Source organism: Ranitomeya variabilis, chromosome 5 (assembly GCF_051348905.1).
Source record: "Ranitomeya variabilis isolate aRanVar5 chromosome 5, aRanVar5.hap1, whole genome shotgun sequence".
NCBI lineage: Eukaryota > Metazoa > Chordata > Amphibia > Anura > Dendrobatidae > Ranitomeya > Ranitomeya variabilis.
In genome coordinates this window covers 175,126,509-175,270,687 of record NC_135236.1, presented here as the reverse complement: position 1 = coordinate 175,270,687, position 144,179 = coordinate 175,126,509, and the positions used below count along the sequence as shown (strand labels likewise).

Sequence of the window (144,179 nt, the reverse complement as noted above, 5' to 3'; positions counted from 1 at the left end):
CTAACCCTGACACACCCCTAACTATAATCCCAACCCTAATCCCAACCGTAAATGTAATCCAAACCCTAACCCTAACTTTAGCCCCAACCCTAACTGTAGCCTTAACCCTAGCCCTAACCCTAGCCGTAACCCTAGCCCTATCCCTAACGGGAAAATGGAAATAAATACATTTTTGTAATTTTTTGCTAACTAAGGGGGTGATGAATGGGGGTTTGATTTACTTTTATAGCGGGTTTTTTAGCGGATTTTTATGATTGGCAGCCGTCACACAGTGAAAGACGCTTTTTATTGCAAAAAATATTTTTTGAATTACCACATTTTGAGAGCTATAATTTTTCCATATTTTGGTCCACAGAGTCATGTGAGGTCTTGTTTTTTGCGGGACGAGTTGACGTTTTTATTGGTAATATTTTCGGGCACGTGACATTTTTTGATCGCTTTTTATTCCGATTTTTGTGAGGCAGAATGACCAAAAACCAGCTATTCATGAATTTCTTTTGGTGGAGGCGTTTATACCGTTCCGCATTTGGTAAAATGGATAAAGCAGTTTTATTCTTCGGGTCAGTACGATTACAGCGATACCTCATTTATATCATTTTTTTATGTTTTGGTGCTTTTATACGATAAAAACTATTTTATAGAAAAAATAATTATTTTTGCATCGCTTTATTCTGAGGACTATAACTTTTTTTCTTTGATGACGCTGTATGGCGGCTCGTTTTTTGCGGGACAAGATGACGTTTTCAGCGGTACCATGGTTATTTATATCCGTCTTTTTGATCGCGTGTTATTCCTCTTTTTATTTGGCGGTATAATAAAGCGTTTTTTGCCTCTTTTTTTTTACGGTGTTCACTGAAGGGGTTAACTAGTGGGACAGTTTTATAGGTCGGGTCTCTACGGACGCGGCGATACTAAATGTGTACTTTTATTGTTTCTTTTTTATTTAGATAATGAAATGTATTTATAGGAACAATATATATATATATTTTTTTTTTTACACTATAACATTGCCTCAGGGGAGGCATGATGTTATAGTGTAAGATCGCCGATCTGACACTTTGCTGTGCACTGTGTCAGATCGGCGATCTGACGTGCACAGCTCCTGGAGGCCTAACGGCGCCTGCAGGCGCAATGAAGCCACCTCCCTGCAGGACCCGGATGCCGCGGACATCTTGGATCCGGGCCTGCTGCAGGGAGGAGGTAAGAGACCCTCAGAGCAACGCGATTACATCACGTTGCTCCGGGGGTCTCAGGGAAGCCCGCAGGGAGCCCCCTCCCTGCGCGATGCTTCCCTATACCGCCGGAACACTGCGATCATGTTTGATCGCAGTGTGCCGGGGGTTAATGTGCCGGGGGCGGTCCGTGACCGCTCCTGGCACATAGTGCCGGATGTCAGCTGCGATAGTCAGCTGACACCCGGCCGCGATCCCCCCGTGAACGCGGCCGATCGCGCTGGACGTTCTATCCAGTCGGTGGTCATACGGGCCCACCTCGACGGGATAGTGTGATAGAAATATATATATCATGTAGCTCTCACTTGCATGTATACTGCTCTATAATTATATAGTTCCAATATCAAAGAAAAAGTGAAAAAGATGGCAAAAGAGGAGTACAGACTCTTTTGGACTTGGATTCATTAAAACTGATCTGCAGTTGTCACGAATTCTCTGGTGTATGGTGCTCTGCAATTCAAGCAAGTAGCTGTGTGCTCATCAAAGAGAAGAAAATATGCGGCACTCACCCTTTTTTGCTGTGTATTCGTGCGCTTTATTGGATTTGCCTCATACAAGTATGAACATCCATGTTAGGACATCAGGTTCACAGGAGGGTGTGTTGATGGAGCGTGGACAACAGCGAGGCAAGGGACGAAACGCACACGGGGACCCTGCTGACCGGAGAGACGGAGGTGTTGGCCACGGCCTTGGTTCACGGGACGGAGACTGCGCAGCTCCATAAGTAAGGTAAGAAAATGTTATCATCTTACCTGAAAGTCCCCTGTGCCCAGTCCGGGTCTATGCCTCTTGCCGGTCAGGTGTGGTCACCACACCGCATTCCCAGGTAGTGTAAAAAGTCCATAGCCTGTATCCAAACCCTGGGATATAAGTCAAGGTGTCTGCTATGTGCTGTGTATGTGTTCTGTGTTTGTGTAAGATCCGTGAGATGAAAGGAACAATGACAATGTTTTGTGGTGGCTGGGTAACAGACCGCAGGAGTTCAAATCGCTCGATAAGTTATTGCAGGATTCCCGTGCATAGGAGGGACAGGTAGTCCCGGGGCAGGTAGTCGCAGGCTCCAGGCACGGGTAGTGATAACTTAGAGGGCTACTGCAGATTCCCATAGTGCCGGCGATCCAGTTAGGACGACCGGACCGGGGTGGTAATTTCCCGCTTGCTGTGCTTCTCACTCAGGCGGCCCGGGCACAGGTGTGCCCAGTGCGATTGGCAGTAGTCTGTTCCCAGCGCAACCTGCACGTGTCACAGAATAAAAAGGGCCATCTCTCGGATGTCTATCTGTATCTGTTTCTGTTTGTCAAGTATAGCTGCTTTAAGAGCATACAATTGAAAAAGAAAGTTTTTCTCTTTTCTTTTTACTTCCCCTTTTCCAAGCAGAGATATATGCATTGTAAATCACACTGTCACATCTGGTTTTTTTTTCTGCCTGTTTCTGCAATGCTGGCTATGTGTAGCTATTTGTGAAGAAGTGAAACAAATTGTATCTATCATTTTTGATGCGACATACGTGTTTCAGATACGTGATTTTAGTGACATTGGATACAATAGCATAAGAAAAGGGGAAGTGTGTGTCTCTGACTGCGTTGAGCGCAGAGAGAAGGGAGAAGAAATATATATATATATATATATATATATATATATATATATATATAGGTTTTTTTTTTACTCTTTTGAAGGTCTTTATTCTGGGTTTTTATATTTTTTCAAGTTTTTTTTATATATTTTAAAGTTTTGTCTCTACCTTTTTTTTAAAAAAAAAAAAAAGTTTTTTCTTTTGTATCAAAATTTTGAGTTTTTGATCGTTTTGTTTTTTTTTTGGAGTTTTATATACTCATTTTTAGAAGTTTTTTGGTGTTGTTTTCTTTTTCCTTTTTGTGTGTTTTTCATTTTTTTGTTTTTGCCATGGGGAATAAAGTGGCCAAGCAACAGGAGGGTCTTTTACTTCCTGATGAGAAAACAGCCCCCCAGATAGTGGCAGAATACGAAAGTGTTAAGTATGTGAAGAATTTTGGAAGGTATAAAGTATGTGAAATTCATAAGAATGGCAGACTTAAAGCTGCGGAATGGCATGACGTAGAAAGGAAAATAAGGGAAGTTAGCTGATGTTAAATTGCTGAATACTAATACATGGTATGAAGTAGCAGCAGAGCTTACATCGTTTAGGTGGTACAGAAAGTTATGTGAGCAAACCAGGAAGTGATTTTTATGTGTATAAGACAGAGATATTGGATCTGTGCAGTCTGCTCTCAGCAGAATCCATGGTATAGGGAGTTATTTTTGCACAGTATGTGGTGCACTCCATCTCTCCCTACAGGGAGAAGGCATCGTAGTTCCAACCATGCCCTCTGCATGGACTGCAGAGGGGGGAGGAATTCTCTTCTCTATCCTCCTTTTTCTCTGCCACTCTTCCTCTCCTTTTCTCTCACTCTCCTTTCCTCTCCTCTTTCTCTCTCTCCCTCTCTCACCTCTACACCTCTTTCCTCCTTTTTCACTCACCCTCTCTCCTCCTCCACTCCCCCACCACACCTATCTTCTACCCGTATCTTCTCCACTCCCTTCAACCAATCCTCCTGCTTCTTCTTCTTCCCTCTCCACCTCCTTCGCACACCCTGATTCTCCCCCTTTCTCTTCACCACACCTCCCATCTTCTCCTCCCTCTATCTCCTCATTCTCCTTCTCCGCACCTCTTTCCTCCTTCTTCACTCATCTCCACATTCTCTCTCTCCTCCTTCTATTCCTTTTTTCTCACTCATCAACCCCTCCTCCTTCTTCTTCCTCTTTGTTGCCGGCTGGGCCAACGCCCAATTCAAACAATGTGGTGCTTACAGCACAAGGTTCCCCTTCTATGTCCCTGGCACAGTCCAGCCATTGCCAGTTGTGATATCGGGGAAAGAAGGTGAAAATCCCCCTACACACAATGCAGTGGGCAGCCCCGTCATAGCAGACAGCTCAGCCCTAGGTGCAGAGGGGGGAGTACTGACATCACCATTTATTGATAATGTACAACTTCAGTACCGGTCAGAGCTGCCTACATTCACACCAACATAGAACTATAAGCCTAATCCATCACAGCGTCAGCAAGGGGGGAGACATCCTCACATAAAAAGGCAACTTCTAAGTCCGAAATCAGCCAGTGTATGACCCCAGTACACGCTATGACAACTATTCCTCTGATGAAGATGAAGAGGGATCATACATGCTTTCCAGTACTAGGAAAAGAAACCCACAGGCACCAATAATGCAGGGGCAGATAGAGGCACCACCATGACACTATGTGCACTGCACTTCAAGTCAGATGACAATCCTCCAGACCCAGGGATGCATCCCATGCCATTTTACCGAAGAATGTAGCAGAACCAGAGAACATATGCAGCCACCTGGAATGATCTCTGGGCCATAAATGGAAATAGAAGCAGGTGATGCACTCTGGCCAATCATGAAGGAACAATTCAAACTTCCAGCAGAATTAGATGTACACGCTTGGGAGTCAGAGCCACAGCTAACTGAACAGCTCAGAGAGTGGGCCAAAGGCAGATTGGCAGAACAAGCCCTCAGCTTACATGACATGAGCCAAGACAAGACAGAGTATGTAAAGAAATTTCATGGCAGAGTAACGCAAGTATTCCAAGACTTGGGCTTCACCATTCATGACCAGATACACAGGCAAATGTTGGCACAGGACTTTGTGCATGGACTGAGACAGCCAATTAGGAAACCACTGATAGTGGCTAGGCCTGAGAACAGGTCAATAGCAGTGGACTGACCCAGCAAAATGGTTTATGTGCGCCTAGGAGACTGTTTATTGCCCATTGTCACCAAAACTGCCGCCATTATAGCACCGCAAAGAGCGCGAAGAAGGAAGCGGGTGCCGTGCTGCTGAGAACGCCAGAAGGGGAGCCAGAGGCAAAGATGCGGCAAAGTGCCGAGCGACACACCGGAAGAACCGCTGCAGACTCCAGAGAGGAGACACCGACCTCAATATGGTTAGCAAAGGGGAGAAGCTATGTCAGACCAGGGGTAAGAAGTGATGGCAGATGCAGCCGCAGCCCCTGTAATGCCCCAAGACCTTGGGTTGGATGCAGCCGCCGGTCTCATGGCACCCCCGGGCCTCGCGACTGACGCACCTGCAGGCCCCGTCTTACCACCGCAGCTTCAATCAGCAGGCCGGACCCTGCTGCCGCTACAGTACCCATCATGCCATTGTCCACAGTAGCCAAAGGGACCGAGTCCCAACCAGGAGTGCAGAGGACGGCCCCTCTCATGGTGACCACTAACCTGGAAGCGCAACCACCCTACGAAGACAGAAGAAGTGTCAAGTGTTACATCTGTGGCAAGTTTGGCCATTTCCAGAGCCAGTGCAAAGCTCCCACGCCCCCGAGGAGACTGTACCCATGCAACCCAAGAGTTGGTCCAGAGAAACAGGTCAAGGAAGAAGTGCAGAAAGCAGTGAAGTACCCCATCCATAGGACAGAGGCAAGCAAGCCAGGTCCGCAAGACACTACGCTCCTGACATGTAAAACCCCATCTGCAGGACCAATACCTCAAATTACCCTTAAAGTGGATGGCGTTGTCAGATCTTTTCTTCTGCACACCGGTGCAGCCAGAAGTGTGATGACACCTGTGGAACTCGCTGATCCCACCTGCTTATCAGAATCCTGTGTCTCGCATGGGCATTGATGGTCAAGTCAGACATTCTCCGCTTACAAAGCCACTGAGCGTGTGCACTCAGCCAGGACACTCTATCCTGTCCCAGTTTGTGGTGTCAAGGGCCTTCCACTCAACCTGCTGGGAGTGAACCTACTGCTGAAGCTGAAGGCAACCACAGTGTTCCAGGAAGATGGGACAGTGACACTTTCTTCATCTCTGACCCAAGAAGAGTCATGCTGGCGGCCCTACAAGAACCTTAATCAACCAATGAGGCCTACCCAAGGAGGTACTGGACATAGTACCAGAAAGTCAATGGTCTAAGGTACCTTAGGACGTGAGAAAACCTCAAGTTGCCCCAGTACGGGTGTCACTCAAGCCTGGTACCCCGTACCCTCGTAAGGCCCAGGCCTAGAGTCAAGCTGCCTCTGACCAACTGAAGGTCTACCTGGAAATAGGAATCATTGTTCCTTGCAATACCCCGCTTTTCCCGGTCAAGAAAAAGACTGTAAAAGGAGAGCCAGCCAAGTTCAGAATGGTACATGACCTGAGAGCTGTGAATGACGTCACGGTATTTGAAACTCCAATTGTGCCGAATCCGCACACTCTGCCTTCCACAACAAAAGTGTTCACAGTGACCGACCTGGCTAATGTTTTCTTCAGTGTTCCCCTTCACCCGGATGACCAGCACCTGTTTGCCTTAACGCACCAGGGGGGACACCACACATGGACAGTGATGTCACAGTGGGCCCAGAACAGCCCTTCACAGTTCACCAAAGCAATGTCCACAGTCCTCACCAACTGGGTCACAGAACATGCAGAAGTAACCCTGCTACAATACATGGACAATCTACTCCTTTGTGCAATTGACTTTGACGCGTGTAAAGCCCATTCCTTGTATCTCCTACTCTACCTGGCGGAGCAGCACTGCAAGATCTCAAAGAACAAAGTCCAGTGGTGTCTGAAGCGAGTTATGTTCCAGAGACACTGTATTGCTCACCAGGCAAAACACCTGACAGATGACCGGAAGACTACAGTGGAGAAAATGGTTCCTCCAACAACTCCAAAGGTGCTACAGGCCTTCCTTGGTCTAGTTTCGTATTGCAGAGCCTGGATACCTGATGCTTCAGTCCTAATGCAGCCTCTGTGTGAATACGTCAGCGTGACCCCGTTCCTCCTGGCAGATGAAGCTTTCAGCTCGTTCAAGAAGTTAAAAGGCTCTGTAGTCTCAGCGCCAGCACTAGGCCTACCTGACTACGAGAAGCCATTCCATCTCTACTTGAGAAAAGAAGCCCTTGCTACTGGAGTCCTGACGCAGCTTCAGGGGGGAAAGCAGAGACTTTTGGACTACTTTTCAGCTCGCCTGGATCCAGTTGCAAGGGGAGCCTCTTCCTCCCGCATGAGAGCAGCAGTTGCAGCACACGCCCTCCTGGACAGGACTACTGACATCATTGGAAAAAACCATTGGAAATCCTGGCTCTGCATGACATCTCAGCAATCCTCAACCAAACCCAGCCAAAACATCTCTCCACCGCCAGGCATCTTCGCCTCCAGTGCTCTCTACTCCTGCTCAACAATGTCACCATCTCCAGATGCACAGTCCTCAACCCGTCCACTCTACTCCCACTCCCAAGGGGGGATACAGATATGGACCCTCAGATAAAAATTCTGATCAAAATCTGCATGATATACCTTCTGCAGGGATCTGGATTTGCTCCGGACGGATGACCATGATTGCTTCAGCATCATGCAACAGGAAACAGCAGGACTACCCAAGGTGGCAGAAGAGCCACTGACCAGCCCAGAGTTGATTCTCTATGTGGATGGCTCCAGATTTGCAGATGATGAAGGAAGATTCCACACGGGATGTGCAGTGACCAGCAATCAAGAGATCCTGTGGTCCAGAAGTCTGCCGCCTAGTCTGTCAGCCCAGGAAGCAGAACTGATAGCGCTGACGAAGGCCTACCAGATGGCAGAAGTCAAGACTGAGAAAATGTATACCGATTCAAGCTATTCGCATGGCATAGCACACGACTTCGGACCCATCTGGGCTGCAAGGGACTTCATCACAGCAAGCGGAACAACCATGAAGCATCATGGAGCCATTAACCCCTTCCCGACCTTTGACGCCACGTAGGCGTCATGAAAGTCGGTGCCAATCCGACCCATGACGCCTATGTGGCGTCATGGAATGATCGCATCCCTGCAGATCGGGTGAAAGGGTTAACTCCTATTTTACCCGATCTGCAGGGAGAGTGGGAGTTGTACTTCAGCCCAGGGGGGGTGGCTTTGCCCCCACGTGGCTACGATCGCTCTGATTGGCTGTTGAAAGTGCAACAGCCAATCAGAGCAATTTGCAATATTTCACCTATGAAAATGGTGAAATATTGCAATCCAGCCATGGCCGATGCTGCAATAGCATCTGCCATGGCTGGAAATCATGTTCTGCCCCCCCCCACCGCCCCCGATCTCCTCCCCAGTGCTCCGTTCTGTCCGGTACCCCCCTCCGTCCCCCTGTCCGCTCCCCCGTGCTCCTGTCCGCTCCCCGTGCTCCTGTCCGCTCCCCCGGTCCTCCGATCCCCCCCCCCTGTGCTCCGATCCACCCCCCCCCCCACCCCCTCATACTTACCGAGCCTCCCGAAGTCGGTCCGTCTTCTCCCTGGGCGCCGCCATCTTCCAAAATGGCGGGCGCATGCGCAGTACGCCCGCCGAATCTGCCGGCCGGCAAAGTACATTTTGATCGCTGTGGTAGGTTCTATCACAGCGATCAAAATAAAAAAATAATAAATAACCCCCCCCCTTTATCACCCCCATAGGTAGGGACAATAATAAAATAAAGAAAATATATATATATTTTTTTTCCACTAGGGTTAGGGTTAGAACTAGAACTAGGGGTAGGGTTAGGGTTAGGGTTATGGCATGTGCACACAGTGCGGATTTGGCCGCGGATCCGCAGCGGATTGGCCGCGGATCCGCAGCGGATTGGCCGCGGATCCGCAGCGGATCGGCCGCTGCAAATTCGTAGCAGTTTTCCATCAGGTTTACAGTACCATGTACACCTATGGAAAACCAAATCCGCTGTGCCCATGGTGCGGAAAATTCCGTGCAGAAACGCTGCGTTGTATTTTCCGCAGCATGTCAATTCTTTGTGCGGATTCCGCAGCGTTTTACACCTGTTCCTCAATAGGTATCCGCAGGTGAAATCCACACAAAAAAACACTGGAAATCCGCTGTAAATCCGCAGGTAAAACGCAGTGCCTTTTACCTGCAGATTTTTCAAAAATCGTGCGGAAAAATCTCACACGAATCCGCAACGTGGGCACATAGCCTTAGGGATAGGGTTGGAATTAGGGCTAGGGTTGGAAATAGGGTTAAGATTAGGCTTGTGGTTAGGGTTACGGATAGGGTTAGGGGTGTGTTGGGGTTACAGTTGTGGTTAGGGTTGGGATTAGGGTTAGGATTAGGGTTACGGGTGTGTTGCGGTTAGGGTTGTGGTTAGGGGTGTGTTGGGGTTAGGGTTGTGATTAGGGTTATGGCTACAGTTGGGATTAGGATTAGGGGTGTGTTGGGGTTAGTGTTGAAGTTAGAATTGAGGGGTTTCCACTGTTTAGGCACATCAGGGGTCTCCAAACGCAACATGGCGCCACCATTGATTCCAGCCAATCTTGCGTTCAAAAAGTCAAATGGTGCTCCCTCCCTTCTAAGCCCCGACGTGCGCCCAAACAGCGGTGTACCCCCACATTTGAGGTACCAGCGTACTCAGGACAAACTGGGCAACAACTGTTGGGGTCCAATTTCTCCTGTTACCCTTGCAAAAATAAAAAATTACTTGCTAAAACATAATTTTTGAGGAAAGAACAATTATTTTTTATTTTCACGGCTCTGCGTTATTAACTTCTGTGAAGCACTTGGGGGTTGAAAGTGCTCACCACACATCTAGATAAGTTCCTTCGGGGGTCTAGTTTCCAAAATGGGGTCACTTGTGGGGTGTTTCTACTATTTAGGCACATCAGGGGCTCTGCAAATGCAACGTGATGCCCGCAGATCATTCCATCAAAGTCTGCATTTCAAATGTCACTACTTCCCTTCCGAGCCCTGACGTGCGCCCAAACAGTGGTTTACCCCCACATATGGGGTATCAGCGTACTCACAACAAACTGGGCAACAAATATTGGGGCCCAATTTCTCCTGTTACCCTTGTGAAAATAAAAAATTGCTTGCTAAAACATCTTTTTTGAGGAAAGAAAAATGATTTTTTATTTTCACGGCTCTGCGTTGTAAACTTCTGTGAAGCACTTGGGGGTTGAACGTGCTCATCACACATCTAGATAAGTTCCTTGGGGGGTCTAGTTTCCAAAATGGGGTCACTTGTGGGGTGTTTCTACTATTTAGGCACATCAGGGGCTCTGCAAATGCAATGTGACGCCCGCAGACCATTCCATCAAAGTCTGCATTTCAAATGTCACTACTTCCCTTCCGAGCCCTGACGTGTGCCCAAACAGTGGTTTACCCCCACATATGGGGTATCAGCGTACTCAGGAGAAACTGGACAACAACTTTTGGGGTCTAATTTCTCCTGTTACCCTTGGGAAAATAAAAAATTGTGGGCTAAAAAATCATTTTTGAGAAAAGAAAAATTATTTTTTATTTTCATGGCTCTGCGTTATAAACTTCTGTGAAGCACTTGGGGGTTCAAAGTGCTCACCACACATCTAGATTAGTTCCTTGGGAGGTCTAGCTTCCAAAATGGGGTCACTTGTGCGGGAGCTCCAATGTTTAGGCACACAGGGGCTCTCCAAACGCGACATGGTGTCCGCTAATGATTGGAGCTAATTTTCCATTCAAAAAGTCAAATGGCGCTCCTTCCCTTCCGAGCCTTACCATGTGCCCAAACAGTGGTTTACCCCCACATGTGAGGTATCGGTGTACTCAGGAGAAATTGCCCAACAAAATTTAGGATCCATTTTATCCTGTTGCCCATGTGAAAATGAAAAAAATTGAGGCTAAAATAATTTTTTTGTGAAAAAAAAGTACTTTTTCATTTTTACGGATCAATTTGTGAAGCACCTGGGGGTTTAAAGTGCTCACTATGCATCTAGATAAGTTCCTTGGGGGTCTAGTTTCCAAAATGGGGTCACTTGTAGGGGAGCTCCAATGTTTAGGCACACAGGAGCTCTCCAAACGCGACATGGTGTCCGCTAACGATTGGAGCTAATTTTCCATTCAAAAAGTCAAATGGCACGCCTCCCCTTCCGAGCCTTGCCGTGCACCCAAACAGTGGTTTACCCCCACATATGAGGTATCGGCGTACTCAGGAGAAATTGCCCAACAAATTTTAGGATCCATTTTATCCTGTAGCCCATGTGAAAATGAAAGAATTGAGGCTAAAAAAATTTTGTGTGAAAAAAAAGTACTTTTTCATTTTTGCGGATCAATTTGTGAAGCACCTGAGGGTTTAAAGTGCTCACTATGCCTCTAGATAAGTTCCTTGGGGGGTCTAGTTTCCAAAATGGGGTCACTTGTGGATGCGCTCCAATGTTTAGGCACACAGGGGCTTTCCAAATGCGACATGGTGTCCGCTAAAGAGTGGAGCCAATTTTTCATTGAAAAAGTCAAATGACGCTCCTTCCCTTCCGAGCCCTGCCGTGCGCCCAAACAGTGGTTTACCCCCACATATGAGGTATCAGCGTACTCAGGACAAATTGGACAACAACGTCCGTGGTCCAGTTTCTCCTTTTACCCTTGGGAAAATAAAAAATTGTTGCTAAAAGATCATTTTTGTGACTAAAAAGTTAAATGCTCATTTTTTACTTCCATGTTGCTTCTGCTGCTGTGAAACACCTGAAGGGTTAATAAACTTCTTGAATGTGGTTTTGAGCACCTTGAGGGGTGCAGTTTTTAGAATGGTGTCACTTTTGGGTATTTTCAGCCATATAGAACCCTCAAACTGACTTCAAATGTGAGGTGGTCCCTAAAAAAAATGGTTTTGTAAATTTTGTTGTAAAAATGAGAAATCACTGGTCAAATTTTAACCCTTATAACTTCCTAGCAAAAAAAAAATTTGTTTCCAAAATTGTGCTGATGTAAAGTAGACATGTGGGAAATGTTATTTATTAACTATTTTGTGTCACATAACTCTCTGGTTTAACAGAATAAAAATTAAAAATGTGAAAATTGCGAAATTTTCAAAATTTTTGCCAAATTTCTTTTTTTTTCACAAATAAACTCAGAAATTATCGACCTAAATTTACCACTAACATGAAGCCCAATATGTCACGAAAAAACAATCTCAGAATCGCTAGGATCCGTTGAAGCGTTCCTGAGTTATTACCTCATAAAGGGACACTGGTCAGAATTGCAAAAAACGGCAAGGTCATTAAGGCCAAAATAGGCTGGGTCATGAAGGGGTTAAGGACCTGCTGAACGCACTTCAACTTCCAAAAAGTGGAGGCAGTACTAAAAGTCAAAGCGCATGGAAAACTAAACACAGTAGAGGCACGAGGCAACAACATGGCGTATATGGCAGCCAAAGAAGCAGTCAAGGGAAGACAATATGGAAAAGTGGAAGAGGTCGTAGAGCCGGACGGCTACTACATGATGACTGAAGACAAGAAACCTGACCAAATGACGTCCTGTGATCTGCTCAAAAAGCTGCAAGAGCAAGCCCCAAAGGACAAGAAGGAATGCTGGATGCAGAAGGGAGCAACACATGAAGAAGGAAGGGTATACGCAATGGACTACAAACCCTGTTTACCCCGAAGCATGTACCCTATCGTGGCCCAGTGGGCACATAGGCCCACACACAGATTAAAGACACAGATGAATGATCTGATTGGTGCTTACTGGTTCGCTCCAGGGATCCCCACCCTAACAGCCAAGTTCACTAGCAGCTGTCTGACCTGCGGCAAATGCAACCCTGGAAGAATGGAGAAAGTTCCCACACATCGTCTTGCCAGACCACTGTACCCCTTCCAGAGGATCCAGATAGACCACATCCAAATGCCGCCAAGTGGAGGTTTCGAATATGCCCTTGTGGACGTGTTCTCAGGATGACCAGAAGCTTTCCCAGTGAGGAACCAGTCAGCAAAGACTACTGCAAAGAAGCTACTCTCAGAGACGAGATATGCAGCTATGGGGTCCCAGAAGTGATAGAGAGTGACCAGGGACCCACATTCACAGCAAATCTCACACGAAGAGATCTGGTCAGCAGTAGGGTCAGACTTAGGCTACGTTCACATTTGCGTTGTGCGCCGCAGCGTTGGCGCCGCAACGCACAACGCAAACAAAAACGCAGCAAAACGCATGCACAACGCTGCGTTTTGCGCCGCATGCGTCCTTTTTTTCATTGATTTTGGACGCAGCAAAAATGCAACTTGCTGCGTCCTCTGCGCCCGGACGCGGGCGCCGCAGGGACGAATGCGGCGCAAAACGCAAGTGCGACGCATGTCCATGCGCCCCCATGTTAAATATAGGGGCGCATGACGCATGCGGCGACGCTGCGGCGCCCGACGCTGCGGCGCCGACCGCAAATGTGAACGTAGCCTTAGGCCTACACACTCCCAATCACACTACTTAGTGTTAGACACACTTCCAGAGGCCCAGAAAAGCTGTCACCATATGAAATTTTGTTTGGGTCTAGTCCCAGGGTCCCAGGTTAGGGGTATCCTTTCCCTCAGCAGCTGACTATGTAATATGATACTTTGTCTGCTTATGTAAATTGAACTCACCAAGAAACTTGCTAACATCCATTCTCGAGTTTTTTTCTTCATTGCCAGATCCAGATTCAGTGTCCGGTACGCACTCCTTGAAGCCAGGAGACTGGGTGTTGGTGAAAAAGTTTGTAAGGAGAACACCACTCGATCCCAGATTTGATGGTCCTGTTCAAGTGCTGCTGATGACACCAAACTCTGTGAAACTGGAGGGAAGACCCATTTGGATCCACTCATCGCATTGAAAGAAAGCTCCCCTACCAGAAGATGACACCCAAGCCAGAATGATGTTGTGGATGCCCTGCCTGACCGAATAGATGACCTACCTGATAAAGAATACACTACACATGCTATCGACTAAGAGACTGATTGCAACGAACCCCCGTTAGGGACAGATCTCCTGACCGCCCATTTGCGAAAAGTCTGTACAGAGTGGGGCGCAGGCGTTAGGCTTGCGTCAGTTCACCGACAGCACAAAAGAGTTGCAGCGCTTTGGGACAGGAGGCTAGGATTAGGGCAAGTGATATCTAAGGGGGGCTTGTGATAGAAATATATATATCATGTAGATCTCACTTGCATGTATACTGCTCTATAATTATATATACTCATATACTCACAGCTAATATATACATTATAATCAATGGCTTAAAATGGCGGACATAAACGGATATAAGCCAGACAGATTGTATGGGGTTTTCCATCTCAAAAGCGGAACAACGCCAGATGTGTTAAGTGCTGATCAGATGTCTCAACTTTGTCCTATATGCAGAGCTACATTTTAGTTTCTTAATCAGCAGTCATATGTGCATTAATCACAATATTCCATATATGTTTAGATAACCAATGACAGAGGAGCTAGACAATATGGTAATTAACTAACCACCCCTAACCACTCCTTTCTATATGAAAATATAAAATTACGTATGTACAATAAAGTATCAGTATTGATGGAATGTTATTGACACAACAAAGCTTGTGCATGTCTCATTCCTTGAGCGCTCAAAATACTCAGTCTTATTGGGAGCGGCCACAGCACACACAGGGATAAATTTATCCAAACCAAATTTCCATATCAATAGTACGTCCGATGTCAGAAAGGGGTTAAACTAAAGTTATGTCTAGGTAATAAATAAAATTTCCCTTGTGTTTACTTTACATCAGCACAATTTTTTAAACATTTTTTTTTGTTAGGACGTTATAAGGGTTAAAAGTTGACCAGCGATTTCTCATTATTCCAACAAAATTTACAAAACCATTTTTTTTTAAGGAACCACATCACATTTGAAGTCACTTTGAGGGGCCTATATGACAGAAAATACCCAAAAGTGACACCATTCTAAAAACTACAACCCTTCAAGTGCTTCACAGTAATTAATGGAACGTGGAAGGAAAAAATGAACATTTAACTTATTTTCACAAAAATTTTACTTTAGACTCAATTTTTTTTAAATTTTCACAAGGCTAACAAGGGAAAACGTAGGCCAAAATTTGTTGTGTAATTTCTACTGAGCATACAGATACCTCATATGTGGTAGAAAACTACTATTTGGGTGCACTGCGGGACTCAAAAGGGAAGGGAAATTATTTTAGTCCCAATTTTTTATTTTTTTTAATTTCCCCAAGGATAACAGGATAAATTGCACCATACAACTTGTTGTGCAATTTCTCCTGAATACACAGATGCCCTATATATGGTCAAAAACTACTTTTGAGGCAAAGTACAAAGCTTTGTTGGAATGGTTTGAGGGTGCCATGTCACATTGGCAAAGCCCCTGAGGTGCCAGAACAGCAGAAAACCCATAAGTGACATAATTTACAAACTACACCTCTCAATGAATTCATCTAGGGGTGCAGTGATCAGGTTGACACCACATGTGCGTCACAGAAATTTATACCATTGGGCGGTGCAGAAAGAATAATTACATTTGTACCACTAAAATGTTGTTATAGCCCCAAATTTGTAATTTTTATAAGAGCTAATAGGGAAAAATGAACCTCTCAGTTTCTTGTACAATTTCTCCTGAGTATGCCATTACCCTACATGTAATCTGGAACTAATTTTGAGGCACACTGCAAAAACTCAGAAGGGAAGAAGAGACATATTATAGTGCAGATTTTACTGTTATGGTTTGCGGGTTCATAACCCAATGGTAGAGCCCCTGAGGTGCCAGAACAGCAGAACCCACCATAAGTGACCCCATTTTACAAACTACACATTTCATCAGTGAATTCATCTAGGGGTGCAGAGATCACATTGACACCATGGCTGTCACAGAATCTTATACCATAGGGCAGTGAAGAAAAAATAATTACATTTTTAGCACAAAAAATGTGTTTTAGCCCCAGATTTTACATTTTCACAAGGGAAAATGGGTAAAAATTACCCTAAAATTTGTCACACTATCTGCTGAACGTGAAATACCCATATGTGTATGTACAGCACTGATTGGAAACTCGGAAGGGACGGAGCACTATTTGCCTCCTGGAGCTCAGATTTTCTAGAATGTTTTGCAGACGCCATACACAGAGTCCCTAAGTGCTAGAAGAGCAGAATCCCCCCTCAAGTGACCCCATTTTTGGAAATTATAGCCCTTTGGGAATTTATTTAAAGATGTAGTGATGATTTAAAACTCCATGGGTGTTTTCCAGAAACAAGTATATCATGATCTCCATGGCCAGAGAACTAGCATAAGCCTCAATAGGAACAAGCTCTTGGAAGATGTAACTATACTGACCATGAACTAAACCTACCGCATCATCTAGAAGTAGCCAGGTAGCATGTCCTACTTTTTATCCCTATATGCCCAGCGCCGGCCGGAGAACTAAATAATGCTAGCAGAGGGAAATATAAGACCTGACTCACCTCTAGAGAAATGCCCAAAAAGGAGACAGAGGACCCCCACATATATTGGCGGTGATATGAGATGAAACAACAAACGCAGCAGGAAAATAGTTTTAGCAAATTTGAGGTCCGCTTTCTAGATAGCAGAAGACAGAAAGCATACTTTCATGGTCAGTAGAAAACCCTAACAAAACACATCCAGAAATTACTTTAGGACTCTGGCATTAACTCATAATACCAGAGTGGCAATTCCTGATCAACAAGAGCTTTCCAGACACAGTAACGAAACTGCAGCTGTGAACTGGAACCAAAATACAAAAACAAAACATGGACGAATGTCCAACTTATCTAGTAGATGTCTGGGAGCAGGAACAAGCACAGAGAGGCTTCTGATAACATTGTTGACCGGCAAGCATCTAACAGAGAAGCCAGGTTATATAGCGACACCCAGATCTAATCAGAACAGGTGAACAGGGAAGATGATGTCACAAGTTCAATTCCACCAGTAGCCACCGGGGGAGCCCAGAATCCAAATTCACAACAGTACCCCCCCCTCAAGGAGGGGGCACCGAACCCTCACCAGAACCACCAGGGCGATCAGGATGGGCCCTATGAAAGGCACGAACCAGATCAGAGGCATGAACATCAGATGCAGTGACCCAAGAATTATCCTCCTGGCCGTATCCCTTCCACTTGACCAGATACTGGAGTCTCCGTCTGGAAACACGGGAGTCTAGGATTTTTTCCACAACGTACTCCAACTCACCCTCAACCAACACCGGAGCAGGAGGCTCAACGGAAGGCACAACCGGTGCCTCATACCTGCGCAACAACGACCGATGAAAAACGTTATGAATAGAAAAGGATGCAGGGAGGTCCAAACGGAAGGAAACAGGGTTAAGAATCTCCAATATTTTATACGGACCGATGAACCGAGGCTTAAACTTAGGAGATGAGACCCTCATAGGGACAAAACGAGAAGACAACCACACCAAATCTCCAACACAAAGCCGAGGACCAACACGACGGTGACGGTTGGCAAAAAGCTGAGTCTTCTCCTGGGACAACTTTAAATTGTCCATCACCTGCCCCCAGATATGATGCAATCTCTCCACCACCGCATCCACTCCAGGACAATCCGAGGATTCCATCTGACCGGAGGAAAATCGAGGGTGGAACCCCGAATTACAGAAAAACGGGGACACCAAAGTGGCAGAGCTGGCCCGATTATTGAGGGCGAACTCCGCCAATGGCAAAAAAGCAACCCAATCATCCTGGTCAGCAGACACAAAACACCTCAGATATGTCTCCAGGGTCTGATTAGTCCGCTCGGTCTGGCCATTAGTCTGAGGGTGAAAAGCAGACGAAAAAGACAAATCTATGCCCATCCTAGCACAGAATGCCCGCCAAAATCTAGACACAAATTGGGTTCCTCTGTCAGAAACGATATTCTCAGGAATACCATGCAAACGAACAACATTTTGAAAAAACAGGGGCACCAACTCGGAAGAAGAAGGCAATTTGGGCAGGGGAACCAAATGGACCATCTTAGAAAAACGGTCACACACCACCCAGATGACAGACATCTTCTGAGAAACAGGCAGATCTGAAATAAAATCCATCGAGATGTGTGTCCAAGGCCTCTTAGGAATAGGCAAGGGCAACAATAATCCACTAGCCCGAGAACAACAAGGCTTGGCCCGAGCACAAACGTCACAAGACTGCACAAAGCCTCGCACATCTCGTGACAGGGAAGGCCACCAGAAGGATCTTGCCACCAAATCCCTGGTACCAAAAATTCCAGGATGACCTGCCAATGCAGAAGAATGTACCTCAGAGATGACTCTACTAGTCCAATCATCAGGAACAAACAACCTATCAGGCGGACAACGATCCGGTCTATCCGCCTGAAACTCCTGCAAGGCCCGCCGCAGGTCTGGAGAAACGGCTGACAAGATAACTCCCTCCTTAAGAATACCTGTGGGGTCAGAGTTGCCGGGTGAATCAGGCTCAAAACTCCTAGAAAGGGCATCCGCCTTAACATTCTTAGAACCCGGTAGGTACGATACCACAAAATTAAACCGAGAGAAAAATAATGACCAGCGCGCCTGTCTAGGATTCAGGCGCCTGGCGGTCTCAAGATAGATCAAATTTTTGTGGTCAGTCAATACCACCACCTGATGTCTGGCCCCCTCGAGCCAATGGCGCCACTCCTCAAACGCCCACTTCATGGCCAAAAGCTCCCGATTCCCAACATCATAATTCCGCTCAGCGGGCGAAAATTTACGGGAAAAGAAGGCACAAGGCCTCATCACGGCGCAGTCAGAACTTTTCTGCGACAACACTGCCCCAGCCCCGATCTCAGAAGCGTCGACCTCAACCTGAAAAGGAAGAGTCACATCAGGCTGACGCAACACAGGGGCAGAAGAAAAACGGCGCTTAAGCTCCTGAAAGGCCTCCACAGCATCAGGGGACCAATTAGCAACATCAGCACCCTGTCTAGTCAAATCGGTCAATGGCTTAACGACATCCGAAAAACCAGAAATAAATCGACGATAAAAGTTGGCAAAGCCCAAAAATTTCTGAAGACTTTTAAGAGAAGAGGGCTGCGTCCAATCACAAATAGCTTGAACCTTGACAGGATCCATCTCAATGGAAGAGGGAGAAAAAATATATCCCAAAAAGGAAATTCTCTGAACCCCAAAAACGCACTTAGAACCCTTGACACACAGAGAATTAGACCGCAAAACCTGAAAAACCCTCTTAACTTGCCAGACATGAGAGTCCCAATCATCCGAAAAAATCAGAATATCATCCAGATACACTATCATAAATTTATCCAAAAAATCGCGGAAAATATCATGCATAAAGGACTGGAAGACTGAAGGGGCATTAGAAAGACCAAAAGGCATCACCAAATACTCAAAGTGGCCCTCGGGCGTATTAAATGCGGTTTTCCACTCATCCCCCTGCCTGATCCGCACCAAATTATACGCCCCACGGAGATCAATCTTAGAGAACCACTTGGCCCCCTTTATGCGAGCAAACAAATCAGTCAGCAACGGCAATGGGTATTGATATTTAACCGTGATTTTATTCAAAAGCCGATAATCAATACATGGTCTCAAAGAGCCGTCTTTTTTTGACACAAAGAAAAAACCGGCTCCTAAGGGAGATGACGATGGACGAATATGTCCCTTTTCCAAGGACTCCTTTATATATTCTCGCATAGCAGTATGCTCAGGCACAGACAGATTAAATAAACGACCCTTTGGGTATTTACTACCCGGAATTAAATCTATAGCACAATCGCACTCACGGTGCGGAGGTAGTGAACCCAGCTTGGGTTCTTCAAAGACGTCACGATAATCAGACAGGAACTCAGGGATTTCAGAGGGAATAGATGATGAAATGGACACCAAAGGTACATCCCCATGAGCCCCCTTACATCCCCAGCTCAACACAGACATAGCTCTCCAGTCGAGGACTGGGTTATGAGATTGCAGCCATGGCAATCCTAGCACCAAATCATCATGTAGATTATACAGCACCAGAAAGCGAATAATCTCCTGGTGATCCGGATTAATACGCATAGTTACTTGTGTCCAGTATTGTGGTTTATTATTAGCCAATGGGGTGGAGTCAATCCCCTTCAGAGGAATAAGAGTCTCCAAAGGCTCTAAATCATACCCACAACGATTGGCAAAGGACCAATCCATAAGACTCAAAGCGACGCCAGAGTCGATATAGGCGTCCGTAGTAATAGATGACAAAGAGCAAATCAGGGTCACAGACAAAATAAATTTAGACTGTAAAGTGCCAATGGGAACGGATTTATCAAGCTTTTTAGTACGCTTAAAGCATGCTGATATAACATGAGTAGAATCCCCACAATAGAAACACAACCCATTTTTCCGTCTAAAATTCTGCCGCTCGCTTCTGGACAGAATTCTATCACACTGCATGTTTTCTGGCGTCTTCTCAGTGGACACCGCCAGATGGTGCACTGGTTTGCGCTCCCGCAGACGCCTATCGATCTGAATGGCCATTGTCATGGACTCATTCAGACTTGCAGGCACAGGGAACCCCACCATAACATCCTTAATGGCATCAGAAAGACCCTCTCTGAAAGTAGCCGCCAAGGCACACTCATTCCACTGAGTAAGCACAGACCATTTACGGAATTTTTGGCAGTAAATTTCAGCTTCATCTTGCCCCTGCGATAGGGACATCAAAGTTTTTTCTGCCTGAAGTTCCAAATGAGGTTCCTCATACAGCAAGCCCAAGGCCAGAAAAAACGCATCCACATTGCGCAACGCAGGATCCCCTGGTGCCAATGCAAAAGCCCAATCTTGAGGGTCGCCGCGGAGCAAGGAAATCACAATCCCAACCTGCTGTGCAGGGTCTCCAGCAGAACGAGATTTCAGGGACAAAAATAACTTACAATTATTTCTAAAATTCTGAAAGCTAGATCTATTCCCTGAGAAGAATTCCGGCAAAGGAATTCTCGGCTCTGATACCGGAGCATGAACAACAAAATCCTGCAAACTTTGCACTTTCGTGGCGAGATTATTCAAACCTGCAGTTACACTCTGTAGATCCATTATAGACAGGTGAACATAGAGCCATTCAAAGATTAGAAGGAGAGAGAAAAAAAAGAAAGACTGCAGCATAGACAGACTGGCAAGTGATCCAATTAAGAGCACACTAACTACTAGAGAAAAAAAAAAAAAAAAAAAAAAAAAAAAAAAATTTTCAGCAGACTTCTTATTTCTCTCCTTTCTCAGCCAAGGATTTTAACCCTTTAGTGGCCGGTCAAACTATCATGATCTCCATGGCCAGAGAACTAGCATAAGCCTCAATAGGAACAAGCTCTTGGAAGATGTAACTATACTGACCATGAACTAAACCTACCGCATCATCTAGAAGTAGCCAGGTAGCATGTCCTACTTTTTATCCCTATATGCCCAGCGCCGGCCGGAGAACTAAATAATGCTAGCAGAGGGAAATATAAGACCTGACTCACCTCTAGAGAAATGCCCAAAAAGGAGACAGAGGACCCCCACATATATTGGCGGTGATATGAGATGAAACAACAAACGCAGCAGGAAAATAGTTTTAGCAAATTTGAGGTCCGCTTTCTAGATAGCAGAAGACAGAAAGCATACTTTCATGGTCAGTAGAAAACCCTAACAAAACACATCCAGAAATTACTTTAGGACTCTGGCATTAACTCATAATACCAGAGTGGCAATTCCTGATCAACAAGAGCTTTCCAGACACAGTAACGAAACTGCAGCTGTGAACTGGAACCAAAATACAAAAACAAAACATGGACGAATGTCCAACTTATCTAGTAGATGTCTGGGAGCAGGAACAAGCACAGAGAGGCTTCTGATAACATTGTTGACCGGCAAGCATCTAACAGAGAAGCCAGGTTATATAGCGACACCCAGATCTAATCAGAACAGGTGAACAGGGAAGATGATGTCACAAGTTCAATTCCACCAGTAGCCACCGGGGGAGCCCAGAATCCAAATTCACAACACAAGTAGCAGTGGATGTTATTGAGTAAAATCTGCTATTTTAGTGCCAGTACTTTACGCCCAGCTTGCGCTTCTGGAGACATGCACAAGTACAATAGTCGGGCTCTCATTGATACACAAATGTCAAACATGTGGACGTTAAATGTGGTTTAGGCACACTGTTGGGCTTAGAAAGGAGGGGGGCATTTGGATTTAAGAGTGCAGAATTTGCTGGATTTCTTTTGGGGGGTGAGGAGCCATAGCGCTTTTCCAGAGCCTTTGTGCTACCAGACGCCCACTATATTTCCGATAACAGGCCTGAGTGGGGGCTTTTTTTTGTGGATTGAGTTGAAGCTTTTATTGGGAACATTTTACATATTGTTTGGGATCACATTTATCTGGTGCTCTACGCTAAGCACTTATATTGGCATTCCCATCTAAATCTCCAGAGTGACGCGATTCAGATTAAACCCCTGAGGGATCCATTCACTATAATGAGGCAACAGAGTGTGTCCTTCTTTTCAGAGGTGCACAAAACTGTGGTGGACTGCGCTTTTATGCACGCTTAAAAAGACACCGTAGTATCATAGGCTAGATTGCATCCACAGTGCCTCCATCTGCCTCATTGTAGGTAATCTTCCGTTAGGGGCTCCATCTGAATCAATTATTTTAGAGATTTACATGGAAACTTCGGCGTAAGGATTTAGGGCAGAGCGCAGGATAAATGTGAGCCGAGCTTTACTGCGATCTTTGGGAGGCAGAATGAACAAATCAACAGCAGGTGAAGATTTGATTTTATTTATTTTTTACGCCATTCCTCATGTGGTATAAGTGATTAGACTTTATTCTTCGGGTCGGTGCAATTACAGAAATACCAGATTTATATAGGTTTTTTATGTTTGGCTGCTGTCCCACACTAAGAGATGCTTTTGTTTTTTTGCAGAACTAGTTGACTTTTTATTGGTACCATTTTCGGGCACATGACATTTTTTTTTATCACATTCTATTCTGATTTTAAAGAGGCAGAATTAACACAAACCAGCAATTTAGGATTTTTTTTTAAAGGGAACCTGTGTTAGGGGGTCGAGTTCCCGCCTCTGCACAGGAGGAATCTCGGGCCATCACCGCTGCGGTCTCCCATTCTTCTTCTGCCACAGTGGAGCCTGCTCAGCGGAGACGTCGGTCCCAGCGTCTCGCTCAGTCTCTGTACAAAGAGTTACTGCTGCTTTTCCTGCGTCTGCCTTTGAAGTCAGTGCTGGGCAGCGGCAAGCAGACGCTTCTGGGACTAAGTCCTGCTTTTCTTGTTCTGAGCATGTCCAGAGTAAGATCTCTCAGTGGAGATTGAGGGTCACATGATCAGATACTGCAGCTAAGGCCATTGGTCCTTCAGGAAGGTCCTGTAGGTGCTCACGCTCTGTGGCAGCCTCTCATTGGTCCTTCTAGGAAGGTCCTGTACTTGCTGCAACTATTTAAGGCTCGCATGGCCGCACGGCCATGCGCTAGTATTGTTCTATGTTATGTGCTTTGCGCCAGTGTGGTCAAGTGAGTTTGTGTTCAGGGACCCGGCTGAAATAAGCCCCTAGAATGCTGGCACCTCCGGCGAGGAGATTTTGTGTGATTGTATTCAGGGACCTGGCTGAAATAAGCCCCTAGAATGCTGGCACCTCCGGCGAGGAGTTTGTGTGCATGCATGACCACTGACTGCTCTCAGTTGGGTAGTTAGCCTGTGCCACTGTGAAGTCAAACAGGGCGCAGTGCTTTGAGTTTCGGCTACTCTGTGAAGTAACAGGGTTAGCTCATACCGCCATATAGTTCCGCCGTTTGCTAGGAGCAGGCTCTCCTGCACGGTGGACCCCGGGCTGCGAACGCATCAATTATAATAAAACCTCTATATTTACTCGGTGCGTTCCGCTAGCCCTAACAACCTGTCACCTAATTTTTGAGCTATGAGCTGCAGCCACTGCCTTTCGGGGCTTATCTACAGCATTCTAGAATGCTGTAAGATAAGCCCCCGTTCTAACCTGAAAGAGAAGAAAAACATTAAGAAACATTTTTAATCTCATTTTTCTATATAGCTATACATTTTTTAATTTTCTTTGTTTTATTGAAGTCACATTCCAAATAATTATCAATCATCGTCATTATAGAGCTAACAAAAAAACATCACAAAACACAAAGGCGACATTGAGCATTTGGTATCCAGCCAGACAAGAGGATTCTGAGAACAGATGAAAAAGATGTAAAATATCAAATCACATACATGTTACCAATCCTTAAGGGTGTCCGCTAGTCTCTAATGCTAGCCCTAGTGGCCATGTGACCTCACCAGCCAATCACTAGGTGTAACAGTTCATGACCGCGGCCTGTAATTGGCTACAGAGGTCACATGTACAAATTGGGGATCGTTATAACTGAAGCAGAAAGCAGAAGACAGCAGGAAACCTAGGAAATATTGAAACTGGAAGAGAGAGTATGGTTTAATTTGATTATTTTGGACCATTTGTAAAAATTATTCAAAATAATTTTGCCTGGCTAGATAACCTCTTTAATGATGGAGTTTTTGAGCCAAATATAGAAGGGGGAAAAAAGGTTAGTAAAGTTCTGTCCTTCTGTGTACATTACCTTATTAAAAATACACAAATCCTTATAATTTATTTTTGTGCACCCCTCGTCAATCACGTATAGGCATATCAATCACCAAGAGTGATTAATGTGTGATAAGAATGATTAGACATCATACATTACTGCTACCTCCAAAAGACATGCGCACTGTTAAAGAATCGACTGTAACGATAACGTGGTTAAAGGAAGGATCACTCTGAGAAAATCAGCGCCCCCATGACTAGTCACCCACTAACTAGCATAACGCAAACACAGCTGTTAATTTGATTTCATGGTGACTCCGCAATCAACCTTCAAAATGGGCCTTGATAGAAAGTAGATATAGGGTACAATAAGACATGGTGGCGGTTTTGGGGGGCTGAGGCAGCTGACAGGTTCCCTTTAAACATTATAAGCAGCAGTAAAAATGGCAAAAGCACAAGCTGTTCATTCAAGTACCACTACAGCCTCTTCAGTACCCCCTCACATTTGGTCCATTTACACCTCATAAAAATAGGAAACTCCAGTTTAAAACCCATAGGTTTTGTATCCACTTTTGGCCACATACAGTATATATGAACTTACTGCATGTAGATACATGTGTAACCACACACTTCCAAACTGCATGTTCCCAAAATCATGGCAACTGGAACATGCCAAGTGAAAAAAATGTAGAAAATAAAGAAATAAGAAGTATATGTGCTAAATAAAAGTATACAGCTGGAATCACACATGCAGCTTTTGGAGCACCAAAAAAGTGGACACAAAAATTATGAGCCTGACATCACTCCTGGCGCGTCTCCTTCATAACAATTCTAGAGATTTTCAATAACTCTGTGTTGCTCTGCTCCTCTGTTGTTCTCTCGAATACCTATGAACAGTGACAGATGGGTGTCACCATTTGGGGGTGTGTCTTTGCAGAGTCTGAAAGGGACATCCATGATTGGACAGTGTAGAGACACACCCCTAACTGGTAACACCCAGCTGGCATTGTATCCATAGATATCCAGACTAAATAGAAGAACTTCGCAAGAACACAGCTATAAAACAGATGTTCTATCATTTCAAGAAAATATTTACTCAAATTTTCATTTTAGGAGAGAACAGAAGTCCTCCTTGTTTTGGTTAAAACACGATCACAAAAATTGTATTCTAGCCTAATATATGTGTTATTCTGTACATATATAGCTAAAGCTTAAATATAAAAGAACAAATTTACTGTCTTCAATCACAATAATGCTCATAAAGGCCCAGATTCAGTAAGACTGTTTATACCTGGTATAAACACGTATTGAAAGGAACGCTGGAATAGGAGTATAGAGCTGGCGGGTGCCTCCACCAGAAATGTCACACCAGCTATGGGTTGGTGCCAGGTGATGGGTATTCCAATATGTCACCCGCTGGTGGTACCAGTCTGTCCGTCGCTCCCCGTCTCCCCTCTCTTCTGTCCGTCGCTCCCCGTCTCCCCTCTCTTCTGTCCGTCGCTCCCCCTCTCCCCTCGCTCCCAGTCTCACCTCGCTCCTCCCCGTCGCTCCGCTCGCTCCTCTGCGCAGCCCCCTGTCTCCCCTCACTCCTCCTGCCGACAATCCTAGTGGCGGCGGCCATGTTGGTGGGACAGAGTGCTGATCGCCGCTCACATGGATGAGAGCAGGCGCAGCAGATGGATCCCGGAGATGCTGCTCTACGCGCTGCTGATCTCGGGGCTCCTGGGTGCGGAGACGGTGAGAGGCGGGGCTCCAGAGAAATACTGTATACTATGATGGAGGCCCGATGCTATCGCATCGGGAGGGTGGTGACGTGCCGATGGGGGCAGGCTTTGCAGCATGCCCCCATCGGCACGTCACTACCCACCCGATGAGATAGCATCGGGCCTCCATCTAGTAGAAAATAAAAGATGTATCTATATAAAAATATTATTCACTGCCATTTTTGCAAAAATCCTCTATTTTCAATATGGACAGTCAATGATTTTGGACATGGCTTCACATCGTGGAAAGTAGGCATGAGAAGAAACCACCTAATATCAAAGTCATAAAATGTGTAGATCCATTGTGTACACAGTGTTTATTCATTTACTTTGTCTTCTCAAGTGCTGCATGGTAAATTAGTGCAATCTTCAGTATACAATGTTCTAAATACAATCTGAACGTCAGAAAAGTTGGAATGCTATGTAAAAAGTAAAGAAAAAAAGCAATGCTTAGGAAATCTCTTATACCATATTTTATTCACAACAGAACACAGATCAGACTGTGAAAGTTAGACAACAGAGCTGCTCCCGTCTACTGATGGTGGCCGCAGCCAGGTATTGCACATCAGCCCCCTATTTATCTGAATAGGATGCAGATGTGAAGTACCTGGCCGCTGCCACTAACAGGGCAGCTCCGTAACTGAACACTTCCGGACGGATCCAAAAGCAGCTGATCGGCAAGGGGGTCGGCTGACGCACCCCCACCGATCAGACATTGATGACCTATCCTACGGATAGGTCACCAATGTTAAAGTAGTGGACAACCTCATTAACTCATTGAGTAACTGATGTTGGCAACAAATCTAAAAAAAAAAAAAAAAAAAAGTGGAACAGGGTTAACAAAAGGCTGGAAAAGTATGTGATACTAATGAAAAATATCCAGAGGGTCAATATTCAACTAAGTCACATGACTGTATATAAATAAAGCATGTTAGAGAGGCAGAGTCTCTCAGAAGCAAAGATGGTCAGGTTCACCAGTCTGTGAATTGTGTAACGATTGTTAAACAATTTCCAAAAAATTGTCATCAACATAAAAATATAAAGTCTTAGAATATTCCACCATTTACAGTACATAATACCAAAGATCCAGAGATTCTGGAGAAATTCATTTGCACAAGGGACAAGGACATTGCAAATCACTGCATGCGCCGGGCAATCCACAAATGCAAGTGAAAGCTCTATCATGTAAAGAGGAAAACTTAAAAGCAATAACGCTGCCGTCTTCTCTTGGCCATAGCTCATTTAAAATGGACTGAGGCAAAATGGAAAACTGTTCTGTGGTCAAATTAATCAAAATGTGAAATTCCTTATGGAAACCACAGACGCCATCCCGTTTACCATCAGTGCACAGTTTAAAAGCTGTATCTCTGATGGTGGCGGATGCATTAGTGCCTATGGTAAGAGCAGCTTACTCATCTTAGGTGGCATTGTCGAGAGGTTTTAGAACCTCTTGATCATTATATAGAGGTTTTAGAACAACATATGCTCCCATTCAGAAATCTATTACCAGGAAATCCTTGCATATTTCAGGAAGGCAATGCTAAACCACATACTTCATCCATCACAACAGCATGGCTTCACAGAAGAGGAGTTCAGGTGATGAACTGGTTGCCAGCAGTCCACACCTTTCTCCAAGAAAAAATATTTGGCACATACTGAAATGAAAAATCCGGAAAAGACCCAGGACAAGGACCCAGCTAGAATCTCACATCAGATCGGAATGGGGCAATATTCCTCTCCTAAAACTCCAGCAATTGGTCTCCTCAATCCCAGATGCTTTCAGACTGTTGTAAAAAGATGAGGGAATGATGCACAATGGTAGACATGGCCTTGCCCCAAGTTTTTTGAGATGTGTTGCTGCCAGTTTCTAATTGAGTTATTTTTGTTTTTCAAATGAAATGGAAACCAATGAATAAAACACAACGAGATTTCCAAATCATTGCAATCTTGTTTTTACATTTTACACAGAGTCCCAACTATTTTGGAATTGGAGTTGTACATTTAAATTTTCCTTTTTATATACGGTATAATACAAAAAAGTAAAAGAATTTAAACAAACAAGAAGAGTCAAAATCTAAGCTTGCCCTACTGCTACCACTTACTTTAATTGGCAATGTTATTATTGTGAGTTGTCATCAGATTTTTTTTTGGCAAATGGAAAAGGGAAATTTCTTTAAAACATTCAGATGGTACAGATACAATGGTTTATGTGTACCTTAATTTTCTGTAATTAACCGAGTCATCAAGTGGCAAGTGAGAACAAACATTAGGCAGCACAGAACAAAGAAAGGCCTTTCAACAAAGGCATATTTACAAAAATTACAATTGGCAGAATTCGGCTTCATTCCATGACAATTGGAATTTGGAGATCCTTTCTGTAAGAACCTGACAGATGAATTTCCTTACGTCATTACATAAGAGATCATGACAGCCATCTCTCCAATGGTCTTACCCCATATTCTCTTCCATAAGCACTAGAGGTATTCAGAAATATCTTCATTCACTTTCCAGAGGAATGATCATTTGGACAGAAACCTCATGTTTTATACTAAAATAAAGTTCCTCTGTGTACTTTATAAAATAAATCCCAGCGTCTGACAATTAACCCAATGATGAGGTCTAAGAAATAAAGGAGACTCCGATGGCTCATGACTTGGTCTCGGTCATTGATTCCAGTAACCGTGCCCCATTTGTAATTGCTGTGGTCAGAAAGACAAATTTGCAACCTGAAAATATAAACAAAATACTTCAATGATCCAGTTGTAGCACATATTCCAAGCAGTGGTACCTACTGAAAATGCAATAAATGGGTTGGCATGTAAAAGCTAAACACTGAGTTTGCGCATGTAGTTTTCTCAATAATATGTTTTCCCTTTGAAGTCAAGGAGAAAATTGGCAAGATATGCAATTGTTCCCTTCAAACAGTGGGTAGCTATGGGATCGTAGTAGTCATTGTTACGACTGGATCTTACAGACTAGGGAACCCATAGGCCATCAAGCCAACACTTCAACTGCAACCTGCTACTTATTAATTTCCTACTCATATCGTGCAGTCTCCTCTTTCCCTGTGCTGATAGATCAGTCAAGGACCCCCCCATCCTCAACAACGTATCCATTATTACCTTCTGTCCCTAGTTTGGCACGCATCGTAAGAAGATGTCGGCTAATTGTCCAGTTTCCTAAGAAACTGCCGCTAGAGTAGCTGCTGCCACTACTGCAGTAATTACTCTCTTTGATGGTAGCACTGGCCAAATTTGAGAAGAGGGATCCTACATAGACATTCTGAATGAAAAAGGACTAACACTCAGGCATTCGGACACTACACAGAGGCCCAAAAGTGATAGGAGGCCTTAAAAGGCATAACTGGACCTGTATGCATCGGCACTTTTTTTTTACCGAATAAGAAAGCTTAGTCTTCTCCCAAAGTAAGACCTTGTGGGAAGGTCACTGCACACGCACACTGGGAATACAAGAGAATTGTGACAGTGTGCACACTGCACACGGTCATGATTCGGTGACCTGCAGTTACATATTGTGACTGAAGAAAATTGTCTAAAGTCTTTAAAACCCCTTAATGTTTTAAATTGCTCTTATTTTACCTATATCTTTTCCTAAAAACCTCAAAGCCGAGATCTCAGAAAATGTGCATCCACCAAGGAAAACCACAACAATGGTCCTATTAGAATCCGAGAAAGAATTCCTCTCCGACAGTTGTTCTGCATATAAAAGCAAATTACATTTATTATAGAGTTTCACAAACTTCTGCCAGGCTGGTATTTTTTAAAATCACAATGGTATGGAAAAACAAATACCGGAAAACTCATTGCTATTGAGTAGACGTGTCACTTCTTCAAGACCGGTCCAACTTTTACGCATCAAAACCTGAAAAATAATACACTTATAAACATGTGGTGTATGGTTTAAATACTATAATAGCACAACATGAATACTTAAAGGGATTTTCTACTTTTAGGAAAGTGGATCTCACATGCTCTAAAATAACTGCGCAAACCCTATGTAAAAATCGGCTGTTAGCGGCTCATTGTTCGGTTCTGCATCTAGCTGACGGAGATGCACGCTACTCAACATGAGCATTGGGATGACAAAGTCCACTGCTTTTCTGAAAACACAGGGATTTCCAACAGTAAAGTCAAGCTTGTACTAGTTGCGCAATTTTTAATAATATTATCACTTTAGGCGTCACAGAATATAAGCGAAGCGGTTACATACAGCAGATGAAATAAGTACTGAACACGTTACCACTTTTCTAACTAAATATATTTCTAAAGGTGCTATTGACATGAAATTGTCACCAAGTGTCAGTAACAACCCATCCAATCAACACAGGCAAAGGAATCAAACCATAGATGTCCATAAATTATGTGTAATAATGAAAAATGACACAGGGAAAAAGTATCGAACACACTTACTGAAATGTAATTAACACTTTGCACAAAAGCCTATGTTGGTGATGACAGCTTTAAGACACCTCCTGTATGGAGAAACTAGTGCAAGTATTGCTCAGGTGTGATTTTGTCCCATTCTTCCACATTCTTCAAATCCTGAAGGTTCCGTGGGCTCCGTCTATGAACTCTGAGCTTTAGTTTCTTCCATAAATTTTTTACTGGATTCAGGTCAGGCGACTGGCTGAGCCATTCTAGCAGCTTTATTTTCTTTCTCTGAAACCAATTGAGCATTTCCTGTGTGGGATCACTGTCTTGCTGAAATGTCCATCCTAGTTTCATCAGAATTATCTTGGTAGATGGCAGCAGATTTTTTCAAGAATCTCTTGGCACATTTATCCATTCATCCTTTCCTTAATTACAAGAAGTGTGCCAATGCCTTACGCTAAAAAACAGCCTCATGATCTTCCCACCTCTAAACTTCACTGTTGGTATGGTGTTTTTGGGTGATATGCAGTGCCTTTTGGCCTCCAAACATGGTGTGTATTATGACATCCAACAAGTTCAATTTTGGTTTCATCTGACCAGACTATATTCTCCCAGTATTTCACAAGTTTGTCTAAATGTTGTTGAGCAAACTTTAAACGCACATGAACAAGCTTTTTGTTCAGCAATAGGAGTCTTGCGTGGTAAGAGTGCATACAAGCTATGGAGGTTGAGTGCATTACTTATAGTTTTCTTTGAAACAATTGCACCTGCTGTTTCCAGGTCTTTCTGTAGCTCTCCAAAGATAGTTCTTGGATCTTGGACAACTCTTCTAATAATTTTTTTCACTCCTCTATCTGAAATTTTGCGGGAAGCAGCAGGACATGGCCGGTTTATAATAAAATTACATTCTTTCTACTTCCTGATGATGACCCCAACAGTGCTCACTAGAACCTTCAGTAGTTTAGAAATTCTTGTGTAACGAATGCCATTAGTATGTTTTGCAACAATAAGGTTGCAAAGGTCTTGAGACAGTTCACGGATTCTACCCATAATAAGAGGTTTCTTGTGTGGCACCTTAGTAATGAGATACCTTTTTACAGGCCATCCGTTGAACCAGCTGATATTTTTCACTGCGTTCGGTGCACTGTCAAAACGACGCATGCGGAGGCAACCGCATACATTCGCATGGCTTGCGTACAGAATGTGAAACCATCCTAAGGCTGATGTCTGAATTCCTGGGTGAATGTGGACACCTCTGTCAGCAATGCCTGCTTTTATAAATATTATTTTTTGGCATCACCACAAAAATACAGAGTGTGTTGTGAATTTTCATTGAATGGACTAAGGATCATTTGGCACCTTACACCAGCACCTCGCCATATGACAGAGTGCAGGCAATACCTTTACTACTATTTCTGATTACTGCTGACGACACGCAGATCTACATTTCTGTCTGGACCAGATATCACCACCCTACTAACCAGAATCCCTCAATGTCTGTCCGCTATTTCATCCTACTTCTCCACTAGATTTCGAAAACTTAACATGAACAAAACAGAATTCATCATCTTTCCCCCATCTCACGCGACCCCCCCAACAAACCTATACAATACAGTAAACGGCTGCCCACTCTCCCCACTCCCACAAGCTCGCTGTCTCGGGGTAATCCTTGACACTGATCTCTCCTTCAAACCACATATCCAAGCCCTTTCCTGCCGCCTTCAACTCAAAAATATTTCACAGATCCGTACATTCCTAAACCAAGAATCTGCAAAAACCCTAGTCCATGCCCTCATCATCTCCTGCCTCGACTACTGCATCCTCCTGCTCTGTGGCCTCCCCCCTCTAACACTCTAGCACCCCTCCAATCTATTCTGAACTATGCTGCCCGATTAATCCACCTGTCCCCCCGCTATTCCCCAGCCTCTCCCCTCTGTCAATCCCTTCACTGGCTCCCCATTACCCAGAGACTCCAGTACAAAACCCTAACCATGACATTCAAAGCCATCCACAACCTGTCTCCTCCATACATCTGTGACCTCGTCTCCCAGTACTTACTTGCACGCAACCTCCGATCCTCACAAGATCTCCTTCTCTACTCCCCTCTTATCTCCTCTTCCCACAACCGCATACAAGATTTCTCTCGAGCATCACCCCTACTCACTCTGGAACTCTCTACAACAACATATCAGACTCTCGCCTACCATTGAAACCTTCAAAAAGAACCTGAAGACCTACCTCTTCCGACAAGCCTACAACCTGCTGTAACCACCGATCGACCAAACCACTGCACGACGAGCTCTACCCTAACCTACTGTCTCCTCACCCATCCCTTGTAGATTCTGAGCCCTCGCGGGCAGGGTCCTCTCTCCTCCTGTACCAGTTGTGACCTGTATTGTTTAAGATTATTGTACTTGTTTTTATTATGTGTACCCCTCCTCACATGTAAAGCGCCATGGAATAAATGGCGCTATAATGATAAATAATAATTGTTTCCGACAACCTTTAGTGTGAATTTCATGTCAGCAGCACCTTTAGAAATATATATAAGAAAATTGATAATGTGTTAAATACTTTCACCCACATTAGATGTATATAGTGGTATTAAAAAGGGTTTGCCCCTTCCTGATTTCCTATTCTTTTGCATGTCTGTCACAACTAAATGTTTCAGATCACCAAACAAATTGAAATATTAGACAAAGACAACAAAAGTTAACACAAAATGCAGTTTCTATATGATGGTCTTTTTTATTAAAGGAAAAAGAAATCCAGTCCTACAGGGCCCTGTGTGAAAAAGTGATTGCACTCTAAACCTAATAACTGCTCGGGTCGCCCTTAGCAGTAACATCTGCAATCAAGCATTTGCGATAACTGACAATCTTTTACAATGCTCCGAAGGAATTTTGGCCCACTCATCTGTGAATATTCTTGTGAGGGTTTCTGAGCATGAATCGCCTTTTTAAAGGTAATGCCACAGCATCTCATTCGGATTTATGTCAGTACTTTGACTAAAAATATCACGATGAAGAAGGTGCTCACTTTTTCAATAGGAGGTGCTCAGGAGAAAACAATAATATATATCAGAGAAAAAACTCCGGCACACTATAAGTCCCAAAGAATACTTAGAGTTTATTTTTTATTTTTTAACAATGTATGACACATAATAGGATTTCCCAAAAAAAGAGAAGAGTCCTTTTGTACACTTTGCTTGGACATATATAATTTCTTTCTCAACGTTTCGGCTTAAAAGCCTTTTTCAAGAGATGTCCTTCTGAAATATACATAAGAATAGGTATAACACAATATAACAAAAAACAAAGGAAGAAAAAGAAACTAGAGAGAACATTACATCATGTACTCCCTATACATTGTGTCTGTAATTTCCTTCTGTAAAAAGTCAATGGTCAATACTATTAAGTCCATAGAACATTTGTTTAAAATTGCTTCAAATTTACCACAGTATTCTGAGTTGTCCTGGAACAGGGTGGGTCTCAGAGGAACCCTAAGACCCCTAGGTATACGTTGGACTCGATGATATTCTGCCAAAGTTATACTATGAAGGTCCAAAGCTGTATGGCGTTTCAGGTCTTTTTCAAAATCCCTGGTCCGCAACTCCTCCGAGGGAGTATGAAGGAAAGTCCCAGCTGTGGTAATTTGAGAAATAATATTAGAAGCCTCTTCTTCTAATTTCTCAAATTACCACATCTGGGACTTTCCTTCATACTCCCTCGGAGGAGTTGCGGACCAGGGATTTTGAAAAAGACCTGAAACGCCATACAGTTTTGGACCTTCATAGTATAATTTTGGCAGAATATCATCGAGTCCAACGTATATCTAGGGGTCTTAGGGTTCCTCTGAGACCTACCCTGTTCGCGGACAACACAGAATACTGTGGTAAATTTGAAGCAATTTTAAACAAATGTTCTATGGACTTAATAGTATTGACCATTGACTTTTTACAGAAGGAAATTACAGACACAATGTATAGAGAGTACATGATGTAATGTTCTCTCTAGTTTCTTTTTCTTCCTTTGTTTTTTGTTATATTGTGTTATACCTATTCTTATGTATATTTCAGAAGGACATCTCTTGAAAAAGGCTTTTAAGCCGAAACGTTGAGAAAGAAATTATATATGTCCAAGCAACGTGTACAAAAGGACTCTTCTCTTTTTTTGGGAAATCCTATTATGTGTCATACATTGTTAAAAAATAAAAAATAAACTAAGTATTCTTTGGGACTTCTAGTGTGCCGGAGTTTTTTCTCTGATATATAGTACTTTGACTAGGCCACTCTAAAGTCTTAAATTTTGTTATTCTTAAGCCATTAAGGTGTGGACTTGATGGTGTGTTTTCGATCATTGTCCTGCTGCATAACCCAAATGCGCTTCAGCTTGAGGTCACAAACAGATGGCTAGTCATTCTCCTTCAGGATTTTCTGGTAGACGGCAGAATTCATGGTTCCATTTATCACAGCAAGTCTTCCATGTTCCTTTTCTGAAATGATGTGTTACTTCTACACCAGATGTAATGGGACATACACCTTCCAAAAAAGTTCAACTTTTGTCTTGTCAGTCCAGAGTATTCTCCCAAAAGTCGTGGGAATCATCAAGATGTTTTCTGGCAAACTGAGACAAGCCTTTATGTTCTCATTGCAGTGGTTTTCATCTTGGAACTCTGCTATGCAGGCCATTTTTGTCCAGTCTCTTTCTTATGGTGGAGTCATGAACACTGACCTTAACTGAAGCAAGTGAGGCCTGCAGTTCTTTGGATGTTGCTGTGGGGTATTTTGTGACCTCTTGGATGAGCTGTTGCTGTCCTCTTGGAGTAATTTTGGTTGGCCACTCCTGGGAAGGTTCACCACTGTTCCATGTTTTCGTCATTTGTGGACAATGGCTCTCACTGTGGTTTGCTGGAGTCCCAAAGCTTTAGAAATGGTTTTATAACCTTTTCCAGACTGATGGATTTCAATTACTTTGTTTCTTATTTGTTCCAGAATTTCTTTGAATCGCGTCATGATGTCTAGATTTTGATGATCTTTTGATCTACTTCACTTTGTTAGGCAGGTCCTTTTTAAGTGATTTCTTGATTGAGAACAGCTGTGGCAGTAATCAGGACTGGGTGTGAATAGGGAAATTGAACTCAGCTTCCCAAAGATGTGATAAGCCACTGTTAATTTATGTTTTAGGGTAGAGTGGGGGCAATCACTTTTTCACATACCCTGTAGGTTTGGATTTCTTTTTCCCTTAATAATAAAGACTTTCCATTTAAAAACTGCATTTTCTGTTTACTTGTGTTATCTTTGTCTAATATTTTAATTTGTTTTGTGATCTGAAACATTTAACAGTGACAGACAAGCAAAAGAATAGAAGATTAGGAAGGGGCAAACAATTTTTCAAACAACTATATATACACACATACATATATACACACAGATAGGCAAATAAAAGAATGAATGACTGACTTACATGTTCTATTAATTTGCAACTTAGTGGCGTATAAGCCCCACTGAAAACATAGGCCATGTCTTTTGGGGTCTTCAAGTCATAGTCTCCATCTACACGAGGAATCTGGCAAAAAAATGTAATGCTCAGAGAAGAAAACTGCGTGCATATACAGTACATTCCTTGAGTAAACATAAAATAATTAGGAAAATACACTGTATCCTTCTGAATAATTATTGCCATAATGCACAGATTCACTCCATTATAGTAATCACTCAGAATATATTTATATACCATGGGCCGATTCATCAATGCTTTTACACCTCAAATATGGCGATAAAGCTTTGAAAACTTGCAGCATTTTTGCACAATGCCAAGTTGTGCAATAATGTTGTGACTTTTGGTGTTTTCGTGCAACTTTGGATCAACCTCACTGAAATGGACAGAGTTGGGGAAGGGGTGACGGAGTGACTACGCCTTCCCCCTCGTATTCACCAAATCTACCGGCGTTTTCTATGCAAGAAATGTAGAGCTCTGAAGTGCACGTCACTTGCTACAGGTGCTGAATTCATTTTGTGGTGTGCGCCTCTTCGTGAATTTGGGGCTGTGTACTCTGTCAAGACTGGTGTAGAGCGAGCTTGCGCCACATCAGTCTTGATGACTCAGCCCCTATATCTTTAAGGGAGGCACTCACTGACTTCATCCTGGCACACCATAGGGCAGGGGTCCCCAACCATGGCTTGGGAGCCACATGTGCCTCTAGGGTCTAGGATGTGTGGCTCAAGGCTGTCTGCGCCTTAGCACCATTATTAGCAAACAGCTATAAAGGTGCAGGTCTACTGACTTTTGTGAGTAGTCCCACCAGAAGAGCAGATCTGGACCTGCCTATAGTGGCCTTTTGGGCCTTTTAAGATCTCTTCAGATTGCTATATTTAATTTAAGATGACACTGCCAGTTGGAGAAGGTGCTTGATGCTGGATGTGGGAGTGCTTGATGGGAGCGTACCGAATCGGGGTAGGGTGGGAACCTCTGCATGCCTGCATGTAGATATACTGCCCAAGTGAGGGAAAGTTTGGGCTGACATTATACCGCTAATGGGGGCTTTGGGTGTTGGAACTTTGAGGACGGGGGCAGGAATTCACTATTCTGAGGGGGAAGGCCAGAATGTGGCTTGTAACCATCTCTCAGAGTTAAATGCAGCTTTCAAAGTAAGAAAGGTTGGGGACCTCTGACACAGTGTATGATCTACAGTTGTTTTGACATTTTTTTTTTTAAGTAAGGATTACTTGGATGAGACAGAAGTAAAATATTGAACACTATAATCGTGAGATAAAAAACCCTATTCCCCTCACACCCTTCATATCCAGGAAACAGCCGCTTTTTGACATCTCAATCATTACAATATGAATGAAGAAGTGGCATATACTGGACGTATTGTTTAACCAATTTAAAAGAATCCAGAGGAGCAGAAGGCTGTATACAGGACAAAACGTGCAATTTACAGTGATGGATTGTGTAACTAGGTCCACTTCCAGCACCTTTTCCTTCACAATAATAAACTGCAATAGTTGTTGTGGTCACACCGGTAATTTCCATTTGCATAAATTATCTCTATCCATTATTACAGGTTTGTTGAAACAAGGCATCTTTCATATTGCCACTACAATTAAGACCCGATTCACACACACACACACGTGTCACAGTCCACGTGCTGACCGCCATGCATGCACAGACTGGTCAGGGGTCTGCTGACCCCAGCCTGACAGCCTCATATACTATATGCCTAAGGCTGTTGCGTTCAGGTCGGGAGATCCACGGCTGGTCCATGCACCATGGACTGTGAGACATAGATGTGTGAATGCGGCCTAAAGGCGAGAATGGATTTTTGCAATGCAACTTCCTCCTTCTAAATTCTATGCAAATTATTTTTAATTGCCAGCATAACAACCAATGCCAAAGGGCTATATTGGAAAGAGAAGGTAAAACAATGTACGTCACCTTATTTATCTGAGAACCTTCATTTATTTATTGCCTTTAGTGCCATATACTGCCTACAAATGAGCGTTTCTCTTTCCTGCCATTACTAGGTTATGTAGGTAGTCCTCTTGAAGCTGCGGTCCTATTGTACAGATTGTTCTCTTCTATACTGCACTGTATTGTCACCAGAGCGCATATCAGACTCATATAAAGTAGCAGAATGGCATCCTTCCTGGGTTTGAGGCTAGAGAACACATTGCAAATGCAAAAGGGTATACTTGCTACTATTGTATGCCGATTGTCAAGAAATAGAGGAATTTAACATGAATGCCACTTCTGGGTTCTTTTTGTGATGATTGAATTGTGTTTTTTTCAGAAAGCTGAACATCACAACTTACTATAGCGCGTTCTGCCCTTCCATGATGGATACTATATGCTTGTGACAATAGTGACAATTCTTTGCACAAACACAAACGCCTTGCCCATGTCCTTGGTGGGATTTGAATCTAGGACCGGAGAGCTGCAAAGCTAGTGATCCCACCTTCTAATCCCACCAAGGACAACATCTGCAAGGAGTTGTATGTTCTCCCAGTGTTTGGGTGGGTTTCCTCCGGGTTCTCCAGTTTCCTCCCACACTCCAAAGACATACTGATAGGGAAATTAGAGTGTGAGCCCCAATGGGGTCAGCGATGATAATGTCTGTAAAGTGCTGTGGAATATGATGGCACTATATAAGCAAAACATGAAATAAATCTTTGATAACGCTAGACATTTCAGGGTTTTTGTCTCCCTCTTCAAGCGTAAGTTACCCAGCTAATGCTGAGCGAGAGGAGTAAGCTGCTACTAGGTACTAGGCATCATAAAGATCAAGCATGTTGAAATACAACATGTCCAATCCTTATTTTCTTCATCATTTTTTCAGGACGGAATGTTGCGAGGCCTCTGTACACATAAGATCATTGGCAGGATCGGCCAAGTTTATTCTTTGCATAGATACCTTAACACAACTATAACTTGTGTCTTAAAGGGGTTGTCAGGTGACTGTATGTGACTACAGATTTCTCAATCCTTACAGCGTGCACACAACACTGTCAGGATTGTCTGGTAGACCGGGCGGTTACATGACGCAAGTATGTGATTTGCATACACGTGGCCACGTGCTGAGTAGACTCGCTTGGCCTCATTCAGCACAAGTGATATGAGCGAGGCTGAGCATGTCTAGTTGGAATATGACCGGAAATAACATACCTGCAGTCACATGACCAACCAGTCTTGTCGGCAACACTGAAAAATTGCGACGGCATGCGTAGCACACACTGCAAGGAGTCAAAAGTCTGCAGGCAGAGAGAGTGTCTTTCACCAGAAGACTGGACAACCCCTTTAAAGCAGGAAAGACTAATAATATAATATACTGGTACAACAGATTACTTACTAGTCCAAGCCTTTTGCTGATCCCTCTGAAATGACTCTTTTTTGCCAAAGATGAAAAAGCATCAGTAAGCTTTCCTGAAAACCATACAGTAAAAGATAAAAGTTTAAATAAGAAAAATTCCAGTTGCTGTCACCGCTGATCTTTGAAGGTACTGATAACGTTGTAATGTACACAGCTCAAAAAAATAAAGGGAACACTTACACAACAGAATATAACTCCAAGTAAATCAAACTTCTGTGAAATCAAACTGTCCACTTAGGAAGCAACAATGTTTGGCAATCAATTTCACATGCTGTTGTGCAAATGGAACAGACAACAGATGGAAATTATTGGCAATTATCAAGACACACTCAATAATGGAGTGGTTCAGCAGGTGGGGACCACAGACCACATCTCAGTACCAATGCTTTCTGGCTGATGTTTTGGTCACTTTTGAATGTCAGTTGTGCTTTCACACTTGTGGTAGCATGAGATGGACTCTACAACCCACACAAGTGGCTCAGGTAGTGCAGCTCATCCAAGATGGCACATCAATGCGAGCTGAGGCAAGAAGCTTTGCGGTGTCTGTCAGCGTAGTGTCCAGAGGATGGAGGCGCTACCAGGAGACAGGACAGTACACCAGGAGACGTGGAGGGGGCCATAGAAGGGCAACAACCCAGCAGCAGGACCGCTACCTCAGCCTTTGTGCAAGGAGGAAGAAATAGAGCACTGCCAAAGCCCTGAAAAATGAACTTCAGCAGGCCACAAATGTGCATGTGTCTGCACAAACGGTTAGAAACCAACTCCATGAGGATGGTCTGAGTGCCCGACGTCCACAGATGGGGGTTGTGCTCACAGCCCAACACCGTGTAGGACGCTTGGCATTTGCCACAGAACACCAGGATTGGCAAATTCGCCACTGGCGCCCTGTTCTCTTAACAAATAAAAGCAGGTTCACACCGAGCACGTGACAGTCTGGAGACGCCGTGGAGAGCGATCTGCGGCCTGCAACATCCGGTTTGGCAGTGGGTCAGTAATAGTGTGGGGTGGCATGTATTTGGAGGGCAGCGCAGCCCTCCATGTGCTCGCCAGAGGTAGCCTGACTGCCATTAGGTAACCGAGGTGAGATCCTCAGACCCCTTGCGAGACCACATGCTGGTGCGGTTGGCCCTGGGTTCCTTCTAATGCAGGACAATGCCAGACCTCATGTGGCTGGAGTGTGTCAGCAGTTCATGCAAGATGAAGGCATTGAAGCTATGGACTGGCCCACTTATTCCCAGACCTGAATTAGATTGGACACATCTGGGACATCATGTCTCGCACCATCCACCAACGACAAGTTGCACCACAGATTGTCCAGGAGTTGGCGGATGCTTTAGTCCAGGTCTGGGAGGAGATCCCTCAGGAGACCATCCACCGCCTCATCAGGAGCATGCCCAGGCATTGTAGGGAGGTCATACAGGCATGTGGAGGCCACACACACTACTGAGCATCCTTTCCTTGTTTTGAGGCATTTCCTCTGAAGTTGGATCAGCCTGTAATTTCATTTTCCACTTTGATTTTGAGCATCATTCCAACTCCAGACCTCCGTGGGATATTAGTTGTGATTTACGTTGATAATTTTTAGGTTTTATTGTTCTCATCACATTCCACTATGTAATGAATAAAGATTTACAACTGGAATATTTCATTCAGTGATATATAGGATGTGGGATTTTAGTGTTCCCTTTATTTTTTTGAGCAGTGTACATGGCAGCTTTATACCAAGTGGATGCCTCATGCATCCGCCACTATTGCTGTAACAACTCTGCTGGCATCAAGGCATGGCCTCTCATCTCTCACACTATCTTACCCACTGCTCCAGGTCATGTTGTGGTTTCTATTTCTTGCCAGCTCTATATTCTGTGCCTCTGCTCTCTGCATGCTTCCTGGCTGTGTGCATAGGGGGGCGGCGCCTGAACTCTCTGGTTCTTATAGGAATCAGGTGCACCTGTCTGTTCCTGACCAATTACCAAGAGGCCTCCAGTATTTAGTGCAGCTCCACCCAGTGGACTGGGCCTGTGCAATGTGTTTACTCAGTTTGTGTTTTGCTTCTGAGCTGCCAGGCCTTGCTTTGTGTCTTGCCTTCTCTGAAGGCTGTTCTCCTTGCTTTGCCTTGTATCTTGTTTGTCTGCCCTCCAGGAGGCTGAATATCCTGGTCCCTGTGTCTTTGTTCCATTACCTTGTCTGAACTTTGTTCTATCTCTGTCTCCTTGTCTGTGGATTCTTACCTCTGCTCCGCACTCCTGCGGCTCTGCTCCGTTCTACTCTGCTCCGCTCCTGTTGCTGCAGTAATCTCTTGCTGCAGCTCCTCTCCGCATTCCTTGCGGTTCCGCTCTGCTTAGCTTCTGTTGCTGCACTATCTCTTGCTGCTCTACCGCTCCTATCCGCAGCCTTGCAGTTCTGCCAGCCCTGTGTCTCTGCCGTGCCTGCCAGCCCTGTGTCTCTGCCGTGCCTGCCAGCCCTGTGTCTCTGCCGTGCCTGCCAGCCCTGTGTCTCTGCCGTGCCTGCCAGCCCTGTGTCTCTGCCGTGCCTGCCAGCCCTGTGTCTCTGCCGTGCCTGCCAGCCCTGTGTCTCTGCCGTGCCTGCCAGCCCTGTGTCTCTGCCGTGCCTGCCAGCCCTGTCTGCCAGCCCTGTGTCTCTGCCGTGCCTGCCAGCCAGCCCTGTGTCTCTGCCGTGCCTGCCAGTCCTGTGTCTCTGCCAGCTCTGTGTCTCAGCCGTGCCAGCCTACTCGTCTGAGTTTCATCCGTGCTCATCTGCTAGTCCTGCCTGATGCCCGCACCAATCCTGGTGTTCCTGTTTCCCAAGTGGTATCAGCAGCCACAGCCAGACACCACCCTGGAGTAGCACCTGGCAGCTGCCTGCCGCACAAGCCTGACCTCACCATCAGAGGCTCCAGTGAAGACCGAGGCAGCTGTCATAGTCACGCCCCTTCCAGGGTAGTCTGGTTCGTGGCACAGTGGGGCCACAAACCCCCCCGAGCTCAAGCCCACCACTCAGGGCGTGAGTATGACAATTGCCATCTCTACAATCATTTTAGTTAGGTTGAACTGTGTTACCAGTTCTTTGTGGGATGGACTGAATAACATTAAAAGAACAAAGACCTTTGATGCAAATGGAACAAGATGGTTGGAACCAGAAAAACGCCAACCTCACCTACAGCTTTGTCGGTGACCAGTTTGCTCACTCTGCTCTCCACCACAGTCAGTGTCTCTCCCGGAGCTTGTTCAGTCAGCAGCCCGACACGCTTTAGATTGGAAAATGTCAGCAGATGCTCAGGGCCATAACTCTACAGAAACAAGAAGATGCAGAGTTCAACTCGAGACGTGAATAAAGTTCTGGAAAAACATATCAATACTGAACCAGTTACAATAACTTAATACAACTGACCAGACCACGGCAAATCAATGCACCCGGAGATAATCTGGTTTCAGAAAGAATGTAAGACATTAGTCAGTCTGAGCAGTAATTGTGTGAATTTTGCATTTCCTAATATTAATGTCATTAGTATTGTATTTAAAGCTTCTTTAGTTGTTGAAACCATTTTAAAGGGTCAACTGAGTTCAATGAAGACATAAAATTACAGCTCTCTGTTATTACTGTTATTCTGAACAGTTAAGCAAGTTGAAAATAAAAGATCTCTGGAGATCTGATCTCTAAAATGCCTAAAGTTAAAGATGACACATTTCCTTTGTATTTTAGGCAAAAAAGGCATTTTTTACATTTTAAAAATTACAAAAAGGAAAATAGGCATGTTCATTATTATTGTTAGGAAAGGCCACGTGATGCAAATTTACCAGCTTTATAAAAACCCAGCCTCCTCTAACCTTGTGCCAAAAAACAGCAGCCATAGGTTCTTCTAAGCAGCTACCAAGCACTATGAAAATGGAAATGCCGGAGGCCTGCAAAGCAGGAGAAGGCTATAAGAAGATAGCAGAGCTTTTCAAGTTGGCCTTTCCTCAGTTCGAAATATGATTAAGAAATGACGTGCTTTGGGGTTGTGTTGCAGCCAATGGCACGAGGAACATTTCACAGGTAGAGGGAAGAATGGATTCAACGAAATTTCACCAAATTCTTCATACAAATATAACACCATCTGTAAAAAAAACTGGTTTTGAAAAGAGGATGGGTTCTACAAATGGACAATGGTCTTAAACACATGGCAAAATCCACAATAGACTACCTCAAAAGAAACAAGCTGAAGGTTTTGCAATGGCCCTCACAGTCCCCTGGTCTGAACATCATTGAAAATCTGTGGCTAGACCTCAAAATAGCAGTGCATGCAAGACGACTCAACTGGAAGAATTTTCAAAGGAAATGGATGAAAATCCCTCTAACAAGAATTGAAAGACTCTTAGGTGGCTACAAAAACGTTTACAAGCTAAGATACTTGCAAAAGGAGATGCTACAAGGTACTAACCATGCAGAGTGCCCAAACTTTTGCATTGGCCCCTTTTCCTTTTTGTAATTTTTAAAACATAAAAAAGGACATGCATATATATTTTTTGCCTAAAATACAAAGGAAATGTGTCATCTTTAACTTTAGGCATTTTAGAGGTCATTACATCTTCAACTTGCTTAACTGTTCACACTAACCGTGATTTTGATCAGAGGAGCTCAAACTTTGACATGCCACCGTAAACCCCCAAAAGTGATACCATTTTAAAAACTGCACCTCTCAAAGTATTTAAAACCACTATAGGAAAGTTTGTACACCCTTTAGGAGCTTCACAGGAATTAAGGGAATTGTCCGGGGTCATTTTTTTTTTTTTACTATGGGACTAAGAACTACAATAGCTGACTACCCGCCTGTTCTGCAAAGCGCATATCTCTGTCGGCACAGAGCGCTCCTGCCGGCAAACCTATGATCTCCACTGACGTCATGTCGACAAACAGAGAAGCAGCTTGTCTTCCGCTCTGCTCACTTGATGGGGAATGACTGCCAATGTCATGCTGATTGACAGCTGGCTCCCCGCTGCCTAATTGCAGGGAGCCAGCTGTCAATTAGCATGATGGTGTGAGTTATGCCCCATCAGCAGACCAGCCTGGAAGAGATACTCTGTTGACATGAGCAGCAGAATTGCCTGCAAGAGTGGTCCGTGACTACTGTGAACTGGCAATGGGTAGGCAGGTAGTTAGGAATGTATGCACACTCAGCTGAAGCAAGCATGCTTGTGTATGGTGTGGGTTGGGGGGACTTGATGCCTGATCACTTTTACTGTGTATCTGAATTATACGTTTTTCCAGATCATTTCACACAAATCTGACTTTCTGTAATAAGCATCGTATTAGATATATAACCAAGGAGGACACATTTCCTAAAGAACTATTTTATTATATACAGAGAACCACACAGACCTGTAGGTATTGAGTCTTCAGAGATCTGTAATCTTTTGTTATTAAACCTTAAAAAATAAAAAAATAAGGCAGTCAGTCAGTAGAATAAACTGAGTGTGTGATTAGTGACAAGAGACAAGGCCTACCATTCTCTGTGAGAGACAGCAGACACAGCAAACGTAGGCTTTCAATGGGCGAAACCTGCAAATGAAGCAATATCCAAGTACATGCATGGAAAATATCAGTATTGCTAGCCACATCGGTGCTCTGCAACGTATATGTGAAGGACTGACCTGTCGGTTTATGTGTTCTTCTATTACATTGATGCATTCTCGAATATCAAATCCCTCTAATAATGCTGAGCATACAAAAGCAAGAAAATAATCCAATTTAGTATTCTAACAGTTGGAGCCGTATCCATGTCATTCTCATTTCTGATGTTCACTTTAATACATTTTTGTTTTTACATAATTAAAATGTACCTGTGCTTTCACATAAAACCTGTAGAAATGTATGGTCTTGTTGTCCTTAATTCTAACAAGTTATAACTGCTTTGGGTGCACTTACCAATCCACTTCACTATTTTCAAATTGGAAGTTCCTCTTCATAAGCACTAACAGCACCTTAGGTACTAGAACTCCCTTTGCTCACCTCCACCATGCATTGTGTCTGCCATTGTCCAAGGGTTTTCCTGCCTCCAGTGATGTTATGTGATGTTATGTTTGTATGCAGAAGCAGAGACATAGACCTGCCCTCACTTCCTGTAATTCATTTGTCTTTGCTGTTAGAGGCAGATTACACTTACCACCAGGCAGTGTATAGAAAATTAGGAGAAAGACACCGTGTGGCCGGCACTTAGTGGTGATGTTTCAGAAGTATGACAATTTAAAGTTTAAAGGGAATCTGTCAGGAGGTTTCTGCTACCTCATCTGAGAGCAGCCTGATGTAGGCAAAGAGAAGCTGAATCCAACGATGTATCACTTACAATACTGGGTGCAGGTGTTCTCACACAATCAGAGCTTTTAGATTTAGCATGAAGCAGGGCTGAGAAAGCTGCCTCCACCCACACCACAGCTGACTCCGCCCACACCAGGCTCTCCATGTACAAAGTCCATAGACAGTGAGCTGCTTATTATAGGGGGAGGGGGTGTTGCCGGACTAATGTATTCCAGCAATGTTAATCTCTTAGTGGTTAATCCTTCATAGCAAACAACAGCACTGACTTTGACAAGTGACACATCCCTGAATTCTGTGTTTCAGCCTCTATCTCCTGCTGTCTTCAGATTACATAGCAAAAACCTGCTGACAGATTCCCTTTAAATACTAATAAAAATCTTGCATCTAAAAAATAACTAATTTCTATGTAATTATCATTAACAGTGACCTTGCCGGACATTTATATTTTTCTACATATGCCACTCCACTGGTGGTAAATGTACATTAGTTGCACTGATAAAATGTCCATCCAAGTTTTCTGAACAATTTCTCAAAAAGGTTCTGAAAACATAATATTTTTCTCTTAATTTTTTTTTTTATTTGAAATGTCTTTCTTTAAGGATGCTAAAAATCATATTGTCATGTGTAAGTTATATCTGAACATGGGAAAGCTGCAGGACAACCCATTAGGCTTTTATTATACACAGATATTTTTATAGTGTTTTGATGGCAAATGTTCCTGATTGTATAGTGATACCGTAGATGAAACTATAGCTTCATAGCAAAAAAAGATCTGTCATTGGAAGAGTATGAATGTTGGGTGGCAATATATCAGTAGTCTGCTATGCAGAAAGAAACACAACTTGTTGAATGAAATGTACTAAAGTAGTGACTTGTTTTGTGCTAATTTTTATCTACCAATCTGTAACGGGACCACACAGCAGGAGTGAACATCTGAGAAGTAACTTACAATGTTCAGTTTTCAGGAGCTCCTGGAAGTCCTGCTTGGTTTTCTTTTTCATGATAGACTCACAGGCTCCAATATCTTAATAGGAAGAAACAAAAAACATTTACTCCTATTTACTAACTGTACAGGATGGCCCTGGACACTGGATTTACAAGGTGTTTCAAAAGAAAGGTTTCTCTATCAAAGCAACATCACAAACGGTTTAATGAGTTATCAACTTTCATCAAGTTTTTGGGTGTGATCGGGAGCGCTGGTAGAGCGTGGTCACAGGAGGTGTTCGGTGGTCTTGCGATAATCTGACTCATCCCAGCTGGTGCGGCAGGTTCAGCGGCACCAAGATCCCATCTCCCGAGATCTCAATCTGCGCATGCGCCGCCCCCGGCGGCCATTTCCCTGGAGGCCACCACATTGGAAGTGCGGGGGCTCCGGGCTTTCACAAAATGTCGGTGGAGCCTCCGCACCAACGAGGACTGGATGGATGAGCACCAGGCCTGGGATGAGACTCCAGGTAAATACATCCAGACTATAAGAGGCACCTCCATTTTCCTCCAAAATTTCTTGGGAAAAAAGTGCGTCGTATAGTCCGAAAAAATACGGTTCATGCCCCAGCCCAGTGTCTCCAGTGATGTACATGTCTCAGCCCAGTGTCTCCAGTGATATATATGCCCCAGCCCAGTGTCTTATTATGAATATGCCCCAGCCCAGTGTCTCCAGTGATGTATAACATGCCCCAGCCCAGTGTCACCAGTGATGTCTAATATGCCCCAGCCCAGTGTCTCCAGTTATGTATAATATGCCCCAGTCCAGTGTCTCCAGTGAGGTATAATAAGCCCAGCCAATTATCTCCAGTGAGGTATAATATGCCCCAGTCCAGTGTCTCCAGTAAGGTGTAATAAGCCCAGCCAATTATCTCCAGTGAGGTATAATAAGCCCAGCCAATTATCTCCAGTAAGGTGTAATAAGCCCAGCCAAGTGTCTCCAGTGAGATATAATATGCCCCAGCCCAGTGTCTCCAGTGATGTATAACATGCCCCAGCCCAGTGTCAACAGTGATGTCTAATATGCCCCAGCCCAGTGTCTCCAGTGATGTCTAATATGCCCCAGCCCAGTGTCTCCAGTGATGTATAATATGCCCCAGTCCAGTGATGTATAATATGCCCCAGCCCAGTGTCTCCAGTTATGTATAATATGCCCCAGTCCAGTGTCTCCAATGAGGTATAATAAGCCCAGCCAATTATCTCCAGTGAGGTATAATAAGCCCACCTAATTATCTCCAGTGAGGTATAATAAGCCCAGCCAAGTGTCTCTAGTGAGATTTAATATGCCCCAGCCAAATGTCTCCAGTGATGTCTAATATGCCCCAGCCAAGTGTCTCCAGTGATGTATAATATGCCCCAGCCAAGTGTCTCCAGTGATGTATAATATGCCCCAGCCTAGTGTCACCAGTGATGTATAAATATGCCCCAGTCCAGTGATGTATAATATGCCCCAGTCCAGTGTCTCCAGTTATGTATAATATGCCCCAGTCCAGTGTCTCCAGTTATGTATAATATGCCCCAGTCCAGTGTCTCCAGTTATGTATAATATGCCCCAGTCCAGTGTCTCCAGTTATGTATAATATGCCCCAGTCCAGTGTCTCCAGTTATGTATAATATGCCCCAGTCCAGTGTCTCCAGTGAGGTATAATAAGCCCAGCCAATTATCTCCAGTGAGGTATAATATGCCCCAGCCCAGTATCTCCAGTTATGTATAATATGCCCCAGTCCAATGTCTCCAGTAAGGTATAATAAGCCCAACCAAGTGTCTCCAGTGAGATATAATATACCCCAGCCAAGTGTCTCCAGTGATGTATAATATGTCCCAGCCCAGTGTCTCCTGTGATGTATAATATTGGGGTTGGGGAGCCCAGTGTCTCCAGTGATGTATAATATGGCCCAGCCCAGTGTCTCCAGTGATGTATAATATGGCCCGAGACCAGTGTCTCCAGTAATGTATAATATGGCCCGAGCCCAGTGTCTCCAGTAATGTATAATATGGCCAAGCCCAGTGTCTCCAGTGATGTATAATATGGCCCGAGCCCAGTGTCTCCAGTGATGTATAGTATGGCCCGAGCCCAGTGTCTCCAGTAATGTATAATATGGCCAAGCCCAGTGTCTACAGTGATGTATATGCCACAGCTCTGTTTCTCCTGTCATGTGTATTCCACAGCCCCGGCATCTCCTGTTATGTGTATGCCCCAGCCTCGGTGTCCTCTGTGTGATGTATATACACAACAGCCTCAGTGTCTCCTGTCCCACGTATGCCCCAGCCTCTGTTTTCTCCTGTTATCTGTAATCCCCAGCCCTGGTGTCTGCTGTCATGTGTATGCCCCAGCCTCAGTGTCTCCTGTATGATGTATATACAGCAGTCTCGATGTCTCATGTATGCTGTTTTCTCCTGTCATGTGCATTCCCAAGCCTCGGTGTCTCCTGCGTCATGTATATACAGAAACCTCAGTGTCTCCTGTGTCATGTATATACAAAAGTGTTGGTGTCTCGTGTGATGTATATACAGCAACCTCAGTGTCTCTTGTGCGATGTATATACAGTATATACAGCAACCTCAGTGTCTCGTGTGATGTATATACAGCAACCTCAGTGTCTCGTGTGATGTATATACAGCAACCTCAGTGTCTCTTGTGCAATGTATATACAGCAACCTCAGTGTCTCTTGTGCAATGTATATACAGCAACCTCAGTGTCTCTTGTGCGATGTATATACAGCAACCTCAGTGTCTCTTGTGCGATGTATATACAGCAACCTCAGTGTCTCGTGTGATGTATATACAGCAACCTCAGTGTCTCTTGTGCGATGTATATACAGGAACCTCAGTGTCTCCTGTGTGATGTATATTCAGCAACCTCAGTGTCTCCTGTGCGATGTATATTCAGCAACCTCAGCGTCTCCTGTGTGATGTATATACAGGAACCTCAGTGTCTCCTGTGTGATGTATATTCAGCAACCTCAGCGTCTGTGTGATGTATATACAGGAACCTCAGTGTCTCGTGTGATGTATATACAGCAACCTCAGTGTCTCTTGTGCAATGTATATACAGCAACCTCAGTGTCTCTTGTGCAATGTATATACAGCAACCTCAGTGTCTCTTGTGCGATGTATATACAGCAACCTCAGTGTCTCTTGTGCGATGTATATACAGCAACCTCAGTGTCTCGTGTGATGTATATACAGCAACCTCAGTGTCTCTTGTGCGATGTATATACAGGAACCTCAGTGTCTCCTGTGTGATGTATATTCAGCAACCTCAGTGTCTCCTGTGCGATGTATATTCAGCAACCTCAGCGTCTCCTGTGTGATGTATATACAGGAACCTCAGTGTCTCCTGTGTGATGTATATTCAGCAACCTCAGCGTCTGTGTGATGTATATACAGGAACCTCAGTGTCTCCTGTGATGGATTTCCCATTGTAACTAGACATGCAGTGTAATATACATCGGTGTTCGGTACGACTTTTACTGCTGCAAATTCTTTAGAAACTTTTAATCGCAAAGATTCACCTACTCATGCTCTATTCCCTCAACTTCTATTTTTCTTCCTGATCTAGACACTTGTCTTACACTTTACTGCTAGACAGAGGACAAAAAAAAGTTTTCTCTGACAGAATTGCGAGCTATTATTTTTAAAACCAAGCATAAGATACGTGTAAGGCTGTTCATTTTTCCTACATCAGGCTACTATGAAGTGGTTGATGGACAGACTACACATCACAGAATACAAATCACCAGAATAAGCTTTGAGGTAACAAGACAAAGGAAGAAACGTGTGATTTCAGCAATAAAATGGACAGCATTAACAATTCAGCTCTGGGCTAAATAAAGGCTGTAATATAGGATCTGCACAAGCTAAGTATCATAGAGAAGCTCCACTTTCAATAGAAAAACAATCATAGTGCAAGACCCGGAGGTGTAATGGTTTTTCTAAATCACACCATTAGAGGTTTTTTGCTGCGATCTGTCAGCACCAGAAGTCTGTGCTGCGGACTGCATTACACTAGGCAGCGTCCAGATACTATCAGAGCAGCAGTGACTGATATGGAGAGCTCCTTCCTATACTGAAGACAGGAGCTCAAAGCAATGACCTGAGCGCTGCCTAGTTCAGTGCAGCCGGCAACACAGACTGCAACAGTTTTGGCTGCAGAATGAAAGCAAAGACCACTAATAGAGTGATTATAAAAAAACAACGATTATATTGCAGAATCCTACAGAATTATCTTTTTTTTTTAAGTGATGGTACGTTTTAAAAGGAAACCTGCCAGGTCCCAAAATGCTATTAACCTGCAGATATGGGGTTAATCTGCATTGGCGTCACACTAATGTCTGACCACCTTACTGAAAGCGCAAATATTGGGAGAACATGAGCTCTGTTTGTCCCGGGAGCCACTGGCTTTCAGTCATAGTGGAGCGGCTATGGTCACCGCTCAGTACACCATGAGTGGCACGCTCTGGCACTTTGATTGACAGCCGGTTCTGCACAGAAGCTCTGCAGAGTGAGCTGCCACTCATAGAGCCGGGGAGTGCTTACAGCTGCCGCTCCCTGTGTACTGACCACTCCGAGCACTCCTCTAAGACTGACATACAAGTCTGTGTATGTCTTATATATTGGCAATTAAGGCATGCCTAGACCTACAGGAATCACATAACTGTTCTATCTGATCTAATAGATTACCATGGGAAGACCTTGTATTCATATGTGGCTACTTGGGCCATGAGTATAGCAAATGCTGCTCCAAAGAGACTGCATGTTCCAGGTACAGGACTGTGAACTACTTTGGCATATATCATAAACACAAAATATATTTTATATAAACATTAGGTATGATCTGTAAAAATAAATTGGTCGGTCCATACGTAAACTCAGCATTCGATGCTCTTGCTTTAACCCTTTCAGTTCCTCAGCAACAAAAGTTTTCATTTGTTTGATATCCATTCCTCTACGTTTCTGAAATAGAAAGCATTAATAATTTACAGACTGGTTCCTCTTCGTCCAATCATGCTAAACTGGCTGTATCCACAGCACCAGGGATAGATATTTCAATGTTTCTACCATCTAGTGACAGAATAAAAAAATCACCATTCATCCAGCTACAATAACACATCCATGGGGATAAACCAGACAATGTCTGTAATGAGTCCCCTTATGTATCATACAAAATGGACAGAACAATAGACTTATATTAGTCTTTCCAGCATAAATTACACATCTATAAAAATGTAAGGAGAAAAATATGCATCTATCAAAACTGGTGAATGACCAATGAGAGTTTTTAAGGACTTATGAATCCACACAATTGACTTACGTCATATTGGGTTTGCAGGTTGCGGGCTTTCTGACTCAGGAAGCTAAACACATTGGAAAAATGCTCATTCCGAATTTCCCCAAATACCTAGGAATAAGAGAAACGTATATGTCATTATAAGGGATTTTCTATACATTGTATACATGTGAAAAGTGTATGGGGCATGGAGCTTTGATGTCATGAAGAGGAAGAGCTTTAATTGTTCTCTGTTACCTACGAGAAAAATTACTATATTTTTGTAATGTTCTTCATGGTCCACAAATCATCTAATGTGTATGGACGTTTACTGACTCATTCCCAAATGCAGATGTTGTGGGACTAAATGATGAAGCATGCTAGATTTCAACATGCCCAGTTCTTTGTTTTCACTGTATGTGATTGTCACTGTGGTGTCTTGCATCTAATGTCTCACGTTTCCCCACTGAAAACACACGCTCACTCAGTCGAGCTGGATATTCATGCATGGGTAAGAGATCGGGAGCTATTTAATGCATATAGTCACCTGACATAGCAAGCTTTGACATAGCATATTTCATCTGAAGTCTTCTGTTCAGTCTTCATACCCACATTAAAGGGAATCTATAACCACATTTGACCTATCCAAAGTATGAATATTGACATACAGGTTATAGACTACTGAGGAGAGTGATTCCTGTATGTCTCAGGTCTTGTTGTGGATAAATCATCTTTTATCACTTTAGATAAATGATCTCTTCCAGAATGAGGTGGATGGTACCTGGAAGATTACTCTGCCTCCAGAGCTGATTTTACATGAAGGGGGAGTCACCAGTGTGATGTGTAATGGCCGCTCTCTGCTCTCCTGATCGCACTGCAGAGCTGTGTGTGATTATACCTGACACATCTGCAGATTTCTCTCAGTTTTCATCTAACAAGCAGACCAGGCTGCAAAGCTGTTATAATGCATCATAGCTGAGAGAGAAGCAAAACATGTGTTTGCAAAAAGACAAATTTCATTTCTCCTGTTCTGTGTTAGTTACTTGTCTCACGGGTAACACCGCTTCATGTAAAATCAGCTCTGGAGGCAGAGTTATCTTCCAGGTACCATCCACCTCATATCTTGGAAGAGATCATTTATCTAAAGTGATAAAAGATGATTTCTCCACAACAAGGCATCTGATATGAGACACAGTGAGGACTGTTCCCAGCAGTCTATATCCTGTGTACCCATATTAATAGTTTAGATAGGTAAAATGTGGTGACAGATTCCCTTTAAAGTTCACACTATGCACAAAGGAGAGATCATATTAATGTGGAGCAGAGGTGGGCAATTAATTTTCCCGAGGTGTCACATGAGAGACCATGACTGTTCTTAAGGGACAAACCAATATGATGAAATTCAGCTAAATATTAATATTAACATACAACTAACTACATACTAAATACTAACAACTAATACAACCCTGTTCCTGCAAACCAAACTTCTCCACCTTGACAGAAGATCAGCTCTCCACCCTCCTGTCTAGATCACATCTCACCACTTGCACGCTTGACCCACTCCCATCCCACCTTATCCCTAGCCTCACCACAGTCTTCATCCCAACCCTAACACACCTCTTCAACCTCTCACTCACACAACTGGTGTCTTCCCCTCATCCTTCAAGCATGCCAAGATCACACCCATCCTCAAAAAGCCCTTCCTCGACCCATCCTCTGTGTCTAGCTATCGCCCAATATCTCTTCTCCCTTATGCCTCAAAACTACTGGAACAGCATGTCCATCTTGAACTGTCCTCCTACCTCTCCTCCTGCTCCCTCTTTGACCGGTTACAATCTGGCTTCCGACCGCATCACTCTCAACTGAAACTGCCCTAACTAAAGTCACCAATGACCTACTAACAGCCAAGAGCAAGTGACACTACTCTGTCCTCCTTCTCCTGGACCTGTCTTCTGCCTTCGACAATGTCGACCATTCCCACCTGCTATAGATTCTCTCATCTCTTGGCATCACAGACTTGGCCCTATCTTGGATCTTGTCATATCTAACAGACAGAACATTCAGTGTCTCCCTTTCACACACCACCTCGCCCCCTTGTCTGTTGGTGTTCCCCAAGGTTCAGTCCTAGGGCCCCTGATCTTCTCCATCTACACCTTCGGCCTGAGACAGCTCATAGAATCCCACGGTTTGCAGTATCATCTCTACGCCGATGACACACAAATCTACCTATCTGGACCCGACCTCACCTCCTTACTCACCAAAATCCAACAATGTAACAATGTCTGTCTGCTATTTCAGCTTTCTTTTCTGCTCGCTTTCTAAAACTGAAGATGGACATAACAGAATTCATCATCTTTCCCCCTTCTCACTCTACCCCTCCACCAAACCTATCCATCAATGTGGCTGCTCACTTTCTCCAGTCCTGCATGCTCGGTGCCTCGGGGTGATCCTCGACTCTGCCCGCTCTTTCAAGCTTCATATCCAAGCCCTTGCCTCCTCCAGTCGACTCAAACACAAAAATATCTCCCGGATCCATGCATTCCTTGACCATGTAACCACAAAAAAACTAGTGCACGCCCTTATCATCTCCCGCCTCGATTACTGCAACCTCCTACTCTCTGGCACCACTCCAATCCATCCTACACACTGCTGTTCAACTAATCAACCTGTATCCCGTTATTCCCCAGCCTCTCCTCTCTGCCAAGCCCTTCACTGGGTTCCTATTGTCCAGAGGCTCCAGTTCAAAACCCTTACTATGACATACAAAGCCATCCACAACCTGTCTCCTCCATACATCTGTGACATGGTTTCCCGGTACTTACCCACACGCAACCTTTGATCCTCTCAAGATCTCCTTCTCTACTCCCCTCTTATCTCTTCTTCCCCCAACCTCATACAAGACTTCTCCCGTGCTTCCCCCATACTCTGGAACTCTCTACCCCAACACATCAGACTCCCGCCTACCACAGAAACCTTCAAAAAGAACCTGAAGACCCACCTCTTATGACAAGCCTACAGCGTGCAGTGATCCTTAGTCTGCTGAATCGCCGCACGACCAGCTCTACCCTCTCCTAGTGTATCCTCACCCATCCTCTGTAAACTGTGTGAGCCCTTGCGGGCAGAGTCCTCTCTCCTTTTGTACTTGTGTGTGCCTTGTATTGCTCATGTTTATTATGCTTGTCTATATTTGCCCCTTTTCACATGTAAGGCGCCATGGAATAAATGGCGCTATATAAATGTATAACAATAATAAGAATAATAATAACATATTAATTAGCATTACTTTATACTAACAATTGTATAACTTAATATTGAGAAGGATAATGTCTGGTGACTCGCTGCTACTGCTAATACATGTTATGATAGGGATGATTGCAACATGTATCGTACCAGTAGCAGCGAAGCAAAACTATGTAATTTACTGCTTTTTTTAAATTAAGTTTATAAATTATATGCTCCCGATATTCAGCCTTTGTACCTTGATCAACAGCTCCCCTACTCACATTGTACAAGAGTGTGTGCCAAGATTTCCTAGAATATGGAAAAGTAACACAGCTCTTCTTCCCTAATTCATTAACATGAACAATGCATGTAAAAAAGACATGGATGGAAAAAATTAAGGTGTGCAAGTCACATGATTTTAATTAAGGTCCATGAATGTACTTCTGAATGTTCTCAGTACTAAAAAACGTCTAAGAAAAAAAATCATCCACTCAGATTAAATGTGGTGAATTATTAACAGGTAATGATATAATAAGACATCTCAGTGTCCTTCATGGTGCCTGTATACCTTAGACAGCTATCGGCTGCGGAAAGTGACATGTCAAGCATGTCGAGGTGAGGAGACAAAGCCGCAATGCTCCTCTGGGAAATGGGTCGACATTGACTGTTAGGATTGCTACTTCCAATAGGTGGCACTAGAGTTCTAGTCCTCTTCCTCCCCACATACATGAATACTCGGCTCAGTTGAACAATCATACATTTTCTATGGGGAGCGAAGAGAAAGTCGCTGTCAGACTCCTCTACTCTGAATCATTCTCAACTGCTGATGATGAATTGGGTGACCTCCATACTCAGATGGTCAGACAGGCCCACCAAAATTGTTCATTGGGTCTACATTATTTAAAGTGTATGAAAAACTTCAATTCATAATTTGAATATAAGCAGCACAGCCGGTTGTACATTATACGGCTTTCTGTTCAATCTGCTACATACAGTTTAGTATTGAGGGAGCGTCATGATCCCCGGAATGTGGCAGAGATCACAACACGGAGGAACTCCAGAAGACGACGCCTAACAAAACAGATACAAGCAGGGTATGACATTTCATAGTAAAGGAGCTTCAAGTATTATTAAAGATTGGCTTATCCTTTTCCCTTAACAAAGTAATGATATATTCCACACAAGAACAGATCTACATCCAAAAGATTTACAGCAAAATAGATTTTTGTGTACTCACCGTAAAATCCTTTTCTCCGAGCCATTCATTGGGGACACAGACTGTGGGTGTATGCTGCTGCCACTAGGAGGCTGACACTAAGTGATACAAAGAAAGTTAGCGCCTCCCCTGCAGTATACACCCTCCTGCTGGCTCTCAGCTAACCAGTTCGGTGCAAAAGCAGTAGGAGATCAATAACAGCATATGAGCATATAGCATGTCAAATTATAAAACAAGAACAAGCTAATAGGGTGGGAGCTGTGTCCCCCAATGAATAGCTCGGAGAAAAGGATTTTACGGTGAGTACACAAAAATCCCTATTTCTCCATCGCCTCATTGGGGGACACAGACCGTGGGACGTCCCAAAGCAGTCCCTGGGTGGGGACAACATCAGATCAGGCCCTGTGTAACCGCTACTTACAAGTGCGCCACCGCGGCCTGCAGAGCCGCCTGCCCAGACTCACATCTGTGAAAGTCTAGGAATTATAGTGCTTCAAGAATGCATGCAGACTGGAGGACGAATCCGCAAGCTTGCAGCCGTGCTTACCGACGTCTGGTGCCTAGAGCCCACAGACAGGGAGATTGGCTGACATCTAGTACGGAAGGACTCCTGGATGGTGAAACGAATCCACCAGGCTAATATGGCCGATGAAACAGCTAAACCCTTCCTGTGACCGTCAGGAAGCCTTCTTCTTACCGTCAGGAGGTCCAAATAAAGTGTTCAACCTTCGGAAGGACGCCGTCCTCGATACGTACCTACTCGGAGCACTCACTTCGCCCAGATTATGGAGAACAAATTCCGTTTTGTGGACTGAAGCAGAAAGAGATGAGGGAAGGATGATGCCCCTGTAACAGTGGGAATACAATACCACCTTGGTAACAAGGGAAGGGGATAGCCTGAGGACAACCTTGCCTTGATGGTAATAAGGAAAAAAGTCTGAAAGAACAGAGCGGCAAGCTCTGAAGACTCATAAGGATGACAAGATCGCAGAGAAAAAAGGGAGCGACCTTCCCTGATAGTAAAGTCTTTCCGGATCAAAAAAAAGGAGTCTACTGTAAGACCCCCAGGACCATTAAGGTCCCAAAGATATAACGGTATGCGATAGAGAAGAACCACAGGTGAAGACTCCCTGCCAGGAAGTCCATATTTGCAGTTTTGTTGCAATAAGACGGACCTACATCTGGAGTATTCCAGTGAAGGCAGATCTGATGGAAGATTTCCGGTGAAGTTTCCACTCACTTGAGGAGAAACACTGATGGATGAATATGTCTGCCGCCCAGTGTTCTACTCCAGGGATATGTACTGCCGAGATCACCGAATGATAGATCTCGGCCCATCAGAGAATGTGAAGTACCTCGGCCATGGCGCTTGACTGTGGGTACCTGCTAGATGATTGACGTATGGCACAGCCGTGGAATTATCCAATTGAAGTCGGATGGGGTGACCCGCCTGAAGGCAGTGGACCTGCTGTAGGATTAGCCGTACCGTTCGGATCCCCAGAGCAATGATCGGGAGAAAAAGACTGGCATTGGTAATCACTAATAACCACTGGACCAGGAGAAGGCCCTGGATGAGGAAGGAGCTCAGAGACTACCCTTTGAAAGCCTGATTGACTTGCTGAAAACGAGCGAGCGAAGGAAACTGCTTCCACTGTCGTCACCATTTTTCCTCAGAACCCTCCTAGCGAATTGAATGAACTGAGGGGATGAGTGATCAAGTGCGCAAGCTCTCTGTTGAAGGACCACGACCTTGACTCGAGAAAGAATTACCATCCTTCTGGAAGTGTGCAGGATCATCCTCAAAAAGGATCTGCTGGGCTGGAAATGAGGAGAACTTGTCTAAGTTTAGCTGCCAGCCCAGGTGAGAGGGTATCGCAAGTGATATAGATGACTCAGCGTAGTCCTGGAAGAGCGGCTAGAAAGTTGACCAAATAGGGCAGGACGACCACGCTACTAGGGTGCCAGAGGAAAATGACAACCGCCATGACTCTTGCGAACACTCTGGGTGCGGTAGCAAGGCCGAAGGGCAAGGTCGTGACTTGAAAATGCTGTTCGCGAGTGGAAAGGCGAAGGGATTTTTGTAGAGGTGAAGAATAGGAATGTGAGGGTAAGAATCCCGAATGTCGATGGATGCCAGAAACTCCACCTTTTTCTGTTGAAATAATGGCTGAGTGGAGGAACTCCATCCGAAAAAGGAGGACCTTGTCAAAGGTTGTTAGAAGTTTGAGGTCCAGGATCAGTGTGATTTTTCATTCCCCCTTTTTCGAACCAAGATCCCTTAGATCTAGATCCTGGACAACCCTTCCACTGTTGGTTGGGTCTGTAGAAAAAATACGATCCCTTGTTAGTCTCCCGCTCAGAAGATTTGATTGGCCAGCTGTACTGTCTTCGGGGAAAGGTTACTTGTGTGAATCGAAGTAGTTAAGGTCTCCGACCAGGAGATCATTGCTCAAGCAACCCATGTGGCGGCTAAGGAAAGGTAGAGTGCTGAACCCGAAGCCGCAAGATGGAACAAACCAGATTTGCTATCCGACACTCCGTGGTATTTTTAATTGATGATACATCGGGCAGGGATACTGGTAGGTATACCACAAGAGATTCTACCCGGTTAGTCTGCCAAGTGGCAGAATGCGGGGCTGCATCCAGCAGGTCAGGAAAAAGCCGTCTCTAGCCATCGTCGCTCTCTTTTGACGGTGCATAGTAGAAAATTAGGAACCCTCGATCCACCATCCTCTTAACAGGGAAGTGGAGAGGAATCGTCCGCCTTCTTGCATCATCCGCTAAATAGTGGAGATGCAAAGGGGGGTGCTCGGACACCAACAAGGGGTGCCTCTGTACATCCCCAGAGTTCAGGTCCCCGGGTGGACAGGGCAGGTTGTCTGGCGTTAGGTCTGGATGCAGTAGAGGATACATGGAGGCGACACTCCATGTGCTCATCTGTTGATGGTGTGGGGAGATCGGTGCCCTTTAAAGGACCTGTCGCCCTTAAAAATCAGACCAGGCATGGCATCCCACGTAGAGGCTTCTGTCCAGTGAATCGCTTATCCGGACTGAATGGCAAATGATCTACGAGGGAGTTTAGTCTCCTTATGAGGGACACTGCGTAGTCTAGAGCAGAACCAGAGTCCTCGTTAAAGGGCACCTGTCACCCCGTTTTTTCGGTATGAGATAAAAATACTGTTAAATAGGGCCTGAGCTGTGCATTGCAATAATGTAGTTTGTGGACCCCGATTCCCCACCTATGCTGCCGAAATACGTTACCAAAGTAGTCGTTTTCGCCTGTCAATCAGGCTGGTCTGGTCAAAAGGGCGTGGTGTCTTCCCCCAGATTTTGCGTCGTTTTCCGTTGGTGGTGTAGTGGTGTGCGCATGCCCAAGGTCCAGAATCCTCTGCCAGGGGATTGAAAAGAGCGCGCTGTTCGTTATTTCATTGGTGATCGGTGGGCGCGGCCATCTTCCTTTGGCCGCGCGTGCGCAGAAGCGGCGCTCTGCTGGCCGCGGCTTCAGGAAAATGGCCGCCGCGATATCCATCTGCGCACGCGCGGCATCCCGCGGCCATTTTCCTGAAGCCGCGGCCAGCAGAGCGCCGCTTCTGCGCACGCGCGGCCAAAGGAAGATGGCCGCGCCCACCGATCACCAATGAAATAACGAACAGCGCGCTCTTTTCAATCCCCTGGCAGAGGATTCTGGACCTTGGGCATGCGCACACCACTACGCCACCAACGGAAAACTACGCAAAATCTGGGGGAAGACACCACGCCCTTTTGACCTGACCAGCCTGATTGACAGGCGAAAACTACTACTTTGGTAACGTATTTCGGCAGCATAGGTGGGGAATCGGGGTCCACAAAATACACTATTGTAATGCACAGCTCAGGCCCTATTTAACAGTATTTTTATCTCATACCGAAAAAACGGGGTGACAGGTTCCCTTTAATGTACAGAGATTGGTTGATGGTATAAATAGGCGAGTCCATCCTTCTCTGAAGCTCTGGCAAGTCCAGGTCCTATGCAATATCCTATCCATATTCAGAGCCTTGTTGTCATCAAATCATTGGTGAGGGATCAGGAAATGAAAACTTCTGTTTTCTAGATGCCTGTATGTTTCTATACGCCTGTACGTTTCTAGAATACTTGCGGCCCCTGCTAGCCGACGGCTCCCATGTAGGATAGGGACCATGTATATCGGTCTTGCGAGCACTCCGAGCCACAGAGTGTACACGGCGGGATTCAATCTCTTGGTCACAGAACCATGGATTGCGGTCAGTGTCGAAGTCCACTGAGGGGAACTAGGTACTCTGGGATAAGCAGGTGTCGGCGGTGGAGGGCTCCTGAGCTCATTTAGGTGACCGGCTTCGGATTGATCATGCGCCCTTAAGACCAGGGAATACTGATCATGCACCCTTAAGACCAGGGAATACTGGTCATGCGCCTTTAAGACCAGGGAATACTGATCATGCACCCTTAAGACCAGGGAATACTGGTCATGCGCCTTTAAGACCAGGGAATACTGGTCATGCGCCTTTAAGACCAGGGAATACTGGTCGTGCGCCTTTAAGACCAGGGAATACTGGTCGTGCGCCTTTAAGACCAGGGAATACTGGTCATGCGCCTTTAAGACCAGGGAATACCGGTCGTGTGGCTTTAGGTCAGGTACAGCTTTACCCGGGTACTGATGTAGAGTCGATGTGCCCCTTTAATGCAAAAAAACGTCGCCCCTGTGCGAGCCGGCCAGGTGGACCAAGATGGCCACCAGGAGTTGCAGAGTTGATAAAATCTCGCAGAGAGCAAGAAGCGCCAAAATGGGGGGGGGGGGGGGGGGCGGAGCCACAGACACGATGTGGGCCCTCGAGACTTCCGTGAATAGGCCCAAGGCGGGGCCTAAATTTCTGCAGCCGGCAGGCGACACTAGCAGTAGAAGTGAGGAGCGTTGTTGCCAGGCGAGAAGCGCCAGAAAAGCAGGCTTAGCCGCCTTAGCGCACCATAGTGCGGGCGCGGCTTCTGGGATGTGGCCCACACATTGGCCGAAGCAGGGGGCTAAATTTTTGCAGCCGGCTGGAGCGTTACCTAAGGGAGGTGGGCCACAGTGAAGTGGCTGAAGCTGCCTGTCAGCATGTGGATATCCCGCTGCAGATGGATCCACTCACCATCGGTGCGCGTCCCGGCATGGAGCCACCGCGGATGTGGGTTTCAGCACTGTTCTGTGCAGCATGGACGGTGCAGGGATAAACCCCAATCCACCATCGTTTTGTTAGGGAGGTGGAAAGGAACCGTCCGCCTCCTTGTTCCATCCACTTTCACAGTGGTGGGACAGTGGGGGCTGCTCGGACGCCATAGAGAGGGGCCTCTATACATCCACGGAGTTTAGCCCCCGGGTGGACAGGGCCAGTTGTCCGGCATTAGGCCTGGCTCCAGGAGAGGATACATGGAGGCGACACTCCATGTGCTCGCCCGTTGTTGGTGTGGGGAGATTGGGACTCGAAGGAACCGTCGCCCCTGAAGTGAGCTCAGGCATGGCTTCCCACGTTGCAGGAGAGGGTACGGGGAGGTATACTCTGCATTCTCGCCTGTTGATGATTCGGGGGAGATCGGAACCTTGAAAGGATCCGTCGCCCCCTTCACTCCGTTAATTAAAAAATAAAAATTTACAGAAAAGTAAAAAATAAAATAAAAACGTTGGGGTCTGAACCAGACCCAAGTGCCTCCTACAGACACTAAGTAGTGATGTGTCGTTCGTGAACGAGCCGACACAAAGAGCCGGCTCCCTGCTGTGAACGAAAGGAGTCGGCTCTGCAGCGTGAGTGAACCGAGCCTTTTTTTTTTTTTTTCCTTCCTTATCTGGCGCCTGCAGCCTATCAGATTCAGCCAGGGAAGTGTGACTGTGACTCATGTGGGAGGAGCAGACAGCAGAGAGGTAGAGTGGAGTCTGTGGAGCGTAAATAAATGCATGTGAGTCCAGTGATCACACATTGATCACCTACAGTACGGTCAGGCCATCAATGTTAGTCACGGACAATCTCTTGAAACTGTTTCTATGTGTAATACTACCTCAATTATATTTACTGTAACTTAACTGTTAATACAGTTGGTATGTAACTAGGGTTGCATTGCCATATTCTGTTTGACTTGCTGGGATTTGTAGTGCTGTGCACCACCAACAGAAGTTGATACCATGGTATAGTAGCATTTAGGCTAGGTTCACATTGCGTTAATGTGTGCACGCTAACGGACAGCGTTGCACGGCGAAAATGTCGCAATTAACGCCGTGCAACGGGTCCGTTAGCGCACCCATTGACAGCAATGTGAAGTTTCCCTGTAGCGCATCACTAGTGTGTGCCTTTTTCGGCTCGTGCTAGCGATGTGCTGTTCTTCTGTGGTGCGCCTCGGACGCTGCTTGCAGCATCCGCGGCGCGCCCGAGGTCCGTTCCCCGCTCTCGCAGATCGGGGATCTGCGAGAGCGGGGACGTTAACGCGACCCCTAACGCGGCCCCTAAATAAACATTGCGTTAGCGCAATCCGCTAGCACTAGCGCTAAACGGATTGCCCTAACGCAATGTGAACCTAGCCTTATACATTTCTGTTCCACGTTGTGTTGAAATAAACTTGAGTTTACTATTCCATATGCTTTGCACAGTGTGTGTGTGTACAGTGTGTATACAGTGTGTGTGTGTGTGTGTGTGTATACAGTGTGTGTATACAGTGTGTGTGTATACAGTGTGTGTATACAGTGTGTGTGTGTACAGTGTATACAGTGTGTGTGTGTATACAGTGTGTTTGTACAGTGTGTGTGTCTGTACAGTGTGTATGTATACAGTGTAAGTGTGTGTACAGTGTGTGTGTAAACAGTGTGTACAGTGTGTGTTTGTACAGTGTATACAGTGTGTATGTATACAGTGTATGTGTGTGTACAGTGTGTGTATACAGTGTGCATGTAAGGCTACTTTCACACTGGCGTTGTTTGGTGTACGTCGCAATGCGTCATTTTGGAGAAAAACCGCATCCTGCAAAGTTGCCCGCAGGATGCATTTTTTCTCCATAGACTTTCATTAGCGACGCATTGCGACGTATGGCCACACGTCGCATCCGTCGTGCGATGGATGCGTCGTGTTTTGACGGACTGTCGGCACAAAAAAAGTTCCATGTAACTTTTTTTTGTGCTTCGCGTCCACCATTTTCGACCGCGCATGCGCGGCCGAAACTCCGCCCCCGCCTCCCCGGAACTCACAATGGGCAGCGGATGCGTTGTAAAACTGCATCCGCTGCCCACGTTGTTCATTTCTTTCACAACGTGCGTCGGTACATCGGGCCGACGCATAGCGACGGCCCCACACCGACGCTAGTGTGAAAGCAGCCTTAGCACAGTGCTTGCAGCATGCCTTTATTTGTATGAATTACAATCTTATACAGCACCAACATATAGCACAGCATTTACTAATTCAGAAAGGATGTGTACAAAAAACGGCACATATTACAAAGTAATACAGGTTAGGCTGGGTTCACATTGCGTTAATGGACGTTACAGAGCGGCATAACATGGTGTAACGTAGTCCGTTAACGCCACCATTGACTGCAATGTCGGACGCATCACTAGCGCACGCCCACAATGGACGTGCGCTAGGGATGTGCCGTCATTGAGTGACGGACCCGAGACGCGGGCTGCAGCGTTTCCGGGTCCGTCACTACTAGCGCAGATAGAGCTACCAGAGCTCTATCTGCGCTAGCGCGATGTAAACGTCGGCACTTGCGTTAACAGCAGCCCGTTAGCGTATGTGCAGAACGGGCTGCTGCTAACGCAGTGTGAACCCAACTTAGGACTACAACCAAGTAGCACGGGCTCTGTTCACAAGAGCCAACAATCTGAGGAAACAGCAATGCTAAAAAACGGTCTTTACTGCTTCACTAGATAACATATACACATGTAGCATGAGGCTGTCACTTTACAGGCAAAGACCGGGAACGATGACAGTGTAAAATCTATTTTTATTTTAAAAAAGAGCCGGTTCACGAGCCGAAAGAGCCGGCTCTTCATAGTGAGCGGAGCCGAAAGAGCCAGATCACCAAAAAGAGCCGGACTGCCCATCACTAACACTAAGCAAGAACTGGTTAGCTGAGAGCCAGCAGGAGGGTGTATACTGCAGGGGAGGAGCTAACTTTCTTTGTTTCACTTAGTGTCAGCCTCCTAATGGCAGCAGCATACACCCACGGGCTGTGTCCCCCAATGAGGCGAAGGAGAAATCCTGGGTAACTGGTGTTCTCATAAAGAGGAATTTCTTTAACTATTGTGCTACCTTATCCTGAGCGTTCAGCAGAATTTTCACACTTTTATCGGATGAGGTGACCTCAGGCCCAAACTCCACGCTTCCTGAAACATAAGAAGATAATATAAAGAGGACAATAAAGATACGCACTCGGCTTGAAACAAGTTTGTTTTACAATGGCCATATTGATCATGTGCTTTCCTTTTACAGATATGTTTAATAAGGTTTGTTCAAATGCACAGTTATAAATGAAGTAAATGGTCAGATATTTGGGATCAGCAAAATTAAAAGTGCTTTTTCCTTCTTGGTCCTTATGACTGAGACTGTAACAACTCCATCCAGATTCCGGAGGCAGAACTAAGCAGGGAGCCCAGAACGGCTGAGCTACTCTGTCTCCACCGCCACAGTTTCAGAGCTGGAAGTATTTAATTCTTTCTCAGACATGTAAGCCTGAAATAGAAGTAGCCCTTTAACCCCTTCACCCCCAAGGGTGGTTTGCACGTTAATGACCGGGTCAATTTTTACAATTCTGACCACTGTCCCTTTATGAGGCTATAACTCTGGAACGCTTTGACGGATCTTGGCGATTCTGACATTGTTTTCTCGTGACATATTGTACTTCATGTTAAAGGTAAAATTTATTCGATATAACTTGCGTTTATTTGTGAAAAAAATGGAAATTTGGCGAAAATTTTGAAAATTTTGCAATTTTCCAACTTTGAATTTTTGTGCCCTTAAATCACAGACATATGTCACGCAAAATACTTAATAAGTAACATTTCCCACATGTCTACTTTACATCAGTACAATTTTGGAACCAAAATTTTTTTTTGTGACGGAGTTATAAGGGTTAAAAGTTGACCAGCAATTTCTCATTTTTACAACACCATTTTTTTTTAGGGACCACATCTCATTTGAAGTCATTTTGAGGGGTCTATATGATAGAAAATACTCAAGTGTGACACCATTCTAAAAACTGCACCCCTCAAGGTGCTCAAAACCACATTCAAGAAGTTTATTAACCCTTCAGGTGTTTCACAGGAATTTTTGGAATGTTTAAATAAAAATTAACATTTAACTTTTTTTCACACAAAATTTATTTCAGCTCCAATTTGTTTTATTTTACCGAGGGTAACAGGAGAAAATGGACCCCCAAAGTTGTTGTACAATTTGTCCTGAGTACGATGATACCCCATATGTGGGTGTAAACCATTGTTTAGGCGCATGGCAGAGCTTGGAAGGGAAGGAGCGCCATTTGACTTTTCAATGCAAAATTGACTGGAATTGAGATGGGACGCCATGTTGCGTTTGGAGAGCCCCTGATGTGCCTAAACATTGAAACTCCCTACAAGTGACACCATTTTGGAAAGTAGACCCCCTAAGGAACTTATCTAGATGTGTGGTGAGCACTTTGACCCACCAAGTGCTTCACAGAAGTTTATAATGCAGAGCCGTAAAAATAAAAAATCATATTTTTTCACAAAAATGATCTTTTCGCCCCCAATTTTTTATTTTCCCAAGGGTAAGAGAAGAAATTGGACCCCAAAAAATGTTGTGCAATTTGTCCTGAGTACGCTGATACCCCATATGTGGGTGTAAACCATTGTTTGGGCGCATGGCAGAGCTTGGAAGGGAAGGAGCGCCATTTGACTTTTCAATGCAAAATTGACTGGAATTGAGATGGGACGCCATGTTGCGTTTGGAGAGCCCCTGATGTGCCTAAACATTGAAACTCCCTACAAGTGACACCATTTTGGAAAGTAGACCCCCTAAGGAACTTATCTAGATGTGTGGTGAGCACTTTGACCCACCAAGTGCTTCACAGAAGTTTATAATGCAGAGCCGTAAAAATAAAAAATCATATTTTTTCACAAAAATGATCTTTTTGCCCCCAATTTTTTATTTTCCCAAGGGTAAGAGAAGAAATTGGACCCCAAAAAATGTTGTGCAATTTGTCCTGAATACGCTGATACCCCATATGTGGGTGTAAACCATTGTTTGGGCGCATGGCAGAGCTTGGAAGGGAAGGAGCGCCATTTGACTTTTCAATGCAAAATTGACTGGAATTGAGATGGGACGCCATGTTGCGTTTGGAGAGCCCCTGATGTGCCTAAACATTGAAACTCCCTACAAGTGACACCATTTTGGAAAGTAGACCCCCTAAGGAACTTATCTAGATGTGTGGTGAGCACTTTGACCCACCAAGTGCTTCACAGAAGTTTATAATGCAGAGCCGTAAAAATAAAAAATCATATTTTTTCACAAAAATGATCTTTTCGCCCCCAATTTTTTATTTTCCCAAGGGTAAGAGAAGAAATTGGACCCCAAAAAATGTTGTGCAATTTGTCCTGAGTACGCTGATACCCCATATGTGGGTGTAAACCATTGTTTGGGCGCATGGCAGAGCTTGGAAGGGAAGGAGCGCCATTTGACTTTTCAATGCAAAATTGACTGGAATTGAGATGGGACGCCATGTTGCGTTTGGAGAGCCCCTGATGTGCCTAAACATTGAAACTCCCTACAAGTGACACCATTTTGGAAAGTAGACCCCCTAAGGAACTTATCTAGATGTGTGGTGAGCACTTTGACCCACCAAGTGCTTCACAGAAGTTTATAATGCAGAGCCGTAAAAATAAAAAATCATATTTTTTCACAAAAATGATCTTTTTGCCCCCAATTTTTTATTTTCCCAAGGGTAAGAGAAGAAATTGGACCCCAAAAAATGTTGTGCAATTTGTCCTGAATACGCTGATACCCCATATGTGGGTGTAAACCATTGTTTGGGCGCATGGCAGAGCTTGGAAGGGAAGGAGCGCCATTTGACTTTTCAATGCAAAATTGACTGGAATTGAGATGGGACGCCATGTTGCGTTTGGAGAGCCCCTGATGTGCCTAAACATTGAAACTCCCTACAAGTGACACCATTTTGGAAAGTAGACCCCCTAAGGAACTTATCTAGATGTGTTTTGAGAGCTTTGAACCCCCAAGTGTTTCACTACAGATTATAACGCAGAGCCGTGAAAATAATTTTTTTTTTTTCTCAAAAATGATTTTTTAGCCCCCAGCTTTGTATTTTTACAAGGGTAACAGAATAAATTGGACCCCAAAATTTGTTTTCCAATTTGTCCTGAGTATGCTGATACCCCATATGTGGGGGGGAACCACTGTTTGGGCGCATGACAGAGCTCGGAAGGGAAGGAGCGCCATTTGGAATGCAGACTTAAATGGATTGGTCAGCAGCCGTCACGTTGCATTTGCAGAGCCCCTGATGTACCCAAACAGCACAAACCCCCCACAAGTGACCCCATATTGGAAACTAGACCTCCCAAGGAACTTATCTAGATGTGTTTTGAGAACTTTGAACCCCCAAGTGTTTCACTAAAGTTTATAGCGCAAAGCCGTGAAAATAAAAATTCTTTTTTTTCCCACAAAAATGATTTTTAGCCCCCCAAATTTTTATTTTCCTAAGGATAACAAGAGAACTTGGACCCCAGAAGTTGTTGTTCAATTTGTCCCGAGTACGCTGATAATACATATGTTGGGGTAAACCCCTTTTTGGGCGCACGGGAGAGCTCGGAAGGGAAGGAGCACTGTTTTACTTTTTCAACGCAGAATTGGCTGGAATTGAGATTGGACGCCATGTCGCGCTTGGAGAGCCCCTGATGTGCCTGGACAGTGGAAACCCCCCAATTCTACCTGAAACCCTAACCCAAACACACCCCTAACCCTAATCCCAACGGTAACCCTAACCACACCCCTAGCCCTGACACACCCATAATTCTAATCCCAACCCTAATCCAAACGTAAATGTAATCCAAACCCTAACCCTAACTTTAGCCCCAACCCTAACTTTAGCCCCAACCCTAACTTTACCTCCAACCCTAGCCCTAACCCTAACCCTACCCCTAACCCTAACCCTAAACGTGACTGAAATACGTGGCACTGAAATACGTGGCACTGAAATACGTGGCACTGAAATACGTGGCACTGAAATACGTGCAACTGAAATACGTGCAACTGAAATACGTGGTACTAAAATATGTGGCACTGAAATACGTGATACGTGGCACTGAAATACGTGGCACTGAAACACGTGGCACTGAAATACGTGATACGTGGCACTGAAATACATGGCACTGAAATACGTGGCACTGAAATACGTGGCACTGAAATACGTGGCACTGAAATACGTGGCACTATGACTGTCAGAAAATGTTCATTAAACGGTTAGGGGTGAGGTTAGGGGTAGAGTTAGGGTTAGGGTTTGGATCCCTTTATCACCTTGATGGTGGTGGGTGGCTTTTCAGTGTGTTTTCTGTTTTTTTCGATAAAAATGCATGCGTTTTTAACGCAAACAAACGCATGTGCTTAAAAACGCAAGAAAATACTGCAGGTTGTATTTCTGAAAATGAACGCATGCAGAAAAAACCCGCATGCGTTTGAAAACGTGACCAAACGCGTACAAAAAAACCGCATGCGTTTTCAATGTTAAATATAGGGAAAAAACGCATGCGTTTTTTTGTGCAAAAAACGCTGCAGACAAAAACGCAAGTGTGAAACCAGCGACGCTTTTTATAGCAAAAAAGTTTTTGCGTCTCCACATTTTGAGACCTATAATTTTTCCACATTTGCTCCACAGAGTCATGTGAGGTCTTGTTTTTTGCGGGACGAGTTGACGTTTTTATTGGTAACATTTTCGGACACGTGACCGTTTTTGATCGCTTTTTATTCCGATTTTTGTGAGGCAGAATGACCAAAAACCTGCTATTCATGAATTTCTTTTGGGAGAGGCGTTTATACCGTTCCGCGTTTGGTAAAATTGATAAAGCAGTTTTATTCGTCGGGTCAGTATGATTACAGCGATATCTCATTTATATCATTTTTTTTATGTTTTGGCGCTTTTATACGATAAAAACTATTTTATAGAAAAAATAATTATTTTGGTATCGCTTTATTCTCAGGACTATAACTTTTTTATTTTTTTGCTGATGATGCTGTATGGCGGCTTGTTTTTTGCGGGACAAGATGACGTTTTCAGCGGTACCATGGATATTTATATCAGTCTTTTTGATCGCGTGTTATTCCACTTTTTGTTCGGCGGTATGGTAATAAAGCGTTGTTTTTTGCCTCGTTTTTTTTTTTTTTTTCTTACGGTGTTTACTGAAGGGGTTAACTAGTGTGGCAGTTTTATAGGTTGGGTCGTTACGGACGTGGCGATACTAAATATGTGTACTTTTATTGTTTTTTTTTTTTAATTTAGATAAAAAAATGTATTTATGGGAATAATATTTTTTTTTTTTTTCATTATTTTGGAATATTTTTTTTTATTTTTTTTTACACATTTGGAAATTTTTTTTTTTACTTTTTTACTTTGCCCCAGGGGGGGACAATACAGATCGGTGATCTGCCAGTTTGCATAGCACTCTGACAGATCACCGATCTGAGAGAAGTGCAGGCTGCTTCACAGTGCCTGCTCTGAGCAGGCTTCTGTGAAGTCACCTCCCTCCCTGCAGGACCCGGATCCGCGGCCATCTTGGATCCGGGTCTGGAGCAGGCAGGGAGGGAGGTAAGACCCTCGCAGCAACGCGATCACATCGCGTTGCTGCGGGGGGCTCAGGGAAGCCCGCAGGGAGCCCTCTCCCTGCGCGATGCTTCCCTGCATCGCCGGCACATCGCGATCATGTTTGATCGCGGTGTGCCGGGGGTTAATGTGCCGGGGGCGGTCCGTGACCGCTCCTGGCACATAGTGCCGGATGTCAGCTGCGATATGCAGCTGACACCCGGCCGCGATCGGCCGCGCTCCCCCCGTGAGCGCGGCCGATCGGCTATGACGTACTATCCCGTCGGCGGTCATACGGGCCCACCCCACCTCGACGGGATAGTACGTCAAATGTCGGGAAGGGGTTAAATAAAAAAGCACATGTCCGGTATAATAAAGAGCAGGATGCTAATTAATCATGGAATTGCAGGACACAGCATGAGAGAAATAGGCCAGAGAACCTAGAAAATGAAGAAAATAAAGGTCCAGAAGGAACTGTGGAGGAAAAAAAAAGAAAGAAAAAAAGAAAGAAAGAAAGAAAAAAAAGAGAAAAATAGAAAGACAAATACAGAAATAAATAGAGAAGAAAAAGATAAAGGAAGGAAAGAAATGTACATTGAAAAAGAAAGAGGAAAAAGAAAAAAAGAAGGAATAAGAAAGAAAAATATAGAAAAATAGACAAAAGCATGAAAGAAAGAAGGAAAGAAAGCAAAAATTCAAAAAAAAAAAAAGAGAACGAAAGACAGAAAAACAGAAAGAGAAACAGAAATAAAGAAGAAAAGAAAAAGAAATAGAAAAGGATAGGAAATAGGAAACAGACAGAAAGAGGACAAAATGAAAGAAAAAAAGAAAAAGAAAATAATAAAGAGAAAAAGAATGAAACTCAAAGAAAAAGAGGGTCAGAAAGAAAAATTTAGAAAGAAAACAGGGATTTTTGTGTACTCACCGTAAAATACTTTTCTCCGAGCCACTCATTGGGGGGACACAGGACAGTGGGTGTATGCTGTTGCCACTAGGAGGCTGACACTAAGTTAATACAAACAAAGTTAGCTCCTCCTCTGCAGTATACACCCTCCTGACGGCTCTTAGAGAACCAGTTCAGTGCAAAAGCAGTATGAGAACATTAAAAACATATAAAAGTACAACATGTCAAACTAACGAAAAACCAGCCATTAGGCTAACAGGGTGGGCGCTGTGTCCCCCAATGAGTGGCTCGGAGAAAAGGATTTTACAGTGAGTATGCAAAAATCCCTGTTTTTCCTTCGCCTCATTGGGGGACATAAGACCGTGGGACGTTCCAAAGCAGTCTTTGGGTGGGAACACAACAGAAAACATTAGGCTTCACGTAACAACTGCCTAGATGTGCGCCACCGCAGCCTGCAGAATTATTCTGCTCAGCCCCGCATCAGCCGAAGCTTGGGTACGAACATTATAGTGCTATGAGAAAGTATGTAGGCTGGACCAAGTCATGGCATTGCAGACCTGCTCTGCTGACGCCTGATGCCGAATGGCCCAGGAAGCATCCACTGACCGAGTGGAGTGCGCTCTGATCCCCGCTGGGATAGGCTTACCTCTGATGAGGTAGGACTCCTGAATGGTGGAACAAATCCACCTATCTATAGTGGCCTTTGAAGAGGCTAGACCCTTCCTGTGCCCCTCAGGAAGCACGAACAAAGAATCCGACCTTCGGAAGAATGCCGCCCTTGAGACGTACCTTCTCAGAGCTCTGACTACATCCAGAGTATGGAGAGCCCTTTCCACCCTGTGGACTGGAGTCGGACAAAATGAAGGAAGAACAATGTCCTCGTTAAGGTGGAAGGATGAGATAACTTTGGGCCAAAAGGATGGGGACGGCCTGAGGACAACCTTGTCCTGATGGAAAGTAAGGAAAGGTGCCCGACAGGACAGAGCAGCCAGCTCCGAAACCCGCCTGATCGATGCGATTGCCACGAGAAAAGCAATTATTCAGGACAGAAAGGTGATCGAAATGTCCTGAAGCGGTTCAAAAGGAACTTCCTGTAAGACTCCCAAGTCCAAGCTTAGGTCCCAAGGATCTGAAGGCCTGAGATAGGGGGAAGCACATGTGTAACCCCCTGAATGAACATTTTCACCTGAGGTTTTGTCACAATCCTACGTTGGAATAAGACTGGTAAGGCACATATCTGACCCTTGAGCGAGCTGAGTGCCAAGCCTGAGGAGTCCAGACCGATCTGTAGGAATTCTATTGGTGGGAATAGAGAAGGCGAGGAGGAGACGTCTACGAGCTTTGCACCAAGCAAAAAATGTCTTACAGGTACTGTGATAAATGCGTACCGACGCAGGCTTACGAGCACGGATCATTGTGGACGCGAACTGTTGTGAAAAGCCAGCCTGGGTCAGAATCCAGGATTCAACGGCCAAGCTGTTAAACACAGGGCCGCTGAGTTCTGGTGGTAAATAGTCCCCTGGGAGAGCAGATCTGGATTATCTGGCAGTCGCAAGGGTACGTTGGTGACGAGATGCACCAACTCTGCGAACGACGCCCGGCATGGCCAATCTGGAGAGACCAGGATCACTGGAACCCCTTCTGCCTTGATCTTTTTGATGACTCTCGGAAGAAGCGGCAGCGGAGAAAAAAAATGTACGGAAGACGGAACTGTCGCCAAGAACGAACCAGAGCATCCACTCCTATGGCTCTTGGATCTCGAAACCGAGCTATGAACCTGGAGACCTTGGCGTTGAGTCTGGACACCATCAGATCCACATCCGGGGTCCCCCAACGAAGACAGATCTGTTGGAAAACATCCGGAAGAAGTTCCCACTCGCTTGAAGCGAGACCCTTGCGGCTGAGGAAGTCTGTCACACAGTTTTCTACGCCTGGTATGTGTACTGGGGAGATTACCAAGTGGTTCCTCTCTGCCCACTGAAGAATGTGAGTTAGCTCGCACATGGCCGCTCTGCTGCAGGTACCCCCTTGATGGTTGATGTATGCCACATTTGTGGCGTTGTCCAATTGAATTCGGATTGGGTGACCTGCTAGGAGATAATGAAACTGCAGTAGAACAAGCCATGTCACTCGGATTTCCAAGACATTGATTGGAAGTTTCGATTCCTGAGATGACCAACGGCCCTGAGCGGTGTGGTGATGAAAAACTGCTCCCCAGCCCAGAAGACTGGCATCGGTAGTCACCACTAGCCATTGAATGGGGAGAAAGGACTTTCCCAGGTTGAGGGAAGAACTCAATGTCCACCATCTGAGAGTCTGCCTGATCCACAGGGATAGACGGCATCGGCAGTCGAGGGAGAACGGTTTGCTGTCCCAAGCCGCTAGAAGAGCATGCAGTAGGGGACGGAGGTGCATCTATGCGAAAGGAACCGCTTCCATTGCTGCCACCATTTTGCCCAGTACCCTCATTGCAAAGCGGATGGAAGGAAGGGATGACTGAGAAAGTGCACAGGCTCCTTGGTGAAGGGCTTGGACCTTGTCTTGAGGGAGAATCACCAACCCTCGAGAGGTGTCCAGGGTCATGCCTAAAAAGGATATCTGCTGAGCTGGAATGGGGGAAGACTTTGCTAAGTTTATCAGCCAACCCAGACGAGAAAGAGTATCGCAAGTGATATGAACAGACTCCACGCAGTCATGGAAAGACAGACCCTTGAGCAGGAGGTCGTCCAGATAGGGTAGTACAACCATGCTCCGAGAGTGCAGGATGGACATAACAGGTGCCATGACCTTTGTGAAGACCCTGGGAGGGATAGCAAGGCAGAAGGGCAAGGCAGTGAACTGAAAATGCTGTTTATGAATGGCGAAACGCAGGAACTTTTGGTGGGGGGGAATCGGTATGTGCAGGTAAGCATCTGGAATATCGATGGATGCTAGAAACTTCCCTTTTTCCATTGAGGTGATGACCGAACGCAGAGACTCCATGTGGAAATGACGGACCTTGACAAATTTGTTTAGAAGTTTGAGGTCTAGTATGGGTCTCACTTTTCCATCCTTTTTTGGGACAACGAATAGGTTGGAGTAGAATCCCTTGAACCTTTCATTTTTCAGAACCAGGACAATGAAGCCATTGTGGCGCAAACAGTCTATGGCTTGGGAAAGAGTCTTTGCCCTTGCCCTTGATGCTGGAAGTCAGGAAGGAAAGAAATGAACCGGAGGACGAAAAGAAAAATCGATTTTGTATCCGGAAGACACCAGGTCTCTGACCCATTAGTCGTGAACGACTGAGAGCCAGACCTGGTGAAACAGAAGTATGTGAAAGCCTACCCTGCTGGTGTCGACTGGATAACCCCATGAGTCATTTGGCGGAAAATCTGTGGGACCTACATCCCTTAGATCCAGACTGTTTGGGCCGGCCCTTCTATCGCTGATTGGACCTAAAGGATCCCTGGTGTCCTTTGTTCTGATCCCGACAAGGTAGTGGTAGTGGACCATCCCTGATTGGCGTGAAAGGATCGGAAACAGATTTGTTGTTGATGCCAAAAAGGACGCCTATGCCTCTGCTGGGGAAGAAATTTGCTCTTTCCTCCTGTAGCATCCGAGATAAGCTGATCCCAACAAACGCCCACTCTGGCAAGGAGGAGATGTCAGAGACTTTTTTGACGCAGAATCAGACTTCAATTCTCTGAGCCACAAAGATCTCCTGATCGTGATGGCATTTGCCGCCGATAGAGCCGCACAGTTGGCTGCATCCAAAGACGCGTGTACCAGGTAATCTCCTGCCTGAGAAATTTGGCTAGCCAGCTGCACTGCCTTCGGAGGAAGATTAGTGCTCTGAATGGAATTAGCCAAGGTCTCCGACCAAGAAACCATTGCTTCAGCTACCCACGCTGCAGCGAAGGAAGGATTAGAGCCGCACCTGAGGCCTCAAAGACAGATAGAGCCAAATTTTTTATCTGGCGGTCTGTGGAATTTTTAATAGATGATTCGTCCAGGCGAGAGACTGGCGGGTCTACTACAGGAGACTCAGCCCAATCTTTTCTCAGATCAGCTGAGAAAGGGTACTTCGCCTCAAGAGTTTTTGTCCTGTAAAGCGCTTATCCAGTAGCTCCCTGTGCCGATTAACTATATCCTGAAACTCCGGGTGAATGGTGAATGTTCTATAAGGACGCTTAGCTTTTTTGAAGCACACAGCGTGATCCGAAACAGAGCCGGAGTCTTCATCAACCTTCAGCGTTTGGTTGACGGCCTCAATCAGAGAATCAACCATCCTCAAAGTCTGGCAAATCCGTATCTAAGGAGACGTTAGATTCATCAAGTTCACTACCAACGTCTAGAGAGGGAGAACGAGAAACGGAGCTCGTAGACGCCATGGTACGCGATTGTACAGGAAACGTACTACGTATCAGTTTCCTGGACGCTTATACGTTTCTAGATTGTGTGCGGCCCCTGCTAGCCGACTGTTCCCATGTAGGGGAGGGTCCCGTTTGCGTCAGACGTGCGAACTTCATGATCCCCAGAAGGAACATTGAAGGATTCAAGTGCTTTGGCCAGAGAAGTCAGATTGCGAGAGAGACCCACTCAGGTGAATAAGGACACTGGGCTCAGTGTCAGTGGGGGACTCTTGAGCGCATTTGGGGTCACAGGCTATGCAGAGCAGCGGACTCTGAGCTTTTGGAAACGCAGACTGGAAGGAGTTACATGAAGTGAAAAAGACTGTAAGAGTCTTATGGGACTTTTTAGGTGCCTGAGGCTGGGACATGATGTACTCCTATGAGCCCCCTTAATCAGGCTTCTCACAGAGGATAGGATACTGAAATGGAGAGAGGGAGACCTAATGGCAGCGCTCTTTACCCAGGTGCTGTGTCCCAGCCACGAGAATCACACTCCGCGTCGCTATCCGAGCAAGCAGGAGGCCTCCTGAGCATCTAGATGCCCTGTCAGCTTGCGACAGGGTGTAGGAAGATGGCCAAGATCTCATGGGCAACTCTCGTTCAGAACGAGAAGCGCCAGAAAAGTGGGCAGAGCCAACGGAACACATCATAGCGGGGGTGGAGCTTCGGCCTGTACAAGGCCAAAGCCAGAGAGTAAATTTTTACCCAGGCCAGAAAAACGTCCCCCCTGCCGGGAAAAGTCTGCTGCCTGTGCCCGGATTGCTCAGAGCCCCCCTTCTCAGCGCTTACCCGGAGAGGCTGGAGATGTCCTGATGCTGCAGGTACCTTTGCTGTAGTGCAGGTACCTCTGTTGTGCAGCTGCTGTCACTGGTGATTTTTTATTTTTGACGGTGCAGGGATAAGATTAAAAACCCTCAATCCACTCTCCCTTTCATAGGGAGATGGAGTGGAACCGTTCATCTCCTTGCTTCATCCGCTAGACAGTGGTGGAGCAGTGGGGGCTGCACAGACACCAAAAACAGAGGGTGCCTCTGTGCATCCAAGGGGTTTAATCCTGGTGGACAAGGGCTAGTTGTCTGGCATTAGGCCTGGCTGCAGAAGAGGATACATGGAGGCTACACTCCATGTGCTCCTCTGTTGATGGTGCGGGGAGATAGGTGCCCGTTAAGGGACCCGTCGCCCCCAAAAATCAGTCCAGGCATGGCATCCCACATCACAGGAGAGGATACGTGGAGGCAACACTCCACGTGCTCGCCTGTTGTTGGTTCGGGGAGATCGGAGCCTTGAAAGGATCCGTCGCCCCTTCGTCCAGGTAAAAAATCTTAAGCATTAAAAATTAAAATTAAAAGTGAAAATAAAAAAAAGAGTCTTTGGTCTGAATAGCAGACCCGTGTGCCTCCTATGGACACTAAGCATGAACTGGTTCTCTGGGAGACAGCAGGAGGGTGTATACTGCAGAGGAGGAGTTAACTTTCTTTGTATTAACTTAGTGTCAGCCTCCTAGTGGCAGCAGCATACACCCACAGTCCTGTGTCCCCCAATGAGGCGAAGGAGAAAAGAAAGATAGCACGAAAAAATAGAAGAAGGGAAGGAAAGGAGGAAAGAAAGAAATAGGTTCATCAGATGAGCAGGACTGAAGATAATGTTTGTCTTCACTTTCATAGATTACCATTTTCATTGAATGGTTATGCGGATGCCTAGGTGTCACTGTATAACATATAAATACATGTAATTATGTTGTGTACATATATCTTTGTAATCAAATTTATCTTACCACATTTAATGCGAAAAATATCATCAACCAGTCCTTCATAGACGACCTGAGAACACAGGGCAGTGATGTAATCCACATCTGCAAGAGCAAGACAACACATTGGCAGGACCTCACACTGATCATTCTCAGATCTGAAAATCATGAAGGTTACTTGATGCTGGGAGATCCAAAATGCCAATGAAAGACTATGGTCACATGTTAACTTTTTTCAGCAAAGTCGATGAGATTTCAAAAATATTATGCACACAGCTTGGTTTTTGTTTGTCCTGAGTATTTTGTGCCAAACCTTGTTTTTTGTAGAATGGAACAAGTCACTTCTTTCGGCATTTTTCACCCATTGAAAAGCAATGGGTGGTGAAAAAAACACTGAAAAAATGCTTCAAAAATGCAGGTATCAGTTTTTGCTGCATTTTTGGGGTCACAACCTGATGAAGTAGAATCATATTTTTTGCATGCACTAAACTTTATCAGCATGCACAAGAGACAAATGTACCCTGACAAAAACGCACCAAAAAAATGCAACGTGTGAACATAGCCTAAGGCATCCAAACCTCTTAGAATCCGTTCATATTTTATTTATTTATTCCATTGTAGAAATTTTAGAGAGCTGTAATGCAACATACTTCCAACATATGCCCACTGTAAAGGCACATTTTTAAAATAAGGATTTTTGTGTACTCACCGTAAAATCCTTTTCTCCGAGCCATTCATTGGGGGACACAGACCGTGGGTGTATGCTGCTGCCACTAGGAGGCAGACACTAAGTGATACAAAGAAAGTTAGCTCCTCCTCTGCAGTATACACCCTCCTGCTGGCTCTCAGCTAACCAGTTCGGTGTAAAAGCAGTAGGAGATCAATAACAACATGTGAGGTTACAGCATGCAATATTATATATCAACATATGAGCTTACAGCATGTCATATTATATATGGAGAGTATAGCATATCAGATTATCATATTATACATGAGAGTATAGCATATCAGATTATAAAAAAAGCATAAGCCAATACCAGGGTGGGAGCTGTGTCCCCCAATGAATAGCTCGGAGAAAAGGATTTTACGGTGAGTACACAAAAATCCCTATTTCTCCATCGTCTCATTGGGGGACACAGACCGTGGGATGTCCCAAAGCAGTCCCTGGGTGGGGACAACATCAGATCAGGCCCTGTGTAACCGCTACTTACAAGTGCGCCACCGCGGCCTGCAGAGTCCGCCTGCCCAGACTCCCATCTGTGGAAGTGTGGGAATTATAGTGCTTCAAGAATGCATGCGGACTGGACGAATCCGCAAGCTTGCAGGCGTGTCTTGTCGACGCCTGGTGCCTAGAACCCACGATAGACAGGGAGATAGGCTGACATCCAACACGGAAGGACTCCTGGATGGTGAAAGGAATCCACCAGGCTAACATGGCCGATGAAATGGCTAAAACCCTTCCCGTAAACGTCAGGAAGCCTTCCTCTTACCGTCAGGAAGCTCAAGATACAGTGTCCAACCTTCGGAAGGACGCCGTCCTCGAGACGTACCTACTCCGAGCACTCACTTCGTCCGGAATATGGGGAACTCATTCCATTTTGTGGACTGGTGCCGAAAAAGATGAGGGAAGAACTATTCCCTCATAACAGTGGTAGTACAATACTACCACGGGGATGGCCTGAGGACAACATTGCCTTGAAGGAAATAAGGGAAAAAAGTCTGAAAGCACCGAGCAGTTACCACCGAAGACTCGTCAGGGTGAGGATATCACAGAGAAAAAAGGGCGACCTTCCCTGATAGTAAGGTTTGTCCGGATCAAAAAAGGAGCCTACTGTAAGACTCCTAGGACCATTAAGGTCCCAATGATCTAACGGTATGCGATAGGGAACATAGGGAAGAACTACGTGAGAAACTCCCTGCGAGAAAGTCCCTACTTGCAGTTTTGTTGTAGAAAGGCAGAAAGCTACCAGCTCCGCAAGCAAAAAAAACGAGGAACACTGGGGCCCTTTCTGCTTCCTAAAAGCTTTCGGAAGTAGTAGAAGGGAGTTATGGAAACTGGTACCGCGGAAGAAAAAGAGCATGCAGTGCGATGGCTTTTGGATCTCGAGGCCGAACCACGAACTCAAGTACATAGGCGATCAGACTGGACACCATCCGAACTACAACTGAAGAGCTCCAGTGAAGGCAGGTCTGATGGAAGACTTCCAGGTGAAGTTCCCACTCATTTGAGGCGAATCCTTGACGGCTGAATATGTTCACCGCCCAGAGTTATACTCCAGGGATATGTACTGCCGAGATCACCGAATGATAGATCTCGGCTCATCAGAGAATGTGAGGTACCTCGGCCATGGCACCTGAACGTGGGTACCTGTTAGATGATTGACGTATGGCACAGCCGTGGCATTGTCCACTTGAATTCAGATGGGTTGACCTGCCAGAAGACAGTGGACCTACTGTAAGACTACCGTTCGGATCTCCAGAGCAATGACCGGGAGAAGAGGACTGGCATTGGTAGTTACTAGTAACCGTTGAACCGGGAGAAAGGCCTTGGATGAAGAAGGAGCTCAGACTATCGTCTGAAAGTCTGTCTGACTTGCTGAAAACGAGCGGAGCGAAGGAAACTGCTTCCATTATCGTCACCATTTTTCCTCAGAACCCTCCCAGCAAATCGAATGAAATGAGGGGATGAGTGATCAAGTGCGCGAGCTCCCTGTTGAAGGGGCATGACCTTGTCTGGAGGGAGGATTACCGTCCTTCTGGAAGTGTACCGGATTATCCTCAAAAAGGATATCTGCTGGGCTGGAAATGAGGAGAACTTGTCTAAGTCTAGCTTCCAGCCCAGGAGAGAGGGTATCGCAAGTGATATAGAATACTTAGCGTAGTCCTGGAAGGGCAGCTAGACAGTCGGCCAAACAGGGCAGGACAACCACGCCTCTAGGTGCAAGAGGAACATGACAGCCACCATGAGCCTTGCAAACACTCTGGGTGAGGTAGCAAGACCGAAGAAAAGGTCGTGACTTGAAAATGCTGCTCACCAGTGGAAAAGCGAAGGAATTTTTGAAGAGGGCAAGCATCCCGAATGTCGATGGATGCCAGAAACTCCACCTTTTCCTGTTGAAGTAATGGCTGAGCGGAGGAACTCCATTTGAAGAAGGAGGAGAACCTTGTGAAAGGTTGTTAGAAGTTTGAGGTCCAGGCTCAGTCTTACTTTTCGTTCCCCTTTTTGGAACCAACATCCCTTAGATCTAGACTGTCCTGGACAACCCTTCCACTGCTGGTCGGGGCAGTAGGAACGTACGATCCTTTGTTAGTCTCCCGCTCAAAAGATTTGATGGACCAGTTGAACTGTCTTCAGGAAAAGGGTACTGGGGTGAATCAAAGTAGTTAAGGTTTCCAGCCAGGAGACCATTGCTCTAGCAATCCATGCGGCGGCTAGGGAGAACTGGACCCGAAGCCGCAAAACGGAACGAACCAGATTTGCTATCTGACAGACCGTGGCATTTTCAATTGATGACACATCGGGCAGGGATACTGGTAGGTATACCACAGGAGATTCTACCCGGTTAATCTGCCAAGTGGCAGAATGCGCGGCTGCATCCAGCAGGTCATAGTCTCTTGCCATCGCCGCTCTCTTTTGACAGTGCAGAGTTAAAAATTAGAAACCCTCGATCCACCATCCTCTTAACAGGGAAGTGGAGAGGGAACATCCGCCTTCTTGCATCTTCTTTTAAATAGTGGTGATGCAGAGGGGGTGCTCAGACACCCGAAAAGGGTGCCTCTGTACATCCACAGAGTTCAGGTCTCCGGGTGGACAGGACAGGTTGCCTGGCGTTAGGCCTGGATGCAGAAGAGGATACATGGAGGCGACACTCCGTGTGCCCGTCTGTTGATGGTGTGCGGAGATCGGAGTCCTTTAAAGGACCCGTCGCCCTTAAAAATCAGACCAGGCATGGCATCCCACGTAGAGGCTTCTGTCCAGTGAATCGCATGTCCGGACTGGATGGCAAATGCTGTAGGAGGGAGTTTAGTCTCCTTATGAGAGACACTGCGTAGTCTAGAGCAGGACCGGAGTCCTCGTCAATGTACAGAGATTGGTTAAAGATATAAATAGGCGAGTTCATCCTTTACTGAAGCTCTGGCAAGTCCAGGTCCAAGGCAATATCCGATCCGTGTTCAGTCTTGTTCTCAGCAAATCCTTGGAGAGAGATCATGAAATGAAAACTTCTGTTTTCTAAATGCCTGTACATTTCTAGAATACTCGTGGCCCCTGCTAGCCGACGGATCCCATGTAGGAGAGGGACCATGTATTTGGTCCTGCGAGCACTCCGAGCCACAGAGGGATCACGGAGGGATTCAATCTCCTGGTCAGAGAAACCATGGGTTGCGGCAGTGACGAAGTCCACAGAGAGAACTAGGTACACTGGGAAAAAACTGGGATCAGTGGCGGAGGGCTCCTCATTTATGACCGGCTTCGGATTGGTCATGTGCCTTTAAGACCAGGGAATACTGGTCGTTTGCCTTTAAGACCAGGGAATACTGGTCGTGTGCCTTTAAGACCAGGGAATACTGGTCGTGTGCCTTTAAGACCAGGGAATACTGGTCGTTTGCCTTTAAGACCAGGGAATACTGGTCGTGTGCCTTTAAGACCAGGAATACTGGTCATGTGCATTTAAGACCAGGGAATACTCCTTTAGATAAAATCTCGCAGAGAGCGAGAAGCGCCAATTCGGGGGGGGAGCCACAGGCAAGACATGGGCAGAGCCTCGAGACTTCCATGAATAGGCCCAAGCCGGGGCATAAATTTCTGCAGCCGGCGCCAACGGTAGAAGAGCGTTGCAGTGGCCGAGAAAATTGAGCGCTTCTGTGCCAGGTGGGACGCGCCAGAAAAGCGGGCAGAGCCGCCTTAGGGCGCCATAGTGCGCTTCCGGGGTGCGGACTACACATCGGCTGAAGCTGGGGACTAAATTTTTGCAGCCGGAGCGTTACCTCAGGGAGGTGGGTCACAGGGAAGCCTGTGACTGCTTGTGAATATCCCACTGCAGAGGCCCATCGCTGACAGGATCCACTCACCATTGGTGCGCGTCCCGGCATGGAGCCGCTGCGGATGTCGGGTATTGCAGCGTGGACGGTGCAGGGACAGAGGGCTAAACCTCAATCCATCATCCCTTTGTTCGGGAGGTGGAGAGGAACCGTCCACCTCCTTGTGCCATCCGCTTTCACAGTGGTGGGACACTGGGGGCTGCTCGGACGCCATAGAGAGGGGCCTCTGTACATCCACGGAGTTCAGTCCCCGGGTGGACAGGGCCAGTTGTCCAGCATTAGGCCTGGCTCCAGGAGAGGATACATGGATGCGACACTCCATGTGGTCGCCTGCTGCTGGTGTGGGGAGATCGGGACCGTGAAGGAACCGTCGCCCCCCGAAGTGAGTTGGGCGGGGCTCCGGCAGTTGGCGGGGATTTGAACTGCGGCCTAGTCCAGCTGAAAAAGCCAGGGACTAAATTTATGGAGCCTGCCGGTGGAGCGCGTCGGCGGGCCACGACGTACCGCCGAATGATTGCCACACCTTCCCACGCAGGCAGCGTGAGGAAGCAAACTACTCACCGCCACCGAGCAGAGATGCAGCCTCCATTGCTAGGGAATAAGCTCAATCGATCCTCCCTTTGCCGGGGGATGGAGAGCCTCTGTCCATCTTCATATGTGCCTGCCGCAGGGGACTTACGGCTACTGTGTGGACTACATGACGCCGTTAGGTGAAGGCTTGATAGCGGTGGAGCCCGGGAGATGCACTTAAAGAGCCAATACTCTATGTGCTCGCCATCTTAGGCTGGGTTCACATTGCGTTAATGGTGTCCGTTAGACGGACTACGTTACACCGCGGCATAAACGCGGTGTAACGTAGTCCGTTACGACCGCCATTGACTGCAATGTCGGACGCATCGCTAGTGCACGCCCATTGCATGCCCACAATGGGCGTGCGCTAGGGATGTGCCGTCATTGAGGGACGGACCCTGAGACGTCGGCTGCAGCGTTTCCGGGTCCGTCACTGCTAGCGCAGATAGAGCTAGCAGATGCTCTATCTGTGCTAGCGCGATGTAAACTTCGGCACTTGCGTGAACTGCAGCCCGTTAGCGTATGTGCTGAACGGGCTGCTGCTAACGCAGTGTGAACCCAGCCTTACAGGGGGAGATCGGGACCGTATAGGAACCGTCGCCCTGGCGTAGATTAGGCGTGCCCCATTCGTCGCAGGAAAGGTATGGGGAGGTATACTCGCCGTGCTTGCCTGTTGATGATTCGGGGGAGAGCAGACCCTAGAAAGGAATCCGTCGCCCCCTTCACTCCGTTAATTAAAAAATAAAAATTTACATTAAATAAAAAATGTTGGCGTCTGGACAGACCCAAGTGCCTCCTACAGACACTAAGCAACAACTGGTTAGCTGAGAGCCAGCAGGAGGGTGTACACTGCAGGGGAGGAGCTAACTTTCTTTGTTTCACTTAGTGTCAGCCTCCTAGTGGCAGCAGCATACACCCACGGTCTGTGTCTCCCAATGAGGCGATGGAGAAAAACTGTTTTACAGAAAAAAAGAAGCAGATTTATTTCCATACAGCGAACAATAAAAAAAGATATACGCTGATGGGTATTGGCCTAGTGTATTTTAAGAGGACACCCTTTCAGCACAACCTACTATACTTTTTCAGCAGGTTTAAAATACACTGCTCAAAATAATAAAGGTAACACTAAAATCCCACATCCTAGATATCACTGAATGAAATATTCCAGTTGTAAATCTTTATTCATTACATAGTGGAGTGTGTTGAGAACAATAAAACCTAAAAATGATCAATGTAAATCACAACGAATAACCCATGGAGGTCTGGAGTTAGAATGATACTCAAAATCAAAGTGGAAAATTAAGTTACAGGCTTATCCAACTTCAGTGGAAATGCCTAAAGACAAGGAAATGATGCTCAGTAGTGTGTGTGGCCTCCACATGCCTGTATGACCTCCCTACAACGCCTGGGCATGCTCCTGATGAGGCGGCGGATGGTCTCCTGAGGGATCTCCTCCCAGACCTGGACTAAAGCATCCACCAACTCCTGGACAGTCTGTGATGCAAAAGGAAAAAAAGAGGGTCTGACAGCACTCACTTCTTCTCTTTACCATTTGGGATATGTTTTGGTGTATAGTTGTTTATAATGTGGATACATGATTTGTCTGCGATACCTTGTAGACTAATTTGGGTTTAGGAGGTATGTTTTTATGCTATACTTGGTGATGATATTGTCTATCTATGTTACCCTGGTGATTCATTTGGATCGCGATCATATGGAGTTGTTGCTGATGACGCATATGCGCTGTACTACCATGACGTGCTCCCACTGCAATTGCATGCTGGAGTTTCGTCTGTGGTGCAGCGCGCCTGCGGTGCGTCTCCGATGGAATCTGCGATATGGATTACATGGGTTGCCCTGACGACCTGTCCGGGTCGCGGTCACGTGAGACGGCCTGGTGGTGACGCACACGCGTTGCAGGGCCTGGGAGTGCTCCTATTGCGGTCACGTGATGGGGGCTCGCCCAGTGCACTGTGCGCCTGCGCTTCCATGGTGCGTCTCTGGTGAACCTGAGCGACCCAGCAGTGAACCCAGGTATTTAACGCAGGATGATGACCTAGGCATGTTCCCATCTAAGGAAGGGGCTATTGTATTAGGTAGAATAGCTGTGCTTTATGTATTAAGTTAGATGATAGGATGCTGAATCTCTTGGCGCCGATATTCCGGATTGGACTTCATTGTTCCTATGACAATCTTTTTTCAACGCGGCTGATTTGCTGGTGATCCCTATGGAAACGACGATGCATGGAGTGGATTCCTCGACCAGGGGATAAACAAAGAAAAGATCTTTTGCTTTGTATCTATTATTGTAACTACTTATGAGCTACAGGTGTGAGCGTTGATGGATGATGTGCATATATATATATATATATATATATATATCTGATGTCTGTTATATGTGATACTTTTGTAAGTTGTTGTATGTGGGTGGTGCTTAATGGTGATTGGTGCACTGTGTGGCATTCACACTATTTAAGATAGCCCAGTATGCTGTATTGTATGCTTGAAAAAGACCACTTTGTGGTCGAAACGTTGCTGTACCATGGCTGAATAAAATACTTTTTGAAGATATTTACACCCGAGTGGAGCGCTGTTCATTGGATGTTGGACAGTCTGTGGTGCAACGTGACGCTGGTAGATGGTGCGAGACATGATGTCCCAGATGTGTTCAATCGGATTCAGGTCTGTGGAACGGGTGGGCCAGTCCATAGCTTTAATGCCTTCATCTTGCAGGAACTGCTGACACACTCCAGCCACTTGAGGTCTGGCATTGTCCTGCATTAGGAGGAACCCAGGGCCAACCGCACCAGCATATGGTCTCACAAGGGGTCTGAGGATCTCATCTCGGTACCTAATGGCAGTCAGGCTACCTCTGGCGAGCACATGGAGGGCTGTGCAGCCCTCCAAAGAAATGCCACCCCACACCATTACTGACCCACTGCAAAACCGGTCATGCTGAAGGATGTTGCAGGCAGCAGATCGCTCTCCACAGTGTCTCCAGACTCTGTCACGTCTGTCACATGGGCTCAGTGTGAACCTGCTTTCATCTGTGAAGAGCACAGGGCGCCAGTGGCAAATTTGCCAATTCTGGTGTTCTGTGGCAAATGCCAAGTGTTCCGCATGGTTTTGGGCTGTGAGCACAACCCCATCTGTGGAAATCAGGCCATCCTCATGGAGTCGGTTTCTAACCGTTTGTGTAGACACATGCACATTTGTGGCCTGCTGCAGGTCATTTTGCAGGGCTCTGGTAGTGCTCCTCCTGTTCCTCCTTGCACAAAGGCTGAGGTAACGGTCCTGCTGCTGCGTTGTTGCCCTCTTACGGCCCCCTCCACGTCTCCTGGTGTACTGGCCTGTCTCTTGGTAGCGCCTCCAGCCTCTGGACACTATGCTAACAGAAACAGCAAACCTTCTTGCCAGAGCTCGCATTGATGTGCCATCCTGGATGAGCTGCACCACCTGAGCCACTTGTGTGGGTTGTAGAGTCCGTCGTATGCTACCACGAGTGTGAAAGCACAACCAACATTCAGAAGTGACCAAAACATCAGCCAGAAAGCATTGGTACTGAGATGTGGTCTGTGATCCCCACCTGCAGAACCACTCCTTTACTGAATGTGTCTTTATAATTGCAAATAATTTCCATTTGTTGTCTGTTCCATTTGCAAAACAGCACGTGAAATTGATTGTCAAACAGTGTTGCTTCCTAAGAGGACGGTTTGATTTCACAGAAGCTTGATTTACTTGGAGTTATATTCTGTTGTTTAAAGGGAACCTGTCACCCCCCCCCCCCCCCCCCGACGTTTTTATCTAAAAGAGCCACCTTGCGCAGCACTAATGCTGCATTCTGTCAAGGTGGTTCTTTTATTTGGGGTCCCTTCCAACGCTGCAATATTAGTTTTTTTTAATTTGCCCGCCATACCTGTATTCTGTCCAGGAGGCATGTCTTTTCCCCAAGGACACAAACGCCTCCCAGCCATCACTCGACCCCTCCGTGCGCCGCCTCCTGTGCCTTCAATGACGTCCCCGGCGCCTGCGCTGTAAATTCCTTTTTCGTGGCATGCGCAGTTTGCGCTACCCTTCGACTTACATCACACGATTGGAACTTACAGTGAAGGTGCCAGGGACGTTATTGAAGGCACAGGAGGCTGCGCCCGGCGGGGCCAAGTGATGGCTGGGAGGCGTTTGTGCCCGGGGGAATAGATATGCCCCCCGGACAGACTACAGGTATGGCGGGCAAATTAAAAAAACGAATATTGCAGCGTTGGAAAAGACCCCAAATAAAAGAACCACCTTGACAGAATGCAGCATTAGTGCTGCACAAGTTAGCTCTTTTAGTTAAAAACGCCAAGGGGGGCTAACAGGTTCCCTTTATTTTTTTGAGCAGTGTATATTCCCATAAATAATCCTAACCTCGGTCAATCATGAAGACAAGTCCAAGATCGGGTTTTCTTTCCTTCTGAATATTCTCTTCATCTTCAAGGAGGTCTTTCCACATTTCATATGCCATCTGTAAATAATGTATATATAACAATACAGGTAAGTCAGCTGACTGCTCTTGAAGAACATGGTCACCATTGTAAGAAATATATACTAAGACCATACTAAGGATCTGGGGGCATGCATTACGGGTGGAAGAAAGGCGATTCCTGAAGCTAAATAGGAAATGGTTCTTTAGTCTATGTGCACATGTTCAGGATTTCCTGCAGACATTTCCTGAGCAAAACCGGACATTTTCTGCAAGAAATCCGCATGCGTTTTTCTCGCGGTTTTGATGTTTCTTTTTCTGGAGCTTCCCAATGCATTAAATAGCGGAAAAACGCGAAAAATCCGCAAAATTAATGAACATGATGCGTTTTTTACCGCGATGCGGTTTTTTTGCAGAAAAAAATGCATCATGTGCACAAAAATTGCGGAATGCGTTTTTATAGCGAAAAAACACGAAAAAAAATTGAAAAATCCGCAACGTGTGCACACAGCTTTACAGTTAGGACAGTCAGACTGTGGAATGCCCTACTGCAAAAAGCAGTAATGTTAGCCACTACATAAGATTTTAAAAAAGGGCTGGACTATATCCTCAGTACATAACATTGTGGGATATAGATAATTTAATGACAAAACATTTATAATTGGTGGAGAAAGGTTGAACTTGATGAACTTAGGTATTTTTTCAACCTAGGTAACTACCGTATATACTCGAGTATAAGCCGACCCGAGTATAAGCCGACCCCCCTAATTTTGCCACAAAAAACTGGGAAAACTTATTGACTCGAGTATAAGCCTAGGGTGGAAAATGCAGCAGGTACCGGTGAATTTCAAAATTAAAAATAGATACTCCATACCGTTCATTATCGCCCCATAGATGCTCCACATAAAGCTGTGCCACATATAATGCTCTGCACCGTTCATTATGGCCCCATAGATGCTCCACATAAAGCTGTGCCATATATAATGCTCTGCACCGTTGCCCCATAGATACTCCACATAAAGCTGTGCCATATATACAATGCTCTGCACCGTTGCCCCATAGATACTCCACATAAAGCTGTGCCATATATACAATGCTCTGCACCGTTGCCCCATAGCTGTGCCATATATATAGTGCTCTGCACCGTTGCCCCATAGCTGTGCCATATATATAATGCTCTGCACCGTTGCCCCATAGCTGTGCCATATAGTGCTCTGCACCGTTGCCCCATAGCTGTGCCATATATATAGTGCTCTGCACCGTTGCCCCATAGCTGTGCCATATAGTGCTCTGCACCGTTGCCCCATAGCTGTGCCATATAGTGCTCTGCACCGTTGCCCCATAGCTGTGCCATATAGTGCTCTGCACCGTTACTGCCCCATAGCTGTGCCATATAGTGCTCTGCACCATTGCCCCATATCTGTGCCATATAGTGCTCTGCACCGTCCATTATTGCCCCATAGCTGTGCTGCTGCAATAAAATAATAAAACACATACTCACCTCTCTTGCCGCAGCTCCTCATCGTCCCGTCCCGGCGTCTCTCCGCACTGACTGATCAGGCAGAGGGCGGCGCGCACACTATATGCGTCATCGCGCCCTCTGACCTGCACAGTCAGTGCGGAGAGACGCCGGGAAGACAGAGCGGCGCCCGGCGTGTGGAACGAGGGAAGGTAAATATGACATACTTACCTGCTCCCGGCGTCCCGCTCCTTCCCCCGGACAGCTGTTCTTCGGTGCCGCAGCCTCTTCCTCTATCAGCGGTCACCGGCACCGCTGATTAGAGAAATGAATTATGCGGCTCCGCCCCTATGGGAGGTGGAGCAGCCTATTCGTTTCTCTAATGAGCGGTCCCACGTGACCGCTCAGGGGAAGAGGCTGCGGCACCCGGAGACCGTGGGACGGGCAGGGGGAGCGACAGGATCGCCGGGACTAGGTAAGTATGCCTCAGCGCCCTCTCCCCCTCACCCGCCGACCCCACCACCGATCATGACTCGAGTATAAGCCGAGAGGGGCACTTTCAGCCCAAAAATTTGGGCTGAATATCTCGGCTTATACTCGAGTATATACGGTATATACAGTGGCATGAAAATGTTTGGGCACCCCTGGTCAAAATTTACTGTTATTGTGAACAGTTAAGCAAACTGAAAAGATCTCTAAAAGGCCTACAGGTAAACATTTCCGTTGTATTTTAGACCAAAAAAAAAAAAAAAATTAATAATTATATATACATCAATTATATATATATATATATATATATATATATATATATATATATATATATATATATATATATATATATATATATATATATATATATATATATATATATATATATATATAATTTTTTTTTTTACATTTTAAAAATTATAAAAAGGAAATGAGCCAATGCAAAAGTTTGGAGATTTGTGTACTCAGATAACTTTGATGAAGGTTTCAGACCTTAATTAGCAAATTTTCCAGCTTTATAAAAACCCGGTCTTCTCTAACATTGTGCCAAAAAAACAGCAGCCATGGGTTCTTCTAAACAGCTGCCCAGCACACTGAAAATGAAAGTGGTGGAGGCCTACAAAGCAGGCGGCTATAAGACTGCAAAATACCTTCAGAAAAATTTAGCAGACTCCGGAGTTGTGGTAAATTGTTTTATTGTTCAAAGACATCTGAACAAATATGGCCTTCAATGGGGAGTCATCAGAAGAAAACCTCACATGCGCCCTCACCATAACATGCACTGTCAGAAGTATCCAAAAGAGCATCTAAACAACTCTGATGCATTTTGGAAACAAGTCCTGTACACCACTGAGGTTAAAATAGAACTCTTTGGACACAATGATCAAAAGGTATGTGTGGAGGAAAAAATGGGCACAGAATTTTTGGAAAAGAACATCTCGACAACCATTAAGCATGTGGGTGGATCAATCATGCTTTGGAGTTGTGTTGCAGCCAATTTAATGGGGAACATATCACAGATAGAGGGAAGAATGGATTCAATAAAATTTCAACAAATTCTTGATGCAAACATAACACCATCTGCAAAAAAGCTAAAGTTGAAAAGAGGATGGCTTCTACAAATGGATTATGATCCTAAACAAACATCAAAATCCACAATAGACTACCTCAAAAGGTACAAGTTGAAGGTTTTACAATGTCCATCACAGTCCCCTGATCTGAACATTAAAGTCTGTGCCTAGACCTCAAAATAGCAGTGCATGCAAGGCGACCCAGGAATCACACAGAAGGGGGTGCTAGTAGGTACTAACGACGCAGGGTGCCCTAACTTTTGCATTGGCCCATTTTACTTTGCTTAATTTTTAAAATGTAAAAGATGAAAACATTTAATTTTGTGGCCTAAACTACAAAGGAAATGTGTCATCTTTAACGATAGGCCTTTTAGAGATATTTCACCTTCAACTTGCTTAACTAATTTTGACCAGGGGTGCCCAAACTTTTACATACCACTATAATATATATATATACACACACATATATATAAGAAGCACAATACTATAATATTACCTTAGCACTCTTTCCTATCCCATAGACCTTTGACATTGGTCCAAAGATAGAATTCAGCAATTGAAGAGCCTTGACCACAGTTCCAATCCACCGTTGGTCTCCTTCCTTAAAGATATAAAAAAAAATACCCACCACTTTATGCTCCATCAGAGATGTTACACAGCAAGTCACTAATGAGACAGTGAAGGCTCTTAGAGATCACCCACAATGGCCAATATTAGCAGAACTGAGAACTGCACAAACTATTATACCAAAGGTTACCTGCAGCTTCCTTGACATGTGCAGAGGTTTTATGGTAAGACTGTTAATAAGCTATTTTTCAATAGAAATTCAGATATGAAGTGACATACTGCATATCAGTTGTGTTTGTGCTCTGGACCAAAAAATCATTACAAAAAGGTTGTCCAAGAGATGTGTAAAAATGGACATGATAACGTCAAATAATTAAGTAACTCTAGCTCACCTGTTAAATTCCTCGCTGCTCGGATGGTCCTGCAAGTCCTTCCGCAGTGATGACGTTCTGACTACCTTCAGGTGGCCACTGCAGTCAATCACTGGCCTCCGTGTTCACCTGAAGCCAGAGATGATATTAGTAGTGAGGCCAGCAATTTGCTGCAGCGGTCAGGAGAAGGCAGTGTCATCACTCTATGAAACAAACAAAGACCATTAGGATCACTAAAGCAAGGGCTTCTTATATAAGATATGTATAGCAGATTTTGCTTTAAATTTAGCACCACAGCGTGGTCGCTGCATCCCACAGACTCCAGGAGACTTTTTAAGAACACTTTTAAGCACAAAGATTTACAGACAGTTAAGATGTCAGGTATAAGTATAGACCAGGGGTGCACACCTTGTTGTATGGGGGAAAACATGATGATTCTGTGTGGTCCTCAATCATTTGGGCACAGACATGGTTGTCTGGTGGCTGCTCACATGTTCAGTGTGGGAGCTAGGATGTAGTAAGAAGTATTAATGGTCTACTGTGTGGACATCGAGAGAGAATAGGATCTCTTGACCCCTGTTTAGCTCCTAATAAAGTAGTGAGGTGGAAGGTTGTGGCTTTCTCCAGTGCAGTTTATGAGAGTTGAGAAATGCCAAGTTGTTTCTGCAGTTTCCATGTTATACATTAGAAACAATCACATCCAGGATATAAATTACTTTGGAGTGCTGAATTGGGGAGAAAAACAACTCCATTCTGCTGATAGGTCCCAATGACTCCCATCTATCAGATATATACTCTTGATAAGTCATAAATGACTCAGATGGCAATGCCCCTTTGTATTTCACAGGTAGTGGTTTACTTGGGCAATATGGCATTTGTACTAAAAAGATTGCGCATCCCTGGTTATAGAGGGAGTCCAAAAAGTTAGAAAGTCAAGTACGTCCCCATGAACGTTCTCTTAATTCCTCCATACTTCAGAGGATAGCAGGAATATGCTAACCAAGAAGCAAGTGTGATTGAAAAATGTGTGTTTTCTGAATAATGATGTGTAGATAGATTTTCCTATCGATTGATAACAGACATTGACATTGTGGTGATTTCATATGTGCCAGCACTGTACTGCTCTCCTTGCGGGTAGTGACATACCTGACATGAAGGTGTAAGGAGACGTATAGGCCATGCACATCTGGATAAATAAAAATGAAAACTGCCTCTTCTGAGAGCAAGAGGACTTGAACACTAGCGCCACCTACTGGAAGCAGCAATCCTAAAAGGCAATATTGACCCTTTAAAGGGAACCTGTCACCCCGTTTTTTCAGTATGAGATAAAAATACCATTAAATAGGGCCTGAGCTGTGCTGGACAATAGTGTATTTTGTGTACCCTGGCGTAGTGGAGATGCGAACTCGGCTTCAGGAAAATGGCCGCCGCGATCCCCATCTGCGCACGCGCGGCATCCCGCGGCCATTTTCCTGAAGCCCCGGGCAGCAGAGCGCTCCATCTGCGCACGCAAGGCCTCAGGAAGATGGCCGCCGCCAGCGAAAAAGCGGAGAATAGCGCAGATCGCGCTCTTTTTCTTCAGCTGCGCAGTGCATTCCCCTGTTGGGCATGCGCAAACCACTACGCCACCAACGGAAAGATAAGCAAGATCTGGGGGAGAAGAAGTGATTTCACCACGACCATTTGACCAGACCACCTTGATTGACAGGCGAAAACGGCGACTTTGGTAAGGTATTTCGGCAGCATAGGTGGGGAATCAGGGTACACAAAATACACTATTGTCCAGCACAGCTCAGGCCCTATTTAATGGTATTTTTTATCTCATACGGAAAAAACGGGGTGACAGGTGCCCTTTAAAGAGCGTTGTCACATGATTTAGGAAAAAAGCCAAACTAGAAACACTATTGCAGACAAATGTTTCGGGTTATGTGCCCCTTCCTCAGTGCAGGAGATCCGATTTGGCTGTACGAGAAGCCTCTGTCTGGGATCTGAGAGGTAACGTGTCTTCTTGTGGAAAGTGACATGGAGGTGTAAGGAGACTTTTAGGCTATGCAATGCTCTTCTGGTAACTGACGAGAGGCAACACTCTGAAACATGTTTCGGCAAATAGGATAAAAGCCAAACCAGAAGCTCTAAGTCATGTGGCATGACTTTTTAAAGGGCTGAGATTGACTTTTAGGATAGCAACTTCCAATAGGAGACATTAGAGTTCAAGTCTTCTTCCTCTCTGAAGAGGCAATAGCACTGTAATACTCACAAGAAAATAGTCTCGATAAAATTCTGGTAGCTCCATACTGATGATATCATCATCCAAGGGGAGAAGATAAAAATGCCATTCATCACTGGTTACATCTGTGTAAAAAAAATCCCAAACTGTTTTTTTTGTCAGGATATTCCAGTTTAGCTTTCTCATTTTCATACATGCAAGTCCTCATACCGTTTACACTGCCTTATAACACTAGTTGTTATCTGTTAACCCCTCACCAACATATCACATACCATTACACCATATGCTGGCTCCTCAACCCTGATGGGAGCCTGAATTTTGCCGACAGGTGATAGTAGTATTATTCAATCATCATTTGCCTCAAAAAGACACATATGGAGCCAATCTCCACCCACGGCTGTTAACCTGACAATCTGTGACAGTGGCATTTACATTGTGCGTCTAAGAGGGATCCGCTGTTCTAATCGCCCATCAGCGCTGGCAACGTGATGGCAGGGAATGATGAGTTGCTATGACAGATGGAGGTCTGCTGTAGACCCGTGTGTGTGCATGACGGTACTCCTGTTAAAGTCAGCTCATGTTATGGATCTCAGAAAATGGAAAAACATCATTTTTATTTTTTTATTTACAAATTTGCTAATTTTTTTTCACCAATTAAAAAAAACATTATTCATTTCTGGCATCGCTGTAATCATCCAGACCTGGTGAATCATAGCGCCCAGTCATTTTACCTTATAATGAACTCGGTCACTAAGACTCCCCAAAAATCTATTGAAAATTTGTACTCTTTTTCACTACTTCGCTGGACGTGGAATTTTATTTCCAGTACATCACATGATAAAATGGATGATGTCTTTCAAAAATACAACTCATCCCGCAAAATAACAAGCCTTCAAGACTAAAAAATCATTTTAAAATTTTTTAAAAATGTATGTGGATGGGAGGGTGATGAAAGTGCAAAAATGGAAAAATCACAGGTTAGGGAAGGGGTTAATATTAATGTCAATTATCCCCACTACAAGAAACAAAATAAATTCAGATAATCATGATCTGCAGATCCAACTTACCTCCATAAACACCTTCCTGCTCCAAAATCATATCACATGTGTAAAACTAAAGAAAACAGTAGAAAAATACTTGGCACTTAAATTCAATGATTACAGGATGTGAATTCAGAGGCAGAAGATGAACGGATGGCGCTTACCCTCTGAGGACTAAAAATTATCTTGTACTTCCTGCTTACACCTGCTTTCTTGTCTGCCTTTACGAGATCTACGGAAGACAAATGAGGCATTTTATGCATCGTTTTTATGTCTATATGTCAGCAGATATCTCTTACTATCCTTAACTTTATGGGTGTTAGTAGTCTCTAAATTAGGAGGGGATCTTACATATCAGGTCATTTTGAAGAGACATATTCATTAAAGACTGGCCAAGAGATTTGTCAGATTCCCCAGTGTCACATGGAGCATTTCTATAAGTCACCATATCCCCACACAGATAAGGCGCCATTCACATGTCAGCGTGTCCGGTATGTGTGGTGACAGTCACACACGTATTCCCATTCAAATGTATGGGGGCGCACATGTCAGTGTGTTTCCACGGACAAAACATGTTGACATGTCCGTTTTTTGCTGGCAGCACAGTGCAATACGTCCTGCACACGTGCACACATGGACGACATTCATGTGTCATCAGTGTGACACGTACCGGTGTCTGGGAAAAGCAGTACAGTTAGCGCAGTCCCCAGGCGCCGGGTGCTGAATCCAGCTCTCAGCATTGTCGCCCAGACTCCCTCAGATGGTTAAAAAAATTAATGTGCACGCCATTTTTTTTCAATTTATTTATTTAATACGTGCGATACACAGACAATAGGATGCAGACTCCAACTCTCATCAGCGTTGCTTGGTCACAAGAAGACCAGGCTACAATGACGACGGTTGTAGCTCGCGTTATTCCCAGGAAGAGTGTGCTAACTACAACTGTCATCAGCGTCGCCTGCTCTCACTGATCACAGGCGACAATGATGAGAGCTGGATTTAGTACCCAGGAACTGCGCTAACTTTACTACTTTTCCCAGATGCCGGTACGTATCACACTCCTAGTGCACACGGATGGTATATGCATGCCACAGGGATGTTACACACGAACCTGGATATCACTGCTACTGGTTTTTACATTACCGTAAATATCAGGACGTGTGAAAGAGGCAGTGATCCTGGTGATACCTTGTATTGCCACTTTAAAGGGAATCTGTCAATATGATCATATCTCCTGAGCCATCCATATGAGAACATAGGTTATAGGAAGCTGAATAAAATTATACTTTGATATTTGCGATACGATGTCTTATTCCAGTGAAATCCACATTTTTTTCTAATATGTAAATGACCTATTCCGGGCTATAGGGAGGACGCTGTCTGGAAGATTACTCTGCCTCCAGAGCTTATTTTACATGAAGGTGGAGTTTCCAGTGTGATGTGTAATGGCCGCTCTCTGCTCTCCTGATCTCATTGCAGAGAAGGGTGTGATTATAAGGCCGAGCGTAGATTCCTCACACGAGAGAATCGGCCGAGTGTCATCTTAGTGTGGTCGGATTTTCTTGCATGATAGAATTGTATCACGTGTCAATAAGACTTAACTCCTTCACCACCTTGGGATTTTCAGTTTTTGTGTTTTTGTTTTTTGCTCCCCTTGCTCCCAAAGCAATAACTTCTATTTTATGACCATGTGAGAGCTTGTTTTTTGCAGGACGAGTTGTACTTTTGAATGACTCCATTGATTTTACCATATTGTGTACTGGAAAACGGGAAAAAAATTACAAGTGCGGTGAAATTGAAAAAAAAGTGCAATGCTACAGTTGTTTTTTTTCCCCCCATGTTCACTAAATGTAAAACTGACCTGCAATTATGATTCTCCAGGTCAATACAAGTTCGCAGATAAAAAATAACCTATACATGTTTGGTAAGCGGTGAGGAAAAAAAAAAAGTGCCATTTTTCGAGACCAGTAGTGTCTCCATTTTTCAGGATCTGGGGCTGGGTGAGGGCTTATTTTTTGGGTGCCGAGCTGACGTTTGTATTGATACTATTTTGGTGTGTATACGATCTTTGGCTCGCCTGTTATTGCAATGTTGCTGCGACAAAAACAACTTTTGTTTAGATTTTTTTCCCGTTATGCCATTTACCGATCAGATTAATTCTTTTTATATTTTGATAGGTTGGGTGTTTCAGAACAGTACAGTTTTCAGACCAGAAGTGTGAATTTTGTTATTTTATTTTATGGTTTTATTTTTAATGGGTCAAAATGGGGGTGGAACTTTTGCATTTTTGTTTTATATATTTTTTTTTTTATTTTATTTTTACTTTTTTACTTGCTACACATAGCAGGCTACATCATAGGTTGTAAAGTGGTTAAAGAGGTTGTCCACTTATCTTATATTAACCCATCCTAAGGATAGGCCATCAATGTCTGATCGGCCCGGGTCCACACCCGGCACCCCCACGATCATTACTTTCTCCATCTCCTCCGCAGATGTGCTGTGATCCTGTCATGCGAGGGCATCGGGGCACAGTAGCATGACACTCGGTTCTGGCGCTGATCAGAGAACACTACAATAAAATACAGTAACAGGCGATCAAAACATCATATCTACACCAAAATGGTATCAGTAAAAATGTCATTTCAAAGTGCAAAAAATAAACCATCACACAGCCAGAGATCCCAAAAAAATGAGAACGTTATGCATCTCAGAAAATAGCAACAAATAGCACCTCTTACATAAAAGAAAAACCTATAAGTGTTTGGTACCTGCATACTTGTACTGATCTGGGGAATCCTAGTGGCAGATTAATTTTACCATATATTGAACATGGTAACAAAAACCCCATAAAAATCATGGTGGAATTGTAATTTTTTTTTGCTATTATTTTCTGTGTTTTACAGTACAAGCACACTATGTGGCAGAATGAATGGTGTCATTCAAAAGTACAACTCGTCCCACATAAAACAAGCTCTCATATGGCTACATGGCTAGAAAAATAAAAAGTTATGGCTCTTGAAAGAAGGAAAAAAAACAAACAAAAAATCACCTGGGGGGGTGAGAGGGTTAAAATAATCTCTGGAGGCAGATTCTCACGGAGATCAATGTCTGGACCATAGTCCTGGACAGCTCATTTACATATAAAAAATACTTGGATTTCTCTGCAATAAGACACCAGGGGCAGATATCAGGGTATCATGTTATTCAGCCCCCTATGCCCTACATGCCCATATAGACGGCTCAGGCGGGTTGACCCTACTGACAGATTCCCTTTAAACATATACATAATGAGACTAGTGTTATACTTTTTTGTAGTAAGTGCAGAATATCTACTGAGCAACTCTGTGACAATCTGCGTCATCTTCCTGTGTGAATATGGTGCTGTATTTCCAAGTCACAAATGTTCCAACCCTTCAGTCTTCTAGGGCGTATTTCACAGCACAACCTCAGTCACATTATTACTTAGAAAAAAAAGAGGTGGTGATTGCAATATGAACATCCATCGGCTGGAAGAAGAAGAAAAATGACTTACTGGTAATATGCTTCACATGTTTGACACGTGGTCTGATTAGAAAGCACAATCTAGAGACAGATAGCACCAGAAAAAAGTTATTACAATATATGGAACAACGATGTTCTGCCATTACGTAGTATGTCTATCACTATCCCAAACATACATAACAGACCAGTCATAAGTAGACTTTAATGACTGTGAAAATCTCTTTTCTCTTTAAGAACGTGATAGAGATGTATGTGTGTGTGTGTGTACTTAACCAACACAATGTAACTCCAAGTCAATCACACTTCTGTGAAATCAACCTGTCCAGTTATGAAGCAACGCTGATTGTGAATCAATTTCTCCTGCTGTTGTGCAAATGGAACAGACAACACGTAGAAACGATAGGCAATTAGCAAGACAGACCCTATAAAGGAGAGGTTCTGAAGGGTGTGATCACAGACCATTTCTCTGTTCTCATCCTTTTTGGCTGTTATTTTGGTCACTTCTGCATTTTATCATTGCCCTCACCCCTAGAGGTACTGTGCAGTAGCATAAGGAGGTGTCTACAACCCACACAAGTGGCTCAGGTAGTGCAGCTCATCCAGGATGGTACAATAACACGAGCTGTGGCAAGAAGGATAGCTGTGTCTGTCAGCATAGTGTCCAGAGCATGGAGGAGATACCAGGAGACAGGCCACTACATGAGGAGATGTGCAGGAGGTCATAGGAGAGCAACAACCCAGTAGCAGGACCACTACCTCCTCCTTTGTTCAATGAGGAACAGGAGGAGCAGTGCCAGAGCCCGGCAAAATTACCTCCAACAGACTTTATGTGGCCTGTCCAACTCTTGAACAGGCCACATAAAGTTGACCATGAGAAAAGCATGGAGATTGTAAATCGATTCCAACTACTTTCAAGGACTGTCCCTGAGCCTTGTTGATGGACATAGCAAATACCAGTCGAACAGGAAACTGCAGGCGTTTAAAATCAAAAAGGCAAATCAGATGGAATGAGAGGAATTGTTGGAATGAAAACATCTTCTCCTGTGGCACATCCTTTCAAAATGGTTGCCTCAATTACATGTGGAAACAGGTTCTTAAGAGTCTTGTTCCATTACACAGCTTTGGTGGATCCAAATTTCTCAATAGCAGAATAGGTGCTCCAGGTTTTAGAAAGAGGTTGTGAGGAGGAAGTCCTTGTGGCTCCAAGGAATTGAGGAACTCAGTTGGATAAAATAATGCTTGAGCAGGGTCTATTACTGTATCCACTGACTTGTAGGTTGTGCACACACCTGGAAGGAGATTTAGAATTTGAAGATTGATCTTGTTCACGCTGTCATTTTTGGGAGCTAGAATAGCACTTTCACACAGCCAGCCAGAATTTTTGAAGTGAAGTTGAATGTTTGGAAAAACCTTTGCTTTCAACTCCTCAATGGAAGTCACAATGCAACAAAAGTTGCTTGGGAAGGTGATCTGTCCACTGGCTGAGTTTACTGGTGCCTAGCCAGCTCCAATAGTCAACAGCTGGCTCGAAAACAGTCCAGCAGAAACATCGCCTGTCATGTAGACCCTCATGTTTGTGTTCAGTGACATTTTCTTTACTTTTCTCCAAAGGTACGATGCTTTGAGACAGGCATCGAGTTCGTCTGCAGGGGTTGATCTTGGAATAACAGGTAGTGTTTGGCGGAAGTCACCTGCCAAAACAACAACTACTCCTCCCATGATATATTTGTTGCTACGCAGGTCTTGCAGCAGTCTGTCCACTGCTTCCAGAGCCCTTTTGTGTGACAGGGTGCATTCATCCCAAATGATGGCACTGCATTTTTGAAACAATTTGGCCAGTCCTGATCCCTTGGCAATATTACACACGGGGCTGTCACTATGAGACAGGTTAAGTGGTAGTTTGAATGTCGAATGTGCTGTCCTGCCACCTTTTAAAAGTGTAGCTGCAATTCCAGAAGATGCCACTGCAAGTGCAATCTTTTTTTGTTGTCGAAATTTTGCCAGGAGCAAGTTTATTACAAATGTCTTTCCTGTTCCTCCTGGAGCATCAAGGAAGACAATCCTACCTTTGTTGGTTTCACTGAAACTTAAAATGTAGTTATAGGCGTCCCTTTGATCTGGTACCAATATTGGCTTGTTCTGAGACACAAATGCTGTCAGTTCATCTATATTGTAGTTTGTTTCGATGAAAATCTCCCTACCCATTTGGATGCCTTCGGGATTTTTTATTGGAGCAGGCAAACCAAGCAACTGTAAGGCTTTTCCTGACATTGCTATGCACTGATCTTCAAGGAGCATTAAAGTTTCACTGAACATTTCCTCAGTGAAGTTGATGAGTTGCTGAGGATTTTCCCTTCTTTCTAAGCTGCATGAGGATGTCCTCACTGAGATCAGTTTTGTACTTTGTCCAAATCTCAAGAGGATTTGAAATGCTACAGGTTGTTAGAATAATAGCAAAGAGGTGTCTTTGTCGCTTTGGGGTTTGTGTGGCTGCTGCTTAACTGAGGATCATGTCCCAGTGTCCATCATTTTCCAGAAGTCCTTTTCTTCGGCAAGCTTCGCTGAATGTTTCACACACATGGCTTCCGATGGTCTTCAGGTCAGAAAATGATTTAGGTGCAAATGAAGAGAAGGACAACGCCACACCAGGATGTGAAAAAAGCAACTCACATTTTTATTCTGCCTCCTGCGGCAATGTTTCGGTCCGAAGACCTTTATCAAGCACAGTGAAAGGACGTTCCAACCACCATTATATACCCTTAAACACACGCCATTAATTAACTAACAACCAATGGGGTAACTATATCAAATTAGAAAAAACACATCATAATACAATATACACATAAAGATATAAAAACAATCCCACATGAGCAGCACTGTATATGTAACACCAACTAACACAGTCCAACTAACCCTGATTGCTCCCCATTATATAATTACGTTCACAAATTCAATATTAAACCCCCAGCATTCAAAATGTAAACAAAACACATCGCACCAATCCGAGCAATGCATAGGCGGTTGTCATAGCAATATCGGCGTATCCATGACAGGAACAATCCAATCCGGTCGTTAGACACCCATGTCACGTGATCGCCATATACCCAGCATGCAGCGCTCATCACCGCGCCAGTCCATAGGCTGTTCTCCCCATACGCCCATACTTGTCAGAGAGTGCCGCTGTATTGCGCATGTCCGCGACGTCATAATCCTCAAAGACTCTAATGCGCATGTCAGAGTTCCGATTTCCACCGGTATTAGTGCGCATGTCTTAAATTGTCCGCACACCCGAAGCCGGTCACCAGTACGCATGACACAAAAGTTTCTAGGGCGCTCCTCCATTCCAAGTCCACATCGTACCGCGCAATGGAGTGCACATCCAATATGTAGTTTAGGCGATGTTAAGCAGCATGCAAATCTTCTTTAATGTCCATACTATACCCGGAACACTATCACCAATACACAGATTATCATTAATTTAAATGCCATATCTTAACCATTATATGCGAACCTGTAATGAAATATTATATGCAAACCTGTAATGAAATATAAGACATACAAGGGGAAAAAAATTGTCTATCCCATTAGATTACATTTAATCCACAGGAGATCATTCAATTCAATACAAAGCATTAATATATAAAATGCACTGACAAAAAAGAAGACCATTGGCTTATGTGAACATTATATATACCCAATAAAAGGGGACAGTCAGGCCAAAAAAGGCCATATCATCAACCCACGAATTATCAATAACAAATATAGCCTTCCTAATGTCAATAATTGAACGTCAAAGATTTAGGAGGAACATCATATTAGGGATATTGCTCATACTACTCAAACATCAGACATTAAAATGAAAAAAGAAAAAAGTATATAACAAAGTTAAAAACAATATACCGATTGGAATACCACAATAGATCCACAGAACACTACAGGAAACAACCCTGTTGGTATTCGATATTCAATCCCCTAGGGAAGAGAGTATCGAGCTCAAATATCCATTTCAGCTCTTTTTTCTTAAAGGGCCACTGTCACCCCCTCCAGCCGTTATAAACTAAAAGAGCCTCCTTGTGCAGCAGTAATGCTGCATTCTAACAAGGTGGCTCTTTTAGTTTTTGATTCAGTTAATCCCTGAATAAAGCGTTTTAAAGTTTGCCACAAATACCTGACTTTGTACCTGGAGGCGGTCCGAAGCCTCCTCTATGAATCTCCCAACTGCCGTCACTCTTCTCTTCAGGGGCGATGGTCGCCGCCCCCTGTGCGCTGTTTCTTCTTAAATCCGGCGCCTGCGCTGTGCGTGCCTGCCTGGGGCAGGCGCAGTCTTCATTGTCAGTCACAGCTCAGATGCAGGTTGCCGCAATATACACTAATCCTCACCAGCGTTTGTAATGAGGCAGCCGCAAATAACAATGCTGGAAGGCGGGGGAGCAGGGGGAGCGTCCGAGATGGGGAGCGCCTGAACAGCACAGTGCGCATGCCCAGGAATGCCAGCCCCGCACTGTGCATAATGAATAACACAGTGCGGGGCGGGGATTCAGCAACAGGGTGGCCGCACTGCCCATACAGGCGCAGTCAGGCACCCTGCATCTGAGCTGTGACTGACAATGAAGACTGCGCCTGCCCCAGGCAGGCACGCACAGCGCAGGCACCGGATTTAAGAAGAAACAGCGCGCAGGGGGCGGCGACCATCACCCCTGAAGAGAAGAGTGACGGCAGTTGGGAGATTCATAGAGGAGGCTTCGGACCGCCTCCAGGTACAAAGTCAGGTATTTGTGGCAAACTTTAAAACGCTTTATTCAGGGATTAACTGGATCAAAAACTAAAAGAGCCACCTTGTTAGAATGCAGCATTACTGCTGCACAAGGTGGCTCTTTTAGTTTATAACGGCTGGAGGGGGTGACAGTGGCCCTTTAAGGAGAGAAACACGATCACCGCCCCGTCTTAACATAGGTACATCATCTATAACCCTATATCTAAGTTGATTAACCGAATGTCCTAACTCATGAAAATGCCTTGGTACCGGAAGATCAATAAGCTTTGTTCTAATAGTGCTTTTATGTTTAGAGATCCTTGCTTTGACCTCCATCGTGGTCTCCCCTACATAGTAGAGGCCACACGGGCAGCTAAGGACGTAGACCACAAAACTGCTCCTACGTGTATACCGTTTTTGTATCATATATTTTTTTCCGGTATGGGGATGATAAAAAGATGCCCCTTTCACCATATTGTTACAACAAGCACATCCGAGGAAAGGGAAATTACCCAAGCTCGGACGGCTAAGAGTAGTCTGTAGGTCTCTCCTTGAACTGCCCACATCAGATACAACCAGCTCATCCTTCAAATTTCTATTCCTCCTATAGGAGAACAGTGGGGGTAATTGAAACTCATTCACATTAGCATGTCCCCTATTCGATAGTGGCCAGTGTCTCCGTATTACATCCGAGATCTGATGACTGTGACCATTATATGCTGTCACAAACGGTATCCTTTTCCTTGATTCCATGGCCACCTTAGGAGTAAGGAGCTCATCTCGTTCTCTGGATAATACTTTAATCTTAAACCTATCCAAATCAGTCTTAGGATACCCTCTCGCAAGAAATTTTTGACACATTTCATTGAGCCTAACATCAATAAGAGTATCACTGGAGACAATTCTTCTAACTCTTAAAAGTTGGCTCCATGGAAGAGACTCCACCATTCGACGTGGGTGTTCACTGGAAAAATGTAATAAGTTGTTCCTATCCGTCTGTTTGACAAACAAATCAGTGTGTAAAAACCCATCACTCTTATAGACACACGTGTCCAGAAACCGCATCCTAGTCTGGGAACAATCCATGGTGAACCCCAACCCAGGGTAAATATCATTCAAAAATGAATGGAAAAGCTCAAGCTCATCACGGTCACCATCCCATATCAGGAAGATGTCATCGATGTAGCGCCGCCAGCCCCTGACATGGCTCCAAAACCGCGAACCGTACACGTGTTCGCTCTCCAGGACAGCCATGTAGATGTTAGCATAAGTTGGGGCCACATTGGACCCCATGGCTGTCCCACGGCGCTGCAGGTAATATTCATCCCCAAAGAGAAAAAATTCCTCCCAAGGATGAACTCCAGCAGCGCCAGGGCGAACCGTGCACAGTCCGGAGCCATATCGGAGCCGGCCAGCGCCACACCAACCGCGGACAGCCCCCTGACATGTTCGATGGATGTATATAACGATGTAACGTCAAAAGAAACCAACCATGTGGATTCCTCAACCTGTACACCCTCCAAGGACCTAATGAAATCACTTGTATCTTTAACATAAGACGGTGCGGCAACTGCAAATTTCCTCAATAAGTGGTCTAAAAAGATCGCCACTTTATTACACAACGATCCCCTGCCCAATACAATCGGGCGACCAGGGGGCCTCTGGAGATCCTTGTGGATCTTCGGAAGGGTGTACAGGACGGGAACCACTGGATGCTCAACTTTAAGATATTTAGCCAATTTAATGTCAATAAGACCACTATTTAGCGCTTCCTCTATCAGTGTATCCAATTCTAATTTATACCTCTGGGTTGGGTTCACCTGCGCGGTACGATGTGGACTTGGAATGGAGGAGCGCCTTAGAAACTTTTGTGTCATGCGTACTGGTGACCGGCTTCGGGTGTGCTGACAATTTAAGACATGCGCACTAATACCGGTGGAAATCGGAACTCTGACATGCGCATTAGAGTCTTTGAAGATTATGACGTCGGACATGCGCAATACAGCAGCACTCTCTGACAAGTATGGGCGTATGGGGAGAGCAGCCTATGGACTGGCGCGGTGATGAGCGCTGCATGCTGGGTATATGGCGATCACGTGACATGGGTGTCTAATGACCGGATTGGATTGTTCCTGTCATGGATACGCCTATATTGCTATGACAACCGCCTATGCATTGCTCGGATTGGTGCGATGTGTTTTGTTTACATTTTGAATGCTGGGGGTTTAATATTGAATTTGTGAACGTAATTATATAATGGGGAGCGATCAGGGTTAGTTGGACTGTGTTAGTTGGTGTTACATATACAGTGCTGCTCATGTGGGATTGTTTTTATATCTTTATGTATATATTGTATTATGATGTGTTTTTTCTAATTTGATATAGTGACCCCATTGGTTGTTAGTTAATTAATGGGGTGTGTTTAAGGGTATATAATGGTGGTTGGAACGTCCTTTCACTGTGCTTGATAAAGGTCTTCGGACCGAAACGTTGCCGCAGGAGGCAGAATAAAAATGTGAGTTGCTTTTTTCACATCCTGGTGTGGCGCTGTCCTTCTCTTCATTTGCATTTGGATCCGTGTACTGGGATGGACCCCCTGGTGAGGACGTGCGCCCTTATGTCCATAGAGACTATGTAACTATAGGGTGCGGCCCTACTACTTTTTGATACTTGCACTGTGTGGGTCCTGTTTGGCCTGCATCCTTTTGTATTGTTAATAATGGATATATGTGCTGGAACGAGTGGTGGTGAACCAGCAACTTCCTGTTTTTATTATACCGATGAGGATGCTGCAAGGATCATATCAGACGCTGAAGTTGATAACTCATATTTGAGACAGCCATCTATTGAAATGCTGAAAACGAGATGGGAGACAGAGAGGAGAAAAATTATCTCACTAGAACTACATGCTGGAACGTTGGTGGAATATTTCAAGGCCAAGAGAATCCCTAGGGGGTTGAGGCCTAATTTAAGACCCACCTTGATGCCAAGCAATGTGCAATTTTGTGCTAAGTTTGAGGCGATTGGCAACAAATATGCTTTTGACATCATGCTATTAAATATAGAATTTCTAAAGAAAGAGATTGAGACTTTAAAAATTAAACAGGATGAGAAGAAAAATGCTCTTCTGTCTGCCACTTCAGCTGATGATCTTGGTATTTTCAATACTAAGATGGAGGAAAATTTCCTCAAATTTAAGGCTGGATTGGAGGATACCAAAAGATCCAAATGGTTCAGGGATTTGGACGATTACAACAATGGTAGGATATATGGTTGGCAGTTTAGAAATTCTTTGCCAAATAGACCAACATCAGGGCCTGGACGTTCTAGAGGTGCTCCAAAGAGAACGAGGAGACCTCGTAAAGGTGCGAATGCACAAGCGGCTTTTGGATTTACAGGTGGTGAATCTGATTCCACGGATGAAGGTGGTGTGATGAATTTGGACACGACTCGTTTTTTAGCCAAGGGGACGGTGATATCCCAAGAAGACGGAGGGGCCACAGGGGTGGCAGGAATTACAGGAAAAGGGAACCAAGGTTCGGTGACCAGATCCAAAGTGAAGAGGAAGTGAGCGAAACACCCTCTCTGGTGGTAAATATATCTTCATTAATTCTTTCAGATATACAAGTTAAGGTGCTCTCCAAGGGGCTTTCCTTTTGCCCTACGGGTAGCACCAGTTGGTTTAATGTTGATAATGATTTGTTTTCGTTCTTTAGGCGTTTGAAATTGGCATTATTTTTTTCAGGTAAAGAGAAGGCTGTGACCTTGGATCCTCAGACACATCTCTCTCTTGATATGTTTGATCTCTATAATAAGAGTGATTTTGTGCCTCCGGTACAGGACCCTGTTATAGAGACCTTTTGTAAATTTGTGAAGGCTGACATAGCCAGATTGAAGCAAAAAGGGAGGAGATTGGGTCGTTCAAACTTGACTCATGCAGAACGTAAAGAAATTGGGATTTTGAAAAACAATAAATCCATCACCATCAAGGCAGCTGACAAGGGCGGGGCCTTGGTGGTGATGGATACCGCCCAATATATTGATGAGATAAGGTCACAGCTTTCGGATACAGATGTCTATGAGAGACTACAGGTGAACCCAACCCAGAGGTATAAATTAGAATTGGATACACTGATAGAGGAAGCGCTAAATAGTGGTCTTATTGACATTAAATTGGCTAAATATCTTAAAGTTGAGCATCCAGTGGTTCCCGTCCTGTATACCCTTCCGAAGATCCACAAGGATCTCCAGAGGCCCCATGGTCGCCCGATTGTATCGGGCAGGGGTTCTCTGTGTAATAAAGTGGCGATCTTTTTAGACCACTTATTGAGGAAATTTGCAGTTGCCGCACCGTCTTATGTTAAAGATACAAGTGATTTCATTAGGTCCTTGGAGGGTGTACAGGTTGAGGAATCCACATGGTTGGTTTCTTTTGACGTTACATCGTTATATACATCCATCGAACATGTCAGGGGGCTGTCCGCGGTTGGTGTGGCGCTGGCCGGCTCCGATATGGCTCCGGACTGTGCACGGTTCGCCCTGGCGCTGCTGGAGTTCATCCTTGGGAGGAATTTTTTTCTCTTTGGGGATGAATATTACCTGCAGCGCCGTGGGACAGCCATGGGGTCCAATGTGGCCCCAACTTATGCTAACATCTACATGGCTGTCCTGGAGAGCGAACACGTGTACGGTTCGCGGTTTTGGAGCCATGTCAGGGGCTGGCGGCGCTACATCGATGACATCTTCCTGATATGGGATGGTGACCGTGATGAGCTTGAGCTTTTCCATTCATTTTTGAATGATATTTACCCTGGGTTGGGGTTCACCATGGATTGTTCCCAGACTAGGATGCGGTTTCTGGACACGTGTGTCTATAAGAGTGATGGGTTTTTACACACTGATTTGTTTGTCAAACAGACGGATAGGAACAACTTATTACATTTTTCCAGTGAACACCCACGTCGAATGGTGGAGTCTCTTCCATGGAGCCAACTTTTAAGAGTTAGAAGAATTGTCTCCAGTGATACTCTTATTGATGTTAGGCTCAATGAAATGTGTCAAAAATTTCTTGCGAGAGGGTATCCTAAGACTGATTTGGATAGGTTTAAGATTAAAGTATTATCCAGAGAACGAGATGAGCTCCTTACTCCTAAGGTGGCCATGGAATCAAGGAAAAGGATACCATTTGTGACGCCATATAATGGTCAGAGTCATCAGATCTCGGATGTTATACGGAGACACTGGCCACTATTGAATAGGGGACATGCTAATGTGAATGAGTTTCAATTACCCCCACTGTTCTCCTATAGGAGGAATAGAAATTTGAAGGATGAGCTGGTTGTATCTGATGTGGGCAGTTCAAGGAGAGACCTACAGACTACTCTTAAGGTACCGTCACTTTAAGCGACGCTGCAGCGATATCGACAACGATGCCGATCGCTGCAGCGTCGCTGTGTGGTCACTGGAGAGCTGTCACACAGACAGCTCTCCAGCGACCAACGATGCCGAAGTCCCCGGGTAACCAGGGTAAACATCGGGTTACTAAGCGCAGGGCCGCGCTTAGTAACCCGATGTTTACCCTGGTTACCATTGTAAATGTAAAAAAAAAACAGTACATACTCACCTTCTGATGTCCGTCAGGTCCCTGGCCGTCTGCTTCCCGCACTGACTGTGAGCTCCGGCCGGCCGTAAAGTAAAAGCAGAGCACAGCGGTGACGTCACCGCTGTGCTGTGCTTTACGGCCGGCCGTAACCCGATATTTACCCTGGTTACCATTGTAAAACATTGCTGGCCATCGTTGCTTTTGCTGTCAAACACGACGATACACGCCGATCTGACAACCAAATAAAGTTCTGGACTTTCAGCAACGACCAGCGATATCACAGCAGGAGCCAGATCGCTGCTGCGTGTCAAACACAACGATATCGCTATCCAGGACGCTGCAACGTCACGGATCGCTATCGTTATTGTTGCAAAGTCGTTTAGTGTGAAGGTACCTTTAGCCGTCCGAGCTTGGGTAATTTCCCTTGCCTCGGATGTGCTTGTTGTAACAATATGGTGAAAGGGGCATCTTTTTATCATCCCCATACCGGAAAAAAATATATGATACAAAAACGGTATACAAGTAGGAGCAGTTTTGTGGTCTACGTCCTTAGCTGCCCGTGTGGCCTCTACTATGTAGGGGAGACCACGATGGAGGTCAAAGCAAGGATCTCTAAACATAAAAGCACTATTAAAACAAAGCTTATTGATCTTCCGGTACCAAGGCATTTTCATGAGTTAGGACATTCGGTTAATCAACTTAGATATAGGGTTATAGATGATGTACCTATGTTAAGACGGGGCGGTGATCGTGTCTCTCTCCTTAAGAAAAAAGAGCTGAAATGGATATTTGAGCTCGATACTCTCTTCCCTAGGGGATTGAATATCGAATACCAACAGGGTTGTTTCCTGTAGTGTTCTGTGGATCTATTGTGGTATTCCAATCGGTATATTGTTTTTAACTTTGTTATATACTTTTTTCTTTTTTCATTTTAATGTCTGATGTTTGAGTAGTATGAGCAATATCCCTAATATGATGTTCCTCCTAAATCTTTGACGTTCAATTATTGACATTAGGAAGGCTATATTTGTTATTGATAATTCGTGGGTTGATGATATGGCCTTTTTTGGCTTGACTGTCCCCTTTTATTGGGTATATATAATGTTCACATAAGCCAATGGTCTTCTTTTTTGTCAGTGCATTTTATATATTAATGCTTTGTATTGAATTGAATGATCTCCTGTGGATTAAATGTAATCTAATGGGATAGACAATTTTTTTCCCCTTGTATGTCTTATATTTCATTACAGGTTTGCATATAATATTTCATTACAGGTTCGCATATAATGGTTAAGATATGGCATTTAAATTAATGATAATCTGTGTATTGGTGATAGTGTTCCGGGTATAGTATGGACATTAAAGAAGATTTGCATGCTGCTTAACATCGCCTAAACTACATATTGGATGTGCACTCCATTGCGCGGTACGATGTGGACTTGGAATGGAGGAGCGCCCTAGAAACTTTTGTGTCATGCGTACTGGTGACCGGCTTCGAGTGTGCGGACAATTTAAGACATGCACACTAATACCGGTGGAAATCGGAACTCTGACATGCGCATTAGAGTCTTTGAGGATTATGACGTCGCGGACATGCGCAATACAGCGGCACTCTCTGACAAGTATGGGCGTATGGGGAGAACAGCCTATGGACTGGCGCAGTGATGAGCGCTGCATGCTGGGTATATGGCGATCACGTGACATGGGTGTCTAACGACCGGATTGGATTGTTCCTGTCATGGATACGCCAATATTGCTATGACCTCCGCCTATGCATTGCTCGGATTGGTGCGATGTGTTTTGTTTACATTTTGAATGCTGGGGGTTTAATATTGAATTTGTGAACTTAATTATATAATGGGGAGCAATCAGGGTTAGTTGGACTGTGTTAGTTGGTGTTACATATACAGTGCTGCTCATGTGGGATTGTTTTTATATCTTTATGTGTATATTGTATTATGATGTGTTTTTTCTAATTTGATATAGTGACCCCATTGGTTGTTAGTTAATTAATGGGGTGTGTTTAAGGGTATATAATGGTGGTTGGAACATCCTTTCACTGTGCTTGATAAAGGTCTTCGGACCGAAACATTGCCGCAGGAGGCAGAATAAAAATGTGAGTTGCTTTTTTCACATCCTGGTGTGGCGCTGTCCTTCTCTTCATTTGCATTTGGATCCTTGTACTGGGATGGACCCCCTGGTGAGGACGTGCGCCCTTATGTCCATAGAGACTATGTAACTATAGGGTGCGGCCCTACTACTTTTTGATACTTAGAAAATGATGTAGGGCCTTTGACAACATGAAGTAACATGCGTAGAAGCACTTTGCATTTGACGGATGAACAGTGTAGACGCGACCAAGAGTATCAGTTGCTTTCACCCCTGGATAGCCTTCAATATCAAGCCCCTGTTTCCTCCGTTCCAGTGTTTTTGTGGAGGCATTCCAAGAGTAGTACTTTGGTAAATCACAGTAGAGAATTGTTTTTGCAAAAGGGTCTTGTTGACACAGCTAAAAAAAATGCCAAGAGGGTGGTCTTAGGTGGTGTTAGGAGCTGCTGCTGCAAGTTTGCTGGGTTAAAATAAATTCTCTGTCCATTTTCCAAGTGCACACTCAGATGCACAACTGGTGGGTAGCGCTCATGAATGGAGAATCCTAGTATTCTCCAAACAGCTTCATTGCTGCTTATGTACCTGCCCATCTGGAATGCCGCCACTTCATCAATAATAGGTCCATTTTTCTGGAGTTCAAAAACTGCTTGATCACTTCCTTTGTGGACATATTTGCAGATATACTTGATTGATTTCACAGAGTGGCAAGATTCGACATTTATGTGGGCCTGGAAGATTTTTGAGAGGAAAGGGTTGTAAGGCACTACCCACCTGTTGTCAATTTCTATATCTTGGAGTGATGATCCAACACGCATTTTGAGCTTTGCTGTGAAACCACCATCCCCTGGCTTTCTTCTTCGGTAGACTGGATATCCATCTTGTCCTGTTTGGGTCTCTTGGACCAGGGATCGTGGGTAATGCTTTGAACACCTGCCATCAATCATACAGGGAGAATTTTTGTTGAGACTCCCACACGGACCATGGATCATGTTTTTTGTGATGGTGTCAAACGGCAATGGGTCAATCTGAAGGTCTGGCAATTCGGCACTGATGATATTGTCAATTTCGGTAGGCTGTATTTTTTTGCTGCAGCCAGATCAAGATGTGGGCGTGAGGAAGGCCTCTTTTTTGCCATTCAACTGAATACATCCAGCACTGCGTCTCACCATAAATATGTGAATTTGTGAGGAGATTAGTCATTTTTGAAAGTTTCTGTTTGAAAACCCAAGTAATAAGGTCATAGTGATTCACTGTTTTTTGGCCCAGCAACAGGTGCCCTCCAATTTCCTCCCAGGCAGGGTTGCAAGTAAAGGTGATGAAAAGATCTGGACGGCCATACTTTCTCACATAAGTCATTGCATCCTGTGTGTATTCATGCATGTGTCGTGGGCTTCCAGTGACAGTTGATGGAAGAATAACCATTTTCCCCAACTCTTTTGGATCATCTTCATTTGCAACAGCATCTCTAAGGTGAATATATTCCTCTGCCCTGAGCTTCTTTTGATTTAGTCGGATATATAAAAGACATTCACTCTCAATCTTTGCATATATGTCAACAATAAATTGGTGGAAGAGGTGTTTGCATTTCAAGATGTGATTTTCCTCTGCAAATCTTGTCATGATCCTATATGCATAGAAGTCCATGGCAGACACTTTTTTTCCTGAAGGGTTGCCTGTTGTAGGATCTGTCTGAGGTATTCCAAAGTGATAGCCATCCTGTCCCTGCCAAAAGATGATTGGATATTGCAGACCATCATAGGACCTGTGAGTTTCTGCTGCTCGTTGCAAACTATTGTTCCTTTTCTGAAGCACAATGTCACGGCTTTGAAAATCATTACCTACAATCAAGATGGCTACCTCATCAATTGTGGGAGCATTGAAGCGTCGCTGATGTTCACCTTGTGGTGTTTTGTCAGCTCGAATGACAACCTTGCAATCGTCATTTGGCATGCATTCAAGTGCAGTCTTGAAAAGTTGAACATATGGATTGTTGGAGTGAAGGAACTGCTGCAAAATAGTGACAATATCAAGGCGAGTGTTAGGAATTAAAGAGCATGTCCGCTGAGCCTCTGCTTCTGCATTTCCCATGAAGAAGAGTTGAAGAAATTGAGGTTCTTCTCCTTGTAATGGAAGCATTGAGCCAATTGAGTGGTAAACCTGTCCTTGAACTTTAAATGTCGGCATAAATCCGGTTGTAAACATTTCTTCTGTTGCACCAAATGATGTCATTTGGAAGCAGGAGTTGTACTTCCTGATGTTGTCCAAGAAATGCTTTGATATTGTACTGGTACCCGTCATCAGAGACTTTAGGGGATCTGGTGGTGACAGGAGAGGTGGAAGTTGTATCTTGCCATTTGCACAGCATAAACCTGATGGTTCATCTTTCCATTTCAGGGCACTGCAGTACATGCAGACCACATCCATTTTTCCTATCTGAACTTTAGGATTATCCTGATAGTTTATGTCTGACTGGTAACAAAAGGCAGCATGTTTCAAATCTCCAACCATTTCCTGTGCCCTGGTGGAAGAAATAGCAATTCTCTTAGTGGCAAGTCGGCCTTCTCTCTGCTGAGATGACTCATTGGCCCTTGAGGAAGCAGCTCTTCTTCTCTTATCTGCAAGCATCGCTTCCCTCTCCTCAGAAAGTTCATTGGCTCTTGAGGAAGCAGTTCTTGTTCTCGTTTGCAAGCCTCGCTTCCCTCTCCTAAGGCCAGTCTCCCACGTCCAGATAATTTCGGTACCGGAAAAATCGGTACCAGAGTTATCCGTGTCCGTGTGCTCACGTGGCACATCAGTGTGGCACACGTGCGGCAGCCGTGTAGCGCCCGTGTGCCGACTGGGTACCACACCGACCGTGCAGGAGACAGTGCTACAGTAAGCGCTGTCCCCTGCTTTGGGTGCTGAAGCCGAAATTCATTCCTTCTTCCCAGCAGCGTTCGGTGGAAAAAAGGAATGAAAAATCATCGTTTTTTTAATTTTTTTTGCGGTTAAAATAAAGTTCCCGGGGGGGGGCGTGGCCTAGCAGCATGTGAGGAGGACGTGTGCTTGCAGAGCTCCTGCATGACCTAGTGAATTACTGCTGCTAAATCCCCACAGCACAGCCAGTAATTACACAGGCCAACAAAAAACAACTTTTTTTATGTTTCTTTGATGAAAATAGGCAAATATTACTAATTTTGGGTCGAGAAACTCAAATATACCCACAGAATTGTTTAATTAGCTCTCGTTTTTTAGATACACGCCATGGAAGTATGTGCTGTAGGTAGCGAGAAGAATTCATTACAAGAGTATAAATTGCACAGTACAGTACACATATTTAGTATCGCCGCGTCCGTAACGACCCAACCTATAAAACTGTCCCACTAGTTAACCCCTTCAGTAAACACCGTAAGAAAAAAAAAAAAAAAACGAGGCAAAAAACAACGCTTTATTACCATACCGCCGAACAAAAAGTGGAATAACACGCGATCAAAAAGATGGATATAAATAACCATGGTACCGCTGAAAACGTCATCTTGTCCCGCAAAAAACAAGCCGCCATACAGCATCATCAGCAAAAAAATAAAAAAGTTATAGTCCTCAGAATAAAGCGATGCCAAAATAATTATTTTTTCTATAAAATAGTTTTTATCGTATAAAAGCGCCAAAACATTAAAAAATGATATAAATGAGGTATCGCTGTAATCGTACTGACCCGACGAATAAAACTGCTTTATCAATTTTACCAAACGCAGAACGGTATAAAGAAATTCATGAATAGCTGGTTTTTGGTTATTCTGCCTCACAAAAAACGGAATAAAAAGTGATAAAAAATGGTCACGTGTCCGAAAATGTTACCAATAAAAACGTCAACTCGTCCCGCAAAAAACAAGACCTCACATGACTCTGTGGACCAAAATGTGGAAAAATTATAGGTCTCAAAATGCCACGTATATAAGTGCCACGTATTTAAGTGCCACGTATAAGTGCCACGTATTTAAGTGCCACGTATAAGCAAAGTAATGATGGTAAGCAGTCTTCACAAGTGGAGTAATTGGTCTTCTTTGGTTGGCAAATGTCACATAACCACACACGTAACAAAAATTGTTAACAATATTTGCACATTTACGAGGCATTTTCAAAGTGTAAATTCTCTCCACAAAATTACTGCAACAAGAGAAAGAGACTTCAATTAGTACAAACTATGCAGACACAATTTATAAAATGGCTGACATTGGTTCAACAGGTCTGTAATCAGGTTTACCAATACACATTTGTTGAAAATTCAAAATTTCCCTATTTTCCTGCATAATAATCTTAAATGACCTGTATCTCAGCAACAAGAGCTAATAATGATTTTTAAGTAACATATTCGTTTTTAGGATGCTAAAATTATTACAAACCAGCTATTTTCATTTCAGAAACATTTTCACTGTTGGCCAGTGTTATCTGTGGAGAGGCCCTGGGGACTGGTGGAGGTCCTCGGGCCATCGAGGGAGCATTCCAGGCGTGCAACATGCCGAAAAAAGGTCAAAGGAGGATTACAGGAGAGATGGCCTCTGGTTCCCAAGATGGCGCTGCTGCTTCAGCACATGCTCTGGCAGATGCAGAGACTGATAGTGCAGCCAGAAACAGAGAAGTAGCGGCTCGTCTGCAGCGATTTGCCCGAGTGGAGGAATTGGAGAAGGAATCTCCCCATGCAGTTGGAAAAGATCCGGACACAGGAGGAGAAGGTACAGAGCGGGGGATGAGTGAAGAGGGGGAGGAGGAGACTGAAAGTGCTGGAGGGCAGAGGAACCAGGAGGCCCTGGCTAGCTGGGGAGAGCTGGTGGAACAAAATAAGAAGCAGCTCACAGCGCTGAAGCTGCAGGTTCCTGCTGAGCCCACTATAAAGGACGTGCTGGTGGCTGTTATGCAGTGTGGATCAGCTATTACTAATGTGCTCACTCAGTTGGGCTTTTTACAGGAATCAATGCAAAATGTAAAACATGATCTTCACACAGTTAAGGACAGAACTGGGCAATTGGAAAAAAGAGTTGGTGTGGTTGAAAATACAGTTTCTGCGTCTGCGCAGCACAATAAGGAGATCACGAAAGATATTGCTGCGATTTGGAACAAAACGGATGATTTGGAGAACAGGTCCAGGCGCAATAATGTTCGCATTGTCGGTGTGCCAGAACGATGCGAGGGCAAAAATCCTACTACTTTTATTGAGACCTGGATAAAGGAGAAAGTTGGACCGGCCACTCTGACTCACTTGTACGCGGTGGAGCGCGCTCATAGAATTCCGACCCGTCCCCCTCCCCCCGGCCATCCACCAAGACCTATTTTGGCCAAAATACTTCACTACAGAGACAGAGACAACATTCTTCGGTTTTCAAGAGATCACCCTGAACTAACTATTGATGGTTCTAGAGTTTCATTTTATCCGGATTTTTCGCCGACAGTGCAGAAAATGAGAGCAAAATTTGTTGACATTAAAAAACGGCTGAGGGCTCTTGGCCTGAAATACTCAATGATGTTCCCGGCTAAATTGCGGGTCGAGGCTGGGAATAAATCTCATTTTTTTCTGGACGCTATGGAGGCAGCTGATTGGTTGGATCTGAATGAACAACATTTAAGAAGAGAGATGGAAGACCGCAGTGGGGAAAAGTGAACTTTTAGACATTTTAAGTTGTCTCTGTGCTCAGATGGTCACATTGTGCTGTGGGGTGTTATCCTGTAAAATGTGGGGGGCGAGATGGGAACTGAAACGCCTGGTGTTGGGGGTTTTATCTATACCAGAGTGGGATGAATCCAACACAATTTAAAGTTATGTTGGGATGGGTTGTTAGGAGGGTGGGAGGGAATGGGGGGGGTGTTAGGTCCTTTGATATGTGCACATATGTTAAAATAGGTTTGGCTAAGATTAACTGGATATTGTTTTGTATGACTGAAACTACTAGTTATGGGGGAAGTTAGGATTCTTAGTTGGAATGTTAGAGGGATGAAATCCCCAGTAAAAAGACAGGCAATTTTTTCTTTTATTGCGGATCATAAGCCAACGGTAATCTGTCTGCAGGAGACGCATCTTACCCGAGAGACACTCAATATTCTAGATAAGAGATGGATATTGGCGGGATATCACTCCACTTATTCCCAGTATTCCAGAGGGGTTAGTATACTAATTGGACGGGGTGCTCAGTTTTCATGTAATCAGGTGGTGGTGGACGAAGAGGGGCGGTTTGTTATTTTATGTTGTACCTTGTCTGCAGTTACAATGACACTCATATCTTTATATATTCCTCCGCCATATAGTAGTAAGATCATATATCAAATTCTTACTATTTTGAGAGGTTTTCCAGGGGTCCCATATTTAGTGGTGGGTGATTTCAATAACATTTTAGATGCCCATTGGGATAGAGGTAATCACGCACCTATAAAACCGGAAGGTAATTGCACACCATTTGGGGCGCTCCTGCGAGAACTAGCTTTAACTGATCTGTGGAGATGCAGGAATCCCGAGGTGTATCAGTATTCATGTTTTTCTCCTACTTTTACTTCTCTATCTCGTATCGATCTGGCCTTGGGGGATGGTCTCATGCTGGGGAAAATTAAAAATGTTGAATATTTGCCAAGGACAGTGTCGGACCATTCACCCCTGTCCATTGTGATCAAGGGGGATGACGTGGTGTCACGGGGTAGGCCTTTGTGGCGCTTAAATCCATTTTGGTTGCAGCTAGTGGATAAGACAGATATGTTCACCTCGGAATTACAGGAATTCCTTCAGTTTAATGAGAACTCAGCCTCTAGTCTGGTGGTGTGGGAGACTCTGAAGGCATACTTGCGTGGTATGTTTATTCGCGAGATTTCAAAGATTAAGTCTAGTTCAAGACAAAAATCTAAACTTGTACTTCAGGAGTTGGAGGCTGCAGAGGGGGCTTTCTCAATGCAGGTCACCCCTAACACACAGAGGAGACTTAGGGATGCTCAGTCACGAGTGACCAAAATGACTCTAGAGGCGGCCGCGCAGAAACGTATGTTCCAATCAACCCAATTCTTTGAAAGTGCAGAGAGTGTGGGGCACCTACTCTCGGTTATAACGTCAGCACAAAAAGGGTCCTCGTTCATACCTGGGCTCAGTGGTGGGGATGGGACACTTATTACGGATTCACCGGGAATTCTAAGGATTTTGAGGGCCTTTTACACTAACTTGTATTCCTCTCATTTTGGGGCTTCCACGGAAGAGCTTGCGGACTTTTTAGAAGCCGCCAGGCTCCCGCAACTTTCTGATGCGGATAGAGCTTTGTTAGATGAACCTTTGGGTTTAGATGAGCTTGAAGAGGCTCTGAACACTATTTCTAATAACAAATCACCGGGGGTAATGGCATACCAGTGGAGGTCTATAAAAAATATAAGTCGGTTCTACTCCCAATATTATTGACTACACTTAATGATAGCCTCGGGCTTGGGGTCCTTCCGCCTTCTATGCGGGAAGCTATTATTACTGTCTTACCAAAAAAAGATAGGGATCCTACCCTCCCGGCCTCGTATAGACCAATTTCCCTTCTGACAGTAGATATTAAGCTATTAGCAAAGGTGTTGGCCATTCGTCTTTCAAAAGTCGTGGAATCTCTAATACACTCGGATCAGACGGGATTCATGCCTCATAAGTCAACGGCCCTAAATGTTAGAAGACTATATCTCAATATGCAAGTGGGGGCAGACAATGTGGGGAGGAGGGCAGTTCTGTCCCTTGATGCCGCTAAGGCGTTTGACAGCGTGGAATGGAAATACCTGTTTGCTACGCTTCAGTGCATGGGTTTTGGTCCAGGCTTTATTGGTTGGATTAAGCTTTTGTACTCAGAACCGTCAGCAAGAATACGAGCAAATGGACTGCTGTCTGAGTCCTTCAATCTGTATAGGGGTACGAGGCAAGGTTGTCCTCTGTCTCCGCTGCTTTTCGCCCTGGCGGTGGAGCCTTTGGCTTCAAGGATAAGGCTTAGCACAGAAATTGAAGGGTTTAGATACGGGACATTAGAGGAGAAAGTGGCTCTCTACGCCGATGACATTCTCCTGTTTTTGGCTGACTCTGACGAATCGCTCAATGGCGTAATGTCACTTTTTGCTGCGTTTGGGGCTATATCGGGTTTGGCCATAAATTGGGAAAAGTCTGCTATTTTACCATTAGACCCAACTGTGGTTAGAGCTCCACAGGTGCCAGTAGTGTCATGTTTTAAATACCTGGGTATTAATATATCAAACAACATATTAGCTTATGAACACTTAAATCTTTCCCCACTTGTGGCTAGGATTAAACAGAAGATTAAGGCCTGGGCTAAGTTACATTTGTCAATAGTTGGGAGAGTGAACCTGTTGAAAATGGTGATTATGCCTCAGCTTTTATATGTTCTTCATAACTCCCCAATTTGGCTTCCCCAAAATAGGTTCTTTAAAATTAATGCACTGTTTAGGGAACTTATATGGTTGAAAAAGGGTGCGAGAATTAAGTTAGAGCACTTACAAAGGAGTAAGGAGGAAGGAGGGTTGGCATTGCCTAACCCTTGGCTATATTTTTTATCTTCCCAGTGTCAACATCTGGCAAGTAGAGTGGAGGACACATCTGTGGAAATAGGGGGAGGTCGAGGGATTCTTCAGTTTCTCGGGGGTCGGGGTCCCCTATTGTCTAAGTTAGAGGCAAATAAATTTAAACCGTGGGTGTCTAAATTTCCGACGGTAATGCTTATGGTCAAAGTGTGGGGTAAAATTAAAAGTTTAAGGGGAATTACTGGGTTCACAAGGTATACCCCTATATGGGATAATCCATATCTGCCGCAATTGAGGACACTGAAGGGGTTTGCGCAATGGCGACGAGTGGGTATCTGGTGGCTCTCACAGCTGATAGATGGGGGTGTCTTTAAATCATTTGAGGACTTACGAAGGGAGTTCTCACTTCAGCATTCTATGTTTTATCAGTATTTACAAGTAAGACACGCTTATATAATGCAGACTCATATACACCCTATTATTATACATCATGATACTGTTATTAATAGGCTCGGTTTACAGGCATCTACAAGGGGACTAATTTCATTCGTGTACGGGGAGCTCCTCTCGAGGGCGCTATTAGGTCACCCGATGACTGCATTGGCGAAATGGGAACATCAAGTGGGGGGGATTTCGGTAGATCAATGGGAGTCAATAATGCAAATGATCCCTAAGTTGTCTCTCAGTGAGCCTAACCGTCTGTCTCAACTATATATCCTTTATAGGGTTTATAGGACTCCTAAGTGGCTGTTTGATTTAGGTCTAAGGCCAAATTCAAAATGTCCCAAGTGTACGCTCGATAATGCAGATATCCTACATATGTTCTGGACGTGTCCCTGTATACAAATATTCTGGATTATGGTTCTCAACTTAATATATATGGCCACAGAGCAGGATATTCCCAGAGATCCTATTGTCTGTGTGCTTGGATATGTTGAGGAGGCGGGAGGAGATGATCATTCACAAATAGCTGTTGCCAGAATGCTTTTTACTGCTAGAAAATTAATAGCATATCACTGGATCTCAGATAAAGTTCCCACGAGGAAGGAGTATGTAAATAAGCTAAACCTCATACTATGCAGAGAGAAGGCCATTTATCTTAAACGGGGTAGACCGGCAGTGTTTGAGAAAATTTGGGCAGGATGGTTGAATGTTCCAGGCTTACCGTCTGTAAGTTTATTCTCGTGATACCATGTTTATATCACCCTGAAAGTGATTTAGTTGTACTCCATGACTGGTGCCTTGGGATATGTGCCTTATCTATGTCTGTATTTTTCTTGTGATATATTTTATCATTGGACCAGGGTTGGGGGGGGGGGGGGGGGGGGGGGGGAGTTGTTGGGAATGGGAAAAGACTGTGGGGTATTTTGGAAAAAATTCTGTTATGTTCTGAAAACTTTAATAAAAAATATCTGATTTAAAAAAAATAAAGTTCCCGGTAACCTCCCCCCTCCAAACCCCCTCCCACCCCCTGTGCCCCCACCCGTTAGAAATAAAATACTCACCCAGCTCCCTCGATGCTTCCTCTCAGCGTCGCAGCTTGTCCTGTATGAGCGGTCACATGGTGCCGCTCATTACAGTGATGAATATGCGGCTCCACCCCTACTGTCAGCGTGCGCCTTGATTGGTGCTCTCACTTGTCCACCAGGACCCCCCACCAACTCTGAGAAAGGTGATCCCAGAGCATGAGTTCTAGTGTGCATGCTCAACCTCTGCTCCATTCGCATCTAATGGTCTAAGGGAGGTAACAGCTCTGCTAGACCCACAGAAGTAAATTAAACAGTGGTTGTGCATTAAGGCTACGACCACACTGCGTTAACAGCAGCCCGTTCAGCACATACGTTAACGGACTGCTGTTAACGCAAGTGCCGGTATGGCAGCCTGCTGCACAGATAGAGCATCTGCTAGCTCTATCTGCGCTAGCAGTGACGGACCCGGAAACGCTGAAGCCCGCGTCTCGGGTCCGTCACTCAATGACGGCACATCGCTAGCGCACGCCCATTGTGGGCGTGCGCTAGCGATGCGTCCGACATTGCATTCAATGGCGGCTTTAACGGACTACGTTACACCACGTTATGCCGCGGTGTAACGTAGTCCGTTTAACGGAGTCACTGAACGCAATGTGAACCCAGCCTAATACTATCACTCCATTCAAAGAGGTATGTGTTTTGTGGGATATTATACAATTAAACCTAACATAAAATTGTAAATACAAATAGTAAAGGTTGAAAGACATAATTTTCAGACCCAGAATAGAATTGTGAGCTACAGGGTAACTGTATTTTCAAGTAACTTTTCAGAATGAGCTGTGGTGTGTGTAAATGAGGAATAACACTACATCTGGCCAATATATGACTTGTATCCTGAAGTTTCAACAGATTCCCATCTGTAGACTTTATTTCTAATTTGCAATTGACTCTGAGCTGGTGGGAGAAGACTAGCTGCTGTGATGTCTGCAAAACACTGCACAGGGAGGGATTCCTGCTGTTAAATTCTTAGTTAGCTTACAAAGAGAGGCAGCAGCAACCTGGAGGAAAATATACGGCAATACTGAGATGTGTAGATATGAATCCAACTCTGGGATGGGGTAAAAGACTTGTTTGAAAGCTCGGCACAATCTTTCCTTGTCTCTTTCAGCTCCTCACCTTTCTACTCTCCAAAAAGTATAATAGGAGGTGTAGATTGACACCATCTGTCATCTGTGTTGAGCAAGAAAGAATTCAGATGTTTTTACGGAGTAAATGGTGAGTTCACAAAGCAGGCCAGGGGACAAAGTGGAGAAAGAAGCAGATTCTTCTAATAAAATATATTATAAAGTTGCTTATATTCACTTGTGTCATTGACTTATGCATTAATTGAAAGCACAGATCCAATTTAAATTGCTATTTTAAGTATGATGCCATGAGATTCACACGGCATTTCAGAGAAAACAGGTTTAAAAAGCCATTCCAGGACCATGCATCTAGACGACCCATCCAAGAGGCCAATCCCTAGCGACCTCTCTCCGTACTGCTTCAAAAGACGGACAAGTCTCTCCCCACACACACATTAGGATAGACCTGTTAGTATAGGTGAGTGGGGCGAGAAGAAGCCGCCAGGGACCAGCATCTTGGCATATGACATCTATTGGCACATCTCAACTAGTCATCCTAGCCGCATCACTCCCTCTCATTTTTAAACTTATGTTTTCTGGGAGACATTGCAAAGTTTCAGACTAACACCATGATCACACTATCAGTATTTTAATCATTATTTGTAAGTATTTGCGGTGTTGGGGTTAGGGTGGTGTTGGGGTTATGGTTGTGGTTAAAGTTGGGATTAGGGTTACAGCTGTTTTAGGGTTGGAGTTAGAAGTAGGAGGTTTCCACTGTTTGGGCACATCAGGGGTCTCCAAATGCGACATGGCCCCCGCCATCTATTTCAGACAATTTTGGGTTCAAAAAGTCAAACGGTGCTCCCTTCCTTCTGAGTCCTGCCATGCGCCCAAACAGTGGCTTTCCCCCACGTACATGGTATCAGCGTACTCAGGAGAAATTGCACAACAAATATTGTGGTCCATTTTCTCCTGATACCCATGTGAAAACAAAAAGGTTTGGGTCTAAAGTAAATTTTTTGTGAAGAAAGTTAAATGTTAATTTTTTCCTTCCACATTGCTTTAGTTCTCGTGAAGCACCTGAAGGATTAATAAACTTCATGAATATGGTTGTGAGCACCTTGAGGGATGCAGTTTTTAGAATCGTGTCACTTCTGGGTATTTTCTGTCATATTGACCCCCAAACTCACTTCAAATGTGAGGTGGTCAATAAAAAAATGGTTTTGTTAATTTTGTTGGAAAAATGAGAAATCACTGGTCAACTTTTAACCCTTATAACTTCCTACCAAAAAAAATGATGTTTCCAAAATTGTGCTGATGTAAAGTAGACATGTAGGAAAAGTATTTATTAACTATTTTGTGCGATATGACTCTCTGATTTAAGGGCACAAAAATTAAAAGTTTAAAAATTGCTAAATTTTCAATATTGAAGAAATTTTACCACTAACATGAAGTGGTCCAGAGCTATAACCACATAAAGTAACAGTGGTCAGAATTGTAAAATTTGGCTTGGTCATTAAGGTGAAAATTGGCTCGGTCACTAAGGGGTTAAAATACTGACCAAATATTGAGAGTGAGAAAGTGGTGTAAAAACATACCCAAATGCAATAATGCAGCTAGTGTCTGTTCACACCACCTGATTGGGCAACATACATCTGATGTCAGGTTCCTTTTAAAACCAGGACTTTTCTCATCAGATTTAATATCTGCTGTGGTAGTATCTACTAATTACATTTTTAGTATTACAGAAAAAAACAGCATTAAGAAAGTAAAGGAAAATTAATACTTAATGATTTATGTCATAGAATATATATATGCAAGAAAAAGAGGAAGAGGAAGAACTATTACTTACTGATCAGCGTTGGTATAAATGGGTTTGTTCTCCAACTTATATAGTTTGTCTATATCATGTTGCTATAATAATACAAATAATTGATATAAATCAGATTTATCAATATATCTAAATACATGATAAATTCATAGAAAAGGGTTTGTCCACTGGTGAACACATTTTTAATGCCAAGGGATGGTCGGGGAGGTAAGTATGCTTTCTTTCTAATTCTACTCAGCACACTGAGGGCATTAGAAGTGGTTGTCCAGTGGCCAAGCAACCCTTGTAATGTCCCACCCCAAATATATTGTACGGTACCTTTAATATTGAGACATTGGCAATCCGATCCAAAGGACTCATCAACTCAGGTTCAATGAACAAATCTTTTTTTCCAGGCAGCTGTAAGTAAAATATAAACATAAATGTTAAAACTGGGGCACATGTTATAACAAACGATGAATTCGAGGATAAAACATATAACATAGGGCCATCTTAGATAATCTGTAAAACTGTCAAAATCTAACTTACTGATAATGAGACCGCTTTCTGTTTTTTTTTCCTACATAAAGAATATATGAAGGGAGCCACACATATGCCCTCAAAATACCCAATACAAAAAAAGGAAAAATGGATGGATTAAAAAATGCTGGCCTAAGTGGTCAATGGGGTCAGTGTACATGGCTATACTGCGCAGAAATACATAGAAATACTTCTCGCTCTGCCAAATGGAAGACGATGCTTAAAACAGCCCAATGAATGAAGGAGAATGAACTGTAATGGACATTGGAACATCGGGTTAGGAGCCAACGTAACTCCAACCACATTTTTGTTTGAGAAACGGTATAACAATAAGGGGAGAGTCACACAGCCTTACAACTCGGACGGGGATGGCAACGCAATGCTGGGACTGACCGTCAGCTCTCCTGACAGGAGTGTGAAAGCATGCATTTCTATGTCATGCTCGGGTAGGGAGAGCTATCAGACAGGGATCACAAAGCAATGCTGGGACTGACAGTCAGCTCTCCTGACAGGAGTGTGAATGCATGCATTTCTATGTCATGCTCGGGTAGGGAGAGCCGACGACCAGTCTGAGCATTGTGTTGCGATCCCCGTCCGAGTTAAATGGCCGTTAGATTCCCCTCTCAAGAACAGATCTGTAAGGTCTCACGAGCACATCTTATTGACCTAGTGGTCCTATAGTAAGACTTGATACTGCAAGAACCCCAGAATGCCCCATGGCACTGCCAGACACGGCCCCTTTGTACTGTGCTTCATCACACTACCAAGCCCAGTGGCTTATTTTCAGGGACAGGCTTGCAATAAACAAGGGGGATGGATGGGGATGAATCTTCCCCTGGACCTCCTAAATTATCACAGTAGCAAGATTTTTCCAAATCTCATAAACATGTTCTAGGAAACATCTGCAGTGGGAAATAGTATGTGGTGTGGAGCAACATACAGCATGAAAGCAGAACATTTACAGCTCTGCCGCATCAAAATTTGCTTGTAAAATGTGTAGTTGTAGAGAAAAATGTGTACAGAAGAATGTGCCTTACACGCAGGCTATAGATCACTGTTACATGCATTATTGTATCTCAGTGCTCCCCAACTCCGATCCTCGAGCCACCGGTGGGTCATGGTTTTCAGGACTTCCTTAGTATTGCCAAGTTGATAATTCCATTACCTACACAGGCAATAATTCCATCACCTGGGGAATACTAAGGAAATCCAGAAAATGTGACCTGTTGTGGCTTTTGAGGATTGTAGCTGGTCAACACTGGTCCATAGTCTATCCATGAAGTGCTGGATGAAGACTGTTCTATAACATAGGCTACATCCAGGGACGTATTATTTTCAGCAAGTAAATGAAGGTATGACGAGTGAAGCCATCTCATTGTATTAGACACCGACCTGCTCCAGAAGATAGATAAGCTGGTCTCGTGCCACCCTCTTCAGTATGGTGAAGTCAGGAAGCTCTGGAGCATCGAGCCGTTCTGATGCCATCGCTTCCCTCTCTTTCTAGCCCACCTAAAAGACCAACAATAAGTTAACAATTCCTATCTGCACAAACAGTTATTTTTTTAGTCTAATTACACTTTGCACTTGATATGTCAAGTAGTGAAGGTTCAATTCCTACTACATGGCCAGTGTTATATACTGCGTGGCCTGTGTTATATACTGCGTGGCCTGTGTTATATACTGCGCGGCCTGTGTTATATACTGCGTGGCCTGTGTTATATACTGCGTGGCCTGTGTTATATACTGCGTGGCCTGTGTTATATACTGCGTGGCCTGTGTTATATACTGCGTGGCCTGTGTTATATACTGCGTGGCCTGTGTTATATACTGCGTGGCCTGTGTTATATACTGCGTGGGCTGTGTTATATACTGCGTGGCCACTGTTATATATTGCGTGGCCTGTATTAATGCATCGGATATTCTACAATATGTATGTATATAGCAGCCACATAGTATATAGCACAGGCCACGTACTGTGTCTGCTATATACTACATGGCTCCTATATACTACGTGGCCTGTGCTATATAGTATGTGGCTGCTATATACAGTACATACATACATATTCTAGAATACCCGATGCATTAGAATCGGGCCACCATCTAGTGTATTTTATATCTGGGGAATCTAAATTACAAGCCCTACGGCCAGCACTGTAACTATGAAACCGGTCAGCCAACTTTGCCCGTATCCTACATGGTTATTTTGGAATATGGGAGCAGTAGATTTATTACTACATAAGTCCATCATTTCCTTAATTTTAGCAGCACATGATACATTATTTTACTATCGTCGTGGCCAAATATCGGTGCTGGCAGTGACTTGTGGAGCGTTTTGCCTCTCTATACTGAGCATACTTGGCCAGGCTCTGACACACGGCTACCAACTTAATTGTTTTTTTTATGGACAATTTATCAAAAATAATGGCCGGCCAACTTTTTTTTACAGACACATTAGAAAACCGTAATAAATCATTTTGATTACCAGTGACACATGTATATAGCCCATAATTCTGATATGTAGACGTCAGCTGCATTCACTGCAAAATGGTGATAATTACAATCATAATATTGCAGCTTTTTTCCATGCAGGGTACAGTACAATGTACCCTATGGAAAACAGGAACCACTGTGCACACGATCCTGAATTTCCAAAAAAAAGCCGCGCTGAATAGCTGCGGGAAAAAAGAAGGAGCATGTCACTTCTTTGTGCGAAACTGCAGCGGTTCTGCACCCATAGACCTCCATTGTGAGGTCAAACCCGCAGTAAAACCCGCAGATCAAAAATATATCTGCGGGTTTTATTGCGGTTTGTGGTGCAGAACCGCTGCAGCAGGAAGTGCGGGGAAGCGGCCGGAAGTGCGTGGGCGGAAGTGCTTGGGCGGAGAGACATGGAGGCGTACCGTCGCATGGGGATCGATGTCGGGCGTCTGATTGATTTGGTATGTGTGTGTGTGTCTCTGTGTGTGTGTGTGTGTGTGTGTGTGTGTGTGTGTGTGTGTGTGTGTGTGTGTGTGTGTGTGTGTATGCGTGTGTGTGTGTGTGTGTGTGTATGTGTCCCCATGCGACGCTAGTGTCTCCATTGTGCTAAGTCGCCGTATGGGACTACTACTCCCATCCGGTATTAGGATGGGAGAGTTGTCCCTGTGTCCGGCGACTTAGCACAGTTGTAAAGTTACACAAAACACCTACACACAATACACATACATGACACACAGTACAGTACATACAACACATAACACAGAGTATATACTCACCAACAGCACACTTGTAGGCGAAGCCCTCGATCCTCCAGGGAAAAATCCCAAAATAAAAAATCAAATTCATACTCCCTGTCCGCAGAATCCATAAAACGAGTGTCCCACGCCGATCGGCTGCTCTCCGGCGATACACTGCCAGGAGCGAAGCTCCTAGCAGTGTATCGCGTACTGTTCCGGAGTTCAATGGCTCCGGCGTCTCAGTTAACAGCAGTACAGCTGCGTTGAACTTTCCCACGCAGCACTGCCGTTAAGCGAGAGTGCCGGGGTCAATGACCGCCGGCAAACTCGCTCGCGCATGCGCAATGACACACCGACAGGAACTATGGCTCCTGTCAGTGTGTTATACGTTATATATATGTGTGATACGTGGCACTGAAATACGTGATACGTGGCACTTAAATACGTGATACGTGGCACTTAAATACGTGATACGTGGCACTGAAATACGTGATACGTGGCACTGAAATACGTGATACGTGGCACTTAAATACGTGGCAGTTAAATACGTGGCAGTTAAATACGTGGCACTTTAATACGTGGCACTTTAATACGTGATACGTGGCACTTAAATACGTGGCACTGAAATACGTGGCAGTTAAATACGTGGCAGTTAAATACGTGGCAGTTAAATACGTGGCAGTTAAATACGTGGCAGTTAAATACGTGGCAGTTAAATACGTGGCAGTTAAATACGTGGCAGTTAAATACGTGGCAGTTAAATACGTGGCAGTTAAATACGTGGCACTGAAATACGTGGCACTGAAATACGTGGCACTGAAATACGTGGCACTGAAATACGTGGCACTTAAATACGTGGCACTTAAATACGTGGCACTTAAATACGTGGCACTTAAATACGTGGCACTTAAATACGTGGCACTTAGGCTATGTTCACATTTGCGTTGTGCGCCGCAGCGTCGGCGCCGCAACACACAACGCAAACAAAAACGCAGCAAAACGCATGCACAACGCTGCGTTTTGCGCCGCATGCGTCCTTTTTTGATTGATTTTGGACGCAGCAAAAATGCAACTTGCTGCGTCCTCTGCGCCCGGATGCGTGCGCTGCAGTGACGCATGCGGCGCAAAACGCAAGTGCGACGCATGTCCATGCGCCCCCATGTTAAATATAGGGGCGCATGACGCATGCGGCGACGCTGCGGCGCAGACCGCAAATGTGAACGTAGACTTAAATAGCTGGATAGAGCTGGATCCGCGGGCTGTGATCTGGCCTACGCTCAGCACTCTGCAGAGCGCTGTCATTCAAAACACGTCCACTCATTTTGGTGTTTAGTCCCAAAATGGAGGATGGAAGAAGAAAAGGGTTGGACAAGGAAATGACATCATTTCTTTTTTTTTTTTCCCCCACTGCAGTTAAAGCTTTATTTGTGTCAAACACAGACAATCTGCAGAGAAAACTGCATAAAAAAACGCATCAAAAAACGCATCAAAAACCGCATCAAAAACCGCACCAAAAACCGCACCAAAAACGCACCTGCGTTTTCTGCCAAGAGCTGCAGTTTTAGTCCTCAAAAAAAAGGATTGAAATCAGGAACGTGTGAACATACCCTTAGAGTCGTCAGCTTAAAAAAAAAAATCTTCTTTTCCACAAACAAGGAAAAAAGTGCTCTATTTTTCAGACTGTCCAGGACTCTCTGGCAGCTCTGCCCAGACATTGCAATGCCAACATCAACACTGTGGCTTGGATTATTTTAAAATGTGATCAGTAATAGATCATTAATGTTTCGACCTATTTCTCTCTTCATTTTCCATACACAATCTTCCCTGCAGTCACATCCTGTGATCTTTGGCTTTGGTGATAATAAATTTTAACATACAGTTTATAATAACACTGCACAGAAATAAGAATCTAGGTCTCTGATTTTTATTGCCCTCCTTTATTAGAAATATTGGAAACATTTACAGGGATTCCCTTATTGCTAATATGTTGGGGATCAATGGTGCGACTAGTCTGATTTCCTGTCAGTGCATTGAGAAAGCTTAGTGTTGTCCTTAAAGAGGTTGTCCAGTACTCTAAGGCCGGCGTCACACTAGCGAGTTTTACGGACGTAAGAGCGCATAAAATACGTCCGTAAAACACGCCTAACAAACGGCACAATTATTCCCAATGGGTCAGGTCCTATCAGCCGTATATAACGCATCCGTAATATACGGCTTTCTACGGCCGTACAAAATCGCAGCATGCTGCGTTTGTCAGCGTATTGCGCAAAAAATACGCCAATGAAAGTCTATGGGGGCGAGAAAAATACGGATTCCACACGGACCAGCAGTGTGACCTGCGAGAAATACGCAGCGGTGTTAGTGAAAAGCCGGTAATTCAATTGCCGGCTTTTCATTTCTCCTTCCCCAACCCGACATGATATGAGACATGGTTTACATACAGTAAACCATCTCATATCCCCTTTTTTTTTTGCATATTCCACACTACTAATGTTAGTAGTGTGTATGTGCAAAATTTGGGCGCTGTAGCTGCTAAAATAAAGGGTTAAATCGCGGAAAAAATTGTCGTGAGCTCCCGCGCAATTTTCTCCGCCAGAGTGGTAAAGCCAGTGACTGAGGGCAGATATTAATAGCCTAGAGAGGGTCCATGGTTATTGGCCCCCCCTGGCTACAAACATCTGCCCCCAGCCTCCCCAGAAAAGCACATCTGGAAGATGCGCCTATTCTGGCACTTGGCCACTCTCTTCCCACTCCCTGTAGCGGTGGGATATGGGGTAATGAAGGGTTAATGTCACCTTGCTATTGTAAGGTGACATTAAGCCAGATTAATAATGGAGAGGCGTCAATTATGTCACCTATCTGTACTTACATTGAGTTGCGGTGAGGCGCCCTCTGGTGGATGTTCTCATGAACTGCAGCCTTGGAAAAGTTCCCACGCTCGAGTTCATATGAGTTCATCCAGCAGAGGGCGCCTCACCGCGACTCAATGTAAGTACAGATCACCCAGCTTTCCTTTCAGCACCCGGGGTTTTTACAGCCACGAGCAGTGCTTTAACGCAGCTCCTGGCTGTAAAATGATTTAACCCCTTCAGATGGATTTCGTTCGTGGGACCTGACAGTTCATCCGAAGGTATGTATATTGTTGGTTTATTATTTTGCCAAGCGAGGGTCTTCCGGATGGATTGAGAGAGCAATAAAATACTAAAACAACCTGTTTGTTTATTTCATTAAAATACTCAAGCTACTTACCAGGTAGCGGTGTTTTTCAGGAGTCCATGACAGCACTAACGAGAGAGGGGATCCGCCCTTCAGGGACAGGAAACCTACAGAGATAAAAGGGCGGCACCTCTCTCCCGCATCAGTTGGATTACAGAGCATGAGAGGACCTCCATTGATTAGTAACATATAAATATCTAACACATTTCACCTTGTGACTAATTTTTAGAAAATTAATATATATGAGAATATATTTATCGTGATGAAAGCCATACCAGTAGAAAGGGAGGGAATATAGGAGTGCTGTCATGGACTCCTGAAAAACACCGCTACCTGGTAAGTAGCTTGAGTATTTATTCAGTCGTCATGACAGCACTAACGAGAGAATTACAGAGAAAAGAGTATTAGGGCGGGACTACTGCTTCCAGCACCCTTCTACCAAATGTGAGATCGCTGGAGCCACCAAGATCTAATCTATAATGATTAAAGAAAGTAGACGGAGATGACCATGTGGCCGCCTTACATATATCCTCAATCGACACCTCCGACCTCTCCGCCCAGGAAGTCGCCATGGCACGGGTGGAATGAGCTCTTACGCCTTCCGGGACTTCTAGGCCACCTGCTGAATAAGCCAAAGAAATTGCCTTCCTAATCCATCTACCTAAGGTGTTCTTGGATACTCTAAACCCTTTCCTGACTCCCTGATAGGATATAAACAAGGAATTATCTTTTTTCCAGGGATCTGTTAAAGAAATATATTTAAGAAGGCATCTTTTGACATCCAATGTATGGAGTTTGAGTTCCTTTGGGTTTTTAGGATTAGTAAGATAAGTCTGTGGAACTTTGACGCTACCTTCGGAAGATAGAGGGGATCAGTTCTTAATACTACCCTATCTTCTCTAATCTGCATATATGGAGTCAGTCTAGAGAGGGCCTGTAAATCACTAACTCTCCTAGCCGACGTAAGAGCAACCAAGAGAGCTGTTTTTAAGGACAGGATCTTTATAGAAGCAGATTCTAAAGGCTCAAAGGGGGGTTCCGTTAACGCTGAGAGGACCAGGTTTAAGTCCCACGGGGCTAGTCTTTTCTTAACGATGGGTCTTGATCTAGCCGCCGCTTTAATAAAACGAGCAATCCAATAATTTTTAGCTAATCCACAATTATACAATGCGCCTAAGGCTGAAACTTGGACTCTAAGGGTGCTTGTAGCTAGCCCCATCTCTAAGCCTCTCTGCAGGAACTCCAAGATTTTTGGAATATTAGCTTTCTGACTCAAAACTGATCCTGAAACCGACAGGAATTTTCTCCAGATTCTAACATAAATATTTGTCGTGGAATCTTTTCTACTTTTTAATAGGGTATTAATAAGTCCATCTGAAAACCCCTTTTTCTTTAGCAATGACCCTTCAAATCCCACGCCGTCAGATGTAAACTGGCCACTCGTGGATGGAAGATTGGACCCTGTGAGAGGAGGTCTGGGAGTTCTGGGAGAATCCACGGTTGAGAAATGGACATTTTCCTCAGCCAAGGAAACCACGGCCTCCTGGGCCAGAACGGCGCTATCAGGATTACATGAGCTCTGTCCTCCCGAATCTTCCTGAGAACAACCGGAATCAAGTTCAATGGGGGAAAGGCGTAAGCTATATCGAAGTGCCATGGAATTAGGAGGGCATCTACTGCATCCGGATTGTCTCTGGGGTTTAGGGAACAAAACCGGCGACATTTTTTGTTTTCTTTGTTGGCGAAGAGGTCTATCTGTGGGCACCCCCAACGACGGGTGATTTGATCGAAGATGGCCTGATTGAGAACCCAATCTCCTTGCCCGAGCTTCCTGCGACTTAGAAAGTCGGCCATGACGTTGTGTTTCCCTTTTATATGCAGTGATGTGAGCGACAGAAGATGATTTTCGGCTATCTGTAAGATACGACCCGCCACTTCCATTAAGGATCTGGATCGGGTTCCCCCTTGGTGGTTAATGTAAGCTACAGTTACCTGATTGTCTGAGAATAGCCTGACGTGATGGCCCTGTAAGGACATAAGGAAATGGCTCAGAGCTCGTTCTACGGCCAATAGCTCTTTAAGGTTAGATGACAAATCCTGTTCGGAACGTGACCAAACCCCCTGGACCCACATATCACCCATATGCGCCCCCCATCCTTTGGGACTAGCATCTGTGGTCACTACACGTGATATATGGTTTACCCAGGGAACCCCCTTACGTAGGTTTGGAGTGTGTAACCACCAACGCAAGGACTGAATAGTGGAATCAGACAAGAAAAAAGAACTATCTAAGTGACCCTCTAACAGACGAGTGTTGTACAAAACCTCCCACTGTAGGACCCTGGTGTGGTACTGGGCCCAAAGTACCGCCGGGATACACGACGTGAGTGAGCCTAGCAGTGACATTGCTCCCCTCAATGTTACTAATGGATTGTTAGTCACTTTGAGTATCTGTCGTTGGATTTTTTCTAGCTTAGCATCAGGTAGACGGCATTCTTGTAACTTTGAGTCTAATATGAGACCCAGGAATTCTTGAACCTCTAAAGGCTGTAACCGTGATTTTTTAAAATTAATTATCCAACCCAACCCCTGCAAGGCTGTAATTACTTTGTGAAGTTGGGACGTGCAGTGTGATTGAGAGTTTCCTATTATTAATAGGTCATCCAGATATGGAACTATGAGAATATTCTGCTCATGGAAATGTGCCATGACCTCTACCATTATCTTCGTGAACACCCTAGGGGCCACTGCAACGCCAAAGGGGAGCGCTCTATATTGGAAGTGTTTAACCGATTCCCCTAAGAGGACTGCAACTCTTAAATAGCGCTGGTGTTCTACGTGTATGGGGACATGATAATATGCGTCTTTAAGATCTAAGACGACCATAAAACACCTGTCAAACAATAACTTTATTGCGGATTTGACCGACTCCATTTTAAATGATGGGATCCACAAAAACCTGTTTAGGCCCTTAAGGTTTATAATGGTACGAAAAGTATTATCTGGCTTTTTAATCAAAAAGAGGGGAGAATAGAATCCTTTACCCCTTTGTACTTCAGGAACCTCCACCAAAACGCCTTTCTGTTGGAGTTCCTGGACCTCAGTTTCTAACGCCAGCTGTTCTGCAGGAGAAGAACGCACCGGAGTTACTAGAAATCTATCGACAGGAGTGATCTGAAAGTCAAACTTTAGCCCAACTTCAACAATGTTCAGGATCCACGGGCTATTAGAAATATTACGCCAGGCCGGATAGAAGGCTAGAAGCCTGCCTCCTACCCGGTCCGCCAGTCATTGTGGCTTCCTGTTGTCTCGAAAGGAATTAAACATGTAGCCTCTACCTCTCTTTTTATTGGTGTCATATCTGGGCTTTTCTCTATTCGGTCTTGTTCGGTCAAACCACCTTCTGTTAGTACCTCGTCTGTAAGTGGGTCTACCGAGGTAGGGAAAGCGTTTCTTACTATCCCCCGCTTTTTCTAACAATTCATCTAGAATCGGACCGAATAAGTGCGCCCCTTCGCACGGAATGCTGCATAATTTGGATCTGGCCTGCATGTCCCCTTGCCAACATTTCAGCCAGATTGCTCTACGGGCTGAATTAGAAAGTGCGGCCGACCTGGCTGCCAACTTGACCGAGTCCGCTGAAGCATCGGCCAGATAAGCCGCAGCCCCCTGAATCATAGAGAGGGAGGATAACATTTCGTTTCTCGGGGTTTTGTTTTTCAGCTGATCTTCCAGGCTATCCAACCATACCATCAAAGAGCGTGCTGTACAGGTGGCTGCGATTGACGGTCTGAGAGCCCCTGCTGAAGTCTCCCAAGCTCCCTTGAGAAACACATCAGCCCTCCTGTCAAGTGGATCCTTTAAAGTTCCCAGATCCTCAAATGGCAGAGAGGATTTCTTGGAAGCCTTAGCTACGGCTGCATCAAGTTTCGGGGCTTTATCCCATGTCGCTGATGCGGATTCTTCGAATGGATACTTCCGTTTAAAGGATGGAGGAAGAGGACCTTTCCTTTCCGGTTTTTTCCATTCTCTGGAAATTAGGGAGCTAACTTTCTCTACCACCGGAAAGCATCGCCGGGATTTACGGTCCAACCCTTTGAACATCACGTCTTGCATGGATTTTTCTGTCGGCGTTTGTTCAATTCCAATTGTGTTATTTACCGCCTTTACAAGGCGGTCTATCCGGTCAAATGAAAAACAAGAATGCCCGTACTCAGTGTCCGAGGATGATACTGATGTTTGAGAAGCTTCTGACTTCAGATCTCCTAAGTCACTGTCCTCACGTGAACTTGGGGATCCCGGCTCTATTCTTTTAGACCCCTTACTATGAGACTGGGATCTTGATGAGCTTCTAATTTCCTGTCTGACAATCTGTCTTAGGCTAGCAGCGAAATCTGGCGTCTCCTCCGCTATTAAACGCTGGATACACGGACCACATAGTTTTTTAAAGTAATCATCCGGGAGAGGAATGCCACATTCCGTACACTCCTTGTGCTTAGACTTAGAGGACCGTTTTTTTCCCTGATTCAAAAAAAGGGAAAATAAGGGGAGACACAAATCACTAAGTGAACTTTCCGATGATCACTTACCCCTATAGTGTCTGAGTGGTACCGAAGATTGCGGGGGGACCCTCTCCACCGAAGCAACATCCATACGGCTTGAGGACTTTCCGGCTTTAGAAGATAGATCAGCTCTACCTCCAGGACGACTACTGCCACTAGAACGTCGCTGGGTGTTCGCTGCATGGGGCTTCTCCAGGGGTTGACACTGTTGCTCTGAAGGCAACGGATCCTGCTCCTGAGACTCCATTGTGAAAATGGAAGCGAAGCAAGAGGAAGCCGCAGCTGAATCATTAAATAGCCGGCCCCAAAGGTACCTCCCCCAGATGGGGGTCAGCAGGCCAATCCTGATGAACTGCCCGGTACATTACAGCATGTGGGAGGCCCCTCCTCCACGAGAACCACTACCAATGATACTCACACTGTCCCCCAGGAGAGCGCTGCCGTATCCAGCCCCTCCTTTGATAGAAAACCGCCACGAACGCTGTTTTCGGTAACTCCGACAGGGCGCCGCCATGTTTTTTCCCCCCGGCGCGGCCTATTGCGCATGCACCGCACGTCATCATTTGCTGCCGCTCCAGGCCCCGCCCCTTTCCGCGCGTCACTTCCGGTGCGCCCTGCAGCTTCCCAAACACCGCACGCAGCGCACAAGCCAGAGGGGACACCAACACCGCTGAGAACGCGCCGCAGCCGCCCACCCGAGCGCGGACCATAAGCGCTGGCTGATAGGGCACAGGTGACCCCTGTAACACTGTGCGGTCACGCAGCACAGAGGAAAAAAAAAAAAAAAAGAAAGCTACTCAGCTCTAGGGGCACTACCCCAGCTAAAGGGAGCCCCCAACACCCGCTATCAGAAGGAGGGCCTCCCACATAATACTTACCCGTACCTGCGGCGATGGGACACCGAAAGAGACAGCACTCCCCCTGAAGGCTGCTCCTGCTCTGCTGCTGCCTACCCCCACAGCCCTCTGTGGTGCGGCACTTCCAGCATCGCGATCAACACCGAGGAAGGGGACCTCCCGCCTCCAGGATCGGTGAGTCGGACCTGGGTCAAAATCTTCATTCTTCACCTTTCTTCCTAAAGGCATACTGCAGGGTCCCCTGTCAGGGACAGGAAACCAACTGATGCGGGAGAGAGGTGCCGCCCTTTTATCTCTGTAGGTTTCCTGTCCCTGAAGGGCGGATCCCCTCTCTCGTTAGTGCTGTCATGACGACTGAATAAATACTTTTTAATAACGTGTGTGTGTGTGTTTTTTAACCCTTTCAGACAATTGGATTAATAATGGATAGGTGACATAATTGACGCCTCTCCATTATTAATCTGGCTTAATGTCACCTTACAATAGCAAGGTGACATTAACCCTTCATTACCCCATATCCCACGGCTACACGGGAGTGGGAAGAGAGTGGCCAAGTGCCAGAATAGGCGCATCTTCCAGATGTGCTTTTCTGGGGAGGCTGGGGGCAGATGTTTGTAGCCAGGGGGGGGCCAATAACCATGGACCCTCTCCAGGCTATTAATATCTGCCCTCAGTCACTGGCTTTACCATTCTGGCGGAGAAAATTGCGCGGGAGCCCACGCCAATTTTTTCCGCAATTTAACCCTTTATTTTAGCAGCTACAGCACCCAAATTTTGCACATACACACTACTAACATTAGTAGTGTGGAATATGCAAAAAAAAAAGGGGATATGAGATGGTTTACTGTATGTAAACCATGTCTCATATCATGTCGGGTTTGTGAAGGAGAAATGAGAAGCCGGCAATTGATTTACCGGCCTTTCACATATATCGCGCTGAATTAAATATAAATACAGAATATATATATATGTGTCTCAATGATATATATATATATATATATATATATATATATATATATATATATATATACTTGCAAGCCTGCGAGAAAATATCGCAGTACGGATGCCATACGGATTACATACGGAGGATGCCATGCGCAAAATACGCTGACACACCCTGACTACGGATGACATACGGATCACTATTTTGGGAACATTTCTCCGTATTACGGCTGTAAAAAACGGACCATATTGTCTTACGCTGAGTGTGACGCCGGCCTAACACTGATGGCCTATCCTTAGGATAGGTCATCAATATCCGATCAATAGAGGTGCGATACTTAGCAGCCCCACCGATCAGCTGTTCTCGGTGACAGTGGTGGTCTGAATTTACCAGTTATGGAGCTGCACAGCGCAGGTCCGAATAGTGTATAGTGGGCGCAACCGGGTACTGCACATCCGCCACCTATTCAAATCAAAATGGGGGGGGGTGTACAGTACCTGGCCACGACCACTATTTCGTCAACGGAGCTGTGTTGTGCAGCTCCATAACTGGTCAGCTCAGACCGCCACTGTCACCGAGAACAGCTGATCCATAGGGGTGCTAAGTATTGCACCAGCACAGATCGGACATTGATGACCTATCCTAAGGATAGTCCATCAATGTTAAAGTACTGGACAACCTCTTTAAAGGTATAGTCACACAACGTTTTTTTTCAAATGAGTTTGGATTGGGTCTGTTCTAAAAGCCACCTGAAAAAAGTGTCAAAGTGCCCAAAAGAATGAACATACCTATCTCTATGTTCATATTTTCAGTCTTATGAACGTCTTCTAACCAATTCTGGGTTCCAAAGACGTCAAGGGATTAAAAAGAAGTGATCGGACCATTCTGCTCAGAAGACTATCTATACTGTACAATACAAGTCAGTGGGAAGGTGCAACCCATGCCCAATCATCTTTTTCTTAGCTATGTTTCAACATTTTTGCTTGAAAAAATTACAGAGGTTTCTTATTTTTTGAATGGAACTAAAAAAAAAGACCAAAACACAGACAGTAAAAAAAAAATTACCTCATAATGCTGGAAAAACGCTGAAAAAAAGCAAAGACCACCGTTAAAGGAAACGTAAACGCGGCCATATCGATCGTCAATGCCAATACTGGGTAAATGGTCGTTCACAAGACCGATCGCCAGCAACAAGCCGTACAGGGAGCGAGCGATCGGACCAACAACCCTCCTGACCCCGGGTCACTGACCGTACAATGATCAGCGCTCGGTATGGACACGAGTCTCAGGAGGGGTCGCTCAGTGGCCTGGATAGTCACTGATGATGATGATGATGGGGGACCCTGCGTGTATACAGGAGCGTGGGCTATTACTGCTGTGGGCACAAGGAGAGGACAGCGATGATACCGGGGGAGATGGGCAGTTGTCAATAGCAACCAGATTTCATAAGAGACCTGCTTGTTGCTACGGGCGACTGCTCCCCGCACTGTCACATACAGGACTGGTCAGCGCTACATGATGTGGGGCGCACTTCCGGCCATACCTCACGTACAGGATAATATTGCTTCCTCCAGGAGCCCCAATTCAGAACACTGCTTCCCCCAGAACACAGCCCCTGCACTCACCTCCACGGGAGCTTCCGTGACTCCACACCGTGAGGAAAGCACGAGGCTAGATCTCCGCTAGGAACTAAAGTTAGAGCATCCCATAGGGGAAGAAAAAGCGAACGTACGACTTCCGGTTGAATCATGCGTTCCAAACAAATGTGCGTCACCATGGAAACGGAAGCAAGCGGAAGTTGTCCAGTAGTGTCTGTATTATTGAGTGGTGCAGTAGAGCTGCAGGCTGGGGGATGAGGAGTGGCACAGCCCTGTGTCACTGAGCGGCGCTGTGTGCAGTCAGGGCGTCTGTGCTGGTGTCCATGTTGGCTTTCTGAGCCGCCAGCACTGGTGCACGGCCCCATCCTGTACACCAGAGCTGGCCTATAAAGAGTTTCCACTCACTGACAGCATGCAGAGCTCTGCAGCCAGTCTGTATGTTCTCCCAGTGTTTGCGTTTCCTCGGAATCCAGATTGTGAGCCTCCTTGGGGACAGCGATGATGATGTCTGTAAAGCGCTGCGGAATATGATGGCGCTATATAGCAAAGCATAATAAATCATGTAGGAAGCGCTAACAGTCTATAAGATAGTTGGGGCGATGGCAGACGCTGCGGCTCGCTGAGTGGATGCAGGATTGGCTCCCATAATTGTGGGATGGTTCGGGGGTCCGTCAGGCAGAGACTCGGACACATGCGCAGCGTCTGTGGGCAGCCTCACAGGACATGATTCATCTTTATGAATATGGACAATTCGCACTGGACGCACAATGGCCCAGATTATTCCAAAATAGCATCCTTGGCAAATGCTGGGGCCATGTGGCCCAATGGCTATGGGTGGCGCATGTTTTGGAATCTTTCTAGTTTTGCCAACAAACAAAGTTAACAAAACATATGAACGGATCCATAGTGGGGTTTCACCACAGCTGACCCTACAGTTTAGCTCCTTACCTCGGCAGGCTACAGTCACACAATCGCATAGGGATTGTACTTTATAATTTGTTACGGCAGAAATTCCTGCCCCAACTGCAGAGTAACGGACCCGAGCCAACAGCGGCATACATGGCTACCAGGCGGTTATTTCATTTCAGGATATGCATTGCGGCTGGAGAATGGCCTATAAATTCCACCCGCTATACGATCATGTGACTCCAGTCATAGGCCTTTACTGTTATGATCACAGTGGGGTAAATGTTTGGTTTCCAATTTCTAAAGCATATCCACTCCCTGCCCTAAGCCACATTCAGTATATGGTCAGTATTTTACATCAGTATTTGTAAGCCGGAACCAGGAGAGGAACAATCAGAGGAAAAGTATAATAGAAACACGTCACCACTTCTGTATTTATCACCCACTCCTGGTTTTGGCTAACAAATACTGAGGTAAAATACTGACCAAATACTGAGAGTGTGCACAAGGCGCAGACAGATTAGAGTGTCGTCAGCACAGAGAACAAGGGCTGCTGCCAGATCAGAGGAACTACTTATATTTACAGGTCAGGCTTCCTACAATAGCGTCCTAAGGGGCCCAGCGACCAGAGACATTATTTGAGATCAGTCCCTTGTTTCACTGCGACTTCCAGAATTGTTGCATAAGGCCTCATGCACGCGGCGTTATTACGGCTTCTTCTGTGCAAAGCTCTAGGACAGTCACAGAAGTGCATGGTGCTTTCTCCACACTCCAGGCCTCATTCATACTTCCAATTAATTTTTATATGTGAAATTCGGTCAGTTTGTTTTTTTTCAATGTGCAGGATCCGTTTTTGGTCCATGCTTCAGTTTTCTCATTGTAAAATTAAAAAAATCTCAAAACTTTGTGAAAAACAAATACCTCTGATTACTCACGGATAGCATCCAGTTGCTTTTTTATTAAAAAAAAAAAAAGGGAGTAAATTGGATTCAAGTACAACATATATCAGTGTTTGGGTTTATTAGGGCCATTAGTATGTAAAGAAATAAAAATCGACTTAAGTATATGCAATGTAAAAATCAATCTATTGCAAAAGAACAAAAAGAAGCCGCACAGCTGCAGAGTCCCATGAGACGTTAGACGGAGACTTTAAATCAATGGTTAATCCGGTGCTTGACAGGAGGTGCTTCAGCGTAGAAAAACATAGGATCAAACATTAGTGGATATAGAAAAACACGCCTGAGCACTCACCGGTCCTGGAGTCAAAGATTCCTTTATTAATTATCCATGTACATCTTCATGGCACGGGGGAACAAGGCAGTGTAAGGGTACGTGTCCACGATCAGGATGGCCGGCGGTATCGTCGGAGCGGCGAAGCCGCTCGCCGCTAAGCCCCGCCCCCTTTTGGGACACGATGATGCTGGATGTGTTAACTGTACACATCCGGGATCATCGCACCCCTCGCCATAGGGCCCTGTGTTATGCCTTGCGGGGACGCAGCGTCCCCGCAAGGTATTCGGACATGCTGCGATCTGAAAAGACGCGCAGCATGTCCGGAGTCGCAGGGAAGTCGGATGCGTGTTTCCACGCATAGTGCACACGGGATTTCATAAAATCCCCTCCACTATGCTGGAACATCTGGACGCTGCGTGTTTGACGCTGCAGCTCGGCGCAGCGTCAAACACGCAGCGTTAACTGACCGTGGACACGTACCCTAAGGAGTGTGCAGGAGGAGACGACGGCCGTTTCACGCTTCACACAGCGCTTCTACGGGTCTAAGTCTGAAGGAAGTGACGCTGGAAGAAATAGGTGAGTATACAAACTCCACCCGCGTCACAGACCAATCAGACAAACAAAGGTGCATAATTGTGAAAATAAAAACATTTAAAAACAGCACGATAATACATACGCGATAACAGTGATGAATACAACATTGTAAAGTGGACAGCATCTATTACCACAAAGTTCCTACTTCTACGTTCTTTTTGCCTAACGGTCTTGTATACATATAACGTGTGCCATCTGAAGGTAGATCCACTATGCCTCACATAAAATGTAAGAACCAATGGGCAACAAGGAGAAATAAATCAACGTATCCTTACATGATATAGCACTTCTACATTCTCTTTGCCTAACAATCCTACGTGCATAAAATGCAAATCCCCAAAAAATAGGCTTATCATGTCTTACATGTAATACATGAATTCATAGACACAAAGGAGGATAAAATATCAACCATACTTGCATAATCAGATGAACTCCTATTGACTCCAAAGTCTCCCCCGGGGAGACCAATCGTGTCTGGGATGGGGTCACTCACGGAGCCCCTATCCCAGTACATCGATTGGCTCTTGCGTCCCCTTTTGAAGAATGTCCCTTCCTATGTGAAGGACACTAATTCGTTCTTGGATTATGTGCAGACGTTTGTATGGCAGCCAGGGTTCTCCCTGGCATCCATCGACGTGGTGAGTCTGTATACCAACATCCCGCAAAATTTGGGAGTGAGGACAATCAGACGGATTTTGGAAACTGTGGATAAGAGTACCGTATATATTGATTTTGTGTGTGGGAGTCTCAATTTCATATTGACACATAATGCATTCACTTTTCTTGATTTTTGGTACAGACAGACCACGGGGACTGCCATGGGGACCCCGGCTGCATGCACTTTTGCTAATTTATTTTTGGCTGTGTTTGAAGAGGATTACGTATATTCAGCAAAAAATATTTTTTTGAAACACATAAAATTATACCTTAGATATGTGGACGATATTTTTGTGGTTTGGGACGGTACAAAAGAGGAATTCAGTTCTTTTGTGGATTTTTTGAACAGGGATAATAACATGGGAATTTCATTTACCTACAACTTTGGGGGCACAAAATTGGAGTTTTTGGACGTATCAGTCGATGTTCAGGAGGGTAGGATGTGCACTTCCATTTTCCGTAAGCCCACTTCTGTGAACTCGGTGTTACATTTTAACAGTTTTCACCCAAAACATATAAAAAAACCAGTCCCCTACAGTCAGCTATTGAGAACCCGTAGGGTTAATAACACACAGAAGGACTTTGAACAGCAATCAAACGAGTTATGTCAGAGGCTACATGAAAGAGGGTATCCTAATGATCTGTTGCAATCTACTCCGAAACGTGTCAATTATCAACCCGAAGGGACGAGAAGGTTTGACTGTGATACATCTGATCGACGGTTTACCTTCTGTTTCCAATATGGTCCTATGGACCAGGAAATTAGATCCATTATTAGAAAGCATTGGCACGTTTTGGAGAGAGACAAAGATTTGATGGGCAGACTAGCCGGGGGACCGTTGATTTCTAATATATTTGAAAAAACTGACCGTCACATCCATGCATAGACTAAGTGTGAACAGGTGCTGAACCTAGAGTAACCAACTCATATACAGTCAAGTAAAAAAGGCAGCACACTGCAGCGCTAAGACATGCAAATAGGAAACATGAAAACTGAACTGCAATACTGCACTAGAAATATGAAAAATGAGAGCGTTTAGCGCATAAAAATGGCCAATTTTATGTGTACCTGATAGCCCCTTTACGGCATCTCTCGTATATCAGGTCCTACGCTAGGTTTCCACAGGTACCCATTCACATGGAGACGTTTATTCTCAGCGAGGTAGGCAAGCGTAGGACCTGATATACGAGAGATGCCGTAAAGGGGCTATCAGGTACACATAAAATTGGCCATTTTTATGCGCTAAACGCTCTCATTTTTCATATTTCTAGTGCAGTATTGCAGTTCAGTTTTCATGTTTCCTATTTGCATGTCTTAGCGCTGCAGTGTGCTGCCTTTTTTACTTGACCGTTGATTTCTAATAGACGCAGTACACGGATCAGAGACGTGTTGGTTCAGAATCGCGTCAATAAAGACAAAACAACTTGGTTAGATCAAGCTGCCCCCAGGGGTAATTTTTGGTGTGGCCATTGTCAATTTTGTCAATTTCATGTCCCCGGACAAATTTTGAATTTTGGGTCAATTACTCATATGGTACAACAATTTATTTCCTGTAAAACCGAGTTCGCGGTCTATGTGGTTTTGTGTCCATGCAAGAGGTTTTACATCGGGAAAACCATCCGTAAGATGTATGTCCGATTTAGAGAACATTGCAAGTAGGTCCTCTCGGGAAAGGGGGCACCAAGATTGATTGCACATGTCAGGGATGTCCATGGGGGTGACCCCACGGTCCTAACATTTGCAGGTATCGAAAGGGTCAAATTACCAACACAAGGGGGCGACCTGCACAAACTATTGTTAAAAAAAAGAGGCCAAGTGGATCATGCGTGCGTGCGTGCGCTACAGGTCCTGCTGGTCTTAATGACAAAATAGATATGTCGGTCTTTTTGTGAAGTATCTTATCTTGTCGAGTAGAAGTAAAAAATACATATATATGTGTATGTCCCTTGTCTCTGGCTGCGCAAATCTTGAGATCCTAATAGTTGTCTGTTAGTTTTAGTGTCGATAGTAGCTCCTTTTTGGTACTTTGGGGTCAATAGGAGTTCATCGGATTATGCAAGTATGGTTGAAATTTTATCCTCCTTTGTGTCTATGAATTCATGTATTACATGTAAGACATGATAAGCCTATTTTGGGGGATTTGCATTTTATGCACGTAGGATTGTTAGGCAAAGAGAATGTAGAAGTGCTATATCATGTAAGGATACGTTGATTTATTTCTCCTTGTTGCCCATGGGTTCTTACATTTTATGTGAGGCATAGTGGACCTACCTTCAGATGGCACA

The 144,179-nt window shown here is 44.8% G+C and overlaps 1 protein-coding gene across 1 annotated transcript; it reads right to left on the bottom strand.

Annotated features, from left to right (window-relative positions):
* Window positions 1–26,598: 26,598 nt before the first annotated feature.
* Window positions 26,599–138,698, bottom strand: VPS33B (VPS33B late endosome and lysosome associated). Its single transcript, XM_077263547.1, has 24 exons — window positions 138,531–138,698; window positions 125,505–125,621; window positions 123,912–123,992; window positions 123,615–123,676; window positions 98,232–98,281; window positions 94,864–94,931; window positions 94,727–94,772; window positions 93,690–93,784; window positions 90,991–91,095; window positions 87,422–87,518; window positions 77,432–77,509; window positions 64,833–64,906; window positions 52,154–52,240; window positions 51,705–51,795; window positions 46,803–46,877; window positions 45,190–45,254; window positions 45,043–45,097; window positions 44,918–44,964; window positions 42,716–42,848; window positions 39,542–39,615; window positions 36,157–36,258; window positions 30,113–30,182; window positions 29,900–30,016; window positions 26,599–29,026 (listed from the first exon to the last, which is right to left on the bottom strand). Exons 2-24 carry the CDS (start codon window positions 125,595–125,597, stop codon window positions 28,947–28,949), a joined length of 1,845 nt encoding a protein of 614 aa, XP_077119662.1. The 5' UTR covers window positions 125,598–125,621; window positions 138,531–138,698; the 3' UTR covers window positions 26,599–28,946.
* Between the last annotated feature and the right edge of the window lie 5,481 nt (window positions 138,699–144,179).

Bases quoted from the DNA above. Each gene is read 5' to 3' on its own strand.
- VPS33B (XM_077263547.1), bottom strand. From the start codon at position 125,597: ATGGCATCAGAACGGCTCGATGCTCCAGAGCTTCCTGACTTCACCATA. The intron at 94,932-98,231 runs GTAAGTCATTTT...TGTCTTCCGTAG, and splicing joins ACATGTGAAGCATATTACCA to ATCTCGTAAAGGCAGACAAG. The intron at 45,255-46,802 runs GTAAGTTACTTC...TTGTATGCTCAG, and splicing joins GCTCCTGAAAACTGAACATT to CATTATTAGAGGGATTTGAT.